This window comes from Ursus americanus, chromosome 1, assembly GCF_024610735.1.
Source record: "Ursus americanus isolate L20-20 chromosome 1, mUrsAme1.1.p, whole genome shotgun sequence".
Classification (NCBI taxonomy): Eukaryota; Metazoa; Chordata; class Mammalia; order Carnivora; family Ursidae; genus Ursus; species Ursus americanus.
Genome location: NC_142127.1, coordinates 86,635,873 through 86,780,051, shown reverse-complemented (window position 1 = coordinate 86,780,051; position 144,179 = coordinate 86,635,873). Strand labels below are relative to the sequence as shown.

The 144,179-nt window shown below is 39.8% G+C and overlaps 1 protein-coding gene across 12 annotated transcripts; it reads left to right on the top strand.

Moving 5' to 3' along the window:
• The first annotated feature begins 77,590 nt into the window (after positions 1–77,590).
• On the top strand, positions 77,591–141,937 carry FN1 (fibronectin 1). Of its 12 annotated transcripts, none has more exons than XM_045806672.2 (46): positions 77,591–78,020; positions 78,992–79,120; positions 80,044–80,181; positions 81,590–81,721; positions 82,922–83,059; positions 85,239–85,397; positions 87,553–87,744; positions 88,538–88,717; positions 89,341–89,517; positions 90,593–90,745; positions 92,439–92,567; positions 93,578–93,721; positions 98,485–98,606; positions 100,957–101,137; positions 101,292–101,468; positions 102,470–102,598; positions 102,705–102,794; positions 103,622–103,816; positions 104,563–104,835; positions 106,153–106,419; positions 110,296–110,390; positions 111,804–111,972; positions 112,577–112,663; positions 112,910–113,101; positions 114,422–114,694; positions 115,809–115,991; positions 118,041–118,130; positions 119,378–119,647; positions 120,554–120,670; positions 121,332–121,496; positions 122,016–122,171; positions 122,847–122,960; positions 123,772–124,041; positions 125,244–125,431; positions 126,651–126,738; positions 127,601–127,777; positions 128,823–128,912; positions 129,124–129,303; positions 130,468–130,557; positions 131,553–131,944; positions 133,136–133,274; positions 135,430–135,594; positions 137,436–137,561; positions 138,066–138,172; positions 140,719–140,826; positions 141,193–141,937. In XM_045806672.2, exons 1-46 carry the CDS (start codon positions 77,873–77,875, stop codon positions 141,262–141,264), a joined length of 7,356 nt encoding a protein of 2,451 aa, XP_045662628.1. In that variant the 5' UTR covers positions 77,591–77,872; the 3' UTR covers positions 141,265–141,937. The 12 variants fall into 12 exon arrangements, with proteins under 12 accessions (XP_045662628.1, XP_045662633.1, XP_045662627.1 ...); XM_045806677.2 differs by having other exon boundaries at positions 77,592–78,020; positions 131,838–131,944; XM_045806671.2 differs by having other exon boundaries at positions 77,592–78,020; positions 131,478–131,944.
• The last annotated feature ends 2,242 nt before the right edge of the window (positions 141,938–144,179 follow it).

Below are 144,179 nucleotides of genomic sequence, written 5' to 3'. Positions count from 1 at the left end.
AAACCTATTTTAAATAACTAGAGAGAATTCAGCCAGCTCCTTTCCTTCACTCCTGTCTTTCCCATCTCATCCCTCCGTGTTAAGATGTCGGCAATATCAAGCCATTGGAAGTGTGTGTCCATGGCCCACCTTTTGTGCCACAAATCTTGGCCTTCTCCCCATCTCCTTGGGCCTCTTCAGCCAGGGAAAATGGTCATGCCATCTTCCTCCCCAAGAAACCCCTGCCGTAGGGCTCAGAATTCTGGAACAGGGGCGTGATTCAAACAAGGAACGGATTGGCTGGGTATAACACTTGAACAGAGCAGAGAACTTGAATTTTGGAATTCAAATTATTGCAAGGTCCAGAATCTGTGTGAATATGTATGAATGTGGGTGAGTACGATGATTACACAGGTAATTTATTGGTCTATCTGAATAAGGAAAGCTGTTAACATTAATACTGATTATAAATAATGGATAAGTGGGAAGAAAAAGCTTAAAATTTTTATTTGTCTTAGTTGTTACAAAGTGTCTGCTACACTAGAATTTCTAGCATGTTTAATATTAACTGAGTACTTTCCTTCCAAAAATCCAATTCTTCACAATTCCTACTCTGCTAGTTTTCTTCAGCTTCTCCTGCTTGGTGGAATTCACTGGTTCCTCCCCTTCTCTCAACCAAAAAATACTGGCATGATTAAGATTCCTTTCTGGTCCCTCTTTCTTCTTTGTTATTTTCATTCTAACTTAGTGAAAATAAATTCTATTCACATTAATTCCAATACCTTCCAGATACTGGAAATCCCCAAATTTATGTCTCCAGTCCAGACTTTGATTCTGAGCCTCAAGCTCAGACAGCCCATTGCAGGCTGTCACCTGCAGTTGGAGAACTCATCCAAAATGGAATCCTCGATACCTTCCTTAATCCCCACCCCCTCCCATCGACCTGACCCTCACCCAGTAAAAAGTCCCGACCTTGGGAAATAGAACAATCATTTTCTTTTCTTTTTTTTTTTTTAAAGATTTTATTTATTTATTCGACAGAGAGAGAGACAGCCAGCGAGAGAGGGAACACAAGCAGGGGGAGTGGGAGAGGAAGAAGCAGGCTCACAGCGGAGGAGCCTGATGTAGGGCTCGATCCCATAACGCCGGGATCACGCCCTGAGCTGAAGGCAGATGCTTAACCGCTGTGCCACCCAAGCGCCCCGGAATAATCATTTTCTATCCAGTTAATAACATCAAAGTTTTGGGGGTCATCCTGTGCAAACACTGATGGTCCTACCTACAAAATACATTTTCGTTCAACATTTCTGACCTGAATTACTGAAATATTGACCTGATCTGTATCATTATTTCTTCGATTGAAGCACCTCTCAAATCTATTCTCCTCACAGCTGTGAGATGATCAGTGCTAAATAAAGATTTTTCTCATGTTCTTCTCTTAATTAAAAAACTTTCAATGGCCTCCTATTGTATCAGGTAAAATCCAAACTTTTTCCCATATCTTAAGAAAATTCCTCATGGCCCAGTCCTTCCTCCCTATTTTACAGTACCTCACCCCTAACCTAACTCCCATCACACCAGCCTCTGTCTCTTGCGGTTGCCTGAAAGGCTTTTTCCTTAATTCATCACATGGTGACTTTTTCTCACCCTGAGTCTCTGTTTAAAGTCATTAATTTTACTCAGCTGTGTGTGCTTACTGTTTGTCTCCCCCTCTGAAAGGCAAAGGTGGGGATCCAGACTGCCTTATTACTTGTGTTCACATTGCCCAGCATGGTGCATGGCACATGGCAAGTATTCAATAACACCATTGAGTGAATGAATAAAAGAATGAGTGCCAAAAATACACAATAGACTATATGTAGGACAATAGCAAAAACTAAAAATGGTAATTAAAATTAAAAAGCAGTTATTTATGTCTACTTCTCATTTAACCCTGCTATGATTAAGCTTAATTTTCAACATGCTAGAAAAACCTTCGTCTTCATTCTACTTGACCCCAGTGGAACACTCTATATACCTATGACATGCATATGATTAGTATTCACGTCTGTATAGTCTGTCACAGTTAATCATGCCTGAAGGTTGTTGGCTTCCAATTCTTAGAAAGAGAAGAAATACTGATTTTATTTGGGAGGGCTTTAGATAATTTTAGCAAATGTGTGCATTTACAACTTTGGCAAAAAAAAATAAAAATACGCTTTTATTGACCTAATATCTGTATAGATCAAATGCTTAACAAAAGTATTTATAAGCTTGTACATATTACAGTTGGTTATCCTGGGGCTGGTTATAGGAGTTCATTCCTTTTCATTCTTGATACCATTTCTTCCTCAGAGTGCCTCTCTCTTGTTTTTTGTCATCTATCAATTATTAGCTTGGTTCCAATTGTCATAGGCTGAAAGTAACCATGCTGAATTTCATCCTCTCTTTTTGTATACAGAGGGACCTCAGCATGAAACAAAGAATGTACTGTTTATAAATCTTTATTGGCTGGACACAAAGATAGCAGCTGCAAGCAGTTAAGCATTAGGAGACTTTTACTTCCTTGCCTCCTCCTTTTGGTTGGTTAAATCCTCTTCTGATGAACCTACAAACGACCCAGTTGATGGAGATTTGGAACATTCTCTAAGTCTTACTTTGACTAATCTAATTTTCTGCAAAAATATGCAAACTTGCCTAGGTTTGCTTGATTAGGATATTTTGGATTTTCTTTAGGAAGAATTTTTGTTTGTTTGATGAATGTATGGATTGCTAGCTGGTGAATGATTATAAAAGGCAATACTTTTCACTGTTCTCCTTCTAGGGGAAACACTTACAAAAAAAGCCAACCAACAATAGATTCCGGTTTAAGCCTTTGGATATACAAAAAGCTTTCCATCATGGATATTGCTCAGGACAACAATAAAAATGGACTCTGCTCTTCCAAAATGGAAATTTCTACTAAGGAACATTTCACCATAACCTCTGAGATTATTAATTAGCCAGCCTACTCACTCATGGCATTAACTTTTCCACTGGAAGAGAATTTCTAGCCAGGTTTCCATGAGTTAGTATAATGTTTACAGGGGATGCACATGGGAAAATGCTGCAGAATACAATTGCTTGAATTGAACTGAAGCAAACGATGTGTCATAAAAAGGTCAGATTCAGAACATCATAAAGACTTCTTAAGAACTGTCAAGGTTACCATAGCCCTCATCCTTAATCCTAGCTTGAATGCTAAAGGAAAATACTTTATGAACAAAGATTTTTACAAAAACATACCCAAGAAAACTATGGGGTGTATTACAGAAGAGAGAAAAGTTTTTCTTATCCCTCTTAGTGTTGCTGGCTGGGTCTGAAAGTTAAGCTCACAGAGATATTATTAACAATAAGAATGTGTCCTATGATACAGGAACCAAAGAAACCCAAAGCAACAGTTAAAGCTGTGTTTTTTTATTTTGGGTTGATGAAGAGTGAACAGAGTGTTAGAATAAGATAGGTTAAGGAGTATGTAGGAAGCCTAGTAAACTGGGGGAAACTTAGCAAGGCCTGTTTCCTAGACTCCTCCTTGGCATCCCTTTGTCTTCAGAGATAAAGATGTTCATTTTTCCTGAGTAGAGGGAGGTTACCTCTCACATGAGGGTTTTATGACCTGTGTCGGGGAAGAAAGGTCATAGTGGGAAGGGAGGTGGTCAGAGTGATCTTGCTTCTGTCATCTTCTCAAACTTCTTCAGCTTAAAATATTCAATACTAATGATGTACTGTAGGGTGACTAACATAACATAATTTAAAAAAAAACAGAAAATATATAAAAAATAAATAAAATATTCAATATGTCAAGGGCACCATATTTGGAGGGTAGCGTGTCCTGAAACCCATTATTATCAAGAAGAAAACCACATACAATAATATCCAAAGGGTCCCAGGTGATTACACATAAAGATATACACACACAGTAACAAGACATGTATATTCACTTCTTCAGTTTCTTTTTTCTTCATTGGAATGATTGGATGATTTGACAGTAGTACTTGATTTCTTTTCATAAACAATAGAATGCTAAAGCTGGATGGAATGGTCCTTGATGTTCATTAATCCAGAAAACATTTTCCTGTGAAGAAAGAGAGACCAGGGAATAGAAATGAATTATCAAGTGAGGCTCATCTACCCGGCAGAGGGGATGGGTTTTAAATTCCTGACCCCCAGCTCAGTGTTTTCTCAATTATATTGTGCTTTCTCTTGGCACATTTTCTGACTGAAGGAAGATATTCAAAGGGGAACTTGAAAAGAGTAAATTGAATTGCCAGATGGGTAAAACCATAAGAATGGTTTTCCATATGTCTTCTAGGCTTTCTTCAGGGGGTTCTGTGAAAGAATTGAATCTTAATGCCTAAGGCTTCCATTGTGGGTAATGAATTGGTTCCCCCCAGCTCCACCCATGCAGGTAGCCTGGCGCTAAAGACCATCCTCGGGAGAACTGAGAAAATAGTCACTCAAATCATTTCCTGTGTTCTGTGGTTCAGCTGAGGCATGCCAGTTGAGAAAGATTGAATCCTCTAACACAGAAAACAGATGAGCAGTAGGTAGGGAATAGCAACCAGAGGTAGAAGATTTAACAAACCAAGGAAGCAGCTTAGTGTAGGGAGACAAGGTGAGCTCACTGGCTTTGTGACAATCTGAATTGAGTGTAAGTCCCATCCATGCCACAGTGAGAAAATGACTTAACTTCTATAAGCCCAATTTTCTTGATCTGTGAAATGGGAATAACAGAGCCTACTTCTCAAGAGCTCTTATAAAGATTAAATAAGATAACATATATGAAAGATTTGGACCAATAAATACACTCAATATATTTAAGGAGGGAGTTTGATTAAAGGGGATGAACACACGGTCTTTGAAGTTGGATATCCTTGGCTCATATCTGATGCCACCACTGGGTCTCCTACTAAAGTGCCTGGGACATTGTAGAAGCTTCATGAAATGTCAGTTTCTAGCCCTTTTCCTCCTGGCTCTACCGTTTTCCATCAACTTGTTAATATAGAGCAATGGTTTTCAAACGGTTGTGTGCACCAGAATCCCCTTTCCATTAATTTGTTAATATATAGCAATGGCTCCCAAGCTGCTGTATGTATCTGGAGGACCTGGTAAAACAGATTACTGAGCATCGTCCCCAAAGTTTCTGGTTCAATGGGTCTATAGTGGGACTCTTGATGTCAATGTAGATCTAGAGCAATTACTTTGGGGTGCTGGAGGGCAAAGTCTTCAGCACTTTGGGCCTCTTTACGATTTTCCATCGAAAGTGCTACTAAAATACACCAGCTGAAACATCGTAACTTACTCTGATACTGATAATGACAACACACCGGATTTCTATTCTCAGTTCTACATTGTTTTTAGTTCTCTGTTCCTCTGCACACTGCTTTTGAATGCAGAGCTCAGTTTGAAGTCAAAAAGAACAAGAAGATTACTAGGTCAATACTTGTTGAACCAAATAATTCATCTCAAGTGAAAAGCATGCAACATATTTTCCAGTTCTATAATTTTCCCAGATTTCTCATTATTTCTTTTTACAGGTGAAAACTTGGGGTAATCAATTAAACAGTAAATCAGATATTGTGATCCAAATACTGTCTAACTCATCACGGCTTGGGACACACAAATGCCGCAGACTCAGGGCCAGGCTTCTATGTGCAGGCAGTCAGTTGTGTTTGTATCGGGGTCCACCCCTGGTGCTCCAGTGCTAGCTGGAGGACATGCTTCGTTTGTTTTGTACCCGAGCATTTTATTTGATGTCAATTATAGACTGTTTGTGCCCCCCTTCCCCCCAAATCCCCAATTCAAAGCCCGATTCCCCAGTGTGGCTGTATTTGGTGATGGGGCATCCGAGGAAGTAACCTTCCGAGGAAGGTTAAATGAGGTCATAAGGGTGAGCCCTGATTTTATAGGATTCATGTCCTTATAAAAAGAGATATAAAGCATGATAAATATATCTCCTCTCTCTCTCTCTTTCTCTCTTGGAGGGGGGGATCAGAGGGGTGTGATGGGCATGTGCCTCTCCTCATGAACACACCAAGGAAAGGCCCTGTAAGGACACAGTGAGAAGGTGGCCAACTGCAAACCAGGAAGAGGGATCTGATCAGAACTCAACCACGCCGGCATCCTGATCTCATACTTCCAGCCTCCAGAGCCATGAGAAAATAAATTTCTGTTGTTTCAACCACCCAGTCTATGGTATTTGGTTACGGCAGCCCAAGCAGACTACTACAGTGTTGACATGCTATTGATCCAGATTGTTTTTAAAAACTCTGAATTGGTTGTTGTGCTGGGTGTTTTCCATTTCCTCCTACAGATCCACTCTCCACCATTCTCTCTCCTCCATTTACCCTAATTGGAGTATTTCGTCTGCTTTCTGTTAGAAAAATAATATGATTGTCAACATTTTAAAAATTGAGAGATTTTGCATGAAAATATATCTGGATTGTCAGGTAGTCATGAGAAATTAGAAGATTTGGCAACAATGCTGGCAACGATGACCTGGCCCCTCCCTTTTAGACTGGGCGTTAGCTCTCAATTTGGCCACAGCTCCCACTTGGCATACTCCCCTCGATTACTTTACCAGGCTGGCTTCCGTGGCCATCTGAGAACATGATCCCTATTCCTCATGAGATGATGGGAAGGGCTGAAAAGTCCAGATGCTTGGAAATCTCTATTACTGGCTGCCTTAGGTGTTGCTGGTCACAGCTCACACTTGCAGCCTTCCTGGAACATCGTCCTTGGGCGATCAAAACTGCTTTGCTTGGGAATGCCTAGGAGTTCACCTCTTTCCAAGGCAAGACCAGCAAGACATTCTAAGCTGGATACCTCTATCTTGGAAGGAGTAATCATTTATGCTGATCTGGACTGATACATCTTCCAGACACGGGCTGGCCTTTACGACACACAGTTCTGGTTCATTGGCTTAGTAGCCTGCATAGCATTCCTTTGGAACAAAGACCCGCTTTATAACCAAACAAGTGCAATGGTGAGCACATGACCATGGGCTCAACAGGTCATGCCACATACTACACCATCCAGAAGTTGCTGGTATGGCAAAGCAGTGGAGTGACCTCTTAAAGACACACAGCCGAGGGGCTACTCTTCAGCGTGCAGCATAGAATTTTAACTGATGGTGGTTGTATTGATCTTGCGTGCCCTGTAACTAGAAAGTATGGGTCTGGTACCCAAGGGCTGGAGGTATAGAAATGACCCCACACACCATCGCCCCCTCCACCCATGACCGACTTGAGGAATTTTAATCTCTGGTTCTTGGAGGGGAAATGCTTCTGAAGAGAAAAATTACCCAGAGAAGGCCTAGGCTGGCAGGCCCCAGAAGATGGAAAGTTACTAGCAATACTAAGAGACAACCAAAGCCCCGCTTGAGCAAGAGATAACCAGCTATTTCTGCTTCTGTAGACAGGCTTCCTGCCGGGAGCTTCCTCCATTGCCCTAACCTCTGCCCTAACCCCTGTTCCTGCCTAAAGCAACCCCCTCCAATTCACACCCACCTACCAGCAGTCAGCACAGCCTTTGGAACCTGACCCCCTGTACTGCCCTATAAAAGCTGTGTAACCCTGCTACCTGGAGCCCAGAATTTTGAGTGTGCGCTTGCCTGGGTCCGCTGGGGTAAAATAAATCCAAGTTCTCCTACTTCTCTGAGCGTCGTTTGGTTTCTCACCCGTCTGATTTTTTTCTGTAACACTTCCACCAGGAAGACAGTAAAAGTCACACCAACCCTAAAGCTTTGGCTGCTATCTGGGCACTTTTTGTGCCAGATCAATGGGTGAAGAAAGGAGTTGCTACACTGATGAGGGAATTTGACCCCGATTGCTGCAAGGAGGTAGGACTCTTTCTACTTAAGGAGGGAAAGGGGGACTATATAGAGCACTTAGGGGATTCACTGGGCCATCTCTCGATACTCTTAGGTTGTCTTACTGCGGACAGCCACCGTGACCATGACCTCACACAGCATGGTACTCAGAGGCTCAGGACCCTCAGGAAGGAGGGTCTGGGTCTTCTATAGATTTTTCTGCACGAGGATCCTCATCTCAGGCTTTTTTTCTAGGTTATCCTGAAACTACCTTCTACCCTAAATTATTGTCCCTCTCCCTAATACTATATTAAAACTTCCCATCTTTCAGCTAACACCTTAAGGGGATTATGCCAGTTTGCTGACTATGATCTCAGGGGCATCTAGAGGAAAGAGTGACCCACTTTATGTTACTGAGCATTTGCCTATGAGCCCTGAGGCATCTGCATGTTGTGAAGGCCCTGGAGGCCTGTAAAGCTATGGGAACCAGTTGCAAGCAAAATGAAGAATGTGTTTAAGCTAATTATCCAGGAGCCTGAATGCATTCTAAGTAAAAACCAAAGAATGAGGTAGCTGTGTTTTCAAATCAAATGACTTAAATCCCTTCTTAAGTTCTCTACTTCATATAACTTACGTAGATCTGAATAACCTTTTGAAATTGGCAGTAACACTTTATATTTTAAGCTTTTTTTTTTTTTAAGGGGGAAGGGGCAGAGGGAGAAGAAGAGAGAGAATCTTTTTTTTTTTTTTAAGAGTTTATTCATTTATTTGACAGACAGAGACAGCCAGCGAGAGAGGGAACACAAGCAGGGGGAGTGGGAGAGGAAGAAGCAGGCTCCCAGCAGAGCAGGGAGCCCGATGTGGAGGTCAATGTGGGGCTTGATCCCAGGACCCTGGGATCAGGCCCTGGGGTGAAGGCAGATACTTAACGACTGAGCCACCCAGGCGCCCCAGAAGAGAGAGAATCTTAAGTAGGCTTCACACCCAGCATGGAGCTGAATGCAGGGTTCGATCTCACAACCCTGAGATCATGACCTGAGCCGAAATCCAGAGTCAGATGCTTAACCAACTGAGCCACCAAGAAGCCCCTAAGCTTTTTTTTTTTAAATTTCAGAGCCTGACACACCTGAAAAATATGAGTTTAATTACTACACAAGAATTTTCCAAGTAACAACTGTTAGTATAACTCTTTTTTTATTCCAACTTGCAAATAACTTCCAGCCTGTGGTATTCTTTCTCTCCCTCACTGTCCCACTCAAGTCACTTTCCCCTCACGGTGGCCGCGGTAAGACAACCGAAGAGTATCGACAGATGGCCCAGTGAATCCCCCAATCTTAACTATTTCACTGAGTGAGAGAAAACTCCGGAATACAGAGAGAAATCCTTTTCTTAAATATATCTTCTTATGCCTCAAACTGTTGGAACAATTTGTAGTAACACTTTCTGCCTTTACAAATGGCTTTGTACAAACACAAAGCACACAGCAGAGAAAACGGTGGTATTTACAATGACAGGGAGAAAAATTCTAATTCTAAAAATGAATTTTAATTTTATTGATAATAAAAGTAATAGGTGTTGGTGTTTTTCATAACGGTTACCCGAACTACTTAGTTTTAATATCAGAATGACATTTATTTTCCTCTAATATTTCCTCTGGAAAAAAGGCAAGCATTCCAAAGGTGTTCCTACTTTTTCTTAAAATCGTAACATATTATTTGGAAAATAAAGATGTTCAGTGCTTAATAGTCAGTTATGACAAAGTTTGCAAATTCTTTTTAAAAATTATACAAAACCTTTTTAAAGTTTAATTGAAAGCATTAAGTATCCTTTCTCCAGATTTTGCTTTAATTGTAGAGGTTTTTCTCAGTGAAGTCCTGGGCTTCTTCAGCTGTGTCAGTTTTGAAAGTATTGTAATCTCAATTTGGTTGTTATATGATGTGATTTTTTTAATTGCCTTTCTCTGTGTGATGTTACTCAGCTTCAGAACAATTTTATTTTTTTAATTTTTTTTTAAAGATTTTATTTATTTATTTGACAGAGATAGAGACAGCCAGCGAGAGAGGGAACACAAGCAGGGGGAGTGGGAGAGGAAGAAGCAGGCTCACAGCAGAGGAGCCTGATGTGGGGCTCGATCCCACAACGCCGGGATCACGCCCTGAGCCAAAGGCAGACGCCCAACCGCTGTGCCACCCAGGCGCCCCCAGAACAATTTTATTTTTTAAAACTCTCTCTCTCTTCCTCTTCCCCTCCCTCCTCTCTCCTCTTTCATTTTTATTTGAATGTTGTTTGGTGAGGCTGAAAAAGTCAGTCCTGTGTTTTAAACACAGGTGGCAGCCAATAATGGCCCAGAGCAAGGTGCTAAGGCCAGAGATGGTGAGGAGGACATCCACACACACCGACACCCACAGTGGGATGATGGAGGCTGAGTTGGGTGAAGGACCCCCATGAAAATGCAGCACACTCCATGGGGGGTTAGAGACTGAGCAGCGTGAACAGATCGTGCTTGTGGAGAATGGTGGCCCAGAGGCGGGTACTGAACCCCGAGCTGAGTCAGAAGGACATCCATGCAGGCATGAGCCCAATATGGAATGTCAAGTGAGGAGAGTGTCTACAGAATTTGGAGAGTGGAAACAAATGACACACAGTTTTGGAGACTAGACAAGTTGGAACCAGTGACCACAGTTGAGGAAAGTGGAGGGGTTCTACGGCACTGGCCTGCGTTGCTACTGTGTCTGTGTCTCCCCGGGGGTAGCCCATACCAGGGTATAGGAATCCAAACAGGGGAGGAGGAGGGCATCCTCATGGGGAGTGTCTGTGTGTGGGGGGGTGGGGATGTTGGCCTATAGTTTTCCTTTCTTGTAGTGTCCTTGATTGTGGTAATCATTTCACAATATGTATGTATGAAATCATCACATTGAACACGTTAAACTCACACAATGTTATATGTCATTTATATATCAATAAATCTGGGGTACAGAAGTGCCTATGTCACAAGAGTTAAGGAAAGACCAAAGAACTGTGCTGATTTGACATAGTCTCCAGAGATGACAACTAAATACAACGTGGGAGTCTGATTTGGTTTTCTATACAGGATGTTATTGGGACATTTGGCAACACTTGAATGGAGTTTGAGTATTAGAGCATCATAATAAAACAATGTTAGTTTCCTAATTTTGGTGATGACATTGTAGTTATGTAAGGGAATGTTCTTCTTCATAGGAAATACACGATAAGGTTTTTGGGCGTGGTAGAGTATCCTAACACCAACTTATTCCCAAATGGTACAGGGTAGGAAAAAAATGAAAAAAAGAAGAATTCTTTGTACTGTACTTGTAATTTTTCTATAAACTGGAGACTGTTCAAAGTCAGAAATTTTTTTAAAATTTATCTCTCATGAATTTTAATACAAAAGAAAAAAATTATTTTCTTATAATTAGAACATGCTGTTTAAATTGCCACGATAATGCATTTTTCAGGAGGCTCTGAACAGCAAGGTGAGGGAAAGTTGTGAGGGAAAGATGGCAAGACAGTGCAGAGGACAAACCTTTCTCTTCATCCTAGTGCTGGTCATGCATATTTCAGTAGAGTAAAAATATTACCCGAGGCCTCTCCCCTCTTTCTGTCTAAATCTCTCATGACATATCAAAATGTTTTTTAAGCACTGAACGGAAAATTAATCAAACAGGATAACAATACGTAACAGAGATTTTCCCTCTTCTACTAGTCCCCACGGTCTTTCAGTAAGGTGTGCAAATGCCTCAAACCAAAACTGCTGCCATTCACCCAACGATTTCGAGGAACTGACTTATCATATGAAAAGCTGCGAGATGACCACTGAGTTTAAATTATAGGGACCCTGACAGCAAAGTGATTAAAGTCAAGAATGTAGAAACCCGTCTCCATTCAAAGGGCTAAAAGTCCGTGCCAGCCGGAAACACATGCGGCTGAACCACATCCAATGAACTGGTCCATCACTGCCGCTGGAGGTTTTCTTCTTTGATTTTTAAAACTCTGATTTTTCAAAGTTTGCTCCATCGTGTAATTCTTCCAATATAGTGTTATATCTGGGAATCGGCAGAAAGGGAGTACTTCACCATTTACTATAAGACATGGGCAAATGGTTTTTGAGAGGTTAGTAGAAGCAGAGATTCCCTGCAATTTCGGATTTCCCCTATACTACTCACCTTCACACTCAGTGAAAGGCACTACACAGGTACACTAGTAGGATTGTCGAACTGATCCAAGATAGCAAAACATATTAAAGCTATGATTTATACTTAATTTTATTATTTTATTGTTATAGAAGTATTATATACTTATTATATTATTATATATTAAATAAATTCTATAATTATATCTAATTATATAAACTATATATAAATATATTTATTATACTTTTTGCGCATAGGAGGGAGCAGTGTTAAAAATAACACTGAAATATGTTTTCATCCCACACTTCATTTGGGTGAAGTAAACATTCGATAATGCACACCACTTCAAAAATGTTGAAAATGCAGTGTGGGCAGGGTACACAGTCAGAGAACACGGGTTTTATTTTATTTTTTTTTAAAGATTTTATTTATTTATTTGACAGAGATAGAGACAGCCAGCAAGAGAGAGAACACAAGCAGGGGGAGTGGGAGAGGAAGAAGCAGGCTCATAGTGGAGGAGCCTGATGTGGGGCTCGATCCCATAACGCCGGGATCACGCCCTGAGCCGAAGGCAGACGCTTAACCGCTGTGCCACCCAGGCGCCCCTGAGAACACGGGTTTTAGATCAGACAGAACTAAGACGAAGTCTAGCTTCGCCCCTAGTGGTGGTCTGGCAAGTTCTTTCATGTCAGCAAGCTTTAGTCTCCTCACCCATAATAGGAATTACACTACCTCATTCTGGCATTAAAGAGATTACGAGCAGGTAGTCTATGAGTAGGCAACAAATGGTCACAACTTTCCAGAAAAAAATTGTCCCAGTCCAACCTCCCTTTTGACACTGCCCATCAGACTCATCCCCGGTTGCCCTTGCTCCATAGTAAGGAGGACAGCATCCAGCCTCAATCTGCAAAGAACCACAACCTAGGAATATTCCTTCTCTTTCTCTCATCTCACTTCCTGTCACATTCACAACCCGTTTGAGTGTATCACTGACACGTAGGAATTACAGATATAAAGGTCACAAGAAGCTTTGGTAAGTATAAAATACTAACATATCTAAGATTTTATTTTCGAAACAGGGTTAAACTAAGGTCAGCTAGTCATTGCCACTCTTTGTTCTCTATCTGAATTCTCTCAGATTTGAGTTACAACAAAAATCCAGCTTTGGGTATCAGACATCAAAGCCCTTTCACACACATGCACCCTTTTCAGGGTCCCTAGCAGGAGCGCTTCCTCAGTCGAGGATTCAATCCAAAGAATCCTGGATTCTTTCAATCCAGGAAGGTTTGCTGACTCAGCAGAAGTCCTAGAGGAACCTTGCACTTGGACGTCTCTCTTCCCAGCACTTTATCCTTAATGTCTGCTTTCCTCCTCCTGAAGGCTGTCAGATTGATAGTATCTTGACCCTGTTCTTCTGAAATTCTTGTGAAATGCCTTAACTGCTTCCTCTTTGATGATTGCGATTTCTTCTCATGTATGTTTTCAAAACCTTTGCTTGTGAAATGATCTTATCTGTGAAACTGTAGCTAATCTAGCTTCCTATAAAACAGTCCACCCGTTCTGCCTTGTGTTGTATTTTCTGAAAAGCCAAGTCAAATTCAGAACCACCCTCTTTCTAAATTTTGATTATACATGAGGATATCTTTGTAACAAGCCCATCGCTTCTCGGCCTTTTAGCTAAGATCAAGTGTAACAAGCCTTATTTATGTGGTTCATTCAACCCATTTTCTTTTTCTATCACTCAGTACAGATCTGAGTTGGGAGGTGGTCTTCTACTGAACTTGCTGTAAGTACAAAACATTTAGTTAGCCACAGAGGTTTGTTTAGCATGGAATATTGCTTTCAACATTTATCTCCTCCATTGGTGAGGCTACTCTGAGGATTTCCTAATGTTCTCGTAAATTAAGGACATCCCAAGATCTATTTCAATGAGGTGATTCTCCTACTCCATATTTGCTTAACTGCATGCATGCAATCTAGTATCCTATTAAGGAAGATATTGTCTGTGGTTGAGATAGAAGACAGGAAACAAATTGGCTTCTTAAATCTTCAGGCAATAAACAAAGACTTCTAGTCTGAGCTCTTTACCACAAACGCAAATAACCCTAAACACACAAATCTGTGTTGATAAATCTGAACCTCCCATTCCCTCCAACACATAGAATGCCTGTCTTTTCCTTGGAAATGACTGTTTAGCTGCTTATGCAATTGTTACCTCGTTGTTATCCTTTACTTTCACAGAAAATGCTTTCTGCTCTGTCTTCTGGTTTACTCAGCAGATTTTTTTCTTGGATAGTTTCTATTTCTGGGTCTCCTCTTTCCCCAGAAGACAACATGTCTTCCCACAAGCAAAGGAACGGCCTTGGGTCTGTGCGGAAGAATCACAGAATTTGTGACTTACAGACGGTGAAGAAATTGAAGAGAGATCATGTTGAAGATCATCGCATGTTGGCTATCTTCAGGTGTTTGAAAGACTCATTAACCATCATTAAAAAACAGATTTTTGCTGTATTTCTATCCAGAGAAATCCACAAAAGAGCTTCCCATATGAAAGGTAGTCTGGTCACAAATCATACCTGCCTTGCACAGCACCTGCCCCTGTGACTTGCCATTTGGGGGAACTATTTGAAACCAATGTTTTATTATATTTCATCGGTGGTATATTACTAAATATGAAAGGGTTTCTCTTAAATGATGTTTATTCAGACCCTTCATTGAACCCTACTTTCAGCTCCTGGTGATGACTGCCTATTTTTCTGAGGTAGCCCAGGACCCTCTAAAGTGCTTTTTAAGATATACCACATAATCTAAGTTTTCAATCAGACCTTTCTAAACGATACCTTACAAATTTTGTGAAAGTCTATCCAGGCATTTTCATATGGTCCTACGAATAGAAAAATTAATTTTATTTGAAAACAAATTTGTGTGGCACTAAAAGTCTTCTTCTCGCTGCACAGTCTCCTCCTCCACAGGAAGGGGTAGAGAGAGCGGATCTTTGGTGCACCAGATACTGCATTAGCTGCTTTCTATACGTCATCCCAGATTTCCCCACAGCGATCTAATGAATTATATTGCTGGCCTCGTTTTGCATTTGAGAAACAAAGGCTCAGAGAGATTAAGTAGCTTAAGTGGCCAAGCTGGGATTTCATAGTGTTCTAATGCTCATGCTGCCCTCGATGGAGCCCACACTCTTCAAGGAGGTGTTTTCCTTCCCTTTCCGAACATCTCCATCTAGAACAGAAAAGGAAAGAGGTAAACCAGTTCATCCTGAATCTGGAGGGAAGGCAAAGCTCTCATTCTCCCAAGCTCAAGAGAAAATATATATATATAGTAATAAATTGCTTTTAGTGAAATCTACAAGAAAGATTGTAAGACACAATAAGTTAATGGTTTTGTTTAAATACTATGAGCACATACAAATATTTATCACCGTCACTTTCTTACAAAATCTCCACACAGAATTTTTTAAATGATTAGTATACACATCTGTTCCACATCTGTAATCTTTCTGTTGGTGGCAGCAGTGAAATCACAGCATCTCTGTCTACTATAAGGCACCTCTTTAATTCTTACATGAGCATAGAAGGGCACAAAAATGGAAGGAAAAGAAGTGTTTGGACATGGCTTGGGGGCCTGGGGCAGTCTATAGATGAAAAAATTGAGAATCCAGATAGAAAGTACCTAACATTTCAGATGGTTGAGGTATCCTTGGCAGCAGAGCTGTAGAAATACTCTGGGATAAATAAATTTATAGATCATAATGTTAGTGATGTTAAGATTCTAAGAAGGCCCAATCCAAATTGTTCTATCTATAAATGATCTGTTTCCTACCAACTGGTTGTCTTTGTTGTTGCTGCTGTTCTTTTTTTTTTTACTTTACTCTCCAAACTGTGAAATAATTACCACTGTGTTTATTCAGACTTAACAGTGAGTTAAATAATCAGTCTGCAGAATTAGAGAGAGACTCAACACACGGGATTTGGCAAATTGCTGCTCTTTGACTATTTTTCTATAACTGTTAAATCTACATTATATATTTAACATGAAAGGCTTAAATGTGCATTTGTGAGTCAATGTAAACATGTCCATTGTGGAAGGCAGAAAATGTCCAAGTCCTAATGCCCCCAGAACTAGTGAACATGTTAGGTTACATGGCAAAGAGGAGTTAAGGTTGCAGATAGAATTAAGGTTGCTAATTAGTCGACCTTGAACTGGGGAGATTATCCAGATGGGCCTAAAGTAATCATGGGATTACATGGGAGAAAGAGAGACAGAAGAGACTATCAGAGTGATTCAATATCAGAAAGACTCGATTGACAATTGCTGGTTTTGGAGATGGAAGGGAGCCCTGAGCCAAGGAATGTGGGCAGCCACTAAAAGCTGGGCGGTTTAGAGGGCAGGGGGACAAAAACAAAAACAAAAACAGATTTTTCCCTAGAATGTCGAGAAATTAATACAGCTCTGCTGACATCTTGTCTTTAGCCCAGTAAGACCCATTTCAGACATCCCTCCTCCAGAGCTGTAAGATAATACATTTGTGTTGTTTTAGCCACTAAGTTTGTGACCATTTGTTACAGCAGTAGGAAACTAACACAGCTTGTATTCTGAAACAAAACGTTAATCAGTACGAAAGTCTGGGTGTATTGACTAATAAAGATATTTTTATTTTAGATACTGACAAAAATATCACAGATTCCCAAAGGAAGTTTAAGTGCCTTTAAATGCTAGTAAAGACTAAAACAAAAAACAAAAATGGAGGGGGGTGACTGGGAGTAGATGAAACAGGAATACAAACCATTGAAAATTGTTGAATGGCTGGTGATGAGTACATGGGACTCATTATACCATCTTATCTGCTTTTCCGAATGTTAGAAAATGTCCATAACAAAGTTTAAAAACATTTTAAGCTCCTTAATTAATTCTTTTTCAGAAGGAACACTTTAAGCAAAGCCACTACTATATAAACAAATTCTCTGCATTTTTTTCTCCTCAAATGAAATCTACAGGCAAAAATCTAAACCTTTCCTCTTATGATTTAATCTGAAGCCTTTGGCATTGGTATATTTCCACTGGAGATTATTAATACCATATTTTCATAGCAGATGATTTGCTTTCTGCCTAAGCCTGAAATACAAAGCTCTCTGTGCCTACTCACAGAGAATTATGTGAACATTTTTGGTTCTACTCAGCATAAAGAAATGCTCCCACTAAATGAATTTTCTGAAAAAGAAATAAAGAAATCAATGCAATTTACAATGGCATCAAAAACAATAAAATACTTAGGAATAAATTTAATCAAGGAGGTGAAAGATCTCTTTTCTGAAAACTACAAGACATTGAAGGAAGAAATCAAAAAAAGACACAAATAAATGGAAGGACATCTTGTATTCACAGATTGGAAGAATTAATGTTGTTAAAATGTGAATGTTACTAAAGCCATCTGTAGATTCAAGGCAATCCCTGTCAAGATTGCAATGGCATTTTCACAGAAGTAATAAACACTCCTAATATATATATATATATATATATATATATATATATATATATATATATATATACCAACAAAAGGCCCCAGATAGCCAAAAGTCCTGAGAAAGAAGAACAAATCAGGAAGCATCACACTCCCTGATTTCAAGCTATCCTAGAAGTTTATAGTAATGAAGATAATATGGTATTAGCATAAAAACAGACAAATAGACCAATGGAACAGAAGAAAGAGCCCAGAAATAAATCCATATTTAATAAACCAATAAACCCAACCATATACAGTCAACCAATATTTGACAAGGGAGTCAAGAACACTCAATGGAGAAAAGATAGTCTCTTCAGTTAACAGTGCTGGGAAAACTGGATATTCACATGTAAAAGAATGAAACGGTACCCCTATCTTACACCACTCAGAAAAATTAATTTGAGATGGATTAAACACTTAAATTTAAGACTAGAAACCATGAAACTCCTAGAAGAAAACATAGAAATAAACCTTCTTGACATGGTCTTGGCAAGGATTTTTGGATAGGACTCTTAAAGCACAAGCAACAAAAATAAACAAGTGGGTTGACGTCAAACTAAAAACTTCTGCACAGCAAAGGAAACCATCAATAAAGTGAAAAAACAATTTGTGGAACGGGAATAAATATTATAAAATCATGTATATGATAAGGGGTTATTACCCAAAATGTATAAAGAATTCATACAACTCAATGGCAAAGAAACAATAACCTAATAAAAAAAAAATGGGTAAAGGATCTGAATAGACATGCAAAAGGCCAACAAGTACACAGAAAGATACTCAACATCACTGTCAGTAGGGAACTACAAATTAAAACCACAGCGAAATACCACCTCACGCCTGTCAGAACGGCCATCATCAAAAAGACAAGAGATAACAAATGTTGGCATGGATGTGAAGAAAAGGAAACCTTTGTGTACTGTTGGTGGGATTATGGAACACAGTATGGAAGATCCTCAAAAAGTTAAAAATAGAACTATCATATGATCTAGTAATTCCATTTCTGGAAATACATCCAAAAGGAATAAAAACACTAACTCAAGAAGATACCTGAACCCCCATGCTCATGACAGTATTATTACAATAGCCAAGACACAGACACGACCTAACTATCCATCAGTGGATGAATGGATAAAGTTGTGGCATATATGTCTATTTTACAGAGTGTTATTTGGCCATAAAAAAAGAGGGAAAGGGAATCCCACCATTTGCAACGACATGGATGGACTTTGAGGACATTACGTTAAGTGAAATAAGTCAAAGACAAATACTATGTGATCTCACTTATATGTGGAATCTTTAAAAAAAAAAACTCATAGAAAAAGAGATCAGACTTGTAACCAGAGGGAAAGTGTGGGGGGAGGGGGAATTGGAGAAAGTAATCAAAAGCTACAAACTTCCAGTTATAAGGTAAACAAGAACCAGGGGCATAATGTACAACGTGCTGACTGTAGTTAACAGTGTTGTATGATATATAGGGAAGTTGTTAAGTGAGTAAATCCTATGAGTTATCGATGTTTTTTTCTTTTTCTTCTCTTTTTATTTTATCTATACAAGACAGTGAATATGAGCTGAACCTGTTGTGATCATTTCACAATGTATGTAAGTCAAAGCATCATACTGCACACCTTTACCATACACAGGGATATATGTCAATTACTTCTCAATAAAGTTGGAAAAGAAAGAAAATTTTCCCAGTGATAAACTGGTGAAACCAGAATAAAAGTCTTCTGCCCGTTTTTTCAACTGGATTAGTTATTTTGTGGGTGTTGAGTTGTATAAGTTCTTTATATATTTTGGATACTAACCCTTTATCGAATATGTCATTTTTCAAATATCTTTTCCCAGTCCATAGGTTACCTTTTAGTTTTATTGATTGTTTCCATTGCTGTGCAGAAGCTTTTTATTTGGATGAAATCCCAATAGATTATTTTTTCTTTCGTTTTCCTTGCCTCAGGAGACATATCTAGTAAGAAGTTGCTACGGCTGATGCCAGAGTCTAATCTCTTTTTCTATGGGTTTTTTATTTATTTTATTTTATTTATTTATTTATTTATTTTAAGATTCCACATAAAAGTGAGATCATCTGCCCATGTTCTTCTCTAGGATTTCGTCGGTCTCACATTTAGGTCTTTAATCAATTTTGAATTTATTCTTGTGTATGGTGTAAGTGGTCCAGTTTCATTCTTTTGCATGTGGCTGTCCAGTTTTCAAAAATAATAAGTAAATCATATTGTTTCACACAGAGATTTTTGCATAGAGGCAGACCTATTTGTGGATCAACTAGAAGAATTAGCTTAGTCCGTTGTAATAAAAAAGAAAAAAGGAAAGAAAAAAGTCTAGGATTATTTTTTGCGCCAGTATAACAGTAACTGAGGTTCTTAGCGTCTCCATGATTTTAGTATCTATTGTATACTTTTCCATCTCTGCTCTCTCTTGATTTTTCTTTTCTTATGTCAATTAGCAGGCAGTGTTTTTCTGAGAAAATGGGGCATCAGTCTAAACAGTTGGCATCTAACATCCTTATGGAAATCATGTCTCCTTGTCTTGAATTGATGTATTCTGTGGAAAGTAATTCATAGATTCTATGATTCTTGGCCATTATCTACACACATTCCCTTAAAATAAGCTTTTGTTCTTACAGACTTATAAATTACTATGCAACATTAAGAACCATGACATAAGTTTTATCTTCCAATTTCCAGAAAATACGAGACCTAAAATTCATTCGGTATTTTAATACTCCAGGAAAGTGGGTTTTTTGTTTTTTTCTTTTTTACAAATTCAATAGTTACTCATTTACCTTTTTAACACCACCACTACCAGCACCACCCAGAAGGATTTCCCTACATTTGATCTATGCAGCATGAGAACTTGGCCTCTGGTTCTCTTTGCTGGAGAAGGAAAACAGCTGGTAACCTTTATGATTATTATATATCTTCTAACACTGCAAGACTGTTATTAGGTTACCTTTTTCTCTCCTCCAAGATAAGCAATTCTAACGTCTTTAACTCTTTCTTATAAGTACCATCTTCCAACCCTCTCATCAACACGCATGGTCTCTTCTGAATCCTCTCCAAATCTCAGAGTTCTCTTAAGATGTGGAGCCCAAACTGGAGAGCACTTTCTTATGAAAGTCTGATCCGCTCTGAGTAAGAGAACGTTCCATCTATTTATCCATCTATTTCAAGTTAAATGATCGGGAGGGACTTCCACCATAGATCATAGATGTTGGGTGTATTTTGGTGCTAAAATAGCACGAACATCAAAAGCATGTTTTGTTTTTGCCTTAACCTCTTGGCTTCAGCAAGAAGGGACCTTAAGGGGACCTTAAGATGCATCTGAAGTCAAACGACAGACAACATTTGGTCTAAATCAAAGGCAGAAGAATCCTGCTGACTCAGTATCATTACCTTTGAAACCACTTGTTACATCCTTAAGTGTTGATCACCAAACAGGAGGGTGTGAATGTGTGTGTGTGTATGTGTGTGTGTGACAGAGAGAGAGACTGAGACAGAGAGGGAAAGACTCAGTTCTTTCTTATCACATATCTTTTTGCCTGTCTTAAAATGCAGATAATTGCTCTATGAAAACTTAGCAGTTTTAATTGTTTTGTTTCATGAAAGAAGCCAAATTGCCTAATGACACCTAGTGAAATTTCCCATATTTTGAAGTAGAAATCTTATCCCATTTCCCTTTTGTCTTTTCTACTCATTTACTTTGTTCTCCCTTTGTATCCCTGTATTTTCCCTGTTCTGCTTCCTTCCTTCACTCATGGTATCTGACATCTACCTACATCTTTGGAATGGAGCAGGAAAAAAATTAGTAAAAATGGAGGGGGGGTGATTTAATCAAGGACAGAAGAGTCTCCGCTGTTCACATTTGAGAACATCAAATAAGAAGGATAGCATTAGGTACACACAACTTCCCAAACGTGCAGCCATAGAGAAGCCAGAAAATAAAGCTCTCATGTGATCAAGATGTCACGACACCTCAGACGCCACCGTTCCAAACTGGAGAAGCTTTTATTGCTGAGATCAGTTGTGAGTTGTAGTTCATCAAAAATCGAGTTCGGAATAAAGCAGTCCTTTTTCATCATTCTCCCCGCAGCCCCGGGGGAGAAAAACCTCCCAGACTCTGCACTTCAAAAAGGAGCTCTGGTCCTTCCTGCGGCGACAGCGACAGCGAGAACCAAGGCGGGGAGTCGGCGCGCAGCGCGGGGCGCGGGCGTCCCCACCGCCAACCTGCTCGGCTGCCCGCTGAGAACATCGTGTCTCGAGCGCAGGGCGCCTCCGGGCCGAGGGTTTGGGGCGTTATCAGACGAAAATCTGTGTACCTGGACACGGTGTCCGAGTCTCCCCAAACCCCGGGCTCCGCACCGACTTATGTCAACAGCTGACTCAGAAGAGGCGGAAAGGGGAAAAACAGGCGCAAAGAAGGCAAAGCCCAGGCGAAAAGAGCAAACAGAAACAGAAGCCAAAGTAAAGCCAGCTTGGTTCTGAGAACTGCGGATACTTTTGTTGTTGTTTTCAAGCCAGGCAAAGGTAAACGAGGCGGAGGAATCGATGTCTCCTCGGGAGGAGACCTCTCTGCTCATCTCAGGGGCGCAGGGGGCTCATCAGAAAACGTATGCGTTTATAAACAGAATTCACGCTGCCTTTCATAATCCAAACCATTGCCAGAAAACCCCAATTATGTATATTCTAGTCTCTCGGCTTCAACAGGAACCTGTGTTAGGTTTCCTGAACAGTTTATAAATACACTTCACTCGTTGTTATTAGAAAATAATCTTGGGAGGCAAATCGGGCTGTTTCTTTGGGGATAAATGAGACGTTGGTCTCTCAGAGAACTGAACCTCAGGAAAACACTGACCTCAAACCGTGGGCATGGATGCTTGCCTCAAATATCACCGGGTGAATTCTAGCCTCAAAGCCTACTCACTTAAAAAGAACCTATCTGTATTACTAAAAATGCTTTTGTGACATAAGGAAGTTTTTATTTCCCTCACCGTGTGCTTGGAGCACCACCTGGGAGGCACCTGGGGGGCTGAGTCAGTTGAGCATCTGACTTTTGATTTCAGCTCAGGTCATGATCTCGGGGTGGTGGAATTGAACCCCGTGTCAGGCTCCACGTTCAGTGGGGAATCTGCTTGAGATTCTCTCTCCCTCTCCCTCTCCCTCTGGTCACCACCTCCCCTCCCCTCGAGTGCACATGTGTGCTCGCTCTCTCTCTTCAATCAATCAATCAATCAAAAAAAAAAGAATTATCACCATCAGGAAATGCTAACTGAAAAAAAAAACTTAATTTTTTTCCATGATATAATAGCAATGAAATTTCAAGAAAAATGCAGTTATTTCTGTTTCCTTATAAGTTCCAGTGCTAAATAAAGGCTATGAACCTGCTGGTCGTAGACTGACTCTAAAGTGCATTTTTCGTACAGTGCATAACTTACTGTGTATACTCAATAAAGCCATCAGCACACCTACAGAGTGAATAAATCCTGAGTTAGACTCCTGGAAATAGGAGGGTGTGGTAAAAAAAACACCTAGAGAATTTGGCCCATTTGACCAGGCAGTTTAGAAAATCCAATGTTCCCTGCTTTATTATAATGTGGAGTGGTTGATCAAATAACCCCAGACACATATAATAAAATCCTATGTCCCGATTCCCCTGGCTCTGCAGGCATAACCAACCATATAAATACAATGATTTAAATTGGAGGAAAAGAAGACTGAACAGGGATGGCGAGATGGCAGTTGTCATTCAGTCAGGCATGACTGACTAAAGCATTTAATCAAGAGTTTTACATTTTAACTGGAAACTCACAAGACGTTTTAAGAGGTTTTTTTCTTTTCAATATAAAAACTAATGTTTTTCGTGTTCTTTTGTACATTTGATACAAGATTCTTAAACATGTCACATAGGCTTCTAGTGGCATTTTCTGCTCTGAAAAAGAAGGGTAATGAAAAGTTAATGATTGTGAAATGCTAATGACCTAAGAGGTCATATGTAATAAAATCTGTGTCGTTCAATCTGATAAACTGAGAAGGGCAATGAATGTGACTTTTCTAATTTTAAGTAGAGTATTATAGAATAAAACGAGTGTGGGTCCCATTTCTTCTTTAGGACTTTTATTCAAGACCTGTTTTCCTTAAATAACATGGAAACAAAGGGTATCCATGAACTACACGAACACAGGAGAGACCATGCTTGCCCCCCCCCACACTGAGAGGAGACCCGCACATAGGGTAGCAACGTCACCGTGGCAGCTGCCCTGTGCCGATACCGCACCAGGCTGACAGGCATATGGGGGCAAAATCAGTGGCTCACACACTCATTCACTATGCCACATTTTTCAGAACTTGAAGACAGGAATTAAATAACAAAATGCAACCAAAGACATTTGAAGATCTAATGGACGTTATTAAACAATTCGTGAATTGGGCAGCACCGCATCTAGCAAGTAGAGGGGCACTCTAAGGAGTTGTACAAAATGGAAGGTTGTTATAGAAAGATAGTGAGGGCGGAGCACCTGGGTGGCTCAGTTGGTTAAGTGTTTCGTTCTTGATTGTGGCTCAGGTCATGATCTCAGAGTTGTGAGATGGAGCCCCACACTGGGTTCTACACCAGGCATGAAACTTGCTTAAGATTCTCTCTCCCCCTCTCCCCCAACCCCCCACCACTCACCGGCCCACACATGCTCTTTCTTTCTCGAAGAAGAAGAAGGAGGAGGAGGAGGAGGAGGAGGAGGAGGAGGAGGACAATGGGGGAAAGAAAGTTATTAGAAAAAGAAAAATATTGTCCCAGGGCTTTCTATGGGGAAAAGCCAGGGGTCTTACCATGCAGACGACCTCATCTTCCTTGGGGCGATGGAAAGGAACCATGTAGCCAGCCGACTCACTGGTGCTGACTGAAAAATTCCAGACTGACCAGTGAAGAGTACATTTCTGGAGGAATTTAAAACTGCATTTAGATTATGTATTAAGCACCTGTTTGGGGACTCAGGCTAAGTGACACCATTTTGGGTCTGTGTGGTTTTTTGGGGTGTTTTCAACAGAAGTTTGAAGCCAATGTGTGCAAATAAAAAAGAAAAGAAAAAGAAAGGTGGCCAACAGGCAATGTAAATCCAGCCTCAAGTGCTACGAAATAATAAGCAATTGTTATTTCCACTCTGGGAGCCGAGCAGACCCTGCGTCTAAAATGGCTATTCTAGAGGGAATAGAAAGAATTTCTGTCAAGGTACCTGTTCTGCTATATGCGAAAAAGAAGGACTTTCATTCGTCATGTAGCAAATAAAAATAAAAGACCAGAAATGGAGTTACACTGCATAGTTCCTAGCTACTTGTAGAGTCTCAATCAATATTTCTTAGTTAGATGGATGGATGAGAGAAAGGGAAGGAGGGAGGGAGAGAGAGAGAAGAAGAAGAAGAAAGAAGGAAGGAAGGAAAGAAACAAAAGATTGCCATCACCTCAACAGGTAAGGAGTCAACATTTTCAGTACTAACTAGAGTATATGCTGGCCTCTGGACATGAACGGGAGGGACTCTTGTACTTATCCAACATCCTCTCTCTCTACTTCTCTTCTGCTCCCAAATAAAAAGAGCACTGATGTGGATAGATGAAGGATAAGGACAGTTTGGGAACGATAGAACTATTGCAAGAGTACAGGTAACGGAGGGCTTGAGCTTCAAGGATTTGGGTCTCAGACATTTCTACTTCTCCATCTCTTTCTACCAAAAATGTGATGTGAAGTAGATTTCTTGGGGTGCCTGGGTGGCTCAGTAGGTTAAACATCTGAGATGAGGTCATCTGTATAGTAAGACCCCTGGCTTTTCCCCATAGAATATTTTTCTTTTGCTAATAACTTTCTTTCCCCCATTGTCCTTCTTCTCTCTCTCTCTATTTCTCTCTCTTTTTTTTTTCTTTTTTTAGAGAGAGAGAGAAAGAGAACATGTGTGAGCCAGCGTAATTAACATCTTAATTTCAGCTCAGATCATGATCTCAGGGCTGTGAGATTGAGCCGTGCACTGGGCTCTGCACTGGGCATGGAACCTGCTTAAGATCCTCTCTTTCCCTCTGCCCCACCCTCCTCCCTCTCTAAAAAAATTAAAGAAAATATAAAATAAAATAAATAAAGTTATATTTCTTAACACTCCATTTTCTTAAACAATATTTGATTAATTTTTGAGATAATCAATGTAGTTCTCAATGCTATTTAGATATTTAAATTTCATCAGTTCAAAGAACGGTTCATATTGCTTGGATTTCTTATCATGGTATACCGTGTTTGCAATCGTTAGTCTTGCCTTAACCAAATTCAACCTTTTGAGTGTCAAAGAATGTACTTTAGACGTTATTAATTCCTATATTCCTTTAGACGTTATTAATTCCTATAGAAATTAAAAGAGCAGCTTATTGGGGCGCCTGGGTGGCTCAATCATTAAGCGTCTGCCTTCAGCCCAGGGTGTGATCCCGGGGTCCTGAGATTGAGCCCTGCATCGGGCTCCCTGCTCCTCTGGGATCCTGCTTCTTCCTCTCCCACTCCCCCTGCCTGTGTTCCCTCTCTCGCTGGCTGTGTCTCTCTCTGTCAAGTAAATCAATAAAATCTTAAAAAAAAAAAAAAGAGTAGCTTCTTTGAAAACTCTGAGGCCTTCTAATTATATATTTTCCTCTTATAATACATAGTTACTGGAGAAAAATTGGAAGATATAGAAAAATGTAAAGAAGTAGAAATTATTTGTTAGATTTACTCTCAGGGATGAGAAAGGCAGTGCTAGATGTAAGTTCCTTTTCTTCCTCTTGGGAATACAGTTTCCAAAACTTTAGGTACATAGGCGGGTTCATATGACTGCGTCTGGCCAATGATGTGTGGACAGAGTGATGTGTCTCCATTTCAGGTCATACCTCTGACACCACCTTCCTTTACCTGCCTAGTGAATGCATTTTCTCTAGAAAATAGGAGCTTGGATCTTCATATAATTGCATGGTGAAGAGTTACTCTGCATTGTACTATTCATTGTACTATGACATAACAAGAAATAAACTTTTATCATTAATCCACAGAGACTTCGGGGGTTGTTTATTACAGCAGGTAACCCACTCTGATTAAGGTAGGTAATCTCTAACATTCAGCACATTTTTCCAAGTCCTTTTTCTATGTGTATATTCAATACAATTGTAGTCATATGAAAGTATGCCTTTGCATTCTGACTTTGTTTTAATTTAACATTATGGCATAGGGTTTTCTGTTTTATTATAAATACTTTGTTAGTGTAACTTTTAATGACTACATAGGATTCTGTTGTATATATGTATTATAATTTAGATAACTAAAACCTATTTTCAAGTGATTAAGGTCTATCTAGTTTTTCACTATAACTATATGATGAACATGTTTATGCATAAATTTGTGTACACGTATCTTTTTATTTTCCTTAAGTAAAGTTTTAGAAATAGAATCACTGGGTGAATATTTTAAGTATCAGCTCAGATCTATAAACAAACTTTTCCCTAAAATTTGCATTCCCATCATAGGTGATATGGGAATAGCTGTCATAGCTTCACTAGTACCGAGAATTATTATAATGCATGGAAATAGCATACCCTTGACAACAGGGTTAACAGATTATATGGAAAGTAAGTTCCACGATATCTGCTGGGCTTGGTAGATTATCTGCTTCTTAAATTAGTGAAGCTGCAGACTCACTCTGTTTGCAAAGTCTGGCATAGGAAGGCAGAATCGTCAAAATAGGAGACCACTTTACCAGAATAAACTGTTCAAAATCTATTAGAATGAGGGCAAAGGACTGAGAGATAATATTTGAATACGGCTCTGAGGAATAAATTGGGAGCCTGACATTCAGACAGGAGGGCAAAGGGCATTACAGATGGAGAACTAAATATGCAAATATGTGGAGCCATAAATGAGAGGCCGAGTGTGGAAAAGAGCAAGCCCATCTGTATTTTCAGAACATGGGATGATGGTGCAGAAGCTAGGACTGGAAAGAAGCTGTAACCTGTGAAGGACTATGCACGCCAGGCTAAGGAGGTTGAGATTTATTCTGTGACTAGGAGAAGAGAGATATGTGAATAACCGAGTTGATTTTTAAGAAATCAAAATGACTTTGTATTATGTACAAGCCACTTGATAGACATTATTGTTTTTGATTATGAAACAAACCCACAAGGTAAGTTCTGCTATCATATTTACAAGATATGCCGAAATCGAGGTCAGCATCAAGTCACTTATATGGAAGAGCTGAGATTCAGACATAGGTCTTTCTGGCTTCAAGCCTGTGATCTTCTCATTGTGTTATGTTGTCATCTATGCTGTGACAATGTGAAGGATAAATTGGAGAGAAAATACAGTAGAAGCAAGGAGACACATTAGAAGACCATTGTATTATTCAGGCAAGAGAAAATGAGACCGTTAATTAGTATCTCTAGAATAGAGTGGGGGTTAAAAATCCTAGACCAAATGTTAAAAGACATTTTTAAGAAAAGGGGACTAGATTTAACTTGGCAGGTCATTGATAGCCTTCTCAAGACATTTCCATTAGGGAGGTGGAAGATAGGGTGGGGGTTAAGGGTTCGGAGCTAGGTTGTGTTGGCTTGCAGAGTAAGCAAGAGATGATGTTATAGGAGTGGTTTAAAGGTATGGTTGAGACATTTCTGTAATACTTTCTCCCAGCCCTTTCACACCACTGCTATGATTACTCATCATAATTCTTCAAGGTTATAATAATCCAACCATTGATATTGCCAGAAACTGTGTTATAGTTATAGACAACTTTGTCAACAAAATATGCTGGAAGGAAGAAACTCTCTCATAATATTAGGAATTAATTTCCAAGATACTTAACACCCTAGGGAAATCCCAGCTTCAACAAGATGGCAACAGATTTCTTATGGCATCTCTGAAAAATTACACTAAAAAGTATGCCATTCTTTCTATATTCAGACTCTGCAATAATTTACTCCAAATCAGAAATGAACCTTCTGCTTTAAAGAAAAATATAGAGGAGATATTTGAGGTTCTAGTCAACTAATGTACCATTGAATACATTGTGTATACTATGGACTGATCCAATTATACTGTTACTAATGCTTTATGTTAAACTCTATAGAGACTATACAAGGACTTTGAAGAAAGACCTTAAGAAGACCCCAAATGTAGTGTGTACATTGGCCTACATTACTTTGCAAACCTACATTACAGTGTTTGCAAAAATTGGCTTTCTCTATGGCTATCAATAGTTGATCATTGATGGCATGACTGTAGATGCCCAAGCAATCAATGATTCAGAAATAGCTTCAGTTATGTCATTTAGACTTTCTGTTATCCTTCAAATCCTTGAATTTTCTAGCATTCTAGAGTGTTGTTCAGACTTCTCACAATGTTTTACATGTGTGTATCAGTAAGGGTCCAGTCAGAAAACAGAAATTACTCTAGATGCTTCCAAAAGAGGAGTTTAACACAGGAAATTTGTAATGGCAGATCTGAAAAAGCAACCAGATGGTAGTGAGAAAACCAGAGATTAGCAAAAGTAAAAGGAGGAGGAAGGGAGAAGTCAATGTTACTAAAGTTCCAACGCAAAGGCTCAATGCCAGGTGGAACTATGAAAGACAACTGAATGGGAGTGGAAGCCACAGAGGAGACATACCCTGTTAGAGATATTCCTCAGAGGAAAGAAAGAGGAGAAATATCTTATTTTCTCCCTTCCTCCTGATCTCCAGTCTCTCACCTGTGCCTCCTATTGGCCAAAGCTATCCAAATGCAGGAGTGCAAGGGAACCTGGGAAATGGCCCTCCCTCCACACAGAGAAGGTCATGGAATGTATCTGAGGACAAAATGGACGCCTGGCTAGAAAAAGGTGCTAATACTTAATATATTAATCATGGGTGCAATAAAAAAGCTAAATTCCACAGAAAAACCTAGAAATATATTGAGAAGAATAATCTTGGCTTCACAAGAAGTTTCCCATACGTGCTGATAATGGTAAAATACTAATGTTTCTTCAAGGATGGAAAAAGTGCTGAAAATCTCATAAAAGGAAGACACAGTGGGCATCCACATAATGAGGGAACTTTTGGAACGAGAACTTCCACTGACACCTCCTTGGATTACTCTACCCCTGCTCTCAACATCCAGCCAACTGTGACAAGGATGTGCAGTATCAGATGTGGTCTAAAGCTAAGCAAGACTAAAGTTTTCTGGGGCTGCGCACTTTCTGTTATGTTTATTCCTCAAAAGTCTGCCATTGCTGGATCACTTCACTACTTATTGGAAATGTTACCTTCTGACCCCTAAAATACTTTATAATGGTGAAAGAGTAATTCCTGAGTAATTCAAGACATTCGATTGTTCACTCACAACATAATTTACTGAACACTTACTGCATACCAAGCACTGTCGTATGCTCGGCACATCGACTAATTGCTTTAAACATTATAACGTTATTGTTTTCATTTTGGAAATGAAGGAACAGAGGCGAAGAAAGATTAATTTTCTGATGCTAGAAAATTAGAACTTGCCCTAGAATCACACAATCAGGGTCAGAGACAGAATGTGAACCCAGACAGACTGGATCCAGAGTCCATACTATTAAATACTCTGTTCCCAGCCTTTTTCTTCTAGATGATTATGACATTGTCTTGGCCATCTTTCATTCTGTGGCACTTTCAGAGAGAATCTTGTGTGAAAGCTTCAGCTTGAAGCTTTGCCTGGTGAACTGAAATTGAGTTAGATGGTACAATGGTAGATTACGTTCTAGTCTATGAAGACTATATCTGCTCAGTGGTTCTATGGAAGTTTCAGGACCACATCATAGGAAGAACTATGTGATTAACATAGAATCATTAGAACACCTGGAAATAAGTTTTCAGCTATACCATCTTGTTGTAGATCGCTGTAAACAATTTACCTCAACTAAGTTTAAGGGTTTTGTGGACGAAACTTATCCAAGCTGCCGAAATTGGAGAGTTAGGCTGAAATGGTGCTGTCGACCTCTAAGTTAACTGCAGTGTTTATCTGAGTTGCCGGCCAACGCATCTTGACAGATTTCTCTAGCTCATTCTGTGACTCCAAGGTCAACCACAGGAGCCACCCTACTGAGTTACAAATGGGGAAATAACTCTGAAAACTTGCTACTGCCATATGCTTCCAGCCTACCTGAGCACTTGCCCAATAAATAAGAACATAATTTAGTTACTGCTCTGTCTGTACACACTGTTTACCAGCTGCACCCCCAAAATTATTTTTGCAAGAATTACAGAGTTAGGTTAAGTATGATTGAATCTTTCTTGCTTCCTAACAGGTACACAAGGGTGGTATCATAATGTTGTTAGTGGTGAAGGTTTTATTCCAAGAGCTGAACTAATGGAAGCATTTTACTGCAAACCAGTTAAATGTTTTTTGTAGTTCTGAGGACTCACAAAAACCATAAGCAATAATTCTCTGGCCATTTCCTGCTCTGAAGTGGTCTCATTTGTTTCTCTTTCCAAAGAAATCACAAAAAGGGAATTCTTTTTTTTTTTTTTAAAGATTTTATTTATTTGACAGAGAGAGAGAGACAGCCAGCGAGAGAGGGAACACAAGCAAGGGGAGTGGGAGAGGAAGAAGCAGGCTCATAGCAGAGGAGCCTGATGTGGGGCTCAATCCCATAATGCCAGGATCACGCCCTGAGCCGAAGGCAGACGCTTAACCGCTGTGCCACCCAGGCGCCCCACAAAAAGGGAATTCTATATTCCTCTAAAGGGGAGATCTATGAAGTAGGCCAGGGGTTGCTATGGTTCAGCATTAGTTCTGAGATGGAATGGAACTCAAATTACACGAGAAATGTTATTTTTACAACGTCAAAGAACTATCTTGTTGAAGGCTGTTACAGTTATCTATAGCTACATATTAAATTACTCCAGGGGAGCCTGGGTGGCTCAGTCAGTTAAGTGTTCCACTCTTCATTTTGGCTCAGGTCATGATTTCAGGGTCATGGGATCGAGCCCTGCATCAGCTCAGCTCTCAGCGGGTTGTCTGCTGGAGATTCCTCTCTCCCTTTTTTTCTGTCCCTCCCCCCCCCTGCCGCCCCACTTTCTATCTCTCTAAAATAAATAAATAAAATCTTCAAATTACTCCAAAATTTAGAGGCTTAAAACAATGACAACACCTACTTTGCTCATAAACCTGAAATTTAGGATTGCTTGAAGGATAGTTCATCTCTATTCCACTTGCTATGAGCCAGTGTGGCTCAAAGACTGGAGGCTGGAATTACCTAAATACTCATTTATTTATATAAATCGTGGTTAATGCTGACTGTCAGCCAAGTTATTAGCTAGGACTTTAAGCCAGAACACCTACATGTGGCCTCTTCATATGACCTGGACTTCCTTACAGCCTGATGACTGATTCCAAAGGGCAGGTGCCCTGAGAAACAAAGAGAGAACAAGACAGATGTTGGATTTCCTTCTATGCCCAGCCTTGGAAATCATGCAATGTCATAACCACTCCATTCTATTGGTTGAAGCATTTAGAAAAATGGATTCAGGTTCAAGGTAGGCAACAGACCTCACCTCTGAGTGGAGGCAGGTCAGTGCGACTCTGTGGGAAAAAACTTGTAGAATGAGATACATGTTGGTGCAGCAATCTTTGGAAAATACAATCAGCCACAAAGGTCTACTAGTTTCTTTGAAGATTTTTTTAAATTTGCCCAAACAGAGCAATGTCACTTTTAGGGAGGCTTTTGCCTTTCAGCCTCTGTTTCTTGGAGGGTGCCCATGAAAGTACCTTTTCTCCTTTCTGGATTCAAAGAGAAGATTAAGTCTTTTTCTCTTACTCTAACATTGGCAACGCCATGGAAGATTGCAGGACACATGACTGGCAAAGTTATGTGTATCTTTTTGTATGTCTGTTGTCTTTAGAAATATTTTTGTAATGAACTAAGGGGGAAATATAAAGAGTACATGGATTAAATTTTAACAATTATTATTAGCTTTATAATACTGTGTAAATTATATTACATAACACTATTGCTGGATGCCTGTGTTTTCTTATTTGAAAATATTGATATTAGTATTTTCCTCACACCTTTGGGGTATTACGAATATTATCAAGTTAATGAATGTGATTTGTTTGCAATGCAAAAAAAAAAAGTATGCAACCAAAGGATAATCATTTTTAGCTTTGAATTTGTAGGTAACAAATCAGATTTGATCATAGTCAACATTTTTTGGTGAGCCATGTGCTTGAGATCGTTTGGTGTGATTCAGTGAATTGACGGTATCTTCCTAAAGAGGATGAGAGCTGTAATAATATTTCAAATCATACTGTGTGTACATTTGAGGATGAGATGATTATGAAGCCTTCATACCTTTTGTAAATATTTTGCTTTGATCTAGATTTTGTTGATTGTGGTATATCACATTCTATCAAATATTCTGAATTAAGGGAGAAAATCATGGAATATCTTAAAAAGATGAATTTCTGTGAATAACATAATGATAAATACAGCTGAAGAAACTGATTGCCCTACCCTTAATTCAGAAGATATTAGTGGAAGAAAATAATTTTATCAAAGAAAGAGGGTTATTGATTCTAATACCAAATCAGGGCAGCTGAAAAAAAAAAATGAAGAAAGGCAAAAGCATCTTAGATTTATGCGCAAAATTCTGCATAACTTCTGAGAAGAGTAACTTTCGATCATACTTGTTAAGTTGGTAATTTTGTAAAGAAAGAGAGAAAAGGCAAGAACGAAAAGTCTGCTGCTTTGGTTTTAGGAAAAAAGTGCTGATCAGTGTTGTTTTCCACAGCGTTGTTTACAAATGCTCTGAACATTCGTGGACAAGAACCAAAGGAGGGTTTTTTGTGGAGGTTATTTTGTTTGTTTTTGTCTTTGTAGTGTCTGTACTTTCTAAAATTGCCCTGGTAACTGAATTTTAAGGCTATTGCTCAAACCTGGTAGATTTGAGGCAAATTGTTTATGAAAGTGTTGTAAAAATAAAAAAGCTTGAATAAGACCATCTTTAAAATTAGAAGCTATAAATTGGAGTGGCTGGAAATTAAAAAAAAACAAACTTACTTTCAGCAACGGCAAAATTGTTCGTGAGTCAAGATCATTTTCTCAAATAGGTGTCTGAATTTGCAGGAAGGGGTGAAAGAATAAAGAGCCGAGAGGCCCAATTATTACAGGTTAATGCAAAATGCATAGCACAACTGGAATTACCATTACCCACCCCCAGACTTGCCCAGATTAGTAATGACACGTCTGTCAATACTGACATGTAAGTCACTTCTATTCCTTCACACTTGTACTCAGTGTATGGAGAAGCATACGAATGAGGAGAAGAGGAAGGAGAAGGGGAGGTCATAATATAATAATTTTAGAGCTCCATGGTTTAAATAGTATTTCAGTTCCATCTCTCTTTTTTTCCTGTTACTGAATCAGTGTTTCGGGAAATCCTTCCCTCAAGGAGACAGTGCTCAGGCAAACTAAGAGAAGAAAGTGTTGTTGGAAGTCAGGGAGAAAAGAAAGATCAGGAAGAAGGGCGGACAGAGGGGAACCAGCAGGGAGATGAAGGAAAGCCAAAGCAAGAGAAAAGAGAATGAATTAGGAAATAAGGAAGAAAGGAAATAAAAGCAAGGAGAAAGGCAGAAGCAAAAATGAGGACCCTATAAGCCAGGTGCTGGCCCAGTATGGCTCATCAACTAAACCCAGCCCATTGTCTGGTGCACAGCCCCGGCGAAGAATGGTTTTTACATTTTTAATTGGTTGGAAAAAATCCAAAGAACAATATTCTGTGACACGTAGAGTTGTACGTCCGTAAATAAAGTTTTATTAGTTAAATAAAAACTTGTGTCCATAAACAAAGTTTTATTGAAACACACCTATGTCCACTTGTTACATGTTGTTTAGGGTTACGTTTGTGCTACAGTGGAGGAGTAGAGGAGCTGTGAGAGAGATTGTATGGCCCTCGAAGATGAAAATATTTATGATCTGGCCCTTACAGCACAAGTTTGCCAACCCCTAGAGTAATCTATAAATATTTATGAAATATCATCTGTGTGCTCAGCACCACCCTCCATGGAGAACACAAAAGAAAAGAGAAAATCATGAAGACCTGGCTCCTATCCTCTGGGACTTACAGTCTGGTTGCAGAGGGGAAAACTAGTAACAGCTGTTCTTCATCTTACTAGTAACGACAAAAATGGTATTAATGTATGGTTTATTTCTTCCTTGCTCTTGCTGAACTGGATACCTTATAGGCAGAACTCAGAATACAATTGCATTCTTCAAATTCCTGTGTATCCTTAACCTCTAGCGTAAGGTGATCATCTCCTTTTCCAACAAACACAAAACACCACGAAGGCTTGACCTTGAATGCATAACCCAGCAAAACCAGTCTCTCGGTGAGACAATTCCTAAGAGAAAGAAAGGTTTTGGCAGAAGATGTTTACAAATGTCTGAGGATAAATGGGACCCTTTATGTCAAGTTGCCGACCCAAAGGGGATGGAATGGGTTATCCTTGTTGGGCTAAAATAGAAATAAAACTGCCCAGTGCTGTGTTCATAATAAATTTCTCCCCTACCCCAAATTAAGGTTGCCTCTTCCCCATTGCCCAGGGGCCTGACTTGAAGAGACGGGAAAGCAGAGGGAAAACTCACTCAAGTGTTTTCTTCAAAAGTGGCAATTTTTCACACTCTTTAAGGCTCTACCATCTGATGGGATGACCAGTAACCTAAGTGGGGCTATTGAGCACTTGAATGTGTGCAGTCCCAATTGAGATGTGCTATAATTATAAAATATACACCCCGTGTTTAACACTTACTACAAAAAAAATAAAAAAGGAATACAAAATGTTGATTTAACAGTTGTTAGGTCTGTGTTAAAGGGGTAGCCCCACGGCCCCTTCCCTTACCTCCTCTAAATCCTGGCCCAAATGTCACCTACCCAACAGTCTCTCAATGTAAATTATAACTCCCCGAATTCTCGACATCCTTCCTCAGTTCTCTTTCTTTTCAGTTAACGTTCATTGCCATCTAGCTTACTATACAGCTTACTTAATGATCATATTTATTTTTCATGGTCTTTCTCCCTGTCCCCACCCTCCATGAGGTCGAACTCTTGTTTCTGTTTTCCCTCACTGAGGCATTTCTAGCACAGAGAATAATGTCTGGTACTTGGTGGGAAATTAAAAAGATATATACGTCTGCTGAATAAATGAATGGGAAATGTTAAAAGAAACACTGCAAAATACTCTACCGAAACATCAGTGGCCAGTCTTTGAAGCCTTTAGGGAAGGTGGTCAAAGAATGGTGCTTTCTTTAAACTTCTCTCCTGGCAAGCCTTCCTCCGACTCATACCCAGATCTACGCCCCCAGGCCTCCACACCCCCATGTTGGGACCTGGCCATTTGTTCTCTACATCCTGCTTCTAGACCAGCTGAGAGATTTAGGATTTGGGGTACTAGAGATCAGATATTGACACTGGAAGGGGCTTACTGAACCTCCTCCATGCAAATGAATTGATATGCAGTATCTTAACAAAATCTTTCTAAGATACAGTTTGCACAAGTGCCTTCATCTAGCTGTATTAAAGTAAGACCAAGTGAGATCTATCCATTAATCTCTGGATATGAATTGAAAGCCATCAGCAGCAGAAGCTCTTAGGAAATGGTATGTAAGACAAACAAAAAGCAGAAAGAGACCTATAAATACAGAGACCAAACTGACGATTGCCCGAGGGAAGGGGGGGGTGGAGAGATGGGAAAAGTGGGTGAAGGGGAGTGGGACTTCCAGTTATGGACTGAGTAAGTCAGAGGGATGAAATGTAGAGCATAGGGGATACAGTCAATGGAACTGTAATAGTGTTGTCTGGTGATGGATGGGAGCTGCACATAACATGTAGACTTGTGGACTCACTATGCTGGACACCTGAAACTAATGTAACATTGTGGGTCAGCTGTACTTCAAGAAAAAAAAGAAAGAAAGAAATTGTATGCAAAACACTTCTTGGTGCTGAATTAATGATATCAAATCTATAATAGTGTGCACCACAGAAATTGGGCTATAGGTATTAATGACACCCCAAACTTTTCATATCAGGGGAATAAAAAGAAATACGGCTGTGAAAATGATCCCATTTGTCCAGAAGTTTTTGATTTCATCCAAAGCACATCAAATTCCATACTCCTGAGACTTCTGCTTAAGTTTTAATACATTAAATCATGCCCAAACCATATCTAAATGGAGATTCCTTATGTACAGAATTATTGTAGTATCCACTCATTTCTTATATCAAAGTTGCTAATATCCATTTCACTTCCCTTTTTTTCTATTTCACATGGAAGAGAAATGGTCTCATTTTGGCATAGTCCTTACATTAAACTTACTGCTCAGCTTCTCAGTGCAAACCTTACATCAAAGTAGAGCTGACAACTCCTATTATGTGACCCAAGTGTTGCCTTGGTTGCCTCATAATGGTTCCCCAAAGGAACTCTCTGCCTTTGTGGGTGATGTACTCACCATGAGAGAGTCACTCATTTGTTTATGTTATATAATCTGAGATAAGACTTTTATCTTTAGAAGTCTCTGTTGGGAGTCAGAACTCCATGGAGTGCTATACATGACTAAGGCATCATTGGACATTGATTGTACCTTAGCATAAATTAGTGTATCAAATTATTTACCTATTTAATAAAAATCCATCGACATTGGTGCTCTGAGAAAATGAGGCATAGGACATGAAAATTGACAAGAAACTCAGGAAATGGGAGAGTACTATATTTAGAGTATTGGACTTAATCCAGAGTAGAGAGGATTTCTTACAGAAGAAACAAAAGGCTTTGGTCAGTCAGGAGGAAACCGGGAGCCGAGAGAAGAGAGAGAGGATAAGGATGAGCAAATGGAGATGGGAGGCAGGAAGAAGCTGTGTGTGTGGAAACTTCAGTTAGTACTCCATGGCTCCTCTGTTCTCTCTCACTCACCGTTAATATTGGTCAGAGTGTCTCTTTTTATTTTAAAAAATTACCACCTTACCCAAGGACCTGGCAAAACCCAGAAGGTACACTTACTTTGGAAAATTTGAGGAGAGTTTAATTAAAACCACTTTTCACAAAGACGTGTACAGGGTTTTGGAGAAACAAGCAGACATGGGTATAGAACCTGGAGAACAGCAAAAGAAGGGAATTGTCACCAGCCCTGTGTCTGAAAACACAAAGAGAGGGGAGGGTATTAGAGCCCAGACACAGAACTAGGTGGAGAGGGTTCCTCACAGGAGCTGTGGCCTTTGGTACAAAGAGAACAAAGCTACTCCTCAGCAACGTGGCAGACAGGAGACATAAATGTCCTGACCTCACATTCTTCCTCACCCCCAACTTCCTGCCAGGGCCTCCACTGACCAGACCCCACCATTAACAGGAAGTCCTGTTTAGAACAAGGGAACCTGACCTCTTTCAACATAGCAAGAGAAAGAATCCGTTTCTGTCAACTCTTTATAGACTGTTATATTTTTAATAAATTATTCTTCAGTTCAAAGTGAGTTAATGCTTTCCTCATCTTCTCCATCTCTGAAGTCAAGGCTTCAGACGGAGAGAAGATTCGTACAGGCGCTAAATTCTGGGTTGAAAATTCTGCATCATATTGGAGACAATGGAGTACAAGTATAAAGTGCCCCTAACTTATAACAGATTTTTATTAGTTGTTGCAACTGTATTCAATCAACTGTACCCAAGCAACTGAACTAAACTATTCTAAGCAAAAGCCAAAAAAATGACAGGCCCATGAAAAAATTATTTTGGAAGCTGGAAACTTTTGTCTTGGTTATCACACTCTTAAATTACTTGAAAATTTTGTGCACAGAGACAGACATAGGATACACAAATACACATATACACCCTGATAGCCAGCAAGCTAATTGGTACCCCGTAGCTACCCAGTTCATAATTAAGTGAAAAAGAAGGGAAAATATACCATTGCCTTGCTCAGAAAATGAATAATTGGGATGTCAGCTCTATGCCAACAACCTATAAGTGATAAAGCACTGAAATGAGATTCCAAGTTAAGTGGAAGGCAGGACATATTTCTAGAGTTCTGTTTTCTATAACCACTGACAAATAAAGAAATACAATATAGAACTTCGAGGTCCTAAATATTAAAATTTATACCTTGCATAGGAAAGAATCACTGTTTTCCAAGTTCCAAGTCTGAGGTTCGCTACTTTTCCAATTACAATTCCAACATTTTCTATAAAACAAATACGTAAATTAGTTAACAGTAACCAGAAAATAGTGCTGTTTGAGGTTTGGGAATTTTGTTTTTTGGGTTTTGCTGATTTTAGCAAATACTTTTTTTCTTAACCAATGAACTGGTAATAAAAAGAACAAAGTCAAGGCTTTGATAGATGTATGATTTTTTTTTTCAAAAAAGCTTTGCTTTCATTCCTGGAAGAAAAGAAAGTGAGTGTACAGTGAAATCAGTCCTTCAACAGTTCACAGAAATTTGCCGCAACCCCTCTCTTTGAAGCCAGTGGTGAAGGCGCCAGAGGCTTTGTATTCACTGTGTCTTGAGCACTGGTATTCTAACTATCTAGCAGAGTTGATAATGACTATCTGTATGTTTGCCTGGGCCTAAAGATAGCAAATCAAAGATAGGAACTTTTTAATCCACTGAATACTTACTATTTCCCCAAAGCAGTGTTCTCCCTGAAGAATGACCAGATGTTCACTGAAGGCAAAGAATTTCACTTAAAAAAAAAAATCGAATGATTTAGAAATTGCAAATTCCTACCTTTTCTACCTGTCATCTACTGATGATTTTTATAACCAAGATAATATGACTTCTTTATGCACCCGGTGAGCATATGACTTGTTACAACTTGTGTCTAATCTGATTGGTAAATTCTCATAATACACCAGTTATTACATACTTAGAATATTATGCCCATTTTATTGCAAACAAAACCACATACCTTCATAAACAGCATCTAAATACAAAGCTTATGGAAGATAAGAAATGTAGCCAGCCCTCCTTTCATATCTCCTCCCACTCTGTACCACATTTTGTGGAAATGATCTGATATTTATGACTATGATAAGCTTTTTGTATATTATTTTTCTTTCAAGAATCTTTTTTTTTTTACATTTATACTAGGCTTGATACACATATTAACAATTATTTAGGCAGTAAATATGTTTTCTGGTCTTGATATTACCCAGAATGTTTTTAATTCTTAATCTTCTCCTCTTTTAAAGTACTATTTTATTTCTTTACATTGATTCAATTTCTTGATTGGATAGAGAAATACAGGAAGGTTACCTGAGAAGTATACAGGGGAGGCATCTAGATTTTGGGGGAGGGGACTTGAAACATATAATTTTCATTCTATTCGAGAAAAAGAATACACAGTTGTGATTATTCATTTTTCTGTATGTAATATGACAAAAAATTAGGTAGGAAAACAAATTTTTATTCAGGATGATAAATAACCAATTACAAAATCTTAAAATATGAACAAATACTGCTAATGTCACAAAATCCAGAAAATAACATAGCATTTATATTAATTAATTGCCTGGTATATCTATAATTTACCCATTTTTCTCCATTTTTTTTGAAAATTTTATTTATTTATTTGAGAGAGAGAGCGAGAGACAACATGAGCAGGGGGAGACGCAGATGGAGAGGGAGAGGCAGACTTCCCCACTGAGCAGGGAGCTCGACGCAGGGCTCAATCCCAGGACCCTGGGATTCATAACCTGAGCCGAAGGCAGCCGCTTAACCAACTGAACCACCCAGGCACCCCGTTTTTTCCTTCATTTTTTTATTGTATCTTCTTTCTTTACCTCTTCCTGACAACTTTATAATAACATTTTCTATACGGAGAAGCAAAAGAGAATCCCTATAGCATAGCCGATCTAAATTTGTTTCTTATTGCTGATGGCTTCGAAAATTACTTTTAATTTCACAACTTGTTATTGGTAATGTGACATAATAATTCTTTGGATCCTTGTCATATCTGAGAAAATCACTGTCTAGTTTCTTTCATATAGAGTGGCAAAGTTGGAATAGTCACAGACTTACTTCAGCTTTATACATTTCAAACTTTGTTTCTCCCCCACCACCGACTCCCCTGGGGCCTTGGGGTCCTTCCCATGGAGATACAGTGTCTGCTTCTGCATCCTGACATCAGATACCTTTAAATATCTGCTTAAAGAATTTCCTTTGTCTTTGAGACTCAGAAATTCTATGTTTATGACTATATATGGAGTTTGCTAATTAATGTGCCAGGTATTTTTTTAGCCCTTTTGTTACAGAAATCAAGTCTTTATTGACTGAGGTTTGTGGGTTTCTATCATCAACTCCTGAAAGTCCTCGTGCATATCCTGAACCACTCAAATCTCCCTTCCAAGTCTATTACCTCTTCTTTCTTCCTATTTATTTCTTTAATCTTCTTTCAGTAATGGGAGAATTCCTGAGTTGTCTTCCAATTCACTGGTTTTTATGTTTGCCATTTAAATCAGCCATTTACTGCTTCCTTCACCATCTCGTCTCACCTCTAGGACAAGATTCCTGACTTCACCCCTTGCTATAAATCAAATGGCCTCACAATTTCTAGTAAGAAATTAATTAATTATTTTCTAAGATTTTCTTTTGTTTCTCTTTTGTGTATTTTATAGGGGATTTTGTCAGAGACTATAGAAATCCCTGCCTGAGTCTTTCAGAGTCAGGAGAGGACAGCGGGGTAAAACTTAGACTTTTGTTGTTGTTGTTGCTTTATTCCGTTGTTTTAGAGGACTGACCTGGGGAAATAGCACGCACAGCATTAGAAAGCATCACGCTTGAGCTGGAGTCTCTTCTCATTGGTGACTGTGGCAGCTCACCATTGCCGACTGGCGACACAATCTGTTTGGGGTTAGCTATGACAGAGCCCTCTTTCTTCTTTGAATGGATGTGGCATAATACAAAATAAATATTTGGTCTTTGTCCCCAGTGCTTAATCTCCAGGCATAAAAGTGTCTTTTATATGCTAATGAGATGACTGGTGGCTGGGGGACCCTAGATGCCTTCAGAGTATGAGAAAGGCCAACGCGTGATTAGAGGGTCAGAACTTTCAGCCCCACCCTCTGACTTCCAGGAAGGAGCAAGGGGCTGTAGGTGGCATTAAATCACTAATGGCCAATGATATAATCAATCATACGTTTATAATGAAACCTCCCTAAAAAAACCCTAAACAATGGGTTTTAGGGAGCTTCCAAGTTGTCGAACACACTCATGTACCCGTAAGGTGGTGCACCCCACCCCAGTTCTGCATTCGGGATCCTTCCAGATCTCACTTGTGTACCACTTCATCTGGCATTTATATCCCTTGTCCTTTTATAGCCCTTGTCCATATATACCCCATACACACACACGCACACACACACACACACACACACACACTCCATTAAGCTGGTAAACCTAAGTTAAATATTTCCCCATATTTTGTGAACTATTCTAGCAAATTATCAAACCTAAATGGGGCAGGAGGGGGACCTCCAATTTGTAGCCACAGACTCAAGTGTGAGTAACCTGGAGACCAAGTACTTTTGACCGACATCTGAAGTGAGGGCAGTCTTTTGGGATTGAGCCTTTAAACCATGGAGTCTGATGCTAACTCTGTGTATTTAGTGTCAGAATTGAACCCAACTGTAGGACCCCCAGTTGGTGTCAGAGCTAGTCGGTGCCAGAAGGAGAAACCTAACGACATACCTTGCCAGAAGAGTGCAAGATTGGAACGAAAGGCATTTTCTATTGTTCTATGTGTCACAAGATCCTTCGTCTCTGGGGTCCTAGCTTAAACTTCCACATGCTTGTCTTTAAGCACATCAGTGCTTACCTTTGCCTCCAACTCCTGCCCCTGCAGACTTGGGAAGGCCAATGACCTCCGTGTGATTTAATAAAAGAAACAGAGTAGGAAGAAAGTTACCTAAGAGGAGCAACAAATCAAACTACCATAATGATTTAAGTATTTAAAATGTGTGAGTGGGGTTGAGTTACTCTCTTAATTCAGATCCAACCTACTGTTCTACCCAATCTTATAGTTCTGTTCTGTATACCCTACTTTGTTACTGGCCAAATGCCTAGACCTTCCTAGCGTGACTTTTTCAGTGGATACTTTTTGGCTTTGATATATTATCTCTACAATTAATGCATAATATTCTCTTAACAGGAATGTCTTTACTATTTCATTGTTTTATGTAACGTTGGGTGTTCGCTTAAGATAAACATTCTCTGTCATGTTTCATAACTGTCCTTCTAGTCCAAGTTAAGAGTTTAGTTTTTTGTTTCTGTTTTTATTTGTTTTTAACAAATTGGACATTAAGTGTTACCAGATGCATTTCAAACTTTACTGATCCCTTAATGTCAAATAGTTTATTTGTTGTTCAAAAATTTTATTAACAAACTTGCTAGTATTGAAACATGTCTGCATTTTTAGAATAAACCCCACTTGGGAAGGGCATATTATTCTTTTAGCATAATACTGAAAACAAATTGCGATCATTATTTTGAATTTTTTAGCATTTTAAAAAATTTGCTTCATATTCACAAGTGAAATTGGCTCCTGGTTCATTTTTTTTGGCTCTTTGTTACATTTTGATATACAGGGATATGATAATTGCATATAATGAATCTGTACAAGTTTTATCTTTTCCTACATTATAGAGTATTTTAAATAAAATGAAAATTACTCATCTCTCTTAAGTGTTAAGAACTCATCTATAAAATCGTCTCAGTCCAACACTTTTCTGGAAGTAAGCTTTCCAAGAAGCAATATTTACCCTTTACAATTACATAAGAGAAATGTGACCATTTATGATTTTATCAAAAAACTTAAAACTACAAATCATCAAAAAGATTATGAAATCATCCTAATATCACATTCCAGCATGTGTATTAACTTTTTGTCGATTAATTATTTTGGTTTATAATTTTCCAGTATTTATCTTTTTATCATCGATAATGTCCACTCCTGCCTCCCATCCATGCACCTAAACACAATGTTTTTACTTTACTGTTTTGTTACCTGGTTTGTCTCTCTCTTTCTCTCTCTCTCTCTTTTTATACTTAGCAGTATATTATGAAACTCCTTCCGTGCCAATAAAAGTTTCTAATAATATTCTTTTTAATGGCTGCCATTTTTTATGGGAATGGGACACTGTAATTTATTTGATCAATTGTGGAGGATCCGCTTTAGACATTTTGACCTTATCTTTTATGATCACCATCTCACAAGAACAGATCTTTCTCAGAATGATCCCCCTCCTTTTGAGAGCTGGGCATTCTCACCTGTTTATCCATCCTTATCAAAGCACTTAGAGGTTTATCCACTGTTGTGGGTTTAAACACTTCCATCAGAAATTGCAAGTGTATCTGTCCAAATCCTTGATCAACAAACAAACAAACAAACAAACAACCAGAAAACTCTGTTCTTTCTCAGACTGGCGACCCATTAGCTTGTGGACCAAGAAAGGAACTCCAAGGCAAAAGCTGTTATCTCCAAGAGCTCCCTTTAGTTTGGAGAACCTCTCTTCTCCCTGGCCTGGTAGCAGCTAGCTGAGCAGCCTTCCCATTCTCTGGCCGGCCCAACTGCCCTCATTAGGAGCCTGCTAAGGGAGCCCTGGCTTTTTGCCTAGAAATGGCCATCTACGGCACGTGTGAGTTCAAATAATTAAGAGTCGTGGCAGGTGGGTGCCTGGGTGGCTCAGTTGGTTAAGCGTCTGCCTTTGGCTCAGGTCATGATCTTAGGGTCCTGGGATGGAGCTCCGTGTTGGGCTCCCTGCTCAGTGGGGAGCCTGCTTCTCCCTCTCCCTGTGCCCCCCCCACCCCAGCTCATGCTCTCCTTCTTTCTCTCTCAAATAAATAAAATCTTTAAAAAAAAAAGGCGGGGGGGAGGCCTGGGTGGCTCAGTCGTTAAGTGTCTGTCTTTGGCTCAGGGCGTGATCCCGGTGTTCTGGGATCAAGCCCCACGTCAGGCTCATCCTCTGGGAGCCTGCTTCTTCCTCTCCCACTCCCCCTGTTTGTGTTCCCCTCTCACTGGCTGTCTCTCTGTCAAATAAATAAATAAAAACTTAAAAAAAAAGAAGTCGTGGCAGGTATCATGCTCTGTGTGAGCTATGATCGCTGTCACAGATATTTGTACCTCAAAGACCTCTCAAAACACCCCCCCACCACCACCTTTCCTCCAGTTCCTATCCTTCTGAGGTGGGAGGTACTTCCACCTACTTGTACATCTGCCTTCTTCCGTAGTAAACCAACCCTTGGTTGTTGAGCCCATCACTTCACACAATTTAGCTGCATAGTGTCTCTCATAAATTCCATTCAATTTGAACAAGCAATGGTGCCCTTTCCTGGACTCAGCAAGGCTCCAGAGTTTCCTCTGCATTTTCATGGGAATTTGGGGAAAGGGAGAATCCAAACATGTATGTTCCGATTGCCATCTTGAAGCAGAAGCATTGTATTTTTTTTTCTGTGAAACAAGCTTAAATAATATACTCAAAAATCATTATCTGAAAAATAAAGATTCCCTATTAAGCAATTCTCTTAATTTTCTCCTACATTTCTCTCCTTACCTGTTGGAATTCATTACACACCATCAAGCTCTGATGCTTTGGTTCCCTGGAAACAGGATGGGAGATATTCACTAGACGGAGGGCTCAAGGTGTACCTCTAGCACCTCCCATAAGAATGGGCACTTAATAAATATTCTTTAATTAACGGAAGGAATAGCCATGCGGACAATTGCTTCTTTAACAGTGGGTGGCATCACTGACAACTCCAAGAAGTCTTGGAGCAGAGCGATCACATGCAATACTACTTATGTCCTTTCCAAACATAGAGGAAAAAGTAATATTCTTCAATTGCATAGGCAAGAAGTGCGATACCATAGACTCAACCTGGGACTCGGGTCATAATGATAAAATACGTGATGGCAGATTTCATAAAAATCAGAACATAGCACACTTTGTCATTTTCCTCTACCTGGACTATAGAACAGACCATGTAATAGTAAGGAGGGAGGGTAGGCGGAAGGTACTTAATTTAAGGTGATTTGCTTCCCCTAAATCCACGAGAAACATATTTCGGAATTCTCACTAGAAGACTAAGATCCTTAGATTTAAAGCTGTCTGAGTTCAGGAAATTGATACTTGGCCAGGAATTTAAAGATTGCTTTCTTTATTAGGTAAGAACATAATTTCTGAATTTACTAATGTTTTTGGAACATGAGTCCTTTTTTAACTGAAATGTGTGGAAAATTTTCTATTTCCAAATATTTAAAATGTGGGGGTAATCTTTGTAAATGAAACTCTTGATATTCATCTAAAGTAACGGTAAAAAAAAATCAGTAGTAGATTGCTGCCAATTGTCTTACATTTGAAAGCTGAAAATGCAGAAAGGAATTCTTTATTATAAAGAAGAAAATACCATTCTTACCAAAAAGTTAAAAGAAAAAAAAAAGAAAGCTGTTTAGAAAAAAACAAACAAACTAAGACTGATATGATGTGATAGGCTTTTTAAAGACAACGAATCCTTCCCTTTGGCAAATCATTATTGGGGATCTAGTATACAACAGGGACTGTTCTAGATGTTGAGGATTAATAACAAAAAAATTCCCCACCCTCATGGAATAACATTCTGGTAGATAGAGACAGAAGGTAAATAAGTGACTAACACATTTCCTGTGCCATACAGTGATAAGCACAGGTGAGGGGAAGAGCACGGACGTGGGAGGTTGTATTAGCTTCCTGTTGCTGCCATAACAAATTACCAGGTGGCTAAAAAGAACACAAATTTTTTATCTTCAGTTCTGGAGGTCAGAAGTCCAAAAAGGGTTTCACCAGGCTAAAGTCAAATTGTTGGCAGGACTGCGCTCCTTCTGAAGGCTTAAGGAGAGAGTCTTTTCCTGGCTTTTTCCAGCATCTGGAGGCAGCCCACATTCTCTAGCTCCTGGCCACCTTCCGGCAATGGCATCGCTCCCTCCTCTGCTTCTATCATCTCCCCTTCTCTGATTCTCACCTGCCTGCCTCCCTCGTCAGAGAACCTTCGTGACCACACTGGGCTCACCCAGATAATCCAAGATCATCTCTCCATTATAAAATTCTTATCAGGCTGTGGACTCCAGGTACCCAGTATTGACTGCCCCGCATTTGGCAAGGCTAAAACCAAGATTTTCATCTACTCTGTTTTCTTCAGACATCTCTAAGTCTCTGTAATGCTCTTTGGCAACACTAAATACTCCGTTCTGGGTACATCATTCTGCTGGGGATGACTGCTTTAGGGGGTTAAGTATTATCTTGTTTCCTACAAGTGATAACTGTGAGGCCCGTGCTATGGAAATCTTGTGTGTCCTATTAACTCTTTGGGTTCTTTAGAAAGAGAGAGATTTAGTGTTGAACTAATACAACTTCTGAGGTTCTGAAAAGAACCAGACCCCTCCCTGAAAACATAGCCCAGGCTGCACATGCACTGCTCAGAGAACCTCACCTCTCCCCCGATACCAAGAGCTGCCGCCGCCCCCCCTCCACCGAGACCAATAAACTGAATAGTAAATTGGAGAGAATGACTTTTGAGTTTTAATTTTAATGTTAAGAATTTTGAACTTCCTTTTACATCACAAGGATAAAGACATTTATTTATAGAATTGAATTTTGTTAGATTTTAATATCTATGAATTTTATTTTTTAAAGATTTATTTAGTTTTGAGAGAGAGAGAGAGATCATGGGGGGAGGGGCAGAGGGAGGGGGAGACAGAGAATCTAAAGCAGACTCCCAGCTGAGTGAGGAGCATGTTGTAAGGCTTTATCCCAGGACCCTGAGGTCATGCCCTGACCTGAAATCAAGAGTTGGCCACTTAACTAGCTGAGCCACCCAGGTATCCTATGGATTTTGATTTAAAAGGGAGACTTTGGGTTTCCCTGGGTGGCTCAGTCAGTTAAGCTTCTGCCTTTGGCTCAGGTCATGATCCCAGGGTCCTGGGATCAAGCCCCGTATCGGGCTTCCTGCTTCTCCCTCTCCCTCTGCCTGCTGCTCCCCCTGCTTGTGCTCTCTCTCTTTATTTCTCTCTCTGTTAAATAAATAATAAAATTAAAAAATCTTTAAAAAAAAAGGGGGGAGACTTTGTTTATGGACTTTGTAATTTCTTCCTAAGACTGGGATCGTTGAAAGAATGTTATATTTACATTTGTGAGATCTCTAAATTGTTGAAATTGTACTAATGGAATTTCTATGCGTTTCATTATTAGAATGTCTTTATGATAGCATTTGATCTCTGAAATGACCTGGGACATCATGTGGGTTGGGAAATAGAATAGGAAGTGAACATTCAGCCTTGGCTACAAACTGGCTCTGGAGTTAGTTGAATTAAGCTATCTCTCTGACCCACTTCAGAGCTTTCTGGCATCAAAACTACCCAGTGCGCTGGAGATTTCAGAAGGATCCTTAGTGGAGAGGTGCTTGGTATTGGAGTGGTCCCATAAAGGAGGAAGCAGGACTGTCCCTGGAGGAGGATAGCCACACTTTTGGCTGCCAATGGGTTCAATGATGAATTCAGTGGGTTGAGAGAAGTAAGACCCAGGAAAGACTAGGAAGGAACTTTCTCCACGTCCATGACATTTCCTTCCATATTAAGGTTGTTCCGCTAGCGGCGGAGCCGTCCTTGCCTTTCTTCCCCCTCCCCAAGCCCGACCCAAGTTTTCAGAGGAAGAGTGACATACCTAATTGGGAAAGAGAAGAATAAATTGGGTACATTCACCAGACTAGCCGGCTCACCAAGGCCCCTTTGGGAGGCCCAGCCCAGTGCAGCACTGTCTGGACCCAGGACTGGGTAGGAAAGTGTACCCAGTTCTACGGGTCCTATGAGGAAGTCCATGGGGCTTTAATGCCAACTAATAGACTTTGCCAGTAATAAAGGTGATATTTGGACCCCTTGGTGTTTGCCTTATTTCTCAATTGACTCAGAACCTAGGCATGAAAAGAACAGTGCTATTTATGAGCCCCTGAAAGATCCCATCAATGGGGAAAGAGGTGTTTTTCCTGTCAGAGTTACTAAATTAGCAGATGAGAAGCCTGGAGTTGCTGATAGGCATCTCATCACTGTATTTAGAGATGGGGGGAGTCCTTTCTGAAAATAAACCGATTCGAAGAAGGCAAAGTGAGGAGTGTTGGAAAGAGAGGGATCCTGATGCCTCATATTAAGCATCTCTATCCAGCTGGATCTGGTGTCTGTGTACTTTTCAGTACAACACATTCCTGCTTTTGCTCAGGCTCGTTAGATTTTGGACCCTTGCATTGAAAGAGATGTGACCAATATTGCTTAGGGATGGGCTGTTTTTCTTGAATCACAGTCATGAAAACATCTGCTTTTTAATTTGTTTCCGAAGAGATAAAATGTAAATTAAAAAGTTGCAAACCATTAGCACAAGCTTACGAGGTTAATGGGAACTGGAAACAATGTGATAGAAAAATTAAATATGCTTCCTTCAAGAAGGTGTCAGAAGAAAAGGCACATTAATTAGAAATTAACAGCATTAGAGTGTAAAACTGATTCCGTGCCTGCCTCGTTAACATTTTAGGAGTACCACTATGCCTGTCATCATAGAAAATGTTCCTAATGACTGCCTTATCAAGACTCAATTGTAAAACTGAGACAGAATTTTGCTCTGGGCAAAAGAAAATCACCTGGCGCCGCGGAGGATGGGGATTCTACTAGACGTGTTCCGCATCAGCATCAGAGCCACTGGGTCATATCTCTGAAATGGCATACCCACCACGGTACATAATTTGGTGATCACAAGGGAAGAAGAAAATAGGGCTTAAGAGACCAGGAAATCTAAACGCAGACAACTCACTTAACTGTGAAATTGGTTGCTTAATGGTTGGTATGTCTAGACTGAATCCACACGTAACCATGCGTAGGACCAGGAAGAAGAAACAAAAGGTGGGGATGAGAAATAGGCTACCCTTATGCCCGAATTTATGAAAAGAAATCATGTGTAAATCAGGTAACCCCTAGAGTTCATAAATTTTTATGTGCTTTTGTAGGTTTTCTTTCTTTCGTTTAAATGCAATGGATTCTTAAAGCTATTTACACATTGTTGATGCTACCTCTGAAAGTCACTGGCAAAATTGAATGACTTCACTTCACTAATTTTAGTCAAGCCTTTTCATGAATGTGCGTAGTAAGAGATTTTTCATAGGGATGCTGCCATTTCAGTCATGAAGTGGATAAAATGGAAAATTAATCTACTGAAGTAAGACAAGTTGATAAGAAATTGATTTCTTTTATTCCTTATCACAAGAACTGGAAAAAAACTCAGGTAAAACAAAAAAGAAGCACAATGTTATGCACCTAAAACTAATATAACATTGTATGTCAACTATACTTCAATAATAAAAAGGTTTTAATTAAAAAATTTTAAAAATAAAATAGTGTAAGCTATAAAAGAAAAAGAAAAAGAAAAAGAAAAAGAAAAAGAAAAAGAAAAAGAAAAAGAAAAAGAAAAGAAAAGAAAAGAAACCAAGAGAAATGATATTATTTACCCTGGGGAGAAAGTCTAGCTAATTTGGGTTCTATCCTCACCTACCAAATGTTAACTGATGGAAAACTTCCAATATTAACTTTAAAAATTAGATTCCCAGATACTCGAGGGCGGTGGGGGGAAGCCCTTAATGACTATAAAAATGAGACAAAAATTTTGATAGTTTTTTAACTGTATGTCCAATATATGTGACTTGATATGTCACAATAAATATTTAATAAAGTTCATGCATAGTGTTAACACTGTAATTTTTTTCCTATGTAATCTGTTTTTTTTGCAACTTTTATTCTTAATGACAACGAATATGATCCACTTTAGAGAGAATATTTTACATTTCATTTTCCCCTGAAGAACATGCATGTATAATCTTTCAACTGGGCACAGAGGCCTCGCAGGCCAGGTGGCTCAACACACTCCCAACAGAGATGCAGTGTCGTTAAACTCTGACCATTATGCTCTGTTTCCGTATTCAGTCAATTAAACTGAATATCTATCTTGTGTGAAGTGACGTCATCTTTGCTGTTACTTGTACACCGTCCCATTAGTTCGGGTTCTTCCACTGCAAGCAGCAGAAACCAACTTGGGCTATTGCAGGCAGAAAGGAATGTATTGAAAGACTATCAGGGTTTCCTAGAATCAGCATGAAACTGAAGAACTGGGTTGGGGATCAGACTCTTCTTTGAGCTCCAGACGTATAACACCTACAAGTGGATTTCTTAAAAGCATCTCTGGATCACTTCCTTCCTTTTCCAGACAAACTTCTCTCCTGCTTAAAACATTTCCATGGTTCTCCATTGTCCTTAGTGTAGTCAGGCATCCCCAACAAGGCCTCTGTGGCCTTGGTTGACCTTGAATGTGTGGTTTGCACTAACTTCCCCTTCTCACCTCCCGTTAGCCACCCAGCCCTCTCCTGTCCGGCCCCATGTCTACTCCATCAGCATCCTTTCATGCCGAGTCCTCTGTTGAATGCCAAGCTAAAACTTCCCAACTGATTTGCCAAAGCCCAAAGCACTTCTGCAAATGGATTGCAGATATGCCAGGATGGACTTGCCAGAGGTATGAATTTGGCCCATTTACACTTGCAATGGTGTAAAATTATCTGTCAACCCTGCTCTACTCCAGCTATGCTCCTCTCCTTTCAATCCCCAAATGCACCAACCTCTCCTCCACCTAGCCTCTTCTACTATTCCCCAGCTCTTCATTCAACTTTCACCTCCATTCTTCTAGGAGGCCTCCTCTGACTGCCCATATTTGGGTAGCACACCCTGTCATTCAGTCCCACTGAGCCTTTTCCTCTGCCTCTAGAAATACCTGTGGCACTGAAGATGAGATGACTTCCCTCAGTGTCTGACTTCCCCCTCTCTACCCAGAGCAGCAGAGATGCAGTCTGGTTCACTCCTAAACCCCAGCAGCAAGGACAATTTATCGAATGGACAGTCAATAAATTTTGTGGCTGAATGATTGTTGGCAATCTTGATTTCCCAGATTTAGGTAAATAAAAAGAATAGCAATTACTGTCTTTTATCTGTGTGCTCCTTTAAAACTGTTTTATGATTAAAGTCCTATCTTATTTGAAAATTTAAAAAGTGAAGCACTGAAAACAGAAAAACCAGCAACATGGCCAAGTGCAACCCACCAGGAGGTGATCGGTAGTGAGAAATTGGGTTTCCTGCCTTTCCTCGGTGTTAATTAGAAGTTTGGGAAAGCTTTGGGCACTTCTCTGAGTTTTGAAGCCTGAAATCCTGTACAGTGACTAGAATTCTTTTTTCAGAAAACACGCATGACTTCCACAGACAAAGACAGACTTTTTGGTACCATGATGTATTTATTGGGCTGACCAATTATAACAGTCACCACATGCTCATATCACTTTCTGCTGGTCTGTCTGAAATTTCAAGTACTTAGGAGAGATTCGGTTATAAAAATTCTTGATTATCTGTCATCTATCAGTCTTGTGTTTTAATTTAAAAATACACCACAAAATGTGTTAATTAACTAGATGGGGGGATCTTTTCATAATGAATATGTATATCAAGTTGCCATGATGGACGCTTAAACGTCTTACAATTTTATTTGTCAACTGTACTTCAATAAAGCTGAAATTTAAAAATAAATAAATGTGATAGGCAAAATTCTTCTAAAACATTTGATTAATTAATTGATTGATTAAAACGGGAAAAATACATTGAAAAAGGTAAGAGTTTCAAAAATAAGCTATTGTGATGGTTAGACAAAGTTTTTTGTTTTTTGTTTTTTTTACAATTTTATGAAACTGCTGGGTCTCCCCTTGGGCTTCTCTCTAATGATTCTTCACAATTTATAGAAATAACCAGTTGGGGGGCACCTGGGTGGCTCAACTGGTTAAGCGTCTGCCTTTAGCTCAGGTCATGATCCCAGGGTCCTGGGATCTGGCCCCATGGCAGTCTCCCCCTGCTTATGCTCATGTGCTCCCTCTCTGTCTCTCTCTGTCAAATAAATAAATAAAATCTCTAAAAAAGAAAAGAAAAGAAAAGAAAAGAAAAGAAAAGAAAAGAAAAGAAAAGAAAAAAGAAACGAAATGAAACCAGTTGGGAAAAGCTTCTAGTAAGAAATATAAGGAGGTAAATATAGCAATCATGTGTAATTCTGATTTCTTTTCAATGGACCATGTGACATTTCTGATTATAAATATATGGCAGACGAGCACTGGTATGAAAAATGTGCTGTTATGTAATGCATAACAATAGGCCGGATGGAGAATGTGAGCATTTTAACTGAAAAGTGAGTGATTTGGTCTTTACATTTGTATTTATCTTCAAAGGATCAATTAAAAGCAGAAGATGTACTGTATGGATTTAGGGTCTAAAAGCCTCTGTTGTGCTCTGGAACTCGTTCAGCAATGTGAGAGGACAGCATACTCAGCTGGTCAGACAGACACTCGTATCTATTTTCTAGTGGTGTTGTTGCATATTGAGAAGATGGGGTTAAAGAAAAATGTACCCTGAAATGAGGATTTCCAACTTCTAAATATTCAACATGAACCCTAGGGCCAGACAGGGTTTATTTTAATTTCTGTTCACAATGCCCTGTGAGGTGCATCATGCTGAAAGTTTTCTCATTCAGAAAATATTTCAATCTTTCATGGTTTTGCAGTGTCTATATGAAGGAAACTCAGCACACAGAGAAATGATCTCTTATATGGCCATTTGAAATGTATTTATTTTATTTTCATATCACCTGAATAATTTATGTGATATATTTTGCTACTTATAGAGACAAGGAACTCAAAGGCAATTTTTTAGAGCTAAGAAAGCTTCCCCCCCCATAAACATCAAGCTAGTACTCAGAATGTCCTTATGAGCAATATAATAAAATAAAAGATGAATATTTAATATATAAGTAGAAAGAGAAAAATTCACACTTACGTTATTGCCATACACCTCAATGAATAAAAGAATTACAAACCATGAAACTGAAATGTCAAGATGACAAAACCTCCAAAAGGGAAATAGCTCCATTGGCCAAGAATGTATAAATTATTTCTACTTTCAATACCAGCATAGAAAACCATACAGCATATTTTAAATTTGGAAAATAGGAACTAATTTTAAAGTAGCGTATGTGATGATAGAATGGGAAATATGAAGTGCTTACCATGCCCTGTTCCTTCCTAGCCCAGCCCACACAGAAATTGTGAGAATAGCCTTTCTAAAAACCACGGTTCTGACCGTGTTGCTTCGCAGGTTACAAATATTCAAAGGCTTCCTCCTATCTATAGGATAGTTAAAAACTTTATTTTTCCGTTGGAGATATATACTGAAATATTTGTAGATAAATTGATGTTATGGCTGAGATTTGCTTCCAAATAATCTGGGGGCATGGAAAGGAGGGAGGAGGTGAAGAAACAGATGGAATAAAATTGGCCAAGAGTTGATCGTTATGGAGGATGGGTGATAACTACATGGGCTTCATTACCCACTTTTGTATGTTTTATGAAGTTTTTTTTAAAGAAGAAAGAAAAACTCTTTACATTGACTTGGAAATTTTCCTCTAACTTGAACCTAATAATTTACCTTTTGTAAGTTCACAGTCCACTTCTCAAGCATCGGAAGCCACATCCAAATTCGTTATCAAATTGTTGTCCCTGAGCATAAACTTTCCTCAACTTGGTGCCTTTGTTCAAGTAGGTTTTCTTTCCTGGAATGCTCTTCTCTCTTAACTTCACTTAAATTTGACTTCATTTGCTGAGCCCGGGTCCCCTCTTCTGTAAAATGATGGTGTTAGACCAGATAAACTTCCAACAACTCTTCTCTGTGTTGAGGGAGCTTCGTGGACGACTCACTCCTACAGAAGAAAGATTGACTTAGGAATAAGGGACTGAGGACCCAACTAGCCACAGCCTGCGTTAGGACTGATAAACACCTGCAATATCACGTTGCTTGGGGATGCTTGGATCAAATGAGGTTTCCCTCCTTTCTTATATTTCATAATTATTAACTTCTTAGAAACATCTCCCAAATGAAAGCTGTTTTAAATAGCCTCTGAAGTCTACTTAGCAGTACATCAGATGATTTCATGGAATGAGTGTGTCTTGGGGAGAGAAGTAGTTAGAGACGATCAGATCCTAGGGACTGGCGACAGGAATTTGGCTCAAGAGCGTGCAACTCTATGAAGCACAGAAAGGAAGAAGGCCTAACTTGACTTTAGCTTTTCACATATTACTTCAGGACTATTCCCCCTGTTTCTAATGACTTAGAGGAGACATTTTTGTTGCATGGATTTCCATTATTAAATGTTAACTAAAATTATTTGAAGAATAAAAACTCCAAACAGCCACTGAATTTAACAAAAGAGCAAGATTTTTTTCCTTTTTTAAAATAGATGTTCTTATTCTCTGATTATAAAAGTCACACACATTTTACTTGTTATAGTTCTATGATAATTAGAGAACATACCCTTTAACGATTACTCTTTTCCAAAATGTTCTTAGAGAATGAACCAAATGACTTCTGGTATATATCTCTGTCCCTTTTTGATGAAAAGTACCTCTCCTTACCCACACACTGGGGTAAGCACTAACAACAGGCATGTTTGTGCTCTGTGAGCTTGTCTGATACCAAACACAATCAATTGGACCAGGAGATAAGGTTGTGTCCACCAGGATTCTATAATTGGGACTGAAATTAATTAGTCAGTCTGGATGGGTGATGTAGCAATATTAAATGTGAATTAGAACATGTTTGGTTGATAGTAACAGAAATGAAAATTCAGATGTGTTTAAACAACATATAAATAACTTACTAGCTCATAACCTTAGAAGTCTAGAGGGATGATCTTTACTGCATGGCTGGATATAGGTGTTCAAATGACATCTTCAGGACTGAGTTTCTCCAATTCTGAGTTTGTTTTCTTTGGGTTGTCTTCATTCCCAGGCAACCTTTTTCACTAGAGAGGAAGTTACCCACCAGGAGCTTCATACCTATATGCTACCATTTTAGCAACCCTATAAGAAAGTACAATTGCTAACCAATTCTATAAAAATTCTCAGGAAACATTTCAGTGGCTTAGTTTGGATTGTGAGTCCATGAACCAAGAGCAAAGGCTAAGGTATTTCAATGCTCTGATTACCCAGAGCCAAGTCGAAATCCCACACTTGAGGTCAGCTATGTCTGAAAATCATGGATGGAAAGTGGAGAAGGAATGGTTCTTCAGAGGAAAGTCAAGGTGTTTTATCTCCTCATAGCATTATGTATTGGAAAAAGAGGTGATTGTTAATTGGTTAATTGGATATTGGTTAATTGGTCTATGGACTCGCCATTTAGGGCCAGTCTTGGATTGGTCAGTTCTTGAATAGGAAATATATAAGCAAAAGGTTCTTAGCAGAATGGGTGGACTGGATGGCTATAAACCTAGGCTTTTTGTGATCTAAATGGCTGTGATGCTTTCCCAATCTTCTGACTGGAGGTCGAACCTTGCTGATTGGCCATTGTTCATCTTGACATGGGTTTTGTTGGAAGGGAATGACTAAGGAATTTGGGCTAATCAAATTATGCTGAAAAACATATATAGCATATAAATCTTTCCTTTGATATAGCATATCAAAACTTGATTTACCAATTTCCTGGGTTAAGTCTCATGCATGGGGAACAAGTCTGTTTATCCAATATAACATGGTAGCTTATTGATCCAGTGGCCTTATTGGTTTGTTTGCTTGTTGCTCTGGTCTGAATGTTTATGTCCTCCCAAAATTCATATGCTTAAATCCTAATGCCCCGTGTAATGGTATTTGGAGGTGATTAGGACCCACCCTCATAAATGAGATTAATTCCTTATAAGAGACCAGAGAGAGATTTCTAGTCCCTTCCACTATGTGAGAACACAATAAGAAATTGGCAGTCTGCAATGTAGAAGAGTGTTTTCACCAGAATCCAACCACACTGGCACCCTGATCTTAGACTTTCAGCCTCCAGAACTGTGAGAAATAAATTCTTTTGTTTATGAGTCACCCAGTCTGTGGTGTTTTGTTATGGCAGCCTGAATGGACTAGACACCTGTTTACTTACCTTTGAAGAAAATGAAATTATACAGACCTAGTATTTGCCAAAAAGCAGAATGTGTGGATTGCCTCTAGTACCAGTCACTGTCCAAAGAAGCAGATATCATCAGTTTCTTATTTCTACAAAATAAAAACTCTTTTTGGTAAATTTGAAATAATTTAGAATGAATGCAGACCCTTGAACAACATGGGGGCTAGGGGTAACACTTCCCACGTAGTCAAAAATCCACATATAATTTTGACTCCCCAAAACCTTTACTAATATCCTACTGTTGACCAGAAGCCTTACTGATAACATAAACAGTCAATTACAACATATCTTGTATGTTACATATATTATATACTGTATTTTTACAATAAAGTAAGCTAGAGAGAAGAAAATGTTTTTAAGAAAGTCATAAGAAAGAGAAAATATATTAACAGTACTGTACTGTATTTATGGGGGGAAAATCCACATATAAGTGGACACACACAGTTCAAACTCATGTTGTTCATGTTCAAGGGTCAACTGTATTAAAACTCAATTTAATTCCATTCAAGTCAAGCTTCATCTCCTTTATAAATCCTTTCTTGATCACTCTACCTGTATGAATTTCCTTCCATCTTCTTTTCCTCCAATAATATTATTAAACGTGTTACTCATTGAGCAATTGTTATGTGCCAGGCACTGTGCTAAATATTTTTCATTGACAGATGATCTAATTTAACCCACTCAACAAGTAGGTTATTGAAGATGATGCATATTTCCCAGAAACAGAGAGGCAAAAAAAAGTTGTCCACTATGACATAATTAGTGATCAAGCCTAGCTTTGAACCCAGTCAGCTTGATTCCTGAGCCCACACCTTCAGCCACTTCCCTGTACAACCTCTCACAGCACTTTAGTCTATGCCCTTAACCTACAGCCCAGTGCCCGGCACATAGAAGGCACTCAATAAATGGTTGTCATTGTTTTCTTTATTATTACATTACAATGTTAGGTTCTCAAAAAAACGTCCTGTATTTTCTTCTCCCCATAGCACAGCCCCCTACAACTTGTGAGGCATGCATACGTGTTATTGAATTTAATCTATCAAATAGACCAGAAGTAGAAATCTGCCTAGTATCATTATGTCGACTAGTAGGAGTGATGCACACTTTTTGCAAATTTAGAAGCAGAGATCTTTTGTAATTTCTTCAGTTTCGCAAATGTACTAATTATTTCAACTCTTGGCTTTTTTTTTTTTTTTACTGTTAGAATTGCTGTTATTAATTATTGCATACATGTTACCTCCATTGCTCAACTCTTCCAGTTCTTTTTTTTTTACGTTTTTATTTAAATTACAGTTAGTTAACATATAGTGTAATATTAGTTTCACCTGTACACCATAGTGACTCAACACTTCCATACAACACCTGGTGCTCATCACAGCAAGTGCACTCTTTACTCCCCATCACCCATTTTACCCATCCCCCCATCACCCATTTTACCCATCCCCCCACTCACTACCCCTCTGGTAACCATCAGTTTGTTCTTTATAGTTAAGAGTCTGTTTCTTGGTTTGTGTCTCTCTCTTTCTTTTTTTCCCTTTGCTTGTTTGTTTTCTTTCTTAAATTCCACATATGAGTGAAATTATATGGTATTTGTCTTTCTCGGACTGATTTATTTTGCTTAGCATAATGCTTTCTAGCTCTGTCTGTGTCTTTGCAAAAGTCAAGATTTCATTCCTCTTTATATGGGTAACATTCTTGGCTATTTTTTTTTAAGTGGTGCCAGGTAAAAAATATAGGATGGATTCTCTAGAACACATTCTCAGATTCTCATCAGATTTATTGTTATTTCATTTTATTTTATTTCCAGCTTCATCGAGATTTAACTGGCATACAATATTATGTAAGTTTAAGGGGTACAATGTAATGATTTGATTCACATACATATTACAAAATGAGAATTATTTTATTTTATTGAGATTAATTTTATTTTTATCATAACATTTTCCAACTATTTTTAATGCTGACTCATGAAACAATGAGTATTATTTTATAATTTAGAGTAGAACTAAGATTAAAATTGAACTGTGTTAGGAGAACACTGACTACATTTAATGCACTAGAAAAATCCTTCAAGATTTGTCATTTTTGAAAATACACCCCATCCTCTCATGGACATCTTGTACACGGAGAAAGATCCCAGGTCACAGATAACACAGTTATGGAAACTGAGGACTTTACATCCAAGACATTTGGGGTCATGTTTAATATATGTGGTAGGCAAAAGTCTAAAATTATTCCTTAAGATTCCCCACTCTAACAAGATGAGCCCCGATTAGTTACATTACATGTCAAAAGGGATTTTGCAGGTATCATTAAGGTCACTAATCAATTTTTTTTTAAAGATTTTTATTTATTTATTTGACAGAGACAGGCAGCGAGAGAGGGAACACAAGCAGGGGGAGTGGGAGAGGAAGAAGCAGGCTCCCAGCAGAGGATCCTGATGTGGGGCCTGATCCCAGAATGCCGGGATCACGCCCTGAGCCGAAGGCAGACGCCTAACGACTGCGCCACCCAGGCGCCCCAAGGTCACTAATCAATTGACTTTGGGTTAATTAAAATGATTATCTGGGCAGGCCTAATCAATCATGTGAGTCCTTTAAAAGAGAGTGCTTTCTCAGGCTGGTGGCAGAAGAAGTCAGAGATTTGAAGCACAAGGATTCAACACATCACTGCTGGCTTGAGGACGGAGGCAGACACATCCAAGGACCAAAGAGCAGCTTCTAGTTTCTGAGATCAGCACCTGGCAACAACCGCGAGGAACTGGATTCTACCAATAATCTGACTGAGCTTAGAAGCAGGATCTTCTCTAGAGCCTCCAAGAAAAATCCCTGCCCTACCTTGATTTAGGGCTTATAAGACCATAAACAGAGAATCCTATCAAGTACACCCAGACTTCCGATCTACTGAATGGTGAGACAATGAGTATTATTTTAAGCTGCTAAATTTGTGGCAATTTGTATACAGCAATAGAAAACTAAGGCGGGCTTTTTTTTTATTATTATTGGTTGACCCATATAAAATTGCCAATATTCACCAGTTTTTATCTACATACATAATGATCTCATTTGATTCAAACTAATATTTTTTGGATGTGTTTAATCTGATATTATTTGGCTGTTGGGTTCTTAGAGCCTTGACATCTTAGGAAGACAGACAAAAAAAATTAAAAATATATATATATACACAAACTTTACTCATTCCCTATCCTTTACTCTCCAAAATGCACACATCAAAACATGTATGTATGTTGATCATTTCATCAGTCTTATACCAGAGAAAATGTCTCCTACCTCTAATTATGTTGTTTCTAACTACTGCTATTACCAATGTTGAGTCATAGTAAAGCTTTTGTCTGTTCTCAAATGTAATCTTCAAGTATTTGAGGTCAGAAACTGTATGTTTATTTCTGATATAATTTTTATTTTACATAATGCTCTCTTAATAAATGAACATTGCAATGTTCAGGTTTCCAATGATGACCCTCTGAAATTCAAAGGGTATATGACTCAGTTATGTAGAGTGATATGGGGGATTTTGTTTTGGCATGACCTTGGTGTGGGGGGGGTGTTTTATAGTTTAGAACATAGGTTGAAACTTAATTTTTTTTTCTACAAAGTAAAAGAGCAGTTGAGGAATGTAGTTAAGTTCCTGTGCACAGAAACAGGACTCTAAGAACTGATGATTGAGCTGAAAATTCAACAAACCATCCATTCAAAATAGCTCATGAAAGCATTTAAGAACAAAAAGGGGCAGAAATATCTTCATTGGCAGAAAGAATCCCAGCAATTGTGCTTTCTTTACAAAACATGTATTTTTCTTTACTCTTTACATATGTGAACCAAAAGACTCAAAAGGTGAACTCCGGGCCATTAGATACAATGGTTTGTTGCCACAGTAAGGATTTTGAGAAGAGTAAAGACCAAACAGCTCCTCCTAGTTGTCACTGAGGGTGTGGCATTTGTTATCAAATCAGGAAATGTTTTGTTGAAGCTTAACTCTGAGATGCAATAAAGAAAGTAGTCATGTGTTCTGACCATTGTTGCCTCGATGTCTCTAAATCAATGTTGCTCCATCCATCTAGATAAAAAGAAGCTGTGGTTAATTTATAAAACTTATGGCCAATACAGTAGAATCCATCTCCTTAGCAAATCCTCAGGACCATACTTCCAAATTAATAGTGTCCATTCTTTGGGCAGATTTCATTCATGAGTTTCCTCTTAAAATTTTTAGAATCTGCCAGGTAATTGCACCAACAAAATTTTGATCATTTACCGTATTATTTAAGGGTTATACATAGAAACTATTTTCAGAAGTAATAAAGGAATACTAAATAGAATAAGATACTTTACACTTAGAAGAATCTTTTTTAATCTTGTTAGAAAATAGATATGATTCTCAATACTTTAATTTGTGAAAATTCATTTCCAATGATTCTCTTCTTCCCCTAGCTATTTTAAATGTTCCTGATTCTTTACTATTACTGTAGGCAGAGGCATGTGGTTAGTTTTTGTATATTCTGTTAACTAATATAACAGGGAAAAAAAAACTCTGAAAGAGTTGACATCATTACGTATTTCAGTAGCTGTTACAGAATATTGGAATTGGAAGAGAATTTGGAAGTCACCCAACATGATATAAGCATGAATGATTCTCCTTCAAGTACCATCACCGAGTGATTGTACAGCCTTTTTGCGACCACGGCAGCCCATTTCAGTCTTGGATAGTTCTTACCATTGAGAAGTTCATCCTTATGTTGAAATAAAATCTTTACCTCCCTATAATTTCTCTCCATTGTCATGAAAGTCAAACTGTACTTAAGATTGTAGCTATTTTGTTCTTAACTTGCTAGTTATTATTTCATTATAGGTCTTTATCTAGTCACTGAAAATTCTGGCCAACACATTCATTCGATCAAACTACATTCTACATTGTACACTGACATATATTTCCACAGAAGCAATTCCCACAAGTAGGATTTTAATTTCCAAGTGGTATAGTCTTCAACATTGTCTCTGAAGCCATTTCATTCTTGAAATTCATGCAAAACCATTTCTCAAGTTTCTTCTGAAACACTCACATGAACTCAGATTGTGAAAATGAGTTATAGTGCCTTTGAAGTCAAGGGTGTTGTAATTCCTCCAAATAGAAATGTTAAAACTAAAATGTCAGAGTAAGCCATAGTAATGCTAACACATTTAATATTGAAGATAAATGTTAAACATGTGCACACATTTCTTTGCAAAGAGCATCGGCAAATGTAGAACCAAGAGTGGTTCATTATGGACAAATCTACCTGGAAAGTTACATTAAATTGCTTTACATGCCATATCTTGGCATTCTCTAAGATTTTTTTTAAAAATCACAAAGTTTTATTTCTAGAGAATGTAGCTAGTAATGACCGTGGCTGTAGATTTAGAAAAGAAGCTTCTTTACCCTATTCCTGATGATTTTCCATAGGCACGGTCATTGTGACTCTGGTTGACTTTTTCTCATTTTATCTCTCCTCTGGAGAAGTGAAGTGACTTACTGAATCGGTAAATTGGAAAGAATAGCCAGGCAAGCCAGCTGAACTCTACACTCCTTTTACCCCTAGGTGTGGAGCCTGGTCATTGAGATCTTTATTGCTTCTCTGTTCCTCCATGCATCTGGTCTTGCTGGGACAGTCACACGCCCTCTGTGGGTCACTCCTGTCCCGTGGGGCCTTCAAGGGGCAGATGAGCCTCCCTAATTCCAGGCACCGTTAGCAGGCCCATGTCAGTCCCATCGTGAATCACTTCCTCCAACTTAGCCCTCATTGGCCATCTCTTCAGGATGCAGGCAGGGAAGAGATGACTGTTTTATGAGCTGCACTGCCCACCTCCAGGGACCCCAAGAAGAGGAAATCATGAAGTAGAGTAACAAAGACTTTCTGATGACTCAAACAGAGTGGAGAAACGAAGTTTTTATTCTTGCTAGAGATAAAGCTTTATTTCTTCACCTTTTCTCTTACTTAGAAATAAAGCAAGTCGGGATGCAAGCCCATATTCCTTGCTAAAATATATATTTCAATATTCTGGGCATACGTAAAATATGTTCATGAATACTTAGCAAGTATAAATGTGTCCTTATTTTATATTCAGCCATTGTTGAAAGTGAAGTTAAAAAATTGTAATTTATAAGAACTGCTTTGTAACAATGTAATTTTTTAACCCAGGAGTAAGAAATGATCTAATTCAACACATTACTTTTACATATAAGGAAACTGAGGACCAGAGAGGTTTTTTTTTTCCTTAAGTGTAATCAAGGTGACACAGCTATATGTACTGATAAATCAAGGACCAGAGTGCCAATTATATAAAACTGCCAATTGATAAATATGAAACCAAAAGCAACCTTAAATGCCATTCTGCAGACCACTCTTAATGGATCTTTGCAATATACTAATGACGTAGACAGACCCAATTTTATCCAGTTTTTACAAAAAAGGGTGATTCAGTAATAAAAATCAGTACTTCTCTTGAAATCATAAGGCAAATGAAGAATAAAATTAATAACCTAATTTTTATCAGTGCTTCCTATACCAGATTACGCATACTTAACATTTGACAGTTCATCACATATTGAGTAATTACACATTGAGATATATACCTTGTATATATACAAAATGTTGCATTAATTTTCAACACAAAAGCATTTTCCTCTTAGGGTAACAAGGACCTTTAGACTAGGCTGCCAGGACCATAGATTCTTAATCACATTCCCCAGCAAATAAAAATGAAAACAGTTAAGGCAAGCATTACGCAAATTATATATAACAATGGGCCTTCAACACGTTTGGTTTTTTGTTTTGTTTTGGTTTGGTTTTTTGCTGTTGTCACTATTAATGACATCTTGTAACTCAAGCTTTAGGGAGCAGCAAGCTCTCCCATCTCACCAAAACTGAGCAAGCTTTCCGCCACATCCCCAGCTTGGTCGTGAACAATAAATAATGTGCCCGTTTTCACTCACATTGTTTTATGCGCTATGAAGTCATTTGAACCTTACGGTCTTCTTTCACATCAGCAATTCTGACAGCAGACTTTTCTTTGATTTTCGCTGCTTAGGCAAGAGTCCAATATTGAAGCGGTAACGCGAAAGCATAAAAATGAATCAAGAAAACTGAAGTGTCATTTGGGAGAATGGCAAAAAAGAAATACAGCATCGCAAATCAAAACAGATCGAGGGCCTAAAATCAGTGGGTGAGCAAACCTTTCTCTGTGGCTGTGAGAACTGACTTACCCAGGAATTGTCACCTCTGGCTTGTGGGCGCTTCACTGTCTAACCTCCGGTTGGGAGGCTCTGGGCTCCGTTCAGCACTCCAGGAGGAGTGGGGAAAGGATACAAAGGAATGTGAGGACCCCCTGCCCTTTTGGGGTTTATACTTTGGTTGGGGCCCGAAAACTAACCAGCTAAAATAACCAGACCACAATTTCAGCGTAAAATCTCTTAAATAACTTCCACTCAATCCATGCACCACGGTTAACCTGCGCTCTGCTTTCTCTCCGTAGAACTTAACGGTGATGCCGCGCATGCTCAAAGCCCATGGTCCTGTCCAGCATGCCGATGCTCTTCTGCTCCCATCAGCTGGGTTGTGTATTTACCAGGGGTCAGTTGTCAGGTACCAAACTGTTTATTCCACTTGTCTTTATAATCACACAATTTCAAAATACTTTTGAACATTTGCAATCGAAGTGTGAAAAGAGCATTTTCCTTGAAAACTAATTTGAATTCCTTGGGAAAGACATAATAAAGTGGATAATTTCAAATACTGTTTTTGAATTGGGTGTGGGCAAGACAACTTAAAAAATTAGAAGAAATAGTATAGTAATCTGGAAAGATACTTCACTCAGATGGTCTACATCAAGGGTCAGCAAACTTTTCCCTAAAGTGACAAATAATAAATGTTTTCAGTTTTGCGGTTCATATGGTCTCTCTTGCTGCGTAACTCTGTCACTGTAGCAAGAAAGCAGCCATAGACAATATTATAAAAAAATGGGCATGGCAGTATTCCAGTAAAATTTCACTTAGGAACACTGAAATTTGAATTTCGTATAATTGTCTCATACCATAAAACAGTATTCTTTTGGTTTTTCAACCATTTAAAATCTAAAACCTGTTTTTAGCTTACAGGCTGCACAAAAACAAAAGATGGGCTAGATTTGGCCCCTAAGTTTGCTGATTTCTGGGTTAGGTTAGGTATCTTAAAAAAAAAAAAAAAGACAGGAATTTGGGATTGTTGCATGAAAAGGCATATGCATTTTGTTTTTAGTGCTTATTTAATTTCATTTAATGCAGTATAGCTATGGTAAATTTTGAATACTTTTAATAGGTATACATTAGATCATCAGCACATTCTAGAAAGAATTACAGTCCTCCCTTCGGATTTCTGATCTAGTGTCTACCATCCCTTCGTTGTTCAAACGTCCTCTTGGTCAGGACATGTTGAGGTATCTGAGCTCTAGGAACAAGCCTTTTGTTTCCTTCCCAAGGAGCTGAAATAAATCTTATTTGCCAAAGACAGTTTGCAGCTTGGGTTGTGGAATTCTCTTGCTTGTCCTGCCCTCTCATTGTCCTTCCAACTTGGAAAGCTAGTGAATCAGAGAAAGTACAACATCTATCTCCAGTACGAGAATAATTAAGAACATTCAGTTTAAATCAAGTGTCTTGACAGTTCTTTTTCCTTATTATTTTGCATTTTTATAATTATTCTATTTTTATCAAGATAATTAGTACAAAGTTAATAATGAAAAACAGCTGCTATTACCCCATCACTCCCCATCTTTCCTTCCTCCATCACTTACCCACTCCCTTAAACACACTTTCTTTTCTCTCATCTTCCCAAGTCCACCATAATTTCTAGTAAAATCAATAGTCAGAGTTTCTGCCACCCTAGTTCTTTAATTTGAGTGTTACTTCTTGCTCTCTGAACGCCCATGCATATATAAATACTTTTTTTATTCATACAATAAATCTCTTCTCTCTCTACAATCACTGATTTTCAGGTTTTCCTTTATTTTGTTTTTCATTTTCTTCTATTTCTTGCACTGTCACTCATCCAAATCTTTTTGTTTTGTCTTCTGTAAGTCCATTCTGATCTTTCTTCATGCCAGAGGTTTTCCTTAAATGTTTGGTGACCTTCGGCTGTCTATTTGGATTTAGAATTGAGGCACCAAAGATCTAATTGGAAACCGTGCCTGTGATGGAGCTTACTGACCAACTGGCATCACTGTAGGTGACTACAGATCACCCTTTCCAAAGAGACTCAGTCCAGACAGAAATTCTCCCATCTGCCACATGGAGAGTAAACATGTAGACTTGCAGTCAGTCCTCCTGTTTCAGCCCTGGGTTTCGCCTCTACCAATCTTCCTGCCTCTGTGCTCGGTATTTCTGGCCCCATCTACACAGTCCGTCAGATTCCTGGCTCCTGCCTTGATGAGGTGAGGGAGGGGTGGATGGGTCCTTGGCTGGTGGAATAGGCGAGAGATTGAAGAGGGTGTCCAGCTCCTGCTTACAGAGAGACGTTCAGATCCTTCTCAGTCCTTCTTTTCTTCCCCACCTTCAGAGGTATCCGGCTCAGCTACTCACTGACAAGGGTTCTTGAATGTGTCTTGAATATAAATCAGCTTCCTTCTTATTGGCTTACAGCCATTTATTCTCTGACTTTAATTATCACTTCTCCATCTGCTTTCTTTCTTCCAAAATGTTGCTGATTTCTTTTATCTGCTGTCTTCATTTTAGTCTCTTTATTCTTGTGGTTTTTTACTGTTTTTCTCTCTGAAATATCCTACGAGCCCAGTTTTAGGAGCGTGTACAGGAAGTGCATGTGCTCTGCCTACCATGTTTTACTAATGTGCATTTTGAGTGTTACCAAAATGCCCTTTGAAAAGAATGCACCAATTTACACTTCCCAAATCTGTGCACAGGCATACCTTTTTTCAAATAACACACTTGCCAATAGTATATGAATCAAACTTTCTCATCCCTGCCCATTTGTTATTAAATTTTATGTTCCTTAAGAGTCAGACCTGTATCTTACCTGTTTTTGTCTCCTACACACAATGTTTGGCACAGAAACATCTACGGGAAAGAGCATGGACCAAAAAGTCAACAATCCCAGTCCTTCAGTGACTACGAATCTGCCTTTGGCCACGTTATGTCATTCCTCTAGAGCTCTGGCTATTAATCTGAATTCAATGCTGCATTCTTCTTAGCATTAATACTCTAGGTGTATGCCTTAGTTTGCTAGGGCTGCACTCACAAAGCACACACACACACACACACACACACACACACACACACACACACACAACCTGAGTGGCTCAAACAACAGATAGTTATGGTCTCCCAGTTCTAGAAGTCCAAGATAAAGGTGTCACAGGGTTGGTTCCTTCTGAGGGCTGAGAGAGAAGAATCTGTTCCAGGCCTCTCCTCTAGCTTCTCGTGGGTTGACGGCCATCTTTGGCATTTCTTGGCTTATAGGTGCATTCCCCCCCATCTCTGCCTTCTTTTTCACATGGCATTCTCCCTGTGTACGTCCATCTTAAATTTTCCCTTTTCACAAGGACACCAATCGTATTGGACTAGGGCCTACCCTAATGACCTCGTTTTTAACTTGATTACCTCTGTAAAGACCCTATTTCCAAACAAAGTCACATTCTGAGGTACTAGGTGTTAAGACTTCAACATTTGAATTTGGAAGGAAACTATTCAACCCATAATAGTGCTCTAGGCAAATGCTCAAAAATATCTGATGGATGACCCAAATCTAGTACTTACAAATAAATGGGAAAATATCAGATGAGTTTATCATAGGAGCTAAAATTCTCCGTGTACATATGGATAGCCAGAAAAAGGGAAAAAACTGAAGCTGATGTGCAAACAGCAATGCAAAGTAAACCAAGCCCACGCGGTCACCAGCAACGGGGCAACTCAACTCCTGGCCATGTAAGGAAGACTGACACAGACCTCCCCATATTGGCTAATGTGGAATTGGGCTACTAGGAAAAGATGATCAACCACACAGAGGCTTAAAGAATAAAGGAATGCATTTCTTTCTCATGCAACAGTCTCGGTATGAATGGTCCAGGTCAATGGCAAAGCTCTGCTCTTCCTGATGATTCAGGTCCCAACCTACTCCCAAGAAATTTTCTTCATCTGCATGGTAAAAGCTGGATGTCTTCCATGCCTGCATTTTCAGCTGGGGGGAAGGAATAAAAGAATCTGGAGGAGGTATGCCCATTGAATTAAGTCCCAGACCCCACAGTAGGAACACGTCACTTCTCACATTCCACTGGCGAGAACTATTTCCATTGCAATTCCTAACTGCAAAGGAGGCTGTAAAATGTAGTCTAGTTGTGCACAAAGGGACTGACTGTAGAAGAAGAGAATGGATCTGGGTGGACAGTCTCCACCATATTCCTTATAGAACCTCAAATAATAGAAATACACTTATTTGTTTTTAAAGATTTTATTTATTCACTTGAGAGAGAGAGAGCATGCAAGATAGAGAGAGCAAGCAAGCACCAACTGGGGGAGAGGCAGAGGGAGAGGGAGAAGCAGACTCCCGCTGAGCAGGGAGCCCCACGCAGGGCTCCATCCCAGGACCCCAAGATCATGACCTGAGCCGAAGGCAGATGCTCAACCATTGGAGCCACCCAGGCACCCCAAAATTTAAAAAGTCTTTTTAGTAAGAGTGAATTCAATGCCTACCATCAAAGAGTTTACAGTGCTATTGGGGAGAAAAGAATCCATGTAAACTTATTTTTTAAGGAGCCATGACAGTATGCGAGTCTACATGGAAAAGAATATAAGCATAATCAACATGAGAAGAAAAATATCAGATTAGGCTAGAATAATCAAAGGAGGCCTATAATTATTATCATTGCCACTAATAATCATTATTTTCTTACTGGTTTTCTCACTTGCGCATAGAGGTAACAGTCATCAGTAACAACTCCACACAGAACACAATTTATATCACCTTCTTTACACACTAATTATATTAAATGATAATAGATGCCGAGATTATCTACCAGTTAGCTTAATAATCATTTAATTCAACACCTAGGGAAGCCATGGTTATAGCGTTTGCTTCCTGTGGTGTCTTTTCCATGGATTTGCGCTTAGACTTTCTTCCAATTTCACTCTTTGACATCATGTTCCAAGAGAAATAAAATTTTTTTCAAAGAGCAAACTGGTAGAAAAGGAAATAATATCTTATAAGCTAAAAGGAAATATTAAGACAATAGTAAAAGAATCTGTATAATAGAAAACTGTCAAAAGTAATACTTATATTGGGCACGAAATAAAAGAGACACAAAACTATGTAAAAATGCACAGTAGAACTCCAAGTTATATTTGAAGGAAGGCATAGTATTTTTTTTCAACTTATTGATTAATATATTTAAAATATCTGAAAACTGAAGAGGACTCCCACTTCCAGCTAACATAGGATCATAGGAAACAAATTTACAATCTCACTTGAAATAAACAAACAAACAAAAAGTGGGGGGAGAGAGAGATTGAGAGAAAGAGAGAGAGAGAAAGTATATGAAACCATGGTCTTCAAGACACTGGGCATCAGGCAACAAGGGACAGTGACCTTTAAGAGACCCAAAACAGAGGGTCCCTCTCCCTCTGCCCCTCCCCCTGCTTGTGCACTCACACTTTCTCTCCCTCTCAAATAAATAGATCTTTTAAAAAAGAAGAAACACACAATGAAAGGACAAAGACTTTCATAAGTAAAGGAGAATACCTTCTAATTTGATCAGATAGTGTGCCTAAATTGAAAAACTCACTTCCTCAGAGAGGTTAGAAAGTATCAGAACAAACTTGATGTTCTAATTATAATTCATACTTAGTATTGCTCCCTTCTAAACTGAAATGAATGTATAATTTGGGTCTATAAACATTTGTATTATTTTGCTTTGAAATTTAATTGGACAAAGAAAATGGGAAGATTAATTGAATGTGTAAGTGGATAAGCTATCAGGAATCTTTCTAGAATTGTGTGCAATCGACAAAAATGTGACCAATATGCTGTAAAAAACAGAGGATAAACTATCAGGTATCTTTAAGATGAGCTGTAACTGATCACACAGAGCTGACAAAGACATTATAATGACTTTAATTTCCAAGTTAACCTAAAAATTAATGGATTCTCTAGTTTTTTAATGATGAGTAAATTGAAAGATCAACAGAACATTATGGGATTTTCAAAACATTTTATGAAAAATTGTGTTCCTAAATATCATGTTGTATTCTACAGTTAAAGATATGACAGACTATTGCTTATTTCTGATGAAAGGCATAAATGATTACTGATCCATCAGGTCTGCCCAAGAAAGTTTTGTTTCCGCATAAGGAATTTATGTACACTAAATACTTTTTAAAGATTTTATTTATTTATTTGACACAGAGAAAGAGAGTACAAGCAGGGGCAGCCGCAGGCAAAGGGAGTGGGAGAGGGAGAAGCAGGCTTCTGCGGAGCAAAGAGCCTGGTGTGGGGCTCGATCCCTGACCCTGGGATCATGACCTGAGCTGAAGGCAGATGCTTAACAGACTGAGCCAGCCAGGTGCCCCATATGTACACTAAATATTGATAAGACTTTGGAGGTTTTTGCTCACAGAAGTAGAGCAATCCGCATAAGCTTTCCTTGACTTTACAAGCTCTCAGCTAAATTATTTCAGTACCTAAAATGAATTCAAAAGCAAAACTCATCTTTCCACACATGAAAAATGTGTAAAACTCTTGAGCTTTTACATATATGACATTTGTAGATTCATGAGGGACTTTTAAAGATAAATTTCTGTTTCTGATGTGGTAGGGCTTTTGATTTCAACTTCTTTGTATAAACAGATTACTTGGCAGATAAATCAAATTATTTCCAAGGGAGTCAAGAAGTTACGACATGTATACTTAAAAATAAAATCCTGTTTTCTTTTCTTTATAATTGTATAATCATTAGATCATTTGTTCCAATCATGAGAGCATTCTGCTCTGGGAAAGATAGAGTAGTTGAGGGGCACATATTTACCAGAGAGAGAGAGAGACCAAAAAAAAAAAAGGTGAAGACATGGGAAATACAGGGAGAAAGCACTGAGTCATATTATTTGCTAAGTTTGGAAAAGAATTCATGTGCCCTAAATCTATTTGGCTATAATTTACAACTTAGCCCATAGCTTATGTGAACTATTCATGTCATTGTTAGATACTGTTGGAATCTGTATCGTCAGAGCTCACCAGGAAACAGAATTCAATGATTTCCCCTGAAAGGTGTTGGCGAAGGTCCTGGTAAAGAGGTGTGGGCACAGCCAAGGGATAAGGGGGGGTTGGAGACTCCCAGGGACCAGTAAGGTGTGAAGTTTTGTCACTTCTAGAGTTGCCATCATAGGAGGGAGCCAGTGACAGCTGGAGCCTCAGAGAACAGTCTGGGAGGAGATGTGGTTCCAGTGTCCCCCCCGTTTTCTTTTTAGTTATTAGCTCTACCTCAAGCTCTGACCTCCCTGGAAAAATTAAATCTAATTCAAATTCTACCTAATGAAATAAATTAACAATGAAGAAATAAAACTTTATCAGGTAGGGTTGAGTTGTTAGGGTTTTTTTTTCTTTTAACCCCTACCCACACCTCAAGAACCAGTTTTTACCCTCTTGGGGACACTATTGCCTCCTCTGAGAATGTTCTAGAGAGAGAGGCAGCTGCCACCTGAGCTGTGGCCCTGTAGCAGGGAGCAGGCTTCAAAAGAAGCACCCTGACCTCTCTGTCCTCCTGCTCTCCAGCGAGCAGAGGGTTCTGCCAACGGTCAGCCCCCAGGTGCAGAGGAAGGCAGTGAAGAGCACAGCATGGAGATCTGGGGGAACTAAAAAAAAGTTACCATCCAAGAATGTTTCCTAAAACTTATATGAAGCAAATCTCTTTGGGAGAAGCCTAGGGCGTCCTGGCCAAGAACATGGACTTTGTGTCAAGAAGACATTGATTGAGGTTCCAGCCTTGTCCCTCTCTTACTGCACAAGCTTAAGGACCATCTTCAAACTCTCGAAGCCTCAGAGAGAAAAACGGGGCTATTTATATCTATTTCTGGCAGTTGCTTTGACAGTAAACTACAATAACATACGCAGAGCACTTAGTAATGTGACCGGCTGGATAAATAATCCCGAAATGTGAATTCGAGAGCGCTTCTCATCTGCCCTTCTTTCCTTTCATCCCCAGGTGCCAAGTACTTAACCAACGGTGCCCGGTGCTCCGTGCTGGGCACCCAGAGTAAACTCGACAGAGCTTCTGCCCCACCACGCTCGCGGTCCACTGGAGTCCGACGTAACTGTCCTCCACGTGCGACTCAGAATATCAGAACACACCGTTTGAAGGAAATTGGTTCACAAAAGAATGGCCCTGGATGCCACAGGTGACGTATCAGGAGCAGCGTTGTGTTTGACATCTTCTGAAGAAATGAGTCTCAGGCTGAAGAAATCATCCACTAAATTCTTGAGCCAAGGGCTTGACCCATACCTTTGTGCCACAGGGAGGGTAAGTGATACCACAATTTCAACAAGGCTGGTGATTCAGAAAACATCATTCAAAGCCTCAGACCCTTGTCTGTAAGAGGGAGTGAGTGGAGGACAGTATTTACCTCAGAGGGTTGTTGATGGTTAAATGAAAAAAAAATGCATATAAAAAGCACTTAGGATGGGGTCTGGCTCAGAGTAAGTGCTTAATGAAATCTAGCCATTTAAATATATTTCTCTTCAGGTGCTAGAATCTTTATGACCTGATGCAGGCACTTCAGCTTGCCTTCATTTTCCATGTTTGACCCAGTAATGATTTCAGAATTTTCTTTCTTTTTTTTTCCAAGGTTTTGTTTTTAAGTAATCTCTACACCCAACATGAGGCTCAAACTCACACCCCCAGATCAAGAATCACACACTTTTCTAACTGAGCCAGCCAGGCGCCCCAAGGTAGTAATGATTTTAAATATCTATTGCATCTCAATAAAATTTTCATAGTTAATGAGAGTTTCTTAAATTTATCCAGAAAATGGTTCGGCATAGATTTAGAGAGAAATATACTTTCACTTTTATAATTCAGTTACATCTCTTTAATGTATTATAACTAATTAAGCAATAAAAAAAAGTCGATAGGAAGAGCATCTCTTGACTACCTATATCACAGTATTGTGTTGTTGGCTTGAAAGTTTATTTCAGAGATAATGCGTACAGCAATTTTTAAGCATCTGACACAACCTTCACGATTAGCTGCATATGAGATACTGAAAGTATATGAATGTATAAGGACAGAAAATAATTTAAATAGTGGAAATCCTTTAAGTTTTTAAAAAATATTTTAAGTTTGTAAAAAAAATTTTCAGCCTTTCAAAACAAACCTTTAGGGACACCTGGGTGGCTCAGTCGGCTAAGCAGCTGACTTTGGCTCAGGTCATGGTCTCAGGGTCCTGGGAATCCCTGTTTCGCGGGGAGTCTGCTTCTCCCTCACCCTGCTCTTGTGTTCTTGCTTGCTCTCTCTCCCTCCCTCTCAAATAAATAAATAAAATTTTTTAAAAAACCCAACCAAAACACAACCCTTAAAGCCACCAACATAAAATAAAATAAAACTGGAAAAAGGAGTAACATACAAAAATTAAAAATTTCCCAGAAGGGGCGCCTGGGTGGCACAGCGGTTAGGCGTCTGCCTTCGGCTCAGGGCGTGATCCCGGCGATCTGGGATCGAGCCCCACATCAGGCTCTTCTGCTGGGAGCCTGCTTCTTCCTCTCCCACTCCCCCTGCTTGTGTTCCCTCTCTCGCTGGCTGTCTCTATCTCTGTCGAATAAATAAATAAAATCTTTAAAAAAAAAAAATTTCCCAGAAACTGTTACCTATCTTGGGATGCTGAAATGTCCTCTATCATATTTTCGGTGAAGTGTTCTAGTTGCACTAGTTAGCTGCATCTTACTGGATGAATTAGATTCTTTTGCAAAGCCTTTTGGGAGTTTCTCTAATGAGAAAAGAGTACTCCTGTTAAAAAACAAAGGGCGTAGATGAAGGCTTTTAAAAGTGCTGATCAAATAATAAAGTAACTTAAAATATAAATAAAATGCTTATTAAGTGGAAACTGGCTGGCTTTCAAGGCATAAATTAAAGCCCTTATCACGTATTCTTCCCAGGTTGTAGGTGCCCTGTCAATTGCAGACAAACTGCTCAGACATTCTACCCATGAGAGCCGCTCATGGGGCAGTTTATTTTTCCTTCTCACACCTGTGTTTAATGAGTAGCAGTTTTGCAAGCTTGGCCATTTTCAAGGGAAGAAGATGGGTAGGATTTCATGGTGAAAAAACACAATCAAGAAACAAAACTGCTGCAACTTACCTCCATTCCGCCTTCCTATAGAAAACCATGAAATAGAAAAAGACACTATGGTCTCTGAAGGCAGAGAGTTCCAAAGGTCACTAGTCAATGGCCTCCTTCTAACCAGCCGCAAAGAGATTAAGAACAGGATAAAAGCCAAAGGTTTTCAGAAAAAAAACAGCCTATCTGCCTTTAAAGTAAACTTTGGGTCAAAGAGTTATTTCTTATCAGGGGTAAGACTTTTTTTTTCAATAGGCAAGGGTTTTGACTAGGAAGGGTAGTGTCTACAATATATTACTCTTAAAGGAAACTCATTTTCACTTGGAGAAAAATTGCCTTTTAAAATTTATCCCTTAAATTGTTTTAATTTCAATCCTCTTTAAATGACTGGATCTGATAAATTCTTTTTGTGCTTCACCATTATCTTCAGCTAATGAAGTCAATTCAGCTCAGATTTCCATAACTGCTCATAATCCTCAGTAAACTCCTCTCAAAACAAAACATCTAAATAACAACTCCGCCCCTCCCCCACACAAACACACGTGTGCCTTTTTGTTACTGAAATTTTAAGTTGTTCTAAATTCTAGGAAAATCCTATCACCATGCCATTTCCATGGAGAAACAAGGCACAACTGTAAGTGAGGATTTGGTCTGTCTCCTAACATACATGTCATCACACAAATACTGGGCTTCCTAAGGAGTTTCAGGTATCGAGGAAAGAATCCGCTACTTATTAAAGGCAAACGCTCTCAGAAAAACGAAGAAATGAGGCTGCCTTGTGTGTGCTGCAGCCTCTTGGGCGTATGTTTTTGAAACAAAATCATAAGGGGTACAAGTAAAAAGAACAAAGAAACACGACTTTTGAACCAATTTTTTAAAACACAACGTTGTTGAGGTGTAATTTACATAGCACAAAATTTCACCCACTTGAAGTGTACAACCCCATGATTTTTAGTAATTTTACCAAGTTGTGCAGTTACCATCACACTCTAATTTTAGAACATTTATTTTCATTACCCCAGGAAGATTTCTTGTGCCCATTTACGGTGAATTCGTGGGCCCAGCCCCAGCCTCAGACACCTGTGAATTTACTTTTTGTCTCTTTCGTCACACTTCCTTTTCCAAACCAAGAGGAGAAAAAGAAATCCAAGGATATGTCCTACAAGTAGAAGGACACTGCTTACTGAAAAACCCACCCTGTCAAAATAGTCCCCAGAATTCTTAAGAAATGCAAGGGAATCTTGGACCCCAGGCGTATCAGTCGAATTAGAACAGAGTCAGTGAGGTCTTCAATATTTAATTATCTCTCCAGTTAGAGATAATAGACTTACATTGTTACAAGGGATTTCGATAATGAAAGAATACCAAAGTAACCCTTGTTATCTTCACTAAGGAAATGTCTGTCTGCAACGGGTAAGAAAAATAACAAAAAATTTCAAGTAAAAGGGTAAACTTCCAAACATTCCTATAAAATCCAGTCAAATGTTTGTGTATTTTTGCTTATAATTTATAAGAGAAATGCTAGTTCCTTAAACAAATTATTTTTCAATGGGATTGAATATAAAAGTTTCTTCTGAAATGTAAGGTAGTCCTTTTTCCTTGGAGCTCTCATATGTATATTATTCGAATGTATTTTGAGTACAGTAAATATATCAAACTATCATGGTTTTTGTTGACAAAATATTTTTCTAACCACTTATTTCCTTCCCCTAGAATCTATGTATTTTAAGAAAGCTTTAGCTTCAGGTTTATCTTGCTTACATCCTGATTTCCAGGTATCCTTCCCTCTGGCTTCCCAGAAATTTGCTAGGAATTTTACAAGGGGCCCTTTTATATTTGAAAGAGAAAACTGGTTTGTCAAATGATGATGAGAAATAAAAAAAAAAAAAATTAAAAAAAAAAAAAACCCTCTAACCCAGACAGGACTCTAAATTTGGGGAAATCCACGGCACTCTCTCAACTTGAAATGTTGGTCACAAAGATTACTCATGAAGTTATTTTATACTACTTGTAAGAAACTGATATTTGCTGTGGGTTGTTTTTTTTTTTTTTTTTTTAATCTGTGCGTTACTAAAAACAAATGTTAGTTTTGTGTCTTTGATGTGTTGGGCATTTTATAGACCATAGAGTTCTTTACCCCGTGGCAGTTACTGGTGGTGGAACTTTTGGAGAAAACAAGTACTTGCAGAAATAAACATTTTGCCAGTAGCTTTCATAAGTTCTCAAAGCAAACAAGACGTCTGTACCACTAACGTAACTGGAAGGCAGAGCTTTGAGTTGGGGTCTCATGGGAGTAGCTGAAGAAAATTGTGGAGTCCTCCTTTTGAAGATCTTTTAAAGCAAGTGTAACTTGTGTTTGTCTGAAAACAGACTGATGTGATGAGTTGCTAAATGCTCTGAGTCTGCTCAGATTCCCTTTCAACCCTCTGCATTTTAGGGAAAGAGGGAGAAACCTTAAATGGGAACTTTCCACATTCTTGGAATACATAACAATTGAGGTATTTAAAAAAAAAAATTGGCAGCAGGGCCTGGGGGAAGGGCATTGTGATGAAACTGATGTCTACCAAACGAAAATGCCAAATAAAAGCCAGGAAGGGGCTATGGGAAGGAAGCCTGTAAATGGTCTTTTCTTGGCTTTTAGTGAGTCAAACAAGATCTCTGCTTTGTGTGTAACGGTCATGGTGAACGTGGGCAACGACATAAAGACCTTTCTCTCTCCATGGCCGGTCCAACCTTCCAGGTTTCAGATCGTCCACAACCGATTTCACTTTGAGTGGAAACAGGCACCCCATCCCCAGGAAAGAAAGACTCCTGCACATTTTAAAAAGCAAACTGCTGCTTTGTCCTTCCAAAAAGAAAACTGAATTTTCTGAATTCTCTGAATTTCCCCCAGATCCTCCAAGCACCCCGTAGAACTTAGTAGAAGCTCATTAAAAAATCGCTTTCCCCCCAGTTGCCCAGCTAGCCCTTCCTCAGACCCGGGGAGGTACAGTGTTCAGAAGGGGAGAGGTCTTGAACGGGAAACTATTAAGGCAAAGAAAGTGAGTCCCAAGTCAGTGCACATCAGACCAAAGAAAGGGAACAGAAGGAAAGCCAGCCCCGCCCTGGGACTGCTAAGTCTACATTCCTACAGCAGCAAGGTGGTGGCTACTTTATGGTTTTTCCTCCCCCCCCCAAAAAAAAATTACACTCCAGTGAGCAGACTTTTTTTTCCAGAAGTGACGCAATTCCTCAACTCCCCGAGCCCCCAGTAAAAAAGGAAAGGAAAGGAAAGCTTGGCGGGGGGGGTGTCTTGCAAACCCCTTCGCCTAGCACAACTCCAGCCCCTCCCTTTCCTCCCAGTCTACCCCTTTCCAGCCGCTTCCCATCCCTCCCCCTCAGCCCCAAGAAAGTTTGACAACCGCAAAGGAAACCGAAAAAAAAGTTCTCTAGCCCCAATCCTGGCGGGCGATCAGCATCTCTTTTGTTCGCGGCGAACCCACAGTCCCCCTGACGTCACCGGGAGCCCGAGCCAATCCGCGCGCGGTCGGCGGCGGCGGCGGCGGCCCGAGGGTGGGGGGAGCCCTGCCGTCCCTCCTCCGCGGCGCCCAGGGCCTCGCGGGGGGCGGGAGGGGACCGTCCCATATAAACCCCGGAGCTCGAGGCTCGGCCGCCCGCGCCGGCTGCTCTTTGCTGGGGGAGGAGAGGGAGCCCCAGGCGCGAGCGCGGGAGAGGGGACCTGCAGCCACAACTTCTCTCGTCCTCTCCTTCCCCTCTGTCCCTCCAGCTGTCCCCTTCCCCGTCCCCTGGCCCCAACTTTCTTGGGGGTATCAACTCGCAGGAGGCACTGGAAGGGAGTTCTCCCGCAGGTTGCAAAGGGAGCCAAACTTGGTGGCAGTTTGTCTTCTGGTGAGGGCGTCTCTCCCCGCACCGTCTCAAGATGCTCAGGGGTCCGGGGCCCCGGCTGCTGCTGCTGGCCGTCCTGTCCCTGGGGATAGCGGTGCCCTCCACCGGAGCGTCGAAGAGCAAGAGGCAGGCTCAGCAAATCGTGCAGCCCCAGACCCCAGGGGCTGTCAGCCAGAGCAAGCGTGAGTACTGACTGCGAGCTGAAACAGGCTGTCGCGGGGATGGGACCTAAAGCCAACCAAAGTTCGGCTGAAGTTTTGAGCGCGCGCGTGTGCGGCGTGTGTGCACGCCTTAATGAGAGCAACCGGCCGAGGACACAAAAGGCTTGTGGTTGGAGCAGGCTGGTTTCGAGGGCTCTAGAATAAACTAATGCATTGGAGGACAGGGGTTTTGCGATGTCCCACCGCGCTCTTGTCAACTCTACATATTCAAGTCTTCCTCCTATGCACTCAACCAAACTTGCCTTTAAAGAGGGAAATGATGTATGCCCTTAAATTTTCCATTTGGGATTAGTGTGGCTTTTACGCTTCTGATTTTTTTTGTTACTGAATAATTGGTTAAATATTTTTTTTTAATGGGGGTAGGAGAAGGGTGGCTAGATAGCTATGTGGTTGCTAACGAACTTGAAAGAGATGTAATTGGTTCACAGTGCTTTGGGGACCCTTCAGGATACTTCTCCAAGAACAGAGACCAGAATTCCTCTTCCAGTTTTTCAAAGACACACCCTCCCTTAGCCTTGGCTAAAGGAGACTGCTTAAAGTCCTTCTTGATTTATTCCCCACTCCCCAAAAAAGCATTGAAGGTCCTCGCATATTTTAAAACGTAATTCCAGGTATCTGCTTTCCAAAATGTTTCCATTCCTTTCATGTAGACCCCTGGCCAGATGGAAATGACATCATTGTATGTAACATTTAGCTATGTTAAAAGAAAACAAAGAGGAATACCTAAACATCTATGTGTACAAATTGTGGTTAACATTTTAGATAGCTAATTTCTATGTATTTTCGTGGAATATTGCTTTTAATTCTGATGACTAACTTATTTTTCTATGTTTGTTGCTTAGTCTCATCGATTTAGTTGTGCAAGAAAATTCCATACTTTGGAAAAAAGAGGGGATGCAGATGTAATCACTTTTTTCTTCGATCATTTATAGCTGGTTGTTACGACAACGGGAAACACTATCAGATAAATCAACAGTGGGAGCGCACCTACCTGGGAAATGCCTTGGTTTGTACCTGTTACGGCGGGAGCCGAGGCTTTAACTGCGAGAGCAAACCTGAACGTAAGTGGTGGGAGCCTGGCAGTTAGTATCTTTTGATATATGGAGAACGGGTGCCTGTTAATTAAACTTCGTATTGGTAATAAATTTTCCCAATAGAATTATCTGTCGTTTCCTCTTTAAAAACTGTTAATGACTGCTTCTTTTCTCCTTTTACATGTTACTTCTACCTTTTAAACAAAAGAACCAATGTGTCCCAAAGTAGTTCCTAGAGTCTTTTTTGTTTGTTTTATTGTCCCAAAGTTGTTGATGAGAAAATGGAAGATTTTGTGTTCTCCCTCCAAAAAATTTGCATATAAAATTTTAATTTATTAGAAAGGAATTTCAGATCTTACACTCTAAGATTATGGGCCAGGAAACTCTTTGGGCACTATACTGTAAAGTGATTTGTCTGCCGCAAAAAAAAAACCCACTAACCACTGACTTCAAAGTGCCCTTTCTTTTAGGACCATTGTTCTGTTTCTCTTGTAAATTATAGCAACTCCAACAGAGGAGCACTGATGAAGCTAGAATGGAAATCTGTAGGATTAAGAAACGACATGCCTGCTGGGCGATGGGGCTCTTCAAATTGTTTGCTTTTCATGTGGACCTTGGTTTGACTATCTGAGTCAGAGATCAGAATCTGAAGCCGTCCTTCACAGTTTAGGCAGTCCTAAAGTAGGACTGAAGATGGCTTTTTCCTGAGGGCCTGAGGATCCTTTCCAATAGAAATTCAATTACCGAAAAGTGGAGAACCGGTCAAAATTCAAAAGCTGAGCTTTATTAAAGCCTGGGGTAGACTCTAGATCTCCTGTTTTAATTTGTTACACAGTTGGTTGTACCGTGCTACTCAGAATGGAAGACTGAGTGTTTCTTTGGATGGAATGAGTGGAATAGAAAAGCTTTTACATATGTGAGGCTCACATGGACTTTCCTTCTCTCCTCAGCTGAAGAGACTTGCTTTGACAAGTACACGGGGAACACCTACCGCGTGGGTGACACTTATGAGCGCCCTAAAGACTCCATGATCTGGGACTGTACCTGCATCGGAGCCGGGCGAGGGCGGATAAGCTGCACCATTGCAAGTAAGAAAGACATTCCGTAAAATGATGCAAAAATACCGTGTGTGTGAATTTCTCCATTATCTTCGATGTCACTCTCTGTTATACATGACTGGTTTACTCCCAGGGGGCCAGTCGCTCTTCTGTGGTCACCCAGCTGGTTGCCATGCTTCTGGAAGATGGCTCTGTGCACGGGTGGAAACAGTTAGTCTGTGTGGACTTAGGGGTACCGAGGGGATCTCTGGAGTTCCACTGCAGTAAGACAAGCTCAGGGGAGTTGTCCGTTTTATATTACCTAGGCGTCTTCTCCAAGCCAGACTGATTAAGTGATTATCTGCAGTGATTAGGAAGCTGGTCTCGAAGAGTGAATTAGCCATTGTGTGGTCTGCTTGTGTTTGTGAGGCAGAGACCTGTTGCAGCTCACGGATACACTCTGGTTTCTTTGTAACCTACAGTTTTTACCCAGGAAGCAAATCTCTCTATCGCCAGTGGTACTATGGAATGATGAGCCTACTAGTGTTTCCAAGGACCTTTGGGGACTGTCTCTCTTTGGGGACTGTTGACTCTCATCAATTCTAGTTTAACCAAGGCAATCCGTCCACTGTGATTCACTGGAATACCAATAGGCTCTATTAACAAGGCATTTCATTTGTTTAATCCATCCTTTAAGACTCAGTTACTTGAAAGGCTTCTGTCCAAAAGAACAAACCAGTCCCTTGTGAACAGACCCAATCAGCTTTTCCCATACTTAACATTAGGGTTTATTCAAGGTTATTGGCAGTCTTAACGAGTCAGTGGTCCACAGTGTTGATAGTCTAGTGGGCATCCAGCCTTTGGATGTGCCACGGTGTTTAACAGCTTAGAAGGGTACCCAGATTTCCTTACCTGAGAGACGTCTATTTGATTTCCACCAATATGACATTTTTATCCTCAGGTAAAACATGGGCCCTCCCACTCCAGAAAGCTGGAAAGCTATGCCCGATGTGAGGTGGCCTTTTCATTCAGTCAGGCTTAACCCGCTATGGTTGTGGGGAGGTCATGCCTGCCAGCCTTTCTTTTCTGTTTTAGGACCCAATTTCCTGTGATCTCTCCAAGGAACCAGGATTTATGACCTCTTCTTTGACATTCAGTTTTCTGTGTGATTTTCCATCATGCTTACAAGACATTAATTGAATGACCCAAAGTGACCAGCGCTGTTAACTTTCCCCTGCCTCTGATGGGAAAGCTGTTCTCTGTGTCCTTACTTTGGCTAACTTAAGTACCTACTTAGTACATGGGTGGGGCATGAGAACTTCTCTTTTCTCTTTTTTTCTTTTCTTTTCTTTTCTTTCTTTTCTTTTCTTTTCTTTTCTTTTCTTTTCTTTTCTTTTCTTTTCTTTCTTTTCTCTATTCTCTGTCTCTGTCTCTAACATTTGCTTTTTGTCGTGAACAGACCGTTGCCATGAAGGGGGTCAATCCTACAAGATTGGTGACACCTGGAGGAGACCGCATGAGACTGGTGGTTACATGTTAGAGTGTGTATGTCTCGGCAACGGGAAAGGAGAATGGACCTGCAAGCCCATAGGTGTGTGGCTCTGAGGGATGAGTGAGAGGTGGGGAGGCATGGTCACAATGTTGAGGTGAACGAAAAGCCATGCAACGCTAACACAAGATCCGAATTCCAATTCAAAAAAGAATGAAATGGAAATTTTATTTCAAATACTGAAGTAGTTTATAATCCTGAAGGATTAGGATTCTTAGTAGTCCTAAAGTCCTGAAGGAATCAGATCAGAAAGTACTAAGCACTGATGGAAGTCTTAATTTTGTTTCAAAAGCACAAGATAGAACTGAAAGATTTATAAAAAAGTCATTCCTTTTGTCTAATATCTGGTCTCAGATTTCTCCTTGGTCAAGATGTAAATTAGTTAAAAGAAAAAACAATGACGCTTTTTAAAAACATTTATTTATTTATCTGAGAGAGAGAGGGAGAGAGAGAGTGCGTGTGCGCACACATGGCGGGGAGGGGCAGAGGGAGAGGCCGACTCCCCGCTGAGCAAGGAACCCAATTCAGGGCTCGACCCCAGGACCCTGGGATCATGACCTGAGCTGAAGGCAGACCCTTAACCAACTGAGCCACCCAGGCGGCCCAACAATGGTGCTTTTGACATACTTCTTTATTGAAACATGCTGGACAGAAACAATATTGTGTGTCCCCTGTCACACCTTGGTGACTTCTTTTCTTCAAAATAAAAATTTTTGAGCTTCTTTTGGCCGCGATCTTCAGCTGGACTCTATAAATACAAATCTAAGTTTCTACCAGTAACTTCTACTCTGTTTACTTCTTGTTTGGAAATTCAAAGGCTTTTGTTTTGTGTTGTAGCTGTTTTTACAGGAATCAAAGTTTTGACAGCTTCCTTGTCTTTTTTTCCCCCCGCATTCATAGTTAAGATTGGAATTGTGCAAGTCTCCCACAGAGGAACACGTACATAGATGGCTTTCACTCCGGTAGTGGTGTGAACAGTGGTCCTCAGAGAATGTACACAGTCCGTGGACTTATTAGGAGAACAGGATTCCTGCCTGCCAGCTCGGCTTGAGCTTTCTTTCGCTTTGGTTACTTACTATGTGCTTAGTTACAGGGCGTGCCTCTCTTTTTGAACAGAGTACCACTTAAAAAAAAATGCGGCTGGATTTTTGCTTACACAATATACTTTAAATTACAAGGAGACTGCACAATTCAAAATAACCCTTTTTTTTTTCCCTGTTTTTCGTCCAAATTTCCCTTCAGCTGAGAAATGTTTTGATCACGCTGCTGGGACTTCCTACGTTGTTGGAGAGACCTGGGAAAAGCCATATCAAGGCTGGATGATGGTGGATTGTACTTGTCTGGGAGAAGGCAGTGGACGTATCACCTGCACTTCTAGAAGTATGTTTTAGCTCGTTATACTCAAGATGAGACCAGGTATTGTTTTCTGGATTCCTAGAGAGACTTGTAATGTGATGTCACTTGGCGCACACCCAATATGCCAGCAGGCTTTGGTAACATTTGGATGTCGAGAAAAATCCCACAATCAACTTATTCTGCTTCTTCAAGGAAAAGGAAAAAATTTAATAAGGTCTTAGGCTAACAGCTACTAAGAAGGAACCCAAATATTCATTTAAAGGGCAAATGTACTGTGGACCTGAAGATTAGTTGCAAATGTTTAATCTAAATTATCATTGAGGTATTTTCCAAGTATCAGGAGCAAAGAAATCATTAAAATAACATGCAAACACCTCTTTGGGCATGGAGATGCTATTGACATAAAATGGAGCAAAGCTCTAAAGTCTTAGGTCTCGTTCTATGTTTGAAATTTAAATAAGGCATATTCATCGGCAAAACTGATGAAAATAAAAAGTACTTATAGGTTAAAATTATGTGTCTCCTGGGGTTAAGGACAGTGTCTCTTATCCAAAGCTCCTACAGGCTTATTAGTGCCATAAAAAAGCTGGCCCCTCGTACCCCTTCTGCTCCTTCCAAGATTGCCTTTAGGCCCCACTTGCTGCCTTGGGAACTCAAGGCTCCTTTTCTGAACTTTCAAACCAATAGCAACTATAGAATTTATTAAAGTAAAACAGCCATTGACAATTGGTGTTGTAAGTAATTCCTAAATCAAATCTAAATATATTGGGCCTGTTTCCTTTATCTAATTTAAAGTGTTTAGCCATCTTAAAATGTTCATCATCCAAATTTGAATTCTTTGTTAATAAAAAAAGTAAGTCTTTCACAGAAAGTGATAATAATTCTGACAGTCTTTCCCAGAAACTTGCTGGTTCATTAGCTCTTTTGCATTTAAAAAGTTATTATGATTGTCAGACTTTTAAGACCTTGGTGGTGATGACTCAAACCCTCATCTATCATTTAAAGCTCTTCTAATAACAAGTCTGAGAAAAGTTCCTCAAAGAAAAGTCGTTCATTCAGTGACATTTTGTAAGTCCCACTGTGTACAGGATGGCATAGGAACACAAAAGTGAACTGGACATTAGCCTAGCCTCCAAAGAGCACTTAGTGAGTAGGTCAGGGAGATGAGAAAGGCTTGTACATAATTATCCACAAAGTACAATATTAAGGGCTTCAAGACAAATACTGAGAATAGTTCTAGGGGAGGTCAGGGAAAACCGTCCTTTTAGCTGGGCATTTGGGGAAAGCTGTAAGCAGCTGTCATATCTTCATCCAGACCTCCATTCTGGTAGCAGATCAATGTAGGTGTATTTGTGTGGACTTACGTCAACCACCTAATTATTTTCTCTCATCCAGTGTAGTGACTTTCTGATTCATACACCAATCAGATCCTCTCTTCTCTCATTGTAGCATATGGGCAAAACTGGATTAGGACTGAAACAATCTATCTGCCAGATAATTGAACACATAGACTGATGGCAGTTTAGTTACAAATTATAAAATTCCATTTTTCCAGGGACGGTTAACACCGAGCAATTCAAAAGAAGCCATTTTATTGGTGATTTTAAGTAGGTGTGTGTTGGGGAAGGAGAGAAGAGAACATTTTAATCAAAGAAGTTGGTAGTCCCCTGAATTTTCTTACATAACAATTGAAGAAAGAGACCCTGCTATCTTTTCATAGCTTCTTTGGGGCAGTTGGGGAGAACTTTTGAAACCTACTTGCTTCCCTATTGTTTCTTATTTTCTAGAGAAGGTCCCTTTGTCAAAAGGCTGGGTCATATACAGTAATTATCAGGAGAAATCGGGGCGAGCCTGTGAAGGAAAGAGAGGGAAAAATAGAAAGCCAGAGAATGAATTTGATCAAAGGACCAATGTCAAAACAACTTAAAAAAAATTAACAAATGAAAAATGATGAAAAAGTATTTTGGCAAACAGGGAGGGTCGGATAAGACTAAATCAGACAAAACTACACATCTCCCTTTCTGCTGGAACAGATGGAATCCCATCTTTCAGAAGGTCGATGCCTGTGACATCAGAGCCCCACATAAACATATCACCAAAGAATAGCTGACCAAACTTTAAACTAGGACCTTTTTGGGTTGCTCTGGCACCTTTTCCCAGTGTGACCTGCTTTGCATATTTAAATGCTTCCTTTCTGATACAGACAGATGCAACGATCAGGACACCAGGACATCCTACCGAATTGGAGACACGTGGAGCAAGAAGGATAATCGGGGAAACCTGCTCCAGTGCATCTGCACCGGCAACGGCAGAGGGGAGTGGAAGTGTGAAAGGCACGCGTCTGTGCAGACCACGTCCACCGGTGAGGCGCAGAGCGAGCGGGGCCGGAAACAGGAAGGCATTTCAAAAAATATTTCTGCAAATCCATCTTTCTTTTGACGTGCCATTTGAGGATGAGTTGCCATTTGAGGATGAGTCGCCGGGTTTCTGCTAATAGTCTGAATTCATTTACAGATTGTTGGTCGTTAAGACGTTGTTTAGTACCAGGTTTTAAATTTAAATAACAATGAAATAAAAATAGGTCTTGGGGGGAAAAAGCAGTTTTAGCCCTAAGAGATTAAACTGACCTTTAAGGAAATACTAATATTATAAAACCTACACAATTTATATAGAGCTATATATGCGTCCATATACATCCCATGCAGATGCATTTTTAATACCTAAAGGGAATTTTAATGGAAATGAAAGAGTTATGATGAGTTACATGACTACTTGATTCCTCTGCTAGGACAAGGGAAAAAAACGACATTTGTTCTTTTTCAAAATGGAATATATTTCCTTGTCCTGACATTCAGCTCTCTTTATAGCGGAAACAATCCTTTATGTGTGGTTTCCATGCTCCAGCAAACTTTGTTGCATTCCATAAAATAATGCACAATCATTTTCTTCATGTATTGGCATTCACAGTTTGAGAAATTCAGAGGAGGCCTAGAGATGAGAATGAATGACACAATGTCTAAGCATTTAAAACAAAACAAAAAAAGAAGTTTTCATTATTTGTAGTACAAGAATAAGATCTTTGCGTTGTAGCTTGTTCTGTAAGAGTCTGAGGACAGAAATATGACGACCGAGGGTGTGTGCTTGTTACCCTTCTTGATATGGTCTCATCAGGTTTCGCTACATAATGTACTAGCATTGTTGCTTAGCCTTTTATCCATCAGTCATTTAGCTAAAAATATTGTTTGATTAGATTTTTCTCCTTTTGATGAGTTTTCGTCTTGTTCCGAGCATTCCCGGAGGGAAACAAGATTAGATTGATAGTATCTTTGAGTTTTTTGATTATTATCAGTGAAATTACTGCCAACCAAGAAAAGAAACAATTTCAAATATCAATCTCCTGAAATAGTTTAAGAGGGTAGTTGGGGTTTAACGAGGTAAAGATTCAATAGATGTTGTCTATTTTTATTAATATTATGAATAATATAAGGAAAAGGTTCTGTTATTCAAAAAAGTTCGAGAAACATTGGGATAAACAAACTGGAACCTCTTTGTGTAGGATCTTTGTGTTCCTTTGCATCGTGACTCCTCAGTGGAGTATGTAAGTAGAGATGCCGTCTCCCCAGTGTGGGACCTTGGGACCCGTTGTCTGGGAAGTGTCTTTGGGTTCTCGTGTCGAGCTGCACTTAGGTAGCTGCTGAATTCGGTCTACCAGTTATCCTGGCATCAGTTCTGACTCTTCTGTGGGCCTGGCCTTTGCGAGAAGAGATTTCCAAAAGCTTAAAGACAAGATCAACATATCCTGTTGTCTTACTCTGAAAGGAAAGTTGTGTGAGGAGCATTGATTGGTTTTAGAAATACACACACAAATTCCCAGATAATCCGGGGGAGAAACAAAATGTGGAAGGAGGGGCAACTTTTGGAGAATTCCAGGGCATTCTCTGATGAGTTCAGAGTTAGACAGATGACCACAGGTCTGCTACAGAGTGGTAGGCGCCTCTCAAAAACAATATCAGGAAGAGAGATGTCCAGTGATATTGAACTTACGGAAGCTGCTAAGAGAGCGAGAGTGAGGTAGACTCTTCCAGAAGGGAGAGGCACGAAGACAGCACAGGGTACGTGAGGGAATGAGGAGATGAGGCATAGAACAAGGAAGGAAGTGGAAGGAACTTAGGTGTGGAGGATTATGAAGGAGTGGACTATGAGTTTCCTGGAGTGAGTGAGGAATTGTTGAGGGCATCTGCTCTGTTGAGTGACAGGATAACGTCTGTGATTCAGAAATAATCCCAGTAGCTCCAGATGAGCTGGAACATGGAGACCATTTGGAGGCCTCATACACATTATTTCCTAGGCCGAGTGTAGAAGCTAATGCAGAAAGGGAGGGGCATTTCTTTCCAGTTCCAGTTAGTAATACCATGGATTTCAGAGTGATCTGTATGGGACCTGAAGATCCCGAGTCCAGAAGGGGCTAGTTGTTTTCTCTTATCCAGCTTTATGACTGTCCTTTTTCATGACCTTAGGATCCGGCCCCTTCACAGATGTCCGAACGGCCATCTACCAGCCCCAGCCTCACCCCCAGCCTGCTGCATACGGTCACTGTGTCACAGACAGTGGTGTGGTTTACGTCGTGGGGATGCAGTGGCTGAAGACACAAGGAAATAAGCAAATGCTTTGCACTTGCCTGGGCAATGGAGTCAGCTGCCAAGAGACAGGTCTGTGTCATCTTCTCAAAAAAATAGTACTGATAACTTTTGGTTACTTAAGTTTTTAAAGGCAATACATTCATTTACAAAAAAAAAAAAAAAAAAAGAAAGAAAGAAACAATAGAACAAACCAGAAAAGCTTATAATCTTTCCATCCTGTGATAACAACCAGGTTAGGCATTTCATATATTTTCTTCTAATCTTTTTAATCTATGTGTTTTCTTTCCTGTAGTGGGAATTCAACTGCGATATATTATCTTTATTTGTCTAAAATGTTGTTACAAGAGGGTTGCCTTCTGAATAGCAAATCAACCATATTTTAGACTCTAAATCGCCAATTTCTGAGCTTTGCAGTGTAAACTTCTCTCAATAACCTAATGCATTTTCTCTGGGCTACAAGGTGGTAATAAGGATAACAGTAACAATCGGTACACTTGACGTTTCCCCTAGAATAACCTCATGTGTTAGTTATTAAGGCACCAACAGAGTCGTCTATATCCCTCCAGTAGGCCTTGAGCAGCATTCTTAATGAACCCATATTGATATACCTTCACAAATGGGGCAACTGAGGCATGGCAGCCGAGGTGGCAACAAAGGACATGGGCAAAAGAACTCAGGCATCCATCTATGCGCAAAAGACAGGTTTCCTGAGTAATACATTTTGACTGACATTAACTAGGCGACGATCTCTCCTGGCAGCTTGAGGGCACGTACTCCGTCTCAACCAAGCTAGAAAGAAACAGCTCCTGGTGGGAGAGAAATGCAGCCTTATTTACCGAGACCCTTTTGCTTATGCTTGTAGCTGTCACCCAGACTTACGGTGGCAATTCCAACGGGGAGCCCTGTGTCCTGCCGTTCACCTACAACGGCAGAACTTTCTACTCCTGCACCACGGAAGGGCGACAGGACGGCCACCTGTGGTGCAGCACCACCTCCAATTACGAGCAAGACCAGAAATACTCCTTCTGTACAGACCATACCGGTGAGTCTTCCCAGGGGAAAACCCAGCAGTGAGAAAAAGCCATTTCTCAGCTCCGTTTTCATTTGCCAGCCTCCTAGCCACTCATCTTGAGGCTACCGCAGAAGCAGCACTTTTGTTCCATCTGGACCCAAGAGACGTGAAGCTAACTTAGCCGCTGAAGATCCTTCCGTGTTCCCCAGTCCCCTTGGGAAATGACACCAAAGAGAAAGCCCTCCAGTTCCATTATTTTTGACACAGCTGGGGTTAGGATGTGATTAAAGATACGGGTATATTAAAATCCGTAGGCAGTCCCGCAGGGCTCAAGAAACCGCAGGATGGACGCCTGAGAGCTTTTGCAGCTCTTCTGCTCAAAACGATGTTTTATTCAAAGCAGCCATTTGATCTTTTCTTTTTTGGCTGGGAAAATGAGAGTGAAATTGGACTTAAGTCCATTTTAAAGGTGAAGGTGAACACGCCAAGGAGCTTGCCGCTCTGTGACCGGGGGTTCTGTATTCGGGGTAGACTCCCTGTGAATTGGCTACAGAAACCCGGCTCGCTCGGAGCCTCCCTGTCGTAACGCCCGCCGTTCGCTGAGGAGCTCCGTTGTAATATTCGTCTTCCTATTTGTGTCCTCTCCTGGGCAGTTTTGGTTCAGACTCGAGGTGGGAATTCCAATGGTGCCTTGTGCCACTTCCCCTTCCTGTACAACAACCACAACTACACGGACTGTACTTCTGAGGGCAGGAGAGACAACATGAAGTGGTGTGGAACCACGCCGAACTATGACGCTGACCAGAAGTTTGGCTTCTGCCCCATGGCTGGTAAGATGAAGCCCTGTAGACACCCATTTATGGAGTAAGACAGAATAGTGCCCAGTTTCCTCCCAGTTCACCCAGTCTTAATTTTCAGACAGCACAAAACTTCATAAGATATACTCACTATGTAAGTATATATATATTATTATATATACATATATAATATATACAATGTATATAGTATGTAATTATTTATGTAATTTAAAAATCCCTTTGATATAATTTAATGTCCAAAAATATATAAATCCATTAAAAATACTTTTTAAAATATCTGGAAATGCAAATTTTTCACAGGTTTGTCATTTGTAAGGAGCACACAACTGAGTAGCGTAACACGTTTCATGTGTAACGGCTATAGACACAGACCTACAATATTTACACAAAACTGCGGTTCGACTACAGTAAACTCTATCACTTCCAAAATACCAAAATGTCCCAAACTCTGTGTTTTCTGACAAGTATGGAATCTTTTATGGTTTCAAGGGGGATCTAGTTGGTATGAATGGTGAAAGGGGAGCCAATACCTTTTGTGTTCAAATTTCAGGAACCCCATAGATTACATTTGATCTTCTGTTTGTAGAACCAAGAGCCATGCGCTATCATCAAGTGTCCGTATAAGGCGATAAAACCCAAGAACACTACTTAAACTCACTTTCATCTCTTTCAACAAAAGAGATTGTTGGGTTTAGAAGAAAACCATGCTTTTGCTTGCAATTCTCTACCCGAACACATAGTTTCCCTTTGGGATAGAATACACTGGATCTAGAAAACGTTATGGGGCAGTCATAAACATTAGTCTTCTAGAATAATGCAGACCTGTTGTGTGAATGTGTAGGTATTATCATGGTTTAACGTCCCCTCACCTTTCCTGCAATGATTCCCCACAGCATACTTCACCTTTCGACTAGGTTTGCTCTCTCTGGGACTCAAAACTCTACCCATGCCCAGAGCAGCACTGAGACTTCTCTGAGGCATGCCAGACTGCTTCCCAAGTGAGAGTTCTTAGGCTAACCACGCTGGACTGATAATACCATGTATGTTTTTAGACACTGTGGTCATTTCTCCATCCATTTCCATACAGCCCACGAGGAAATCTGCACAACCAATGAAGGGGTCATGTATCGCATTGGAGATCAGTGGGACAAACAGCATGATATGGGCCACATGATGAGGTGCACGTGCGTTGGGAATGGTCGTGGAGAATGGACTTGTGTTGCCTACTCCCAACTCCGAGGTATGCTTGCTCATTAATGAGAACATTCGAGAGGAAAAATAGTGCAGAGAGGACCAAGTTTGTAGGTGAAAATGCACTTTACCAAAAGCAGGAGACGAAGTATGCAATGCCACGCCACTGGTCTCCTGTGCACGCTTAGTTCTCATGTCAGGCAGCCAGTGGAGAAGAGTTGGCAGAGCGATTCTAAAATTCTGAAGCATCCCTAGGATGTAAGTACTTAACGCTGAGGTGAGAAGATGACTCCAAAGGCTAGAACACAATGCTCTGGTCCTTTGAGCTTTTAGTTATCCCATTGGAGTCATGTCTAGAAAAGATTGGATAATTTCTGTAAAGAAAAGAGACTTTGCTGGTTTTTAAAAATATTTTTTTTATTTATTTGAGAAAGAGAGAGAGATAGAGCACAAGTGGAGGGAGAGGCACAGGGAGAGGGAGAAGCAGACTCCCCACGGAGCTGGGAGCCTGACTCCAGGCTCCATCCAAGCACCCTGAGATCCTGACCTGAGCTGAAGGCAGACGCTTAACCAACTGGGCCACCCAGGTGCCCGAGACTTCGCTGTTCTAAGATCAGATCCTTGCAGATCCAAACTGAAGGTGGCAAACTGAGAGACCTATTTCTTTTGCGCAGCTCAATTTTTCTCCTTTGGATCCTGGCATATAGTATAGGGAGGGCGATTTATTAAAACCATTTTAGTACTTCTGTTTCTTTGATTTGAAAACTAAGACTTAGGTGGAACTCTGAGCTAATAAAAAGTTCATGTAACTGGTATGTTGACATTGGCCTGAACGTGTTCTCCTTTTGTGGGTAACACACTCCAGTAATAATAATTCCATATGATGTTGCAGAACTGAAAGGAACCCTAGAAAGACATACAGACCAACTCTTCACTTTCCAGATGAAAAAGCTGAGAGACCCAAAGGGGGAGAGTCATTTTCTCAGGATCTCTCAGAGAGTTAGGAACAGAGTTGGCCTAATTTTCTTTTTAATTTCACAAATGCCACAGATGTTATTTTATTTCCCAAATCCAAGAGTCTCCCCACCCCAGCCGGTACAGAAGTCAGACTGTCACGCCATGCTGGGGGCCGTATAAGTATGTTTGATCTTCCTCCCTATTTCTCAGCGCAAGCAGAGATCTGAAGGACATTATCAACCAAGCAAGAACTTGTCCAAAAGTAAAACACGCATTTGTTCAAAAATTGCCTGTCCACAGGAAGGCATATTTTACCACAGTCTGTAGTTGCATGTACTTTGACCTCTGATACTTAAGTCTGTAAGAAAGAGTTTATGAAAGAATTATTTTTTCCAAAAATTGTATTCCTGACCAAGCTTTGAAAAAGTGTTCATTCTATGCTAGTAGAAAAGTTATTTTAGTGGGAAGTGCTGATAATTTAGTGGAAAAAACTGTATGCTTTGAAATGCATGGTATTTTGGGGGCACCTGGTGGCTCAGTCGGTTAAGCATCCCACTCTCAATTTCGGCTCAGGTCATGATCTCAGGGTCATAAATTTGAACGCCAGGTCTGGCTCCACGCTCAGCATGGAGTCTGCTTGAGATTCTTTTTCTCCCTCTGCCCCTCCCCCAGCTTGCACATGCTCTCTCTCTAAAATAAACCAATCAATCTTAAAAAAAAAAAAAAGCGTGGCATTTTTTAATTTCATCATGAAACTTTCCACCATCCAACTGTTTCCTAAACAGATCAGTGCATTGTTGACGACATCACTTACAACGTGAACGACACATTCCACAAGCGTCACGAAGAGGGACACATGCTGAATTGTACCTGCTTTGGTCAGGGCCGGGGCAGATGGAAGTGCGATCCCATTGGTAATTAGCCCTCACGTCTCTAGATGGTTTTGGCTGCTGCGACTAGTTAACAGGCTTCAGATAAGGAGAGCTATTTTATATGACATCATTGAAGTTGACTCCAGACTTTGATCAGTGGCTTGCAGAGAGCTTTGTAAAATCTTTTCTCTAATCATGACCCTGTATATCAACTTGATATTGGTAATTATCTATAGTTATTGAGTTTGGTAACCCATGCAGGTTTATTTTGATGGAATAGGTTTAGTTCTCTGGTGCTGAATCATAAAGAGAATCCATGTTATGAAAGAGAACCTTCCTTTGCTGACTGTGCAGATGTCATGCCAGTAAACACCTCCTTCCAAATACTTTATTTTTCTTGGCTGCCCTTTATAATAGATCTAAGCAAATAGCGAAGGTTGAGCCTTCACAGAGTTGTGGGCCAGTTTTAAGGTAACCCATTAATATTCCTTTACTAAAAGAGACCTGCTGCTCACTAAGAAAACAAACTGATCAGTTGAGTTTGTTTGACCTGAGAGGATCAAAGCTGAGACAGAAGCCTGAGAGGTCTTTCCAGAAACTGCACAGCAAGTATTGATAGTTAAAATCTAGGTCATCCATTTACATATGTAAAATTAAGCCCTCAAAATGTAAAGAGGTATATAAAGTGGTACTTTGTTCTTACTATTCAAATGGTAAATCAGTTGCGTTAATGTAGGCAAAATACAACATCTAACTGAGTTTTCTCAGATTGCTATTCAGAATGTCAGTTTGTACTGACATCTAAATCATACAGTTTTTATTTAGAAATACTGTCTTTCTAGAAGACGAAACATTTCTTCCAATGGGTACTTATTTACTGCTAGTTGTCCTGTAAGGTAAAAGGAGCAAAATATTTTGTAACCACATATATTTGTAAGGACAGTTGCAAGCTTCCATTAAAACTGAGAATGTATGCTCCCTTGCTCCAGCACACTGACATTCAGTTTGTAGCTCTCCATCTTCAATGCTGCTTCTTTCACTTTGTATTTTAGACCAATGCCAGGACTCAGAAACCCGCACATTTTATCAAATTGGAGACTCCTGGGAGAAGTACGTGCATGGAGTCAGGTACCAGTGCTATTGCTATGGCCGTGGCATTGGGGAGTGGCATTGCCAGCCTTTGCAGACCTATCCAGGTAAGTGGCTGGATTAACACCAACTGACAGCTTCTCACTGAGTGGTAAAAACTGGACAGCATCATTATTTTTAATACTCTGATCCCTGCTCTCTCTTTCCCGTCTTTTTTTCCGATCACGATGTAATAATCAGATTTTTGACTCAAATGTTTTTCCTTTCTCCCCCAGTCAAGTAAAAGATGTGTGGGGCTGGGAAAATGTGCCTGTGTCAGTTGGTTTCTGAACACAGCAGAGCATTCCCTTAGGTTAAAACACTCGGGCTAATTTGATCTCCCGTCTGCACATGGAAATAGAAACCATGCAGTGAGCTACTCTGGGAGCGAAGCGTTGGGGTTTTATGTCATGGCTCTTGACAGAGAGGTTGCATAGAGAGATGACATGAAATATAATGTAGGGTATGCGTGGTCACTCAGCACTTCAGCCAGGGCCTCTTTGTGTCAAAATTTTCATTTGTTTGATCAGTTGGAGTTTAGAACAAAGTCTTCTGGGTCAAGAGTTGAGTAATTTGGTCAATTTTCTGCCCACGCAGTTCAAATACTCCCAAATGATTATTGCTGGGGTTTTTTGTTTTTTGGGTTTTTTTTTCAGGTCACAGGACATAATGCCTAGCTGTAGGTGTGATTAACTCATTTTAGAAAGAAACCAATTTTTTAAAAATTTAATTGTAATAAAACACGGTGAATTATGAAGGTCTCGTCTTTAGGTACAAGTTATTGGAGCAACTACTGAGGTCCAAAGCCTCCTAGACCTCCGCTAACTTTTAGACTTGAAACATGGCGCACATTTAGAAACGAAAACAAGTTTTCAGAGCATTGGAAACTGTCTCTGACAGAAATGAAGATTAAGTAAACTAAATCCCTCCATAGTGTAGTAAGAGATTCACTATCGTAGAGAACCAGGTATGGAACAATTTGGCTAAAGGTAGAGTTTGCCAAAGACGTGGGTCCTGGCTGTACGTGTGCTGTGAAAGAGATTCGCACCAAGCTCCACTCATCATTTTCTCATCTGTAAAATGGGGAGATTAAAGCTGATTACCTTTAAATTTCCTTCTAGCACTAACCATCTAACGATCTCTGATCCTAAATACTAACCACCCAGATACACTCTTCCACAAACTTGGAAGAAACCCGCCTCTCCCCAACCTTCAGTCACTGTCAGGGCTGTCGAAGGTGACCTTGCCTTCACAGGCTCACAGCACAAATTAACCTGGCTCTTAAATTGTATTTCATAGTGGATTTGGGTGTAGGAATCACTTAAAATAATTTTTTTTGTTTAATAATTTTTTAAAACCTGATTGCAGAAAAACCTTAAGTTCAGAAATTTTATAATTAGTTTTATTCTTTAATGAGGCAACTAAAAGACTGAAACTTTTAAAGAAACGCTCTCTCGTTTCTATGTTTAGGATTGTTATTGGTGTGGCAGTTTGTCGAAAATCGTCCTCAATGATTTAGAGAGAAATTTTTTTCTCACTCTTTTAAAAGCAGCCTGTTCACAAAGCCGCTCCCTGGAAGCCCTTAGGTGGACGTGACGGGGTGCAATCTCGATGGGAAGGAAGGAAGCCTTCTGCTTTGGGGTTTTACAAGTTGACTTTGATCCTACTTTTTAAAAAGGCTCAGAGGAATGCCCAGTGAACGTAGAGGAGGAGATTTAGAGAGGGGGTTGGTGTTTGCCCTCAGTACGAGGTTGGGCGCTTATCTCCGTGTCTGGTTTGCTCAATGGTTCATGCCTAGCACACGGGGCTTCCTGAGTGTGGGAAGGGTAAAGGAGCCTCAGACGACCAGTAGACTGTCTCGGAGCCTTGCCCTGTGGGCTCCTCCTACAGAGGATCTGGTGGAGTTGTTCAAACTAACAGAAGATAAGAGGCATTTGGTTTGTCAATAAACAGCTAGGAAAGCACAGATCTCAGCAAATAAAAGAGAGAAAAAAAGGACCGAGTCACAAACTCATAAATATTTGACTTCCCCAGGGTCGTCATTTATGGAAATGGTTCATTTCAGCCTTACTTTAAACTGGTTTTCCAAGTATACAAACCATGTCATATTTTCACTTAATTGTTGTATGGTTAACCTGATCAGACTAAGAGCGGGAGTCAAGTTTTTACAATGGTAACTGCTAGTATATACCAGTTAGGTTAATTTTAGTTTTATCAAATCTCACTGATGTAAATGATGTCAGAATTTTCAGATTTCCTGTCTTCGGATCATATGTAGATTAAGGTAGAGTGGTCATCAGAATTGAGTTGACCTCACCGATGATGGACAACGGTCACTTTTGTCTCTGAACAAAAATTGACTAAATGCATGAAATCCACACTGCTGTTCAGTGCAGCCCCCTTAAGGGTGGGCTATGGTACAAGCGTAAATTTCAAAACCTATAATCTTGAACCAGTGCTTGAAGTTTTAGAAAGAAAAGAAACTTTTGTAGTTCTGCTCCATCATGGAGGTAAAAACCCACCAAGTTACCTTTTCCTTTTCCCACCCTCCTCCTCATGGACCCAAGAACATGATTAGGGTTAAAGGTGAGCAGGAAAGGAAGTTTGTATTGTCTTTCTAAAACTTCATAGATGTTTTACCATCATAAACTTTTGCTTTTAATTAAAGGCTGTTTTTTTTTTTGTTTTTGTTTTTGTTTTTTTAAGGAGCAGTTTTAAGTTCCCAGTAAAATTGAGAGGAAGGTACAGAGCTTTCCCATCTAGCCCCCGCCCCTCACATGCACAGCCTCCCCTGTTTCGGACAGACCCCACCAGAGTGGTGCATTTGTTGCAATCGAGAAATCTGCATCGACACCGTTTTCACCCAAAGTCTATGGTTTACGTTAAGGATCACTCTTGGTGTTGTACATGCTGTGGCGTCATAAACTTCTTCCTCCCTCGAAATCGTGATTGCCACACTAAGTAAAATGCACATCAGGTGTCTCTTTACTTAAGGAAATTATAGTAGGACTTCTTTAGAAGATCAATATTTAAACAACCTTGCGCCAATTATTGAAAATAACTTAAGGACGTGATATTCCTGTATTTACTCATGTTCACAGAGGTCACATCGCTGACATTTTGCTTCATTATTTGTCTTATTTATGTAAATTTATTAAATGAAATAAATGTAAGTGTACTTATTTATATCTGTGAGGATCTTCATGAACAGAGGGGGTAATTTAGAAAGTGACATGCAATTAACTTCTGCCAATCGATTAAAACAAACATCCTGCCACGTTCTGTGAAATAGACACTACTTTAGAATGGACAACTGAGGATTTTATGCCTGGATTTTGGTATTTATCTGGCTTAGAAATATGTGCATTAAATGAAATTAAGATTCAGAGAATATTTGTTAGTCACCAGCCACTTTGAATTATTCCCAGTGTGGAAGTGAGTGTATTATTCTAAACTTCTGAGTCTACACAGATATGCAAGTTTTGTATTTGTTCTGCTATAGAAAACTTTGTTTTCAGAGAGAATTGAACAGCAAAGATAACAATTAAGTTTGAAAATCACTATTTTTTTTTTCTAAGAGCTTTCAGAAAACTTAACTCTGTTAACAATCCGGTGAAATGCTTTATGAAACTTGCAAAATGTTGTACTTTTTTTTTTTTTTTATTTTTGCTAGAGTGGCAGTTAGAAATTCTTGGAAAAGTTATGACAAGGAACTTTATTTTTATTTCTAATAAGTAGAACATTGATTAACATCGTAAAAAAAGGCAATGCTTAGGAAAAAGATGGTGTTCTGTTCTACAAGCTTAAATTCTCTAGCTATTTCATTATTATCCTAAATGGAGTCTACACTATTAAGAAATTAATTCCACTTCCCTTATATGGTTTTTTCTTAAAAAAAAAAAAAAAAGGAAGAAGAAGAACCAAAACCACACTTCAAATTTTGTTGGAAACAGTCATATATCAAGATGTGGAAATACTGAATTTGGTATATACTTCAAAATGCCCTTTCAGCTGGTAACTGGTTTTGAAAAAAAAAAAAAAGTTTGATCTCTTATCATTTGAGCACTCAGTGGTAGAATTTTAGAGTATACTTATTGAGTAAAACAAAAACTAAACCTTTCCTCCTAACTAATAGGATGCTTAGGCTTATCAGAAATAAAATTGAGTCTTGGGGCATCTGGCTGCTCAGTCAAAAGACCATGCAACTCTTGATCTTGGGGTCATGAGTTTGAGCCCCACGTTGAGTAGAGAGATTACTTAAATAAAATAAAATAAAAAAAAGAAATATAACTGAGTCTGTAATTCTTCATCTAGGATTCTACCCCATTTAGAAATATGTGTGTTTTACATCATGTCGTATGGCCTTTGGAATGTTCTCTTCTTTGTGGGCAGATGCATTCTTGATGACAGCCTTCACAGAGGAGAATTTGCTTTAAAGAAGCTTAGCATGATAAATAAATAGAGTTTAGGTTCTGTGTCACTTTATTTGGGTTAGGATAGTTTCGCAATTTTCTCAAAATTCTTACTTTGAAAATGGAGAGGAAAGGAAACTGAGAGGCATTTTTCAAATTTTATTTGCTATAAACAAGTTCTATTTGCTTTTCTCATGTGAGGGACAGTGATCTATTGACTAAGAAAGGATTTTGTTGCATTGATTGCTAAGGTCAGGATGTAAAAACGTAATCCCAGAATTTTTTTTTTTTTTTTTTACTCTACTTGCATTTACTGGTAAGTAAAACCGTCTTTTAATGATGGCCATCCATGTGCACTAACTTTTAAGCTGAAGTAAGTGAATACCCAAGATCACCAAATCTCACATTTTCATTTTCAGGCACAACTGGTCCCGTCCAAGTAATCATCACTGAGACCCCCAGTCAACCCAATTCTCACCCCATTCAGTGGAATGCACCAGAACCATCTCACATTTCCAAGTACATTCTCAGATGGAAGCCTGTGAGTATCCCACTCAGAAACTGACCACACTGAGGCTACCGAAATTAACACATTCTAAACATTTCTTTTCCCAGCTGTTGAGCCAACAGATCTGATTAACTATCCATGATGTGACATACAGATTTAGCTTTTTTGGTATTTAGAAGGATTTAGAAAGATTTATTATTTAGAAAGATCTTCTTAACAAGGACTTAGAAATGATAATGCCTGAAACAATTCTTCCCCAATATGGGAAGAGAATCTAAAGGTTTCATATGTCTTCCTACTCTGAGGAAAACAATTACTGGCATCATTTCCATGATTTGAAAAATTAATATTTAGCTCTTTGGGTTCACTTTAATAAGGGAACACTTCTTAAAATATTACTTTTGATCCTCTGAAGTTATTTAGATAAAAGGGGAAAAGATGGTGCAAAGGAAGAATACATGAGGAATGACGGTTTGTTTAAAATGTGAACCTTGTGATTTTCTAATAAGAGCCATCTAGAAATTGAAGAAATCATACAGAGGAAGATATTGGTCTAGTAAGCTTTAGTGTTTCTTATCCTTCAAACCTGCCTACTCTACCTCCAAAATTCATGACTCAAAACTTGAGAAACAGCATTTTAGACACAGGAGGAAAATGCCCACTTTTAGTCATAGCTATTAAATTCTAGCAATTAAAAACAAAATGATGGGTGCCTGGATGGCTCAATTGGTTGATCATCTGCCTTCAGCTCGGGTCCTGATCAGCAGGGAGCCTTCTCCAGGTCTCTCTGCCCCTCCCCTGCTGCTCCTATTCTCTCTGTCTCTCATAAATAAATAAATAAATAAAAAATAAATAAATAAATAAATAAATAAATAAATAAATAAATAAATAACAAAATGAAAAATTTGACTGACTCATGCAGTTGTATTTAAACTCTTGGGGAAAAATTCAAGCTGTGAGATCTTTTTTTTTAGTATACTCAGTACTCTTTTCTATAGTATGTGGAGCAGCCATTTCCAGAACTTTGTATCTAGTAGATGTTTGTCAATGGGATCACTATATTTTCCCCTGAAAACCTTCTTGTCTTTCATCATTTCATCTCATTACGAATTTTATTTACTTTAAAGCTAACTCTGAGGTGTTATGTGAAATGTCTGTAATAAGGAACATTTACAGAGAGATATAGTGTATATTGAATTGGAAAATCTTCAAAGAAGCTGCAATGATGAATTTCTTTGAGATTTTTAACGATTAAGAATTTTCAGGTTTTTCCTCAATGGATGTTACCCGAGAGTTTGTTTTTGAGTATTTTCTTCTGATAGCTAACTGTCTAGAAAAGTTACATTGAATGAAAGATTCATCATTAAATCTGAGCTAATCGTGATGACTAATTGCAGTTTTTTTTTCCAGGGTATTTGAGTTAAAATTCAAATTTAAAATATACAAGGATCCGTTTCGTTGATTTCAAAAATATAAATGGACACTTGAGTATTTGAATTATTGAGGAACTGGTTGATTGGATAATTTAAAAAACTCACCGGGTATTAAAAATATATTTTGACTTAGTTTAGAATATTTACACTTAAAAGGATCTCATCTTGTTTGAAGTACGGCCGTTTCTTTTCCACACATTTTATTGCAATGAGTTTTGTGATCCATGACATGTTAATGAAGTTGGACGGGATGTGAAAATATAAACTGGAATCAAAGATTAAATAAACTGAAATCACATTCTTCTGCAGTCTTGCCCAAAGTTGGGAACTGCTTTTGATGGGGTAATTCATATCCAAGAATGAGTCATACAGCCAGACCAGCGGAACCTTATATGTGATGGTCCCAGGAACTGAGTCACAAAGCAGTATTATACTTTAGACTATTTCTGCAAGGCAAGAAATTTGTATCCTACTAAGTGAAAGACTATATGGCCTTTTCCCACTTCCAGGAAGAATTATCTCTGTTCATTGTAGAAATTTAAAAAATGGAAGAGGCAAAACTTGGGTTCATCATTAGTCTGGCAAAAAGGAAGGTGCCCAGCACCTGTGACTGTGTGACCTAGGGCATGTCACATAATGCTGTTTCTTCACCTGTAAAACGAGGGCAATTATACCATTAACTTGGAGGAAAGCAGAGATGAAGTTTAAATGAGTGAATGCAAGTAAAACAGCACAGAGCATGGCACACAGTGAGCTACCAGTAAATATTATCTATAATAATAATTATTATTAATATTAAACTCTGCTGCAAGTCCCTGTTCTGATTCCAGTTTTCCATGATTCTTCTCCACAAGGGAGCTGCCGAGGTCCCTTGTTCTTTGACTCAAGATCATTTCTGAATGTCCACCCTTGTGAATACTTACATGGTTTCTTTTCTTTGAAATCTTCAGAAAAATTCTCCAGGCCGTTGGAGGGAGGCCACCATTCCCGGCCACTTGAATTCGTACACCATCAAAGGCCTGACGCCAGGTGTGGTATATGAGGGGCAGCTCATCAGTGTCCAGCACTACGGCCACAAAGAGGTGACACGCTTCGACTTCACCACCACCAGCACCAGCCCCCCGGTGACCAGTACGTACACATGGCTGTGCCCGTGTTCCTCAGCCCAAGTCCTCTTCTAACATGGATAGCACCAACAGTTTGTTTTAAGTGGTGCTCTGTAGATGACAGTAATAAATGTTCTCCATGGCTGAAGGCCCCCTTCCCCCTTTCTGTGACTCTCTAGGCAACACCGTGACAGGAGAGACGACACCCCTTTCTCCCGTTGTGGCCACTTCTGAATCTGTGACTGAAATCACGGCTAGCAGCTTTGTGGTCTCATGGGTGTCGGCCTCAGACACTGTGTCAGGATTCCGTGTGGAATACGAGCTGAGTGAGGAGGGCGATGAACCGCAGTATCTCGGTAAGCTAAATGCGCCGTCATGACAGCTTTGGAACGAACTAGTTGATGGCTCGGGTGGGACGAACTTCCACTGTGAGGAAGGGAAAGAGCTGAGCTTTCTAGAACTGAGCTGGGTTTTTCCTGGGCCATGCTCACATTTTCCTGGTCCCTGATATGAGCTGCATTACCCATTTGCCTGGGCACGGTCTATACAACCATAGTGTTTTCTCTCTCTCTCTCTCTCTCTTTTTTAAAATAATTTTTTAAAGTCGATTTTATTTATTTATTTATTTATTTATTTATTTATTTATTTATTTATTTAAGAGAGTGCAGGGAGGGGAGCAGAGGGAGAGGGACAAGCAGATTCCACACTGAGTGCAGGGCCCTACGTGGGCCTTGATCTCAGGACCCTGAAATCATGACCTGAGCCAAAATTGAGTCAGATGCTCAACGGACTGAGCCACCCAGGAGCTCCTAGTGTTTTCTTTAGGGAAGTGATTGCCAGTTTGAGGACCACAGCAGAAAATGTTAGCCTTTGGGGGTGCACGGTACCCTCATTCATGCTTTTTCAAATTCTCATGGTTAGGGGCCTTTTAAAAACTTTATTATAGCATAATATATCATAGGCATAGAGCTTTTTTTTTTTTTATGAATTTTTATAAAGTGAACACACCCATGTGGCCAGCACCCAGATCGAGAAAAAGAATATCCCTCCTACTCCATCGTCCCCTGCCCATAACCATCACCCTGCCTTCTAACTACAGAGAGCTATTTTTAGAAATTGGGGGTAGATTATAAAAATTGTATATCTTTAGAGAAAAAATTTAGAAAAATGGTAAGCAAAAGAAAAATTATCCCATAATGCATTGATAATTATTGATTACCCATTAGTACATTTCCTTCTAGACTTGCCCCCTTCCCTTATGAATATATAGTTTTAAAAAATATCCCTCTTATAGGCTGTGGAGTGATTTCAGGGATTGGTTTGCTCTGACTGGTAACCTTTCCTTTATATTTTAAAGATCTCCCAAGCACGGCCACTTCCGTGAATATCCCTGACCTGCTTCCTGGCCGAAAATACATTGTGAATGTCTATCAGATATCTGAAGAAGGAGAGCAGAGTCTGATCCTGTCTACCTCGCAGACAACAGGTACATGCGTACTACGTGCTGTGAAGAGAATCTTTTTTCTGTAGAACAGGCCTCGAGCAATAGTTCCTGACTGTTTTCCTCATTTGCTCCTTTCTTTTTCTGTTAGCGCCTGATGCTCCTCCCGACCCTGCTGTAGACCGAGTTGATGACACCTCGATTGTTGTTCGCTGGAGCAGACCCCAGGCACCCATCACAGGTGAGGTTGGCCTCCTTCTTGGCTGCCATGTTAATCTTGATGGCACTGGTGGTGGGGGAGCCAATTCTGATCTGTGGACAGGGCTACCACTTCACTCTCTTACGTGACTCTAGACCAGAGTAGAGGCGTGTGTGTGTGTGTGTGTGTGTGTGTGTGTGTGCGCGCGCATGATGATAATTCAAATGTGATTATTTTCAAGTCTTATAGCTCGACTTTCTTACAGAATATTTCCCATCATGTCCATTTTATTGACCCCCTACACACACACACACACACGCACACGCACACACACAACCTCTAAAGCCAGCTCACTGACTTATTAAACCAGGTATTTCTGAGGTCGAAGAGGGGTAATTTTTCTGAAAACCTCACTCTAAGACTTCGTCTTAAAGAGGTAGCTCAGTTGCCTTCTTAGCTCATTAAGCTCCTCAGCTGCCTCTGAAGTTTCTGAAAGACACAGACAGTGCTAGACCATCTCCGCTCAAGGTGGCTCATTAATTGCTTTCACTGCCCAGAGCTCAAAGAGAAGAAATCGTTTTAACATGAAGATTTTCACCTCATGGCATCTCTAATAGACATTTATTAAGGATATCAGGTCTTCAAGGATGACATTTATTATTAGAAAGGATTGCACGGCTGCTCTTATTTTATCTTTGTACTGAATCGTCCTTATAAGAGGTGGCAACATCTAAAGAGTCAGAAAGCGTCACTAGTTCTTAACTAATCAAGCAAGATGCTAAGGGCTTTTCTGAGAAGAGGGATTTATGACTCATTAAACCTCTGTTTCATAAAACAGCGTGGCTAATTTTTTCCCCTTCAATCTGCAGGGTACAGGATAGTGTATTCGCCATCAGTAGAAGGTAGCAGCACAGAACTCAACCTTCCTGAAACCGCCAACTCGGTCACCCTCAGTGACTTGCAGCCCGGCGTTCAATATAACATCACTATCTACGCGGTAGAAGAAAACCAGGAAAGTACTCCTGTTTTCATCCAACAAGAAACCACTGGCGTCCCGCGTTCAGGTACCTTCAAGACTCCTCCTGGGATATCCTATCTCTTAGGGCTTACCAGGGTAACACGTTTAACCTGGCTTTTGTTGGAGGACTAAGACTGCCCTTGGACTGTGCCCATTTCATTAGCCTGCTGGGGCAAACCAGAAGTGTAAGATGAAAGAATGATTATTTCTGTGGGAAGGTTGTTTTGTCTCTGTCAACAGTCCCTATATGCAAGAAATCTTGTAGATTAGTTTATCCCTCAACTTAAGAAATTTGGCTGAAATGTCCACACTAGAAACTCACTTATCAAAGCTGGCTATTGGCCTTCCTGATTAAAAACTGGCACATAAAGCCTTCATATTTCCCCCCAGAAACTTCAGTGTCTGTTCATCTGTTGCTTTTAAGTCTTACAAAATGGGTCAGTAAAATGCAAACCACATTTTTTCTGTTGTCACAATTAGGGTTTTTTTTTTTTTTTTTCATGTGTTTATTTTAAACTCCTTGATAGGACACTTAATACATTGGAAACTTATCTGCTTCACTACACATTTTAGGGAAAACAAAATAAAAAGCTTCAAATGTCATATGTAAGCAGGATGACTGAACCATGAAAATATAAGCAAAAACACATATTCTCTGGCGAGGAGACAAAACTTAGCATTGCTTTGGAAGAAGAGGCACCCCGATTTTCCTTATACACATCCGGGAAATGGGCTTAAAAACAATACTCTTCAGCAGGAGTTGTGAATGACCGGTTGGCTCTTGTCTGTTAGATAAAGTTCCCCCTCCCCGGGACCTGCAGTTTGTGGAAGTGACGGACGTGAAGATCACCATCATGTGGACACCCCCTGAGAGTGCAGTGACTGGCTACCGCGTGGACGTGATCCCCGTCAACCTGCCTGGGGAACACGGGCAGAGGCTGCCCGTCAACAGGAACTCCTTTGCAGAAGTCACTGGCCTGTCTCCCGGGGTCACCTATCTCTTCAAAGTCTTCGCTGTGAACCAAGGGCGGGAGAGCAAGCCTTTGACGGCAGAACAAGCAACCAGTAGGTCCTGCTCCTGACTATCTCCACCCCAAATTCTCCACCCGGACTTCCAGTCGGTGGTGAATGTAGAGCAAACCGTTAACTCCTAGGGGTACAGTTACAGATGGGGAAATACCCAGTGGATAAGGGAAGCGTGGTGGACATAAAGCACATTACACTTTGAAACAAAACCGAGACCAGCTCTGTGGATCCTAAATGGTGATCCATTTCTGAAATACACGTACCCATGTAATGGCACCGAAAGAGGGGAACTTAAGAGAACCTGATTTTCTTTGCTGACAGAGACATGGATTGTAAATTTGAGGATATTTTCTGTAAACTGAAAATATCTAGATAATACAAATGTACGCTCTTAACCCTTTTATGGCAGAATTATTATATATAGGAATTGCTGAAACAGTTATAGCATATAAAGTCACAGGGCCTCTGCTCAATTCTTTACAAGCAATGTGCTTATATTTCCTACTCTTTTTGGTGTAATGAAAAAAGGTCTTCTTATCTGCATTGGATTCATGAAGAAATTAGAGCTCATAGAAAATTCTGCAGTTTGAAAGTCCCAGAACTAGGAAGCAATGGAGCTGGAACATGGACTTCGGCCATTGTGACTCCATGTCCCATTCTTTCAGTTATTATACTTGACTCCCTCGTAAGCATTTCCTTCATCTGAAAAGGGTTTTAATTTATTGCAGGGAAAGTGCTAGTTATCACCCTCAAGAAAACTCACGGTTTGTGTGATTCTTTCTGATAGTGCGCACTCACCCGTGTCCTGCCATGATTCTGACAGATATGCTTTAATTATTATCTAATACGGATCATGCGAAAATCACTTTTATTTCTCTAGCAAAGGACTATTCATTCAACACGCGCAGACAATATTCTTTATGTTCCTTGCATAGGTTTCATCTTGCCCTTGTTTTATTGGGTTTGTCTCTCATGTTTTAACCTGTTTGGTTCAGAGCGCGTTGTGGCATTCACAAGTGGGTTTTTTTGTTATTGTTTCTGTTTTGATAATGCTATCTCTATAATGTTAGTATAATTTCAGAGGGTGATGGGAAAGTCATGCTGGAAATTTCCACCTTCCTCAGGATCAAAGTCAAGCATAAAAAAAAAAAAAACAACCATTTCTCATGATTGACACCATTTTGCAAAGTTCCGTGTAACACTCCATCTCATAATGGCGCCACATTTCCAAGGCTTTGAGTTTTACTTAGTTTCAACCTTAAGAAAGGTTTAGAAAATTCAGTCAAGCTTTCGAGTTTTGTTATGATCGTTACTGAGGGTCAAATATTTCTTGATGTGCGTCATCTTTTTTTCTAGAATTGGATGCTCCCACTAACCTCCGGTTTACCAATGAAACTGACTCGACCGTCTTGGTGACCTGGACTCCACCTCGGGCCCGGATAGCCGGGTACCGACTGACCGTGGGCCCGACCCGGGGAGGCCAGCCCAAGAAGTACAACGTGGGGCCCTCGGCCTCGCAGTACCCCCTGAGGAATCTGCAGCCTGCGTCAGAGTACACCGCATCCCTCGTGGCTGTCAAAGGCAACCAGCAGAGCCCCAAAGCCACTGGAGTCTTCACCACTCGTAAGCCAAAGTTGGAACGTCTTATCTTAGTGATGTCGTAGGTTCTTACTGATGTTTATATTCTCCGTGCTTCCTCTGATTTTTAAAAAGGTAACTTTTAAAAAACCGTAGTACAAGGTTTAAATAAAAAGGAAGATTTAAAGCAGTGCTACTCAAAGTGTGGTCATGGACCAGGCCCTTGATCCGTGTGTTTATTATTGGACACTAAGGAGCTTGTGCCAGAATAGAAATCATGAAGCACACTATTCAGTTCAGTTGATCGTTTTCTGAAGCAAGATGTCCTTGATGAAGGTTAAATTACAGATGTTGCCAAGCATCTTATTTCGTCAGGGACCATGTTGAGGAACATGGTTTAAAGCACCCAGTTATTTGAGAGTCTAATGCTGTTGTAGGAAACGAATTTACCAAACCCCAGTTAAGGCAAGAAACAAAACTAGCACGGATGTCTACGTCCTGCTACTTTGGGTGTTGAGTGATAGCAGTTTACGTGTAGAATGAAAACATTTACCAACTGAATGGAAACCAACAGAACAAGAAGCTAAGGAAAGGATTTCTTTATGAGACTGTAGCAAATTAAAGTATTTCTGCAGAACAGAGTTAAGTTTTTTTTTTTTTTTTCTTTTCATCTTTCTTAAATGACTCTCGAAGTTCCACAGAGGGAAGGAGACTGACAGTTTTTGGCCACGTCTGTCCTTTTTTGCTCAACACTTTATGGGAAGTGGCCTTAAATCTCCTACCTATCTACATCACAATAAAGACCTGTATTAATAAACTAAGTCCTATTAAAAACATTCTCATTTACATTACAAAGAACGATGAGACCCCTAATTTCTAGCTGAGCATCAGCTGTTATTTTTAACTCGCCATCTTGAATTATAGAGGCACCCAACACTTTTCAACATATATTACAACTATGAACTAGTTCGCATTTTTCCAAAAGTGTTTAAAAATATAGGTGAAAGAAGTCTTCAAAAAGTGAAAATAAGTTTAACTGTAAATAACTATAGAATTTACTTCCCAAGGAAAATTCTCTACAAACTTTTCCCAGTAGGAATTCATAATTTACCAAAACTGTATTTCCACTTAAATTTGGTGTAGGATTTTTAGCTGGTGAAGTCTTTTTCCTAAGTAACTGCTAATTATAAGCAAGTAAAATCTTGCTTTTCGTTTGTAAATTAACCTCTAAATTTTGCCATTTTATGTTACATGTTACTAAGATACTCTAGAATCTATTAATGTGAAATCAGTGTCTTTGTATTTCTTGTAAATATATATTTCTTATAGGGCCCTTCATGAATTAGAACGGAGATTTCAGTAGATTTAGCCTTTTACTGACCACATGTAATTCTACAAATGATCATTTTTACTTTTTCATTCCTTAACATGAGACCTATTTTATGTAGTTTCTTTTGTTGGATAGAGTGCCCATAAAAGAAAAAGCATAGTGGCAATAATTCAGTATTGTTAAGTAAGTAACAACAATTAAGTACGGTGAGTCAGTGTGGACTATTTCAAGCACTTTTGCAGACTTCGATACATTGGCCATATTACGTTGATGCTCTGCACGGTATATTTCTATAAAATACAATTCTATTTGAGTTAAAGTACTGATTGTCAAAACTGATTTTACTGGATAAAGGTTAACATAGTGCTTGCACACAGTCTACCTTCAAAAACTGTTCAGTGAATAGATGATTGAGGGAAGAATGAGAACGAAAACAGTTCAACCAAGCAAAGCTTCAATTTAAATAAACCTACTTAAGAAGGCAGTTCCACAACTTCATTTGAACTTGAAGTACTCTCTGAGGCTGTAAACATCAGGACGGCTTGCATATTTTTGCAATCGCTGTATGTTTCTGTAGCTCTTCACTGTCTTACCACGCTTAATTCTGGGAATAACGTTTCTGGATTTTATAACTTGTGCGAAATTCTGAAAAGCAAATGTGAGGGTGGAGTGGTGGGGGGGGTGGGCTGTTTCTGGGGAAAATACAGCTTACTCCTTTATAAATAGGGCAAATTTTATTTCTTTAACAGCCAGGCTGTGCTTCACCTAACGAAACCTGCCAGAACCCATAACTCATACTTACAGTCACATCCTTTGTTTGACATCAGTTTGTGGGTTTGTGGTTTGGAGATTTTCCTGTAATGGTCTTCCCAGGCAGAGAGCATCATCTTAAACTTGGGAAGATTCTAGCTGGCTGGCTCAAGCAATAGAAAACACCCAGTCTTCAAGCCCAAGACAGTTGAAGAGAATGTAATTTGTGAAAAAGTTGTGGCTTCCACAGATGTTCTGTGCAAGAAACTGCTTGCTCTCTGGATCATTTTTTGTGGCCATTAATGTGGTCCCACAGGGCAAGCCACGGCATTTTGGCGAAGTCAGCAGCAGCCAAGTGGTGTATGATTTCAGAGACTCTGGGAAGGGATCATGGGTCACCCGTCCTGGTTTTCCCGAAGACACCATTGAAATAATAAGGTAGTTAGGAAGCAGCTCACTAAACCTGTAGAACTTCAGGGCAGCCATTAGAGCGGCCATTACAGAGTAGCCCACACACGTATTTTATTTTTTTTCCACAGAGTATTTTCAAAACAATTTTTAAAAATCACACATTCAAGTCCAGCCTGGAAACAAATGGGAGAATTGCAGCGGTGCCCAAATCCCCACATGGTTGAAGGGAAAACAAGTGACTGGAGCTGAGGAGTGAGCAGGGTCTTAAGATTCTTCTAATCTCCATTGTGTACCTCCGGAGGATAACTGTCTCTCCGGCCATTCATAATTTAGCATAAATGCATTTAATAGGTTTTTTTTTTCTTTCCCCAGTGGACACAGAATTTGGTTGGCACATAAAAAGGAAGGAATTATGAAGGCACCAAACATGTGATCCAGGCTGGCAACACACTCAAAGCCCTTAATTTGACTCACCCTGTTCAGATGTCTTGGCTTCTCAGACCTCACCAGCAACCAGTTATTGAAATGCTTATTCCCTTATTACCAGATTTAGTTGTCCAGCTGATTATATTTTAGCGATTCTAAATCTGTAATAAGATTTGTTGACAGTTGAAAATGTCTGTCTTAAGTGCGTGTACACATACTTTTTTTTCTTCTTTTCTTACTTTTTTTAAAGTAATACTTTCACTGAGAGAAATAACAGCGAGGTCAGGATGCTAGGAGACGCAAAATTAAATTGTTATAATTCTTAATTCCAGTGGCAGAGTACTAAATTTTTGTAATAGGATTCTCCTAGATGGATAATCACATATTTAAGGAATCTTTAGAATTTATAAGTACGTCCATGGTGGCAGATTTTGTTTAACTTTCATATGGCATTTCTCATTGCAACCAAAAATAATTGACCATTGTTACAGAATAACTCAGCATAGAGCTATTTTCAGATCACATTCTATAATTTAACAATTGTTCTCAAATTAATGATTTAAAAAGCAGAATGATAATCAATTTGTGGTGACCAGTTTTACATTTCAAATGGGATTTTATACTGACTGTAGAGGGAAATTTATTGTCATAAAACTCAAATCCCAAACTCGATGAAAAGACACAAATCAAAGAATCCAAGGACTCCAAAGTGTCTTCGGAGGTCATTTAGGCCCTTGTTACTGAAGTATGATTCATGGCCTGGCAGCATTGGCATCGCAGAAATGCAAACTCTAGCCCCACATTGGCCCTGCGTTTTAGCCAGGTGTCAGACAATTTGTGGGGCACATGAAAGATTGGGAAGCACTGACCTCCTCCACATTCCCACCCAGTGAAGGCTATGACATTCAGGGTCCACTAGCTGGGTAAACTGAGGCTCTCTGTACGTTCTGTGCCATCGTCTGTGATTCCAAGATTTGAACACATGCATTGATTCTCTTTCACAGTGCAACCTCTGAGTTCCATTCCACCTTACAACACGGAGGTCACCGAGACCACCATTGTGATCACATGGACACCTGCTCCAAGGATTGGTTTTAAGGTAAGTTGTGGATATTCCTAATCTCTTGTGATACAGCCCTGAAGTGCCCTCCTGTTTCTGGATGTGGTAGAAACAGGGTGTCTGGGAGTCAGGAGACCTGGGTTTTGTTAGCTGCCTCTGTCTGTGCCTCTCTCACTGCATCGTCCAGGTATAACATGACCATTACCTCACTGAATTGCTGGAAGGATGGACCGAGGGAGGCCGTGGGAGTGCTTTGCAAAGGATAAAACATTAGTATGGAACTGTTGCTGTGATCTGATTTTCTCTATCCTTTCCCCCAGGGAACTGCATTTTAAAATATATAGGGAAATGCCTTTTGTTGTGTTGTTGTAAATGGGTGTCAACAAGTTCACGAAAACCAATTTAGGGGGACCAATTAAACTCAGAGTCACTTAAAAATCACATTTCCATCCAATCAGTTTCGTCTCCACTTGTTCAAAGCCCCTTGGGTGAATCTCTTAATAGAAGTTAAGATTAAGGTCTTCCCTGTAGATATCTGGATTCATGTTCTTTAAAGTAATGATATTAGGGAAGTGATGAATGCAAATGAATATGTTTAAAAGAATTCCTTTCTTTGGCAGTTAGAGTGTGGGGAGAGAAATATTTATTATAATTGGAAATCAAGACTAAATCCCCATGATTGCTTGTTTAAAAAAATACACCAAAGGTCACTTCTTTTTTGAAATATGCAAATGGCCATATTGATGATTATGCTACTTATATATAGAGAAGCCCTTTTTGAAGCTTGCTGTTTTAAATTTCCCTTAATCGTGTCATTCTGACTTTCAGAAGGCTTATAACCTACAAAGGACGTCTCTAGAGTTGAACACTGTTTGATGAGACAATATTACTTAGGTTTTGAAATAAAATATTAAAAAATTGAAAATTATGGGCACATTCGCTTTAATTCTTCTTTTATAATATATTGTCCTGCAGTTTAAGCTATGAACATACTTCTTCAAAAGGAATGTTTCTGAAGTACAAAATGTTAAAGCGGCTGCTACCTTTAAGTTGAATGTTCATAACTCATTAAAGAGAGTGCTGGAGGATTTCTTCCAGCAACAAAGACAATAGAAATGAACTGCCATGTGGCCCAAAGCCTCTGTGTACTTCTGGTTTGTATCTGGAGATTATTGATCAAGCAAAACAGCATGTAATGACATTTTTCCGTGACAAGCCAATGTAATGCAGTTCTGGAAGTCACGTCTCCCACTTTGGCCCCCCAGTCCAAGGAACTTCCCGCTAAAGTGTCTAGTAGAGCTAAAGGCAGACCCCAACTTATCCCCTAATAAAAGCACAGTGTGCAGTGTGCACAGGTGTTCATGTTATCTACAGCATAACCACAACCTTTCTGCAGAAATCCAGCTCTGGAAATACTTGTCCTTGGTGTTTATTTGGCTTTCCTTCTTCTAGCTGGGTGTACGACCAAGCCAGGGAGGGGAAGCACCGCGAGAAGTGACTTCAGAATCAGGAAGCATCGTTGTGTCCGGCCTGACTCCAGGCGTGGAATACGTGTACACCATCTCAGTCCTGAGGGATGGGCAAGAGAGAGATGCTCCGATTGTAAAGAAAGTAGTGACACGTAAGAGGAGTTCTTTGCCTCGTTTAGTTAAACCTGGTCTGATTTTTAAAAATAGCTTTTAAAAATCACTTTTTGCTCCTGATAATGGCACAAGGCGAAGATCCCATCCCTATATCTTATCAGCTATTGCTAAATTTGGAGCAGCAAGTTCAACGCATCTCATATATTCTGTGCCATCAGAACTGTTCTTTCCACATCAAAAATATTTGTGAACTGGCAAGACAGGAAGAATTTCAATAGCATTGCAAAATTGTTAACTGTAAAAAGAAATGCTCTCAGAGAATCACTGTCCACCATGGTTTCAGAGTGTAACTTCTATATTTTTACTGATTCTTGAAAAAAAGGAAGGGAGGGGAAAGGGAGAAGGAGAAAGAAAGAAAGAAAGAAAGAAAGAAAGAAAGAAAGAAAGAAAGAAAGAAAGAAAGAAAGAAAGAAAGAAAGAAGAAGAAGAAGAAGGAAGGAAGGAAGGAAGGAAGGAAGGAAGGAAGGAAGGAAGGAAGGAAAGAAGGAAGGAAAGAGAGGAAAAAAGAAAGAAGAAAACTTTCCACAGGTCAAGTGCTTGGTGTTAGCTTTAACTTTTAATTTAAAATTTTGTTCTGCATAGCATTGTCTCCACCAACAAACTTGCACCTGGAGGCAAACCCTGACACTGGAGTGCTTACCGTCTCCTGGGAGAGGAGCACCACACCAGGTAAGCCTGGTTTGTATCAAAGGGCAAGGCATTGGTGACCACTCCCCTGTTCCAAGAGTTTCTTTAAACCGAGGATATTAATACCTGCCTCAAAGGGTCATTGTGGCACTGAATAACAGGAGAGTCCTCAATAAATGCCAAGTCTTCCTCCTTTCCCCTTTGTGGGTCCATCACTGGAGTCCAGTTTAATGTGCCCTGCGTCACAGATGCTCTGTGCAGTAACTTCCTCCTTTCTGTTTTAATTAGACATTACTGGTTATAGAATTACCACCACCCCTCTAAATGGACAACAGGGATACTCTTTGGAAGAAGTGGTCCATGCAGATCAGAGCTCTTGCACCTTTGAAAACCTGAGTCCTGGCCTGGAGTACAATGTCAGTGTTTACACTATCAAAGATGACAAGGAAAGTGTCCCTATCTCTGATACCATCATCCCAGGTAATGGAAAAATAAGCTGTTATCGTAAGAGTGGCAGTTTCAGTGAGAGGGGGGATTAAGATCTTAATCCCCAGGTGGTTGAGGGTGTCAAGTACATTTGGGATTTAGTTCTGACCTCCCAACCACACTCTCCAAAACCAGGAGGTCAAAGCAGCTGTTTGGACAAATGCTTGCTGTTAACACCGCTTTCCTGTCTGCTTCACCAGGATGCTCTTTGTGGCGATGGGGATGTAATGGACTGGCCACCATGGCATTAACTCTGTACTGTCCGCTCACGTGGAAATATTACTAAAACGATGTCATGTGTCTGTCCTCGGTACTGACAGGCTAAAAGTAATATGGTAAATGCATCCCATCGGCACATTTGTCCCTGATTTTACAGTCCGTATCAATTTTGAACAGCTGTCTGTAAAATCGTACCTGTCTCCATATGTGAACATCGACACAGCACTTGGTTGACATGTTCAATTCTTCATCTTGCAGTTTCAAATCCTTCCTTTATAAAACTGAAAATAAAAGAGAGAAGGAAAGCCACACCTTCGGGTGTTCTTTCTCACGGACTGAAAGACAACATTGAGAAGACCTATCTAGGGATAGGTTTGTTATTTGTCCAAAATTGGATTGTGACAGAATGAAAGCATTGGACAAATTGTGTTCTCCTTTGCACTATTCGGTAGAATGCTTTTACTAATGCTGATTAAATAACTTTGATTATGAATTAAACAAAATATTGGCAGTGGTCTTGGACTCAAGTCTATCTGTCTTCCTCCTGAATGTGCTTTTCAATGGCACATTTCACACCATACTTTCATAATGCATTAGCACCATGGCCATAATGTTGTCTTGAGTTTTTCTATAGGAAAAGAAAGAAAAACTCACCAACCGATTTTTTTTTTTTAACCTTCTTCATGCAAGCTCTGTTTTCCTACTAAAAAAAGTTTTGGCTTTTTTTTTTTTTAAGCATTGTTGATACTTATTACGGATATTATGTCTAGGTTCTAAGAATGGTTTTGACATCCTTAACAGGCCTATAATTTTTAAGAACCTGAGAGGTTCAACTCTACTGTTTAGAGATACTTTTCAAATGCAAGAAAATCCCCAAGAATATTGTAACCTGTTTTATTCTCCCAAGGAAACAAACTATATTCATGATGCTTAGGACATCTTTTCAGAACTTTGGGAAAAGATCGCATATTACCATCATTGCTTTAACATTCTGTCAAGTTTGCCACTAGTAACCTGACGTACACTGCTTTATTTTTTCCTCTTTTTTGCCTCTATCTTCCTTTTGCCCCCCTCCCTTGCTTTGTAACTCAATAGAGGTGCCCCAACTCACTGACCTAAGCTTTGTTGATATAACCGATTCAAGCATCGGCCTGAGGTGGACCCCGCTAAACTCTTCCACCATTATTGGGTACCGCATCACAGTAGTTGCGGCAGGAGAAGGTATCCCTATTTTTGAAGATTTTGTGGACTCCTCAGTAGGATACTACACAGTTACAGGGCTGGAGCCGGGCATTGACTATGACATCAGCGTTATCACTCTCATTAATGGCGGAGAGAGTGCCCCTACTACACTGACACAGCAAACGGGTGAATTTTGAAAACTTCTGTGTTTGAGACATGGATGGTGTTGCATGCTGCCACCAGTCACTCTGGTTAAAGATGGACGTTTCATGGGAAAAGCCAGCAATTTGCCAGCCATTAAGAGAGGAAGGGTGGGTTGGGGCAGGTAAGGAATTGGATGGATATGCTAAACTGATTGGTTGAAAGCATATGCATGTGGTCTTAAATACATTTTCATTTAAACCACACATGTGCAGAAAGCGAGGGAGAGCGGATCTGTTCGATACAAAATGGGAAAGTTGAGATGAATTTGTAGACCCGGGGTTTCTTTTTAAACACATCTTAATGAATACGAAATTGTGTAATGAGCACCAGTTAATAAGAAAGGTACTTCCAAAATGTACCATTATGCTTTTCTTTCTACTCTTTGATAAACCACCGTGTTCCTTCTTTGTAGTTGACTAAAAGCCCAGTCAAATTTAGGGTGGATTGGAAGGGGGTTGTTTTGACATAGGAGGAAAAGAAACTTTGGAGCGCAGTGGATTGCCTTGCCATGGCTAGGTAAAGAAACTCCTCTTTAACCAGTCTGGGGCTGAGCATGCAACATTACAAAGGTTCTCTGCCCTGCATGGTAAGAACATGCCGAGAACCAATTTGCATGAACCTTTTCACTTGTAGGTAGAATTCACGGAGCGGGATTGTAGCGATGCCAGTAGCTGTAGTCATCTCGTGTCAGGGGAAATTTAGGACCCTCTTGTCTTTTTGTCTGTGTGCATGTGTTTCTTTGGAAAGTACCGCTGTGTTTCTCTTTGCTGTGTGGCAACTTAAGCCTCTTCAGCCTGGGATAAAATAACTGTCAGTGGTATTAATAATGTACTTAAAATCCACATATTTGAAAGTAGATGCAAATTTTTCTTTGATATGTACTGATGGCAGAAAGGTTAAAGGGGCCTAACAGTACTGTGTGTAGTGTTTATTTTTAACAGTAGTGACTGTGATTTAGATTAGATTTAGATTAGACTATTTGCATGATGATGACTCATTTCCTTTATGCATGAAATACGGTTTTTACCTTTCCAGCTATTTTTGTTAGCTTTAATTTTAAAATTCCCTTAACCTGGTCTTCCTTATTTAAAACCAGCTGTCCCTCCTCCCACTGACCTGCGATTCACCAATGTTGGTCCAGACACTATGCGTGTCACCTGGGCCCCACCTCCATCCATTGAACTGACCAACCTCCTGGTGCGCTACTCACCTGTGAAAAATGAGGAAGATGTTGCAGAGCTGTCAATCTCTCCTTCGGACAATGCAGTGGTCTTAACAAGTAAGCACTCAACCGTATCTGTTCAATAAATACTAAGCTAGAGCCCCAGGAGAGAATTCCAAGTTCTCAGGGAGAGGCAACTAAGATCAAGACAGCTGCAACAAGACTATAAGCTAAACTCCAAATTGGATGTGCAGCTCTGTACCTTTGAAAGATGTCATGTTTATTGCTGTTTTCATGTATGTATCTCCGAAATCTACAACTTTTTAAAGATCACAGTGGAAAAACACCAGCAGCGAACTTCGAAGACTTCAAACACATTCTGCTACTAGATGAGCACGGAAAAAGAAACGAATGTCAAGAGAAAATGTAGGACTAAATCTAAATGTTTGGAGGGAGAAACAATGGGGATTGAAAATAATGTCACCATACCTGTTTTATTCTCATTTTTTAAAGAAGTGTCGGAGCAGGTAATCTCTAGTGTTTGAAAGCGTAGAAATGGTGACTTGTTAGGGTCGATCAGGACACTGTTTTGAAGAAAGAGCCCAGAAGTGTAACTGGTACTTCAGAAAGAATCTGTTGGCAGGGTTTCTCTGAAGGCTGAGGACCTAGAAAAACAGCAACCATTTATGGAAATTGTGTCTTTCTAGATCCTACCTTTTTGAAATAGACATCGTTGGTTAAAGAAAATAGAAGGAGGCTGAGACATGGTGCTGTGATTCCTGTCCATGTCCCTTCTCATCCTTCTCACTGGAATAGTAACACGTGAGAGCAGCATAGGTTTCCACACAGAGAAAGAGCTCACATGTAGGTACAGTACCAAAGGAAGGTCTGAATACTTCCTTTATGTTGCGAACATATTTGAGAGCAGGAAGGGCAGCTCAACATGACCATAGTCTCAGCTTCTCATTTCATGGCTGAGGGTGAGAACATCCTTCTATATGCATATCAACAGGGCTATAATTTCTGTTCTGGGGTGCTCTGGAATCAGTAGTTACAGCACCGCTCAGTATAGCCCCTGCTTCAGGACCACTGGCTGCCCCACCAAGTGGTCTCATGTTCATCATGTGTTCTAGATCCTGCTCTGGATGGCAAGGTAGCCATCCCTCCCCAGAGAAGCCATTATTACTCAGTTTTATAGATGAAGCAACCGAGGTCTTTGGTGGTTAAGTAGATTCCCCCTGGGCAAGCAGGAATAAGGAACGTGGGGTCTGAGCAGCTAAGCCTTGCAGGGGCCTCTACAGAAATGATGTGGAGGGGAATGGGGTCTACCGAGTAAGAATTCAAAGATTAGAAACCTTGCTCTATACTTTTTTGGGGACCTCAAAACGAGAGAAGAGGATACTCAGGAAACTGTATGTAATTTTTTAAAGTATTTTGTTCTTACTTTAATGTGGCAGAAACAATCACTTTCCCCATGGACTATGACTCTTTTCCAGTAAAGGTTAATTATTAAGACCACTGGTCTTGGCCTGGGTCAAATCCTTTATGATCTCAGGCAAGTATGTCAAAGAATACAGCTTCTCTGTGCCTCCATTTTCTCATGTGTAAAATGGGGACAGTCGTAAACCAGAGTTTTGGAGGTGATGGACACATTCATTGTCATGAATGTGGTAATGATTTCACATGTTCATACATATGCCGAAACCTGTCAAAACTGTACACTTTAAATATTTGCAGTTTATTGTATGGCTGTAAGTCTGCTTTAAATAGTAGGAAACTACTTCCTAGGGTTGTTGGTGATGAGTCAATGATAATCCACAGTGCCATGGTCATTATTATCACATGCCCTCAACAGACGTAATATTAAGTGGATGACAGAGATCATACTACGTGGCAGCAACCATCTTATCGCAGATCTGGCTGAATCATACTCTCAGAAGAGCATCTGAGGGTGGGGCTCTATTAGAGATGTTAGAGGGCAAGCTGACTTTTCCTTATTAACTCATTACAGCGTACCTCCAGGTAGCAACATTCACATCAGTGTAAGTAGGTTACGGGACTCAGTTTTTGTGTATATTGTTTTATACACTGAAATAGTCCTGAGGGTGCTTTACTTTTTCATGCTTTTGAGCATAATTTAAAAATAAGTACCCCTTGCCTCCTCAGATCTCCTGCCTGGCACAGAGTATTTGGTCAGTGTCTCCAGTGTGTACGAACAGCATGAGAGCATACCTCTTAGAGGAAGACAGAAAACAGGTGAGTTATGTCAGCAGCATGCTGATCAAATAGCTTTTACCTACCAATTTTAAATAGCAGAATGGAATGCTGCTTCTAAAAATACATCTCCATTTTTGTGGTGGTAGTGGTGCTTATAGCCTTGTCATTACTTTTTGATCACTGGTCTTAAAAATTAAATGACACTTCTGCAAGTATTACCCTGACTTTCAGTCACTAAGATTATACTCTCAGCTTCCAGAAAGGACTCAAAATAGTCCAGAAACATTGCTGTCTCTCCTTTTAAAAAATCTCCCAAGAATAATATAATCTCGGTTATTTAGAGATGGTGAACATTCCTTCTCATTAGGCAGCTCCTTCTAAGACTGACCCAATGCTGTCATTGTCATGGAAGTCTTTTCTCTCCTTTGCTAAGCCAACAAGTTTATCTCTTTTTTCTGCTTGATGAAATATCCATTTGCTATGTAAAGAAGTTGAATTGAATCCCATAATATTACATTTCTTCTTTAATATGAGGGCTTCTATTAATTTTTCCCTTTTAAAAAAGTGTGATGTGGTGTATCCATTAATTATAGTCTGCTTGGTTCCAAAAATTTGTGATATCTCAATTTATTATTACTAAAATAAAAATGTTCTGGAAGGCCCAGAGAGATTAAGTGATTTGAATTTGAGATAAACTAAATTCTTATTAATTTTTCTGCAGTACACTGAATTTTCAATTCATGAGGATTTATGTGCATTATAATATGTCCAGGATGATGTCTTATTTTAGTTTTTGAGAGTTTTATGTTTGGCATTACTACCCTGTTGACCTATCAATTTCCTCTTGAGTGCAGAAAGCTTCTTTGAGAACCAAATACTTAACTTGAGAGTGGGCATATCTTGCCTTATTTTGAGAGACACACTTACAGAATAGAAACATAGAATACTTGAACACTGAAGCATTTGAAAATAATTCCCAAAATATCTTAAACACCTGTCTTCCAAAGTGATACAGAAACCTTTGGTAACAACATGTATAAACCACTCGGATTACTTAGTGAAAGAAAAAGAAAAGAAAGCTTGACATGGCCATTTGGAACTGGGTCAGTTTATGATTTTGAAATTTTTGTGTCGCTTAGAATAAGTGCATCACGACCTGACGTTTATGGCAATCTGTTGTGCTAATGAGAAAGGCCAGAAACACTGGCTGTGTGTTACCTCCCTACATTCTTCCTCACCTCCTAAACTGGTGATGTCTTTTTTTTTCTCCTGGGTGGAAACAACAGGTCTTGATTCCCCATCTGGCATTGACTTCTCTGATATCACTGCCAACTCTTTCACTGTGCATTGGATCGCTCCTCGAGCCACCATCACTGGCTACCGGATCCGCCATCATCCTGAGCACACTGGTGGGAGACCTCGGGAAGATCGAGTGCCCCCGTCTCGGAATTCCATCACCCTCACCAATCTCAGTCCGGGCACAGAATATGTGGTCAGCATCGTTGCTCTGAATGGCAGAGAAGAAAGTCCTCCCTTGATTGGCCAACAGTCAACAGGTAACTTGTTTTCTGGTCTGCAAAGAAACTCAGAGTACTTTCTGGGCAGGTGGTATCTCCTGGGAAACAACTTTATGTTGTCTGAGTCATCATCTCTTAAAAAAATAGATTGTGGTTATGAGGCATGGAGAGAGAAGTGAGAGAATATGTAGAGAAAATCTCCTTCTTAGACTCTATTGAAGATAATTTTTTTTTATCATAAAAAATTTCTTACTGGATATAGGTATTTATGCATTTCTAATACCCAAAGTTTTATTCAAAATATTAAGAAAATCCCTGTTTCAGAGTTCCCTTAAAAACAGAATTATTTTCATGAGATAGTGTCAGTATTTTTAGGAGATACATGCTGAGGTACTTTATGGGAGAAGTAGCATCGTGATACCTGTACCTCGATCTCATATGGCTTAACAAAAAGAGAAAGACACAGAAAGAGAGACAAGCACATGTGGCAAATGTGACCAATAAACAAATGCCCGAGAGAAGGGAATATAAGTGTTCATTATATTATGTTTGTAACTTCTCTGTTGTTTTAATTTTTTTAAGTAGTCTCCACGCCCAGCGTGGAGCTCAAACTCATGACCCTGAGATCAAGACCTGAGCTGAGATCAAGTTGGACGCTTACCCGACTGAGACCCTCTAGGCGCCCCTGTTTTAAAATTTTTCAAAATAAAAAGTTGAAGGAAAAAAATGCTTCAATAAATTTGTAATAGTCATTTTATCATAATTTGAATTGCCTCCTTAACCCCTTCCCTTGAATGGTGCATAATTTTTCATTCTGCTAATTTTGCATCATATTTACATTATTATATGTAGGAATTATAAAGGCAGTTATCTGAAAAATGAGCAGAGTGAATCTGGGCATCGTTTGAAAGTTATAGATGTGGAAACTTTCCCTTGTTTTCCTAGTTTCTGATGTTCCAAGGGACCTGGAAGTCATTGCCGCAACCCCCACCAGCGTGCTGATCAGCTGGGACGCTCCTGCTGTCACTGTGAGATATTACAGGATCACCTATGGAGAAACAGGTGCGTCAGTAAAATGCTATTTCACTGCGATCAAGTCAGATTCTGTCGTGGGTGACCTCAAAGCCCAAGGGCGGGTGAATATTTAAAGAGACTTTAGCAAGTCCATTCAGTGGGAGCCTTGTCTCTTCCAAGAACACGTGAAAAAATCTGTATGTTCTAATTGGTGGCGAAACCAAGATATAATATAATGCTACTAAAGGAGGAATAGTAGAGCTGAGGAAGAAAGAATTACAAATTCACAAATAAATTATCAGTGGTGAAATAATAAGTGATTTGTATTTTTTTTCACTTTCCTATATTTTCAAAATTTTATTTAACATGAATGTATTACATTAATATTTTGAAAAAGGAACACAATATATGCCATCCTGTGTTGAGGACTTACCTTTTCTCCTAATGTTAATCCACAACTCAGTGACATTTTAAAGTGGAATGTTAAAATAGCATTAACTGCCATTTTCTCCCAATTTTTACACACTTACTAAGGGTTCACCACATGCATACATAAATATGTTCCTGTGGGGGCCCTATTAATAATACTCTTTTAAAGGGAATGATCAAAGTTGTGACTAAACGCTGTCTTATGTGTTAATGTCGTGACTCAGCAATCCCCAACTATTTCTCAGCCCCTCACGCTTCGAACTAACCTGTTTTCACACAGGAGGAAACAGCCCTGTCCAGGACTTCACTGTGCCTGGGAGCAAGTCCACAGCTACCATCAGCGGCCTTAAACCTGGAGTAGACTACACCATCACCGTGTACGCTGTCACTGGCCGTGGAGACAGCCCCGCAAGCAGCAAGCCGGTTTCCATTGACTATCGAACAGGTACTGACTCCTCCTGTGTGGAGACGGATAGGTTTGCAGTGTGCAACCAAGTGTTTTCCTCACTGGGGGATTGCTCTTCTTTTTTAATAAGATGAGGCAACACAGACAGCTAACAGAGGTTTGAGCCAGATATTCAAGCTGCACCGCAAAGGGCAGAGATTTTGTCTATTTTGTTAATGGAGCTGTTCCATGTGCCTACAACAGAGACAGACATAAGGGCTGTTCAGTAAGTATTTGTTAATGAATGAATGAATGAGCTGATAAGGTAAGAAGACAAACACCTACCTGGAATATAGTTTCTTTGTGAATGAAACAGCCATCTTGAAAATAGGTTATGGTATCTAGACGCCTGCCCCACCTCCCAAAGGCAATCTCAGTGTTTCTGCAAAAGAAACACCAGGGAGTTGTTAATAGTAATAAGAGATCTTTCTGTGCCTACCAGGACTGGAAACAAGCCTTGTCCATTCTTGTCCCCCATGGACTGGAGCGTCACTGGTTTCTCCTTGTTTTTATTTGTAGAAATTGACAAACCATCCCAGATGCAAGTGACTGATGTTCAGGACAACAGCATTAGTGTCAGGTGGCTGCCTTCAAGTTCCCCTGTTACTGGTTACAGAGTGACCACTACTCCCAAAAACGGCCCAGGACCATCAAAAACGAAAACTGCAGGTCCAGGTAAGAATAACCAGCATCTCGCATACATCAGGATAAACAGAAGAGGGCCACACGGTATGCTTTTTAAAATGCACGGCCACCTAGGTCTGAGTACTGTACATTTTCATTTCATATGTCGGAGTTTCCCCGTTTGTGAATTCAGGGCTTGAGATTGTTACAGACTCCCTCCGCAGCAGAATTTTTAGGAGAAGTGCATTTGATTTTCCATGCATGGTTCTGTTTGGTGGTATGGACATCTTGCACTATTAGACCTCTCTTTGTGGTTTTATTTAGTCATGTACACCAAGGAGAGTGATGGCCTAGCTTTTTAAGATCCTTTTAGCTCTTGTTTTTGTTTTGATATCAAATCCTGGTAAAATTAGGATCCTAAGGCAAAATCTTAAAGTCAAACTCGTTTTCATTTTTTCCAAGAGCAGCATCATTCATTGTTGGAGACATCATATTAAATTTTAGAGTGTATCCCTTAGTCTGACTTCTCTCCAGTATGGCAATTTGTATTAGCAATGAACATATCTGTCCAAGAGAAATCATATCTGACTCATCCATGTCTTCATGGTTATTCTACAAATGAAAAATCCAAGCCACCAGGCATTTATTACCAAACTCGGACAGTTACTTAGCTGGCCTTACAGTGGACAGCACAGATGCTGTATTTGCTTTTCACTCTCTTTGCAGATCAAACAGAAATGACCATTGAAGGTTTGCAGCCCACAGTGGAGTATGTGGTTAGTGTCTATGCTCAGAATCGAAATGGAGAGAGTCAGCCTCTGGTTCAAACCGCAGTAACGAGTACGTAAAGAATTCTTCTTTCCCATTTTCAAAGTCAGTTTTGTTCCTAGGCATCTGAATGCCCTCCTCATGTCTTTTGCAATTACACCTAGAGAAAGCCAACTCGGTTAGTTTGTTATCTTGAGCTGAGCCCTTTACAAACATTTTTCCTTCTTGGTGCCAAGCAATGAACATCTAGGGAAAGATCATCGTGGTTGCTGTGCTTTGAATTTCTTTTGCTCAAATGGCCTCAGCAAAACCTTATTTGCCTATAGCAAACCTACAAAATATTTTGCCTGGACCTTCTTTTCTACGACTGGATGGTAAAGTTGATTGCAGCGTGCTTCATGAAGCCATTACGTTTGGAGCATTTGGAAAACTGTCTGGAGCAGCATTTTAATGTAAATGGTAGAGAGGGAAGAGAAGAGTTAAAGAAAGATTATAATAATCTGAATCTGACATTGAAAATCAACCTTACCATTTCCAAGGTATAGAAAATCCAGGTCTATGAGACTAACATCACACTGCAAAAACGAATCTTGGTAGAATATTGTAAAATTAATATAAATAAATCCTCATTGTGGGGACATTTTGCAAGGTGTCTATGTGTCTCACATAGACCTACGTCTTAATAAGTGATGTAACATTAAATCTTTTCTAAACCAAAAAAAAACTTAATCAAGTGTCAAGTAATTTTCCATTTGATAGTGGGTTAATTGGAATTGAATTCATCAGAGAAAATGGTATCTGCAGGACTGCTTTGCACGTTATAAAAATGCTTATTTCACAACTTGCTTTTCACATAACCTCTTACCATTAATTTGCCTAACAGACATTGATCGCCCTAAAGGACTGGCATTCACTGATGTGGATGTCGATTCCATCAAAATTGCTTGGGAAAGCCCACAGGGGCAAGTTTCCAGGTACAGGGTGACCTACTCGAGCCCTGAGGATGGAATCCATGAGCTATTCCCCGCACCTGATGGTGAAGAAGACACCGCAGAGCTGCAAGGCCTCAGGCCGGGTTCTGAGTACACAGTCAGTGTGGTTGCCTTGCACGATGATATGGAGAGCCAGCCCCTGATTGGAACCCAGTCCACAGGTATATCGTTAACTGCACCACAGGGTGCTCACGGGCGCGGCGGCTTTACGCCCTGCTGAATGAGTTACACTTTATCGGGCTATTGAGTCCCTGTAAGGGGGTTAAAAAAAAAAAAAAGCAGCCTCTCTATTAGGAAAGACCCTCTTTAGAAAGGAATCGTCATAAACAATAAAGTTTAGGTGATATTCAGATACAGTCTAATAAAGGGAGGTTTTAGAGTGGCTTGGCTTGTAAATAAGGCCATAAAGTGAGACATTTGAAGATGATACTAAAATTGTGGATTATTCCTGAAACCCTGACTCCCTGTGGTTACACTCACTGTGCATGAAGGAAAGAAGTTTGGCATCCTAGAACTTACTCTAAAAAAGGAATCCAAACTGGGCCATTTCCTGGCAGCGTGATTCTGAGAACGCGTAGGTAAGACCTTCCTTCTCTGGTTAGATATCAGGTGCTGGGTGTGTGATTTGCTTAAAGGATTGAGAATCAGACACATAGGAAACGGTTTAGGGCAAATGCTTTCCACAATACTTTATCCGCCTGCGCTTTGTTTCTGAAGCAGAGTGGAATGCTAAATTTGTGTCCTTGTGACAGCATCAAGCCTGGGGGTGACTATCTGTGTTATTGCTCTTTGCTTCTCTTTTCTGCTTCTGTTGTGAGCCAATTTTCTTCTTATGCTGCACCACAGAGAATACTTCAAATTTAGCAGCACTAGCTGCTGTGGGGTTCAAATAAAGAGGATAAAAACATAATTCTATCTTTTGGGGGATGGACTACTCTGTGAAATGTTTTTCCATACAGAGATCATTTATCTAGGAAAAGGGCTATTGCTCATCTTTCCATACAAATGGAAAATCAATCCTAATGGCCAATAAACCATCCTGATGTTTTGTTTTTGTTTTTATTTTTTAAGGGAAAGCAAAAAAAAAAAAAAGACTTCTAAAACCTCAAGTCTCTTAGACTTCTGGCATTTACCCAAGTGCCTCCAGTGATTCTGAGAATTGGTGGATATAAAACACATTTTTTCAGCAAACATTTTCTTTATTTTGTATCCTTTCTTGTACTTTCTCATACTGAATCTTTGCTTGACCAGGCAACCCACCTAACCCAACAAGCACAATCTATTCTACTTCTTGGAATTCACTTTATTTTCCCTCTTCCCCAGTTCCTATAAGATAACCTCTAACCAATGACCATCCCGACAGCCATTCCTGCACCAGCTGACCTGAAGTTCACTCAGGTTACTCCAACAAGCCTGACCGCCCAGTGGACGGCACCCAATGTTCAGCTCACAGGATATCGAGTGCGGGTGACCCCCAAGGAGAAGACTGGACCAATGAAAGAAATCAACCTTGCTCCTGACAGCTCATCTGTGGTTGTGTCAGGACTCATGGTAAGAAGTGCCCTTTTTCACTGGAACAAAGTACAGTTGGCCTTTGAACAACGTGGTTTTGAACTGTGTGGGTCCACTTCTAGATGCTGATTTTTTTCTATAGTACAGGACTATAAATGCATTTTCTCTTTTTTAGATTTTATCAATAACGTTTTCCTTTCTCTAGCTTACTTTATTGTAAGAATACAGTATACAATACAAATAACATACGAAGTTTGTGGTAATCAACTATTTATCAGCAAGGTTTGTGGTCAACAGTACAACTTTTACTAGCTAAGCTTTTGGGGATTCAAAAGTTATAAGCAGACTTTCAGCTGTGCAGGGGGTTGGCACCCCAACCCCCATTGTTCAAGGATCAACTGTAGTCATCTCTTTCACAGTTTCAGGTTGTGGAAATAAAATATTGTAATAAATCTAATTGTGTTCTTCGCCTCTGCCACCAAATAATTTATTGTTATTTTGTGTCAAATAGAATTCTCTATATTGACTTAAACTCTTCCAGATGACTGTCTGGAATGGACTTTTATAAATAGTGTTGGATTTTGCACAACTCTTTAAATATATATGCATTTTGTTTATTATAAAAAGGTTTTATGTGTGTATGTGTGTGTGGGGGGGCAATTTATATGTCCATAGGCTGAATGTATAAATCCACTTTGGTTATGCATTATCTGAGCTCTGTTACCTTGACAAGGAATATTCTCCAGTTTGTACCAACCTACCTGACCCTCCCTTCACTGAAACATTTTTAATCCTTTAGACACGCATGTGGAAAACTAGCCAGGAATCTAGGAAATTGATGTACTTCTTAACATAAGGCCAATTTCAGGAGAAATGACAGAAGGAGAGTTCAGAGATAGAATAGAGCATTCTCTCTGCCTCTCCATGATCAGACAAATTCATGATTGGCACCTGTCAGATCATAAAGGAGAAAAACAGGCTAATACCCACTTTCCCCATTTTGGATCAGCTCAGCGTAAGTATGTAAGTTATAGCTTCCTTGGTGTTAACCCCTAAGCACATTTTTAAATTCATAAAATGTACATGTGTTTTTGATCATCTGTAGGTAGGAATGAAATTCATCTAGGAATTTATAATGCTGTGGGTTTTGCTACGTTATTTTTTCTTTTATAACCATTGTGTCCTTCTAATGCTGTAGTGAAAACACCTGTGCTTTAGAAGATCACGTTGCTGAAGTCTACTGTGTCTTTCTTTCTAGGTGTCCACCAAATACGAAGTGAGTGTCTATGCCCTTAAGGACACTCTGACAAGCAGACCGGCTCAGGGAGTCGTCACTACTCTGGAGAGTGAGTAATCCAGGTTTTTCGTATAAACCAACATTCTCCATAAATGGTAAATGATCTTCTAGATCACCAAGTTAATAGAAGGATTCCCAGCTTGGAAACTGATTTGCTTGCCCTTCTCTTGTTGACTTACTATTGTCACCTTTTATGCCCCCCAGAAAGCGGTATACAGGCACATCAGTGGAATCACTCCAAAGTGTTACCATGTTAGTGTTATGAACTGGGACTGACACCTAGTTTATGCTCTACTTGTTGGAACTTGTTTTCATCATGTTTGGGGAGGACACCCTGCTTCTACTGTACTTTAACAGTACAGTCAGCACTGGACGAAATTGGGCCCAGATTCTGGTTCTGTGCCACATCAATGATTTATGTATGCTCTTTCAGAAATCACATGGGATATTTAAGTTTCCTCATCTATAAAATAGGGATGCCTTTGATACGTTGAGAGGGGAAAAAATGAAGCCCTATAAAAAAGTTCAAAGTACTAACAATGCATATATATATTATTGGTGGCTGGCCATATCATTGTAACTCCTACTACACTTACTTTATGTTAAAATAAATTAATAATTTTCACACTTATTGGGGTATTTGCAGATACTATAAAGGCAGACTTGGGAACCACTGGTAGTATCTGTAAAGGTTTTTGGTTAAAAAAAAAAAAGGTATGTGAGGTGAGTCTTTTCATATTTTTTAATTACTGTCAACCTTTCTTTCTGGATGCCACAGGAGAAAATCTATACATTATTAGTTATATGTAGAAATGGATATATTTGGTGTCTAATAAAAAAACATTTTAAAATATCAAAACCTTACGGAAATGAGTCAGCCAGGCACTAATCTCTAGTTGTGGTTTGTGTAGATGTCAGCCCTCCAAGAAGGGCCCGTGTGACAGATGCTACCGAGACCACCATCACCATTAGCTGGAGAACCAAGACTGAGACAATCACTGGCTTCCAAGTTGATGCCATCCCAGCAAACGGCCAAACTCCAATTCAGAGAACCATCAAGCCAGATGTCCGAAGCTACACCATCACAGGTCCGGGAACTCACTGTACTGACTGTGATTGTTGGGTGCTATTCACAACATACACTAGCTTATCAGTTACTCTACCAGTTACCACTACCAGTTACTCTACCACTACCAGTTACTCTACCACCGATTAAATTTGTTGTCAATGTTGTACAATAATCCAGCTATAATTTTTAAAAACCTACTTTCATACTATAATTTGAAATAGTTGCATTCTGTGAATGCCTGATTTCGTCTAATGTTTACCAGAGAAATGGCGTAAGTTCCATTTATTAAATTTAATCTTTCATCAATGTACCCTTTCTTACAAAAAAAAATGTAACATAATGCTTAAAACCAAAAGAAACTCAATAGTGGCATATAGTTCTTAACATTAACTTAGATTATAAAACAATTAAATTTTAAAATTAAATAAAGATCCAAGTTGGAGTCAGAGAATGTTTGCTATCTGGATCAATTTAGGTCTTTTGAGATTTAAAATTCTGATTCCAGTTACCAGTGACTGATTACAATAAAGGGGAAACACACTCAGGTGTTTGCCCCTCATTCTCTAAGATGTCTACTTCTTCTTTTTTTTTTTTTTTTAAGATTTATTTATTTATTTTAGAGAGAAAGAGAGAAGGAGAAGGGGGGAGGGGCAGCAGGAGAGAGAGAATCCCAAGCAGACTCCACACTAAGCGTGCAGCCCCACAGTGGGGCTCGATCTCATGACCTGAGATCATGACCCAAGCCAAAACCAAGAGTCGGACGTTCAACTGGCTGCACCACCTGGGCCCCCTCTCCAAGACAGCTACTTTTAACATAGCATTTTTTAATTTTAAAATTTACTTTAGCCAGTATCTTTGTATGCATCAGTGATTTTCTTTTGAGATAATGTTTCTCATTAACAGTTAACACTCATGCCAGGCTCTAATTTATTGCCCAAATGTGGACCACTTCTGTGGTCTGTGTACGTACGGGATGGTAGAGGAACCATGAAAATTACAGATGAGTTTGAAAATGTTCCTAATAAATTAAAATCAGATAAAAAGCATCTCTTCACAAATCGCAGGTTTACAGCCCGGCACGGACTACAAGATCTACTTGTACACCCTGAATGACAATGCCCGGAGCTCCCCCGTGGTCATTGATGCCTCCACTGGTAACTACTTTTTTACAGAAGAAATGCCACCGACTTATATGTGATTGGTCATGTGAACGTAAGAAACAAAAATGAGGCTGACAGAGAATCATTTTTATAGTCATCAGAGCTCTCAGATTCTCTTGAGTCTGTTTCTAAGGGTGGGAAAAAAGTTTGGGAGTAATTTCCCTGGTTATTCACTTTTTAGAGACTTAATCTTGTTTTCTTTTAGCCATTGATGCACCATCGAACCTGCGTTTCCTGGCCACCACACCCAACTCCTTGCTGGTATCATGGCAGCCGCCCCGTGCCAAGATTACTGGTTACATCATCAAGTATGAGAAGCCTGGGTCCCCTCCCAGAGAAGTGGTCCCTCGTCCCCGCCCTGGTGTCACAGAGGCTACTATCACCGGTATGGCTGCCTCCCCGTTGTCATCTTCCTCCAGACTCCCTAGGACACACAAAGTGCCTAGCAGATTCCAACTGTGTCTTTGATGCTGTATCATGAGAACAAGAAGCCCCATTTCTGACAACTTCAAAAAGCATCTTCTATTGAGGAGCTGTAGAGCTCAGTACATCTCCAAAGACATGAATTCATGAAAATACAGTAATTCTAATACTGTCATGATGGCATAAATAGAATCTTTTCATTGGCTGTATGTTTGCCAGATACTTATAAGTCCTGTCCTAGAAAAAGCCATTCTTCAAAACTAACTAGCTAATTGTGATCCTGTCCTTCCACTAGCTCTCTAACGATTTAATGATCTTACAGGCCTTGCCAGAGTGCCACATGCCACCGCCGTCATTACCCAGGTTCACAGAGTGGGTCTTGAGGCAAAGTGATTCCCCACCACCCATGCTGGAGAGCATGCGTGGAATGGGGAATAAGCGTTGTCCATTTCAGTGGGAAAGATCATAAGCCTCTGGTATTATTTTTGTCCAGGAGATTAAATTTTTCAACTCTGTACAGTATATCATCTGGACTTGAAAATCCTATGGAACACAGAGACACCAGAAAGAGACAGTGCTTTTTTAGAAATTTCGGGGGCAGGAAAATAGAATCACTTATGGAAGGAGTTGAATTGGATACTTCCTACAGGAACCACACGAAGATTGGCCACTCTCTCCTATAGAGTACTTAGCTATAGTCTAACTTTTCATTGATCCTGCCGCTGAGGACCATCTGGTTATTAGGCCCTAAGTAGATTCCTGTATACAATCTGCAGTGATCTCTCCCAAATGTATATCCCACTGGCGGTGTACGATGCTGATGGATTTTCTTGAATTCAAAGTGCAAATAAGACCACACGTTAAAAGAATACCCACAAAATGTTAGCATAAAAGTGCTTTCTCAGGTGTCAGATTTGGTAGGAAAGTTATTAATTTACCAAGTGGCCATCATATGTGGAGTATTTGGGTTTTGTGGGAAAAAAGTAAAGCCGATTTTGACTTTCAGGAGGCCACAGGCCAGCTAGAGAGAGGACGCTTGCTTCCCAATAGCATCTCCTGGTAAGATCAACTCCCATTCGACTAGCTGAGCCCACAGACATAACGTGATGATCTGTCCTTCCATCAGGTCTGGAACCAGGCACCGAGTACACCATCCAGGTCATTGCCCTCAAGAACAACCAGAAGAGTGAGCCTCTGATTGGAAGGAAAAAGACAGGTAAAGGGCGCCTTCTGGGTAATAGGAAGATAATCAAGACAAAACTAATCAGAAGTGATCAGTTTTGCAGTGAAAAGGTTCTCCAGGTTTTGATACCTTTCTCATGGAAATTTTTTCTTAAACAGCTTAGCATATATATGTTGTGCTCTTTGATAACACAAATAACCTAATGTAATCTGTAGCCTTCCGTTTTATTTATTTTTTTTAGCCAATCAATATAAAGCCTTTTATTCACCTTTAAAAAATCTAAGCCAGATATTAAAATGTAGAAACCAGGTTGCTATGATGCTATTCTTCTATACCTTCCATTAATGTTAAAAAAAAAAAAAAAAGTAAGGAAAGTAATCCCATTATCTTTATTTATTATTTGGTTTCTGAAACTTGAACTAAATAATCTTACTTTTTCATTTAATTTCAGTTTAATTTGAAGAAAATTCTATATTTACACTAATAGAATTTTATAAATAAACATGTATGTATTTTTATCTATCTTTACCATTTCAATTCATGAAAAACTGGAATTCTCCTACTTCAGATGCTGAAGCAATTAGTCTGGATGCTAGTCCTTATAACATGATTCTCAAATGAAGAAAAGAAGAAAAAAGCCTACACATTTCAGTTCCATTAGGCTTAATTTGAGCAGAAATAGCTTCTATGGGGCTTAGCGGTTCAAAGCTTTGTGTGTATGATAAATTCATACTAATGCTTTTTTCATTCTAAACTATAAAGAAACCTTTGAGAAAAATCTTAAAGATTTCTTTTTTGGAAAAAGTGTCTTGTGATCTAAGAACTGCTAATGTTCTAGGGGCTTTGATCAGATTGATAAACAGTCATTGTTGCCTGGATTGGTAATGACTACTGCTGCTACTTTTGGGAGCTTAACACGCTTTGCTTTTTTGGCTCTAACCTCTCTTGGCTAGATGAGCTTCCCCAACTGGTAACCCTTCCACACCCAAATCTTCACGGACCAGAGATCTTGGATGTTCCCTCCACAGTTCAAAAGACCCCTTTCATCACCAACCCTGGGTATGACACTGGAAACGGTATTCAGCTTCCTGGCACTTCTGGTCAGCAGCCCAGTGTTGGGCAACAAATGATCTTTGAGGAGCATGGTTTTAGGCGCACCACACCGCCCACAACGGCTACCCCTGTAAGGCATAGGCCAAGACCATATCCGCCGAATGTAAATGAGGAGATCCAAGTTGGTCACGTCCCCAGGGGAGACGTTGACCATCACCTCTACCCTCACGTCATGGGACTCAATCCAAATGCCTCTACAGGACAAGAAGCTCTCTCTCAGACAACCATCTCTTGGACCCCATTCCAAGAAAGCTCTGAGTATATCATTTCATGTCATCCAGTTGGCATTGATGAAGAACCTTTACAGGTAATTGATTTTCCCCTTACTTCTGGGCAGCCTAGAAATAAGTGAGCTAGGTAACTGAAGTGACCAGAGCTCTCACATAAAGATTCTAGGGCCTCTTAGAAAGGTAGCACGCTTAAGCCCTGGTTTTTCTTTTTTAAATCTCAATATGGCGGTACTTTGGGGGTTGTTACCAGAGAGTAGCATCAGCTTTTCTTTAGTAGAGAGAATAAAATCATTTGTATTATTCTCACGCATTTGAGGCTCCTTAGTAATATAGACAAAGAAATGATCTGAGAAAAGAGAGATAAATATTCTGCTTGAACTTAACATTTGTGCAGGAAGGGCTAAAATGCCATCCTTGGGATGCCTGGCTGGCTCAGTTGGAAGGGCATGTGGCTCTTGATCTCAGGGTTGTGAGTTTGAGCTTCACGTTGGGTATAGAGATGGCTTAAAAATAAAATCTTTAAAAATAAATAAATAAAAAATAAATAAGAATGAAATGCCATCGTTATAGTCTGCCCTTGAAGAATCCCATTGTCTACAGTACGTCCAAGGAAAAAGAACTTACGTGAAGTTGTGCACATCGGCTCTTATAAGTGACTGAGTCTCTAAAACTTTTATTCTTTAATTCGTCTTGCTGGTACCAGTTTTTAGTGGGTTCTTATTTTTAGAAAGTGGCAGAATTTAACCAAAAAAAGAAAAAAAAAAACAAAACCTGACTACACTGTGAAAGATTTATGAGCTTAGAAACGTGAGTTTGAGGATTTCCCCAGATGCGTTAGGGACCCCATGTCAGGGTCACATGCCACCTTGCAGAGGATAAGTCTATCTCCCACACAGCGCAGTGTCCATTCCAGGGCAATGCCTTTTAAACCATGTGAGAAGGACATGGCCGGGGGATTCTGGGGGGGCTTGCACAGACCTGCAATCCCAGCAGGTTGAACAGGAGGCTGTTGAATTACTGAGGGCTCCTGGTAACTGTGGAGCACATAGGGTAGATTCTTGGCAAGAAAATTTGGAAGATTGAAAAGATGGCCCCTCACCCAAGTTCCGTTTCTCTCCACGGCTGGTTTGGGACTTTTACACCCTCCTTCTTTGTCTCCCTTTGCTTTATTTACATAGTGCAGGTTACTGATAAGAGAATAGGGGAAGTCAGGTCAATTCCTCACCATAATGCTTTCTCCCTCACTTTGGATGTGCTGATGATTGCAGTTCCGAGTTCCTGGAACTTCTGCTAGTGCCACGCTGACAGGCCTCACCAGAGGGGCCACCTACAACATCATAGTGGAGGCCCTGAAAGACCAGAAGAGGCACAAGGTTCGGGAGGAGGTTGTTACCGTGGGCAACTCTGGTATGTGAATGTCTGGTTACTCAGGTGCAGCTTCCCCTCTGGACCACTCCAAAGACACTTTTTGTCTCGACAGTTCCTTTGCTGCTCTTGTCTTTTAACTTCAGGAAGTGATGCCATGAAGTAAATGAGCACCTTTAAATTTAGTTATTCTTCCCTCATAGTATTTACTTTCTCTGTAAAATAGTCTCAGGCACTGATATGATAATAGACCTGGAAGGGACCTCAAGCATGATTTAGTCCAACATTCTGACTCCCTGCTAGCGAGCGTCTGAGTTGATACAGGGCACAGGTCTCCCGATCTCTTTTCCTGGACCCTCTGCTCCTCACCACGTTGCTGTCCTCTTGCGTGATTTTTAAGTACCGAAACGGACTACCTATAAAGCAAATTCCCTATCTGCAAACATTCGTGACTGCTGGGTTTTGTTCCTGATGTAAAATGCTACCAACATAGCCCATTTCTGTTCAAAGAGCTATTTTATTCCAATGTTATTTCAATTTCTTTCTCTAATTATATAACCCCAAAGCCAGACTAGAAGTGAAATGATCACTGACTCCTCTTTGTAGCACCTGCAAAGTCCTTTTAAACTTGTAGTGAATCACCTGGCTTTTCAACCTGCATCAGCTGAAGGTTCACCAAGGAACACAGGATAGGGAATCATCAACACCATGAAGCTTCAATCTTCCCACCGAGGGGTCTCCATCCCCCAGCAGTAGGGAGTGCTAAATTCTGTCTCTGTCAAGTGACAGGCTTTATTCCTAGGGTCGGTCACTGAATGCAGGGTTGCAGATGACTGTGCTATTTTACATGAATAAATACCGGTGAATTTGAGCGGTTGGCTATTTGGTGGGGGGATCCTACTGTGCTTGTTGTGGTATGTAGCCATGGTAATGCATGCCTTCTGTCTTTTGTGGTATTACTAGTAGAACGCCATATGAAAGGAATTTTCAAAAGCACAAAGACTTTTCCACATCATTTTTTTTTTCAAGATTCCATCTCTATAACTTAAGTCAGGTGGAATTTTAACTGGTGGCTGTTTTTAGGAGGGTTCCTGTAAGCCCTAGTAACCCTTTAGGTTCCTTTCATTTTCCTTTCCGACCCCGTATCTCCAGCAGCAATATTCTGCATTCTAGCCAGGTTCTCTGGGCTTTCAGACATGTCAGACTTCTTAGTTTCTCCCAAACTCTATTTTCTTCCAGGGCAATGCTTTTCAAACTATTACACACTTCAAATATCTATTGCTTTTGAGCTTTTGATTTTTTGTACTGTAAAAAAGAAATATACACAGTGGGATTCAAAGTCACAGAAATTAGTTTATGTCATTTTTAGAGAACATTGGAAGCATACTTTGGTTGCATAGATTACTTTAAGCTTTCTCAAAACATAAAGACCGATATATTAAGCAACATGAAGAGACTCCATTACTTGGTTTCTCTTATTTGGAACACTTGATTTTAATGATAAAGTGAAACTGTCCTACTACTGTCATACTAATGTACAAAATCTAGCTATGATGCAAAAAATGCAATAATAAAAGTGAATATTGCATTATAATGGTATATAAAAATGGCTAAGACTTTTGCATTAAAACCAAAGGATGCTAATAATTATTCTTTACTTGGTGAGCACTTTCTAAGTGCTGGCAATGGACCAATGCTTTGAATTCATGATATCCGCGTGATCTTTACAAGATCCTGAGCAGGTAGGTATATTATTATGATTTACCCCATATTATAGAGGACGGAAGTAAGGCAGAGAAATGCAGAATAACTAGGTTAAGGTCACTCAGGTTCTGATGGAGAGACATTCCAGCCTTTGCATCCCATTCGAGTTCTTAACTAGCTTAAAAATGCCTCAAGATATGTTCCATGTGCTATAGACTAGTTTCACCAGAAATGATGATTTTTTTTTTTTTAGTAATGATGGCAAAATGAAAGACGGGCTCCTTTTACGGTGCTTGTGGCAAGGGTCCCCTGGCAACAGCTAAGCATTGTTTGTTAGAGCAACTGATGAATTGGTAAAACAGATGAATGTTTCTTAATGCTGCTGGGATTTCTGTTTTAGATTAACTCATCATAACAATAATTCAGTTTTCTTCTTATGGTTCAAATCACCATTAAGATTTTTTTTTTCTTTTTCCTCCTTTTCTTCATGTAGTCGACCAAGGCCTAAACCAACCTACAGATGACTCATGCTTCGACCCCTACACGGTTTCCCATTATGCCATTGGAGAGGAGTGGGAGCGGTTGTCTGAATCTGGCTTTAAGCTCTCGTGCCAGTGCTTAGGCTTTGGCAGTGGTCATTTCAGATGTGACTCATCTAGTGAGTAGCTTGCTTTGTCCATCTCCTCTAGTTCCATGCATTCGCACAAGGTGCCAGGGAAGCATGTTTGGCAGACACAGGCTCTTCCAAACATGAAGCAAATGAGGGGAGACTGCTTGACTCAAAGTAACATTTTGCATCATAAAGAATGATGGGAAATTTTACTTGTTGAATATTGCTTCATTTCAAGGGTTCTGTGTCAATCCGACTATTAATTAAAAATGCATTTGTGACGGTAATGATTTTTTAAAATTTTCTGTTAAGATAATAAAGTCAAACTCTCTGGAGCCAAGTCTAATGAAACGTAAGTATCAGAGACACAAAGGAATCCCAAATCTCTTTTAGTCTTTAATGTTGAATGAGTTCAGAGGTGAACATTTATACGCACACTCTCTTTCAACACAAACCAAACATACACATATCATAATATATACGCACTCTCATATCACACGTATGCATACACACGTCAGGTAGCTTGAATCTTGCCAAGTAATGTAGAGAGTAGCGATAATCATCTATAGATAATTAAGAATCAACTTCAATGGAAAAATATTTGATTTTCAAACTGTAAAAAGATCTTAACATTTTTAATGATATTTTCAGTTAATTTGATCCTAGGGATAACTTATGCTTTGAGATTTAACATTAGAATTTATAAAACTTTCATTTATGCTTTGTTTTTAGGGGATGTGATTATTATTGACAATTGGTTTATTTTTATAGGTGTTACCCATTATGGGTTATAAACAAGCCTTCTACAGACATATCCCAAAATTATAATTGGGGAAATACAACATACAGATTTTTAAAAGATTTTCACACTAAAATGTAAAATGGTTTAATTCAGACTAAAATATGGAGACAACTAATTTTTTCAAACGCAGACTACTGTGTTTGACCATCTGAAAATGGAAAGATGGAACAGATGTGTCCTATGTCATTTAGGAGTTGGAAGTTTTAACATTTGGCATCAGTTAGGTGCTTTTTCATTTCTGAAACTGAATTATGTTAAGTTTGTATATTTATCACCTAGGTAAGTACTTAGGCACAATGGCGGGAACAGAGCTATAAAGTGATTTATGTGATTCTCTGGCTCAACTGAAATATTCTTTGCTTAGATGTCATAATTGTCAAATAACTTTTAAAGTTTAGAATGAAAAAAAAAGTTTAAGGAATGGCTGACTTGTTATACAAACTTCTGAAGTGTGTTTTATTTTAGTAAAAACCTTGGAGATTAAAAAGTCCTCTTTTATGGATAGCAGTTAAAGACATATAACTGCGACTTTAAGATATTCCTCAGAACCAGTTTTATCTGTTGGGATAATAACCAGTGACTTATCATTTTGTTGGTTTTTACTTTGTTTTAATACACAGGTTTATTCCTTTATTCTTTCCATTTACAAGAAACAGGTTAGGGCATGTAGAAGCCAGCTGAGCTCTGTTGGTTAATAGAACTACTTTGTATCCAGGTTCTCTGCAAATCCAAAAAGTGACTTGTCCTCTATGATCCATTCCCAAAAGACTGTGTAAATCCCACTTTGGTTTCCATAATGTTAAACTTTAATAGTGAGAATGCAAATGAAGGTCCCCGACTATTCTTGTGACATGATTATGGTAGAATGAATTGCATCTTAAAATACCCTAGAAAATGTTAAATGATAAAGATAATATTTTTAAATCCAACCAAAAAGTGGTCTGTCATGGAGATCATGACCCTCAACTTTTCTTGCCACTCCTTCCAGGTACCTGGCTTTTAAAATCCCATGACATGTCCCAGAGCACTGTCTTGAGAGTCAGAACACATTGATAACTCTTTGCCTCTGATTTTCCCCACCCCACAGAATGGTGCCATGATAACGGTGTGAACTACAAGATTGGAGAGAAGTGGGATCGTCAGGGGGAAAATGGCCAGATGATGAGCTGCACATGTCTTGGAAATGGAAAAGGAGAATTCAAGTGTGATCCTCGTACGTTTGTTGCCACAGATCATTTTTAGTGTCTTATTAAGCACTCCCACTTTTATTACTGAGTTGTAACTCTCATTCACAGAAATGATTGGAGACTTTAGGTCTCCTTGAGGAGTGAACTGTGGGTTAGTTAATCTTTTGATTTGGGAAAGTGGAGACAAGCTTCAAAAATGAGCCATGATTTAACATTATTACAGGACACGTTAGCATTTTTCCGACCTGAGTATTTTGACCATAATCTGCAGTGAAATATTACAAGAAAGCTTTATGGGTCTCAACTTTTAAAATATGAACCTTTTCCAGTGTATCAGATTTAGTTTTTGGAAGTGCTTCCCTAAGATCTATACAGCAGTACCTCTGTTACCAAGGGGTCCCATAAATGTGTGGGATTTTGGCTGTGAGGATGCACAGTTTGGAGAGAACCAGAACTCACCCCTATATATAAAAGTGAAGTCGGTATTTTTCTCAGTCTTACATGAGCTTCTGACTTGTGTCTCCACGTAGATGAGGCCACGTGTTATGATGATGGGAAGACATACCACGTGGGAGAACAGTGGCAGAAGGAATATCTTGGTGCCATTTGCTCCTGCACATGCTTTGGAGGCCAGCGGGTAAGGCCAGCCTCCCTGTAATTGTGATAAGAGAAAGGGGAGACTCCTGCACCGGTGGTTGAGAGGTCAGCTTCCTGTGTGTGTGCTGTACACCGAGGTGTGGTAATGCCCCTTATGAAAGTTGAAATACCTCATTTCCTGTTGGCGGCTCTGTGCCAGCTTTGCTCTACACCCCTTCCCAGCTCTCCCCTTCCATGGCAGCTGCAGCCCCTCTCACACCTACTCTTCTCAGGCTGTCTCTGTTCTTCAGCAGCTTAAGTGTTAAATGCTGGGTAGCATTGGGCCTCTAGACCCGTGCTGATGGATGGGTGTCCCCATGGCATTGTTGTTAAGATCTGAGAAAGGATCCTAGAAAATACCCTTTCTCAGTCCAGTAATAGATTCCTGCTACAGATCTAGCACTGTGTTTAAGGAATATGGGACAGAGGGAATGAGGAACGGTCCTGGCTCTTAAGGATAGAATTGGAGACATTAAGTTAGCATACATTGGAAGTCAAGGTAATTTAGTGAGTTTCTTAGTGGGTCTGACAGATAGTTTCAAGGTAGGCTGGAATCAGCAAGAGAGGTTCCATGGAAAAGCGAAACATACACTGGCTGGAGTTTGGGATGTTTAAAATAGGTTGAGGGAAGAGGAGGAAGCAGAGAGACCAGAGTAAGCATACCAGCTGGGTTGGGAAGGAGCTGGAATATGTGGGTTCCAGTGAGCCAGCCCTCTGCCTGGTGTCTTGTGGTAACAGATCAGATGAGAAGAAGTAGGGAGCCACTTATGGAAGGGCCTGGAAGTCCATTATTTAAGCCAGAAGTTCTCAATGATTTCTGATCTGTGCTCTACTTCACGATCATAAAAAAAAAAAATGCTTCTAATATTGTTTGAAATTTCAGAATAAATGACTCATGTAACTCAAAAACAAGAGAACATAACATTCCTTTGTTTTCAATGAAAACATACCCTCTCCAACAGCTCCTCACATTCTGATACATGGAGACCATGCTCCCCACCCCAGGGTAAGATTCACTGGCTGATGCCTTTTGCATTAGCCAATTATAGATACCCACGAAGAAAGGGAGCATGATGGAAAGTAGTTTTTAGGAAGGTTAGTCCTGCAGCAGGGAAGGGTCTTCAGGGCTCTGGCTCTGCCCCCACCTGAGGACATGGGGCGGCCCATGGAAACTACTCTGATCTCCTTGCATCCCTAGTGGTTAGGTGGGGAGAGAGAGGCTTCCCATTCTGATAGAAGCTATGGAGGTGCTCTTTCTGTCTCTCATTAACACTTATAAAGACCGCGATGGTAGAACATTTCTGGTAAGTGACTGGTGTAGAAATGTGTGCTGGAAAGTGAATTTGTAGAATGTGGTCTCACTTCAGCATCTCCTCCGTATTTATGCACACGAGACCTCTCATTTGTGACACCTGTTCTGTTCTAAAGAAGGTGCTAAATGAAACACTTAGGACAGCAGCGGAAACTGTTACACTGTTCTGTGAAAGCAAGATTCAGTGACTCTGTAAGTAGGTATTTACCTGTGTTGTATTAGGTGTGATGGAGAATATGCTTTTAAATGGAGAAATATGTCTGGAATATTTAAGTGACAGTATAAGAAAGAAAGTGGCTATATTTTTTAAGGTTCTTTTGGTTGTAAGAGGAAAGCTCCACTCAGGTTGATTAAGGCAAAAAAAAAAAAAAAGAGACTCACATAACTGAAGAGTCCAGGATCTCCCAGCTTCAGGACCGCTCCAACAGTGGCATTCAGAGTCTCTCACTCTCTCATATGCTTTGTTCCTTTGTATTGGCTTTGTTTTCCAGAAGCTCCTGCTGATAGTGAGAACGATGACCTCTGTCAGCTCCGTGTTTATTCCCTATAGGCTTAGGAGCAACAGTGAAAGAGAACACATTTCCTCACATTTCTAGCAAAAATCTCAGGGAGAAGTCTTGGTGGTCCCGCTCAGTCCCGCTCCCATCTCTTCTCCCAAGTCTGGCCAGATGAAAGTCTACAAGGTACACTGGCCGTGGCAATGTAAGAAGGAAGGGACAGCAGAAGGAGCATGGCCAGGCGTCACTCAGCTCAGTGGCAGTTCCAGATCCACCAGCACTTCACTGTGTGGCTCTCCCACTCGCTCCAAGCAAGATTGTCTTTGGGGCTGAGTTTCCTGTAAAATGAAGGTGTTTGTCCCTGTGATCTCAACTCCCTTGTAAAAAGCTCTAGGATTCTGGGGAAACTTCTTTGTGTCTTTGAGTACAGAAAGCGTACTTGCGAAGTTGGGACTGGAACAAGCCTTAGCAGATGGGTGGGGTTTGAATGGGAAGAGAAGGGAGGACATTTCAGGAAAAGCATAAATAGACAGGGGTGATCAGAAGATATGAGTAATAAGCCAAAATGTATTCTGCAAGTTATAAATGCATAAAATCAGCATCAGGGCTTCCTTTGTGGTTAACTACTCATACATTGCCAACGGGTAAGACTTGAAATTCTTCTTTAACGCAAGCACTAATGGTGATGCTCTCAGGTGATTGTAAACCCTGTTTGACTTCATGCCTGTGTTTTCTCAGGGCTGGCGCTGTGACAACTGCCGCAGACCAGGGGCTGAACCCGGTCACGAAGGCTCCACTGGCCACTACAACCAGTACTCGCAAAGATACCATCAGAGAACTAACACTGTACGTGCACCCACACCTTGAGTGTTTCTCCCCTAAACCCGGTTAGGTACCTAGGTACCTTTCTGTAGGTACCTTTCTTGTGAATGAACCAAGTGTTCTTTATTGTTAAAAACATCGTTTAAATGCCTTGAGTAGAAGACTATACCCTGTAACATAATTCAGGTTCAAATTTATCAAGACTCTTGAATATCTATGTCCTATTACCCAGTATACTGCTAAGTTCTTGAAGCTAGAAATAGTCTCCTATCTGTAAGTAGGTGTCATAAAAACCTCCCCACTTTTTTTCGATATACTTTATAGGATATTTTTGTAAATTTTTCTTCTATTTTAACAATGCTTTTTTTTTTTCTTTTTCTATTTTAACAGAATGTCAACTGCCCAATTGAGTGCTTCATGCCTTTAGATGTACAGGCTGACAGAGAAGATTCCCGAGAGTAAACTTTTCAACCCAGAGGAACAAGCATGGATCTCTGTCAAGGTCCACCCAAACTGGAGTGATGTTAGCAGAACCCATCTTAGAGTGTTTCTTTCTTAAGCCCTTTGCTCTGGAGTAACTTCTCCAGCTTCAGCTCAACTCACAGCTTCTCCAAGCATCACCCTGGGAGTGTTTTGAGACTTTTCTCATAAATGGAGGCAGTACATTGCCTGTTCTGCTCCGAAGTATTCAATACTGCTCAGTATTTTAAATGAAATGATTCTTACTTGTGATTTGGTTTGGGATCGATAGGGAAGCACAGGCACCAACCAACATAAAAATGCGTTGAAATGATATCCTCAAAATTTTGAGTAGGAAAGTTACCCAAACACTTCTGCTTCCACTTAACTGGCCTGCAATGTTGTAAGAACGGCATGTCCTTGTTACTGTGATATTTAAAATATCCACAGTATTCACCTTTTCCAAATGATTCTAGTAATATCTTTCTCTTATCTGTTATTTATCAATTTTTCCCAGTATTTTTATATGGAAAAAATTGTACTGAAGACATTTAGTATGCAGTTGATAAGAGGAATTTGGTATAATTATGGTTGGTGATTATTTTTTATACTGTATGTGCCAAAGCTTTACTACTGTGGAAAGACAACCGTTTAATAAAAGATTTACATTCCACAACTTGAATGTCGTGGCTTCTTTTTTGCATAAAGAAATTTGGGGCAAAAGAAGAATCCCCATGAATGTTCCTTTTCAATTCAGCAAACATTTGAAAACCTATGTATGATGTGTATAGCTCTCTCCTTCTTGGAGACTTAAGTACAAAACTTTCCAAGTCTGTCACTACAAAAACAGATTCATTCTCGTCATTTCATCTCTTCGGTAATGGAGCTAGGTTCATATTTCTGCTTTCCCAGATTTTGGTGGACTCAAATATTTGTTGAACTTGCTAGCCAGCTCTTCAGACGTGGGACTGAAAGCAAACCTTTTGTTGTTCTTTTCCAAACATCATTCCTCCTCCCTTCCTTCTTCCCTTCACTGAATAGACACCTATTCAAAGAGGTTACATTCAAGGAAGAAAAAAAGATGACAGAGATGTTAAAAGTACTTGTATAGCACATCTTAGCAGAGCTTTGTCTTAGGGGAAGGGTGCGATACAAGGACCTCAACCCCACCCCTCTTGATTCCTGCCAGCTGACACTTTCAGGGCACTCAGCAGAACAGAGTTTGCAAAACTCCTGATCTACAAAGGACATCTCCTTTTTTTTTTTTTTTTTTGAAGATTTTATTTATTTATTTGACAGAGAGAGAGACAGCCAGCGAGAGAGGGAACACAAGCAGGGGGAGTGGGAGAGAAAGAAGCAGGCTCATAGCGGAGGAGCCCGATGTGGGGCCCGACCCCATAATGCCAGGATCACGCCCTGAGCCGAAGGCAGACGCCCAACCGCTGTGCCACCCAGGCGCCCCAGGACATCTCCTTTTCAATTTAACTTTGGGGAAACAACAAAACTTTGAGATTAAATCTGGCATCTAGAATAGTAAATAATGGCACTGGAAATAGTTGGTTTTTAATTAGTAAAAAATTAGCAATTCATAATATACAATATTTTTATACATTATTGTGTAATGGAAGAAAATATTTCAATAAATACCTGTCAATGAATATTAAGACTAACTATAGAAAGAGATTTCCTCAGGATTCATTTGTTTAAAAAAAAGAAATCTCGTATTTGAATGGATTTACAGTTTACAAAATGCCCTGACATTTAGTGTCTCATTGGGAGGAGCTTTTGCAGCCTAATTTTATAAAGAATGCAGCTCAGATTAGTTTTCCTTAGCAAGACAAAAATCCAAACTTCAGATTTCTGCTTAACATTCCTAATCATTCAGCTTTAATTAGACCAGTAATGACCAAAACAGCAGCAGCTTGTATATGTTTAAAAAAAAAAAAGGAAAGATAAATCGCAGAAGAAACAGATCGTGGTGATATTATATGACCGTCTCACATATGTGTCAGCACTGATCGCCGAAGAGAAAATGTGATTCAATATAAATCTACACAGCGTGCAGTGGGAAGTCCCACCGAAGACGCAGGCCTGAGAGCAAGCAGGCTGGTCTTCATAGGTGAAGGGGAGGCCCAGGTAACATGCGGGTGAAGGTCTACACCTCAACTCCATCTTGCTTTAAAAGTCTTCATATTTTAAAACATAAGGAAAGAACAGCTATCAGTTGGGAATGTGCTTCAAACCACTTGCCTATCTGCAAGCCTGAAACTCTTCCTAAATGTCAGTTTAAGTAAATCCACTTGGACTGTATTAATTAAATGAATAGCAGGCCCTTCTGACAATTTATAAACGAAATGTAAAAGACACAAGCTCCACATTTAAGACTTAAAAATACCACTTTTTGCAGAATGTCTGCTACATTCTCAAAAGCAGTATATTAATCTTACAAATTAAACTTTCAATAGTGAATCAGTAACTACATTTAAATAATAAGAACAAATTAAACAAGTTTAAATGGACTTTTATGTTTCAGCATCAAAATGCAAGAATGGTAAAACTTTCTTTTTTACTATTTCTCAGTAAAATCATTCAAACATGAGAACCAAGATGATTTCCAAAGTTCTTTTACAGTTCTTACGGACTCATGATACTTCTCCTGAGAATTCTTAAACAGGCCAGATTGAAAAGACATAATTGAAAGACCAATCTCGATTCAGGCAAGAAATTGCCAATTCAAGAAAAAATCAGGCAAAACTAGTAAATATATCAGATTTTAAAAAGACAAATTGTAGATTTGAAGCTTTACTTTGCCTTGCTGCATTTGATTTGAAACAAAACTTATTGTGTATTTATATTGTTTTCAGCTCTAATGGCCTAAGTGAATGACGCAAATTGGCGTGCATAATAATATCACTGTA

Excerpts from the sequence above, each read along its gene's own strand:
- FN1 (XM_045806671.2), top strand. The coding sequence starts at position 77,873 with ATGCTCAGGGGTCCGGGGCCCCGGCTGCTGCTGCTGGCCGTCCTGTCC. Across the intron at positions 101,138-101,291 it reads CACCAGCCCCCCGGTGACCA|GCAACACCGTGACAGGAGAG; the intron begins GTACGTACACAT and ends GTGACTCTCTAG. Across the intron at positions 113,102-114,421 it reads CTCTGATACCATCATCCCAG|AGGTGCCCCAACTCACTGAC; the intron begins GTAATGGAAAAA and ends GTAACTCAATAG.